This window comes from Centroberyx gerrardi, chromosome 7 (assembly GCF_048128805.1).
Source record: "Centroberyx gerrardi isolate f3 chromosome 7, fCenGer3.hap1.cur.20231027, whole genome shotgun sequence".
In the NCBI taxonomy this organism is placed as follows: Eukaryota; Metazoa; Chordata; class Actinopteri; order Beryciformes; family Berycidae; genus Centroberyx; species Centroberyx gerrardi.
In genome coordinates, this window is record NC_136003.1 from 21,057,208 (window position 1) to 21,161,840 (window position 104,633).

General features: G+C 43.0%; 9 protein-coding genes and 1 pseudogene across 10 annotated transcripts; 6 read left to right on the top strand and 4 right to left on the bottom strand.

Moving 5' to 3' along the window:
* Positions 1 to 32,701: 32,701 nt before the first annotated feature.
* Positions 32,702 to 33,733, bottom strand: LOC139925507 (4-galactosyl-N-acetylglucosaminide 3-alpha-L-fucosyltransferase 9-like; annotated as a pseudogene).
* Positions 33,734 to 43,689: 9,956 nt separating this feature from the next.
* adgre5a (adhesion G protein-coupled receptor E5a) lies at positions 43,690 to 53,563 on the top strand. The gene is made up of 19 exons (XM_078284805.1): positions 43,690 to 43,708; positions 45,496 to 45,576; positions 45,955 to 46,122; positions 46,229 to 46,381; positions 46,592 to 46,738; positions 47,231 to 47,353; positions 47,509 to 47,552; positions 47,649 to 47,753; positions 48,019 to 48,172; positions 48,441 to 48,563; positions 48,688 to 48,878; positions 49,007 to 49,171; positions 49,832 to 50,026; positions 50,660 to 50,877; positions 50,985 to 51,051; positions 51,132 to 51,223; positions 51,316 to 51,484; positions 51,589 to 51,684; positions 52,422 to 53,563. Exons 1-19 carry the CDS (start codon positions 43,702 to 43,704, stop codon positions 52,461 to 52,463), a joined length of 2,340 nt encoding a protein of 779 aa, XP_078140931.1. The 5' UTR covers positions 43,690 to 43,701; the 3' UTR covers positions 52,464 to 53,563.
* Positions 53,564 to 59,002: 5,439 nt separating this feature from the next.
* On the top strand, positions 59,003 to 60,310 carry ptger1c (prostaglandin E receptor 1c (subtype EP1)). Its single transcript, XM_071916911.2, has 2 exons — positions 59,003 to 59,908; positions 60,062 to 60,310. Exons 1-2 carry the CDS (start codon positions 59,003 to 59,005, stop codon positions 60,308 to 60,310), a joined length of 1,155 nt encoding a protein of 384 aa, XP_071773012.2.
* Positions 60,311 to 62,013: 1,703 nt separating this feature from the next.
* slc27a1a (solute carrier family 27 member 1a) lies at positions 62,014 to 68,138 on the top strand. The gene is made up of 12 exons (XM_078284572.1): positions 62,014 to 62,180; positions 62,281 to 62,675; positions 63,628 to 63,795; positions 64,606 to 64,675; positions 64,798 to 64,889; positions 64,981 to 65,090; positions 65,210 to 65,419; positions 65,509 to 65,635; positions 65,738 to 65,875; positions 66,393 to 66,557; positions 66,698 to 66,844; positions 66,975 to 68,138. The coding sequence occupies exons 1-12, from the start codon at positions 62,014 to 62,016 to the stop codon at positions 67,130 to 67,132; spliced, it is 1,947 nt and encodes a 648-aa protein (XP_078140698.1). The 3' UTR covers positions 67,133 to 68,138.
* A 205-nt stretch (positions 68,139 to 68,343) lies between these two features.
* On the bottom strand, positions 68,344 to 71,205 carry trim35-13 (tripartite motif containing 35-13). Its single transcript, XM_078284881.1, has 6 exons — positions 70,810 to 71,205; positions 69,675 to 69,770; positions 69,353 to 69,583; positions 69,223 to 69,245; positions 68,995 to 69,113; positions 68,344 to 68,904 (listed from the first exon to the last, which is right to left on the bottom strand). The coding sequence occupies exons 1-6, from the start codon at positions 71,203 to 71,205 to the stop codon at positions 68,366 to 68,368; spliced, it is 1,404 nt and encodes a 467-aa protein (XP_078141007.1). The 3' UTR covers positions 68,344 to 68,365.
* Positions 71,206 to 76,210: 5,005 nt separating this feature from the next.
* Positions 76,211 to 79,697, bottom strand: vac14 (vac14 homolog (S. cerevisiae)). Its single transcript, XM_071916876.2, has one exon. The coding sequence runs from the start codon at positions 79,569 to 79,571 to the stop codon at positions 77,202 to 77,204; it is 2,370 nt and encodes a 789-aa protein (XP_071772977.1). The 5' UTR covers positions 79,572 to 79,697; the 3' UTR covers positions 76,211 to 77,201.
* A 96-nt stretch (positions 79,698 to 79,793) lies between these two features.
* Positions 79,794 to 82,786, top strand: LOC139925511 (uncharacterized). Its single transcript, XM_071916913.2, has 6 exons — positions 79,794 to 80,176; positions 80,289 to 80,407; positions 81,070 to 81,175; positions 81,274 to 81,524; positions 81,864 to 81,961; positions 82,783 to 82,786. Exons 1-6 carry the CDS (start codon positions 79,897 to 79,899, stop codon positions 82,784 to 82,786), a joined length of 858 nt encoding a protein of 285 aa, XP_071773014.2. The 5' UTR covers positions 79,794 to 79,896.
* A 167-nt stretch (positions 82,787 to 82,953) lies between these two features.
* LOC139925494 (uncharacterized) lies at positions 82,954 to 87,239 on the bottom strand. Its single transcript, XM_071916894.2, has 4 exons — positions 86,882 to 87,239; positions 85,835 to 85,971; positions 84,865 to 84,970; positions 82,954 to 84,779 (listed from the first exon to the last, which is right to left on the bottom strand). Exons 1-4 carry the CDS (start codon positions 87,168 to 87,170, stop codon positions 84,172 to 84,174), a joined length of 1,140 nt encoding a protein of 379 aa, XP_071772995.2. The 5' UTR covers positions 87,171 to 87,239; the 3' UTR covers positions 82,954 to 84,171.
* Positions 87,240 to 90,959: 3,720 nt separating this feature from the next.
* On the top strand, positions 90,960 to 94,919 carry pgls (6-phosphogluconolactonase). 2 transcript variants are annotated; one of them, XM_071916901.2, is made up of 6 exons: positions 90,960 to 91,021; positions 91,531 to 91,817; positions 91,897 to 92,004; positions 92,128 to 92,229; positions 93,912 to 94,052; positions 94,245 to 94,919. In XM_071916901.2, exons 2-6 carry the CDS (start codon positions 91,554 to 91,556, stop codon positions 94,389 to 94,391), a joined length of 762 nt encoding a protein of 253 aa, XP_071773002.2. In that variant the 5' UTR covers positions 90,960 to 91,021; positions 91,531 to 91,553; the 3' UTR covers positions 94,392 to 94,919. The 2 variants fall into 2 exon arrangements, with proteins under 2 accessions (XP_071773002.2, XP_071773003.2); XM_071916902.2 differs by having other exon boundaries at positions 90,979 to 91,017.
* A 143-nt stretch (positions 94,920 to 95,062) lies between these two features.
* colgalt1a (collagen beta(1-O)galactosyltransferase 1a) lies at positions 95,063 to 102,496 on the top strand. Its single transcript, XM_071916880.2, has 12 exons — positions 95,063 to 95,380; positions 98,038 to 98,148; positions 98,250 to 98,367; positions 98,917 to 99,051; positions 99,163 to 99,367; positions 99,486 to 99,605; positions 99,778 to 99,854; positions 99,985 to 100,091; positions 100,210 to 100,342; positions 100,453 to 100,580; positions 100,683 to 100,889; positions 100,999 to 102,496. The coding sequence occupies exons 1-12, from the start codon at positions 95,169 to 95,171 to the stop codon at positions 101,264 to 101,266; spliced, it is 1,821 nt and encodes a 606-aa protein (XP_071772981.1). The 5' UTR covers positions 95,063 to 95,168; the 3' UTR covers positions 101,267 to 102,496.
* The last annotated feature ends 2,137 nt before the right edge of the window (positions 102,497 to 104,633 follow it).

Sequence of the window (104,633 nt, forward strand, 5' to 3'; positions counted from 1 at the left end):
GTCAACTGTCTTTCACTGCTGTCTTTCTCTAAAACCCACACATATCACACACAAGTAGGCACACCCATGCGCCCGCACACGCACACGCACACGCACACGCACACACACACACTCACACACACACTCACACACACACACACACACACACACACACACACACACAGAGAAAGAGGTGTACAAAGTAAGGTTTTTTTTTGTGAGTCTTTGGCAGCCACCTCTCAGTGTGCTGGATCAGCTGAAATAGGATCCATCCCTCAGATCCCGCTGTACCTCTCACACATACTGATGTAGCCTGATCTCCTGTCGGTGAGAGAGCCTGCAGGGAGTGAGTTGGGGGCTTACAGCGGGGCCCCAGGAGACCATCTCAGCCAGACGCTCGAAGGAGCTGGGCCTAGAAACAATAGCCACCACAGGCAGCCGGGGATATTACACAGTAGGCCTCTGCCTGGATAAGCACAGGCTGCTTTAGGCTGCTTTATATGACATCACTACACAGCTCACGTCTGGCAAGTCACCAATGTTTTGACGTGAGAGGAGTGCGGTAGTAGTGATACACACAGAGACGTGCGCACACACTCTCACACACACACACACACACACATGCACACGCACACTATGGCAAACACGCACGCTAACTTCCCTGTGGCAACGGTGTCACAACAGCGGGCATGAAAACAGGCGGTGTCAAACCGAATCTACAAAGGCTGTGTGTCGCTGCATGATAGGGTTCAAACGAAACCGCCTGCAAGGTGCTTAAAGTAAGGCTACACATTACTATGGAGTCATTACTGGGTTGTAGTAAGTCATCTATGAATATTAATTAATCTGAGCCCTCTACCCATGTTTCATGCAACAGCACCGGCTGCTCTACACAGAAAGGCATGTCATTAATATACAACAGCACAGACTCGTCTTGCAATCTTGCGTTCATTTCGTACCGCCATACTTTTTTTCTCTGAGGAGATGCAGATACCTCCCACTCTGCAGTAAATCGTCATGCTTTCCTCCTCCTCTTCTTCTCTTTCTTCATCCCTCTCTTCACATGAGAATGTGTAAATATGGAATTATTGAGGAATTGATCGCTGCTCTCTTCTGTCCAGTGTGGCCTTCCTCCCATTAATCTCTAATGCCTGCAGAAGAAGCTGAAAATCCATCAGGGGCCGCAGACAATTGTCTGAAGGGCCCGCTCCATCCAAATTCAATTAGAATCAATGGGGAACATACACAAATAAGAGCGTCGTTAGCTAAAGACACATAAATAAAGAGAGGGCCAGTGAAGGAGGAGGAGCCTAACAGAGAGGGATAAGCAGCTGATTGATCTCCCATTTTCAGGCCGTCTTATCAAGGCTTCAGCTGAGATCAGCATGAATGATTCCCTCGTCTTTTATTTCTCTGTTCCTTGAGTGTTCATCTGTCTCTTTCTCTCTGTCTGCTGCTTTCTCTCTCGCTTTCTTTCTCTCTCTCTCGCTCTCTTTCTCTCTCTCACACGCACACACACACTCACACACACAAACTCAGAAAGTCGCTGGCCTTTCTTTCTGCTGACCACTTTTCTGAGCGACTGTTGAGCCCAGCCTTGAGCCTCCATGTCTGGATGTAAGCACCTCTTTCTCTCTGCAGAGAAGAGGAGGAGGGGAGTGGGGACTTAGAGGAGGAGGAGGAGGAAGAAAAGGAGGGGGGGGGGGGGAGGGAAAGGAGCGAAGAAACGAAGAAGCGACGGTGAGTCATGTGCAAAGAGAAGACACAGCTGGTGTGACTGGGTTGCATGAGCGAGAGGGAGACGGGTGACAGTTAGAGACAGAGAGGGATGAAAGGCTATGTGAGGGTGCAGCGCGAGAGGAAGACGCATATTATAGTGAAGCTGGAAGCAGGTCAGTGAGAAATGGAAATACAAGGTGATTGATATGCCTGTCACATTTGTAAAGGCTAGAGATATGAGTTAGGGAAATATGGTAAAGAACCTTGAAAGGAGTCAGTGGGAGATTAGTGAGTGTTAGATAGCGAGATTTGGTAGAAAGGAGATGAAGAGATACTTGGGAGAGAGCGAGGCTAAAAAGCAAAGGAGGATAGGGTGGGTGGGCGATTTAAGTAATTTTGAAATTGATACAGTTTGTAGGCAGTGGAGAGTTGTGTGAGGGGGTTGAGACAGCGAGGTAGGAGATATGGCGTGAAAAAAGAAAGATACTGCGAGAGCAAGATATGAGAGGGGGTGAGATAGAGATAGATAGGCCGGCCTGGAGTGAGACAGAGTTATCGGCCATGATCGATCTGGCCGGCTGATGCCAAATGGGGGGTGTAATGATGGGTAATGATATGAGCCTGGAGAGGGAGCGCAGCGTGTGTGTGTGTGTGTGTGTGTGTGTGTGTGTGTGTGTGCCCTGGGTCCATGACCACACAGCAGCTCACACTTTCATTAATAGAGCCAATTCATCGCACCTCGCAGAGACGGCTTAATACACGCCTCCATAACAATCTATATATATACTGTACATACACATCACAACTACTATCTCTCTCTCTATCTCTCTCTCTCTATCCATTTATCTATCTTCCCCTCTCTCTCTCTCTCTTTCTCTCTGTCTCACTCCCTTGTCACATCCAAACGCCTTCTTCCCTCCTTCCCTCCCTCTCTCCCTATCGCTTTCCTCTCTCTCTCTGTGTGTCCTTCTACCACCACCCCCCCCCACCCCCCACCCCCCCACCGATCACATGTCTGTTTCTTTTCCCATCACCATTACTTTTTCATTTCTTTCTCACCCACCATGAATCTCTCTGAATCTGTTCATCTGTTTTTCAAATTAACCCGTCAAACACGTATAGCTCCGGGGTAGTGCCACATTTGGATTGATAAAACACATACGCTTATCCACACATACACTCACACACACACAGGAAAAGCACACACACACACACATAATAAACACGTTTATCTGCACACCCTTGGCAGACCTACTGACTCTTAAACAGTTTCCACAGCAACATGAAGTGGCTAAGAATAATGTATTCCGTTATGGCTCGGCATGATTTGCATTACCCTGTTCTTTTTCAACATCAGTGTTAGACTACTCATCCCACACTGCCATTTTAACAAAAGCATGGAAGCATTTTAACCTGTTCAATGAAGTAATGGCAGAGCAGTCACTAGGTTAGCTGCACTTAGAGAGCAACAGTTATGCTTGGGTAGTGTGCGAGAGGGAGGGGATGCAAGACTACAGAGATTTGGTGAATTATCATGGATGCATGTCCTCTGGCAGCGTTCAACGGATGCACTAGTCTGCGGCCATTACTATGGAAACCAAAGTCTATCCAATTCAGAAATTTTGGCCAACCAGATCACATCTTTTCTGAACTGGCTATTTTCCAACAGCAACATTTTGAGCATATTGATAATCACTTACAGGCAGGTTGAATCTGTGACACGTAGAATAAAAAAAAAAAAAAAATGTTCTTTCACTTTACAATCACAGGTAAACCAGGAGCTTTTACATAATTTCACACCATTAAAAAGTCACATTGTGTTATTTTTTTTCTGATTCACCTCAATTTCACTGAAACTAAATGTCATTAATGCACTTCATGTGTTTTCACTGGAAAATTAAACCATTTAAGGGTCATTCTAGCATCATATTTACTAACAGATTTCAATCCTGCAGTGACTGGTTGCAATTTTCCACAGCAATGTATAAATAGTACAAGCTCTCCCAATTAGAGAATGCAAACATGTTTCAGGCGAGGAGTTCAAACTAAAAGCAATTAAATTCAAATAATTATAACTTCAGCTGAGTGGAGGTCAGAAGGTGCTTGCACCAGCACATCCTGCTAAACTCTGGCCATCAAACACCAGTGATCAATTCTGAGGAAATTTGGGGGATTTAATGATATTGATATTAGGAATATAACAAGCTTCCATGTACTGCCACAATGTATAATGTCTAGGGCATCAAACAATAAAAAGCATGCATTTGATAAGATTGTTATTTAATTCAATTCAATTCAGTTCAATTCAGTGGTGTTAAAGCTGCAGAGATTAAGCACTGAAATACCTTTAAAATGTCGTCATGTATTGAGAATGATAGATAAATTATGTAAGTAAATCCACAAAACCTCCGTCAACACAGAATATGTCTTCGCCCTAACACAGCACTCTCAAACTGTGATGTGCAAACTGTGAGTGCAGTCCACATCAAAAAAAACAGGCAGACTGAAGCTCATAACTTTCTCTCCCAGAGGCACAAAGCTCATAATGATCATGTGACTTAAATGTAGCTTGGCTGGTTCAAGCACATGCATCATGGTGCTGTCACAAAACTATGAATACAGATATTCTCTTCCAAGCGTTCAGAGGACAGAGAAGCTCGTCGCATTGTATGAGACAACATGCTCAAACATTTTCCAGAGGCTGCAGTTTCCTGGGAAGTTACACACTGCAGCTTTACATCAAAAGACACTTCACTGAGACTGAAATCTCCCACCAATCTACCACCGCATGGGGTGATGCGCCACAATTCATTGTTTATGAACATAATGTAATGCCAATGAATCCAACACAGCAGAGACAAGAGTGCCGTGTGCCAGTCAGGCTAAATCAATTGTCATTGTGTAATGAATCAGTGACTAAGTAGGAACTAATTACTTTGAACTAATTTAAATACATCAGTGTGGCTGCTGTGAAAATTGCATTACACTTTGCTTCGCTAACTAGGTATTTTCACACTTAATCTTGACTGAATTTTCCATCAAATGAATGGTATAGGCCTATAAAGCTCTATGTGTTTATGTTAAGTCGCTCTTATTGAATGTCATCAATCTTTTTAGAAAGCTGGAACTCAGGCCTAAATGCACAGAGAGTGGACAAAATTAAAATAAATATCAGTGGTGGACATTATTTTATTTTCTTAAAAAAACTGTCCACGTTGTCAACTGACATACTGAAATGTGTTTGTAAGAGTCTGTCTTTTGAGTTTATCGAAATAGAGAGAAAAACTGATTTATATTAACTGTAAGTTGTTTCAATTAATTTATTTATGTCAAAATCACCAGCAGTTTATTTAATTTAATCTGTAATTGTCCACGTTGAGTAAAATGCTGTTTTCAGTTGTTTCATTATTTAAAAAAAAAAGACACTTCAATGGTTGGTGTCCTACTCCAACCCTTTGCTCCTCACCTGCATGTGCACCCACACACACACACACGCACACGCACACACCCACACACACACACACACAAACACACACACACTTTGTTATGCTTGTTTTTGTTGGCATTTGCTCATATTGTTTTTATTTATTGCTTACATTTTTATTTATCTTGTAAAATATTTTGTAACACTGTTTTGAAAAGTGCTTTTTAAATAAAGGTTGTTGTTTTTGTTGTTGTTGTTGTATGTAAATGCATAACTAGTTTGAATATATTTAATCTCTCAGTTTTTACAACTCTCTTTTAAAAATCAAGTAGATAACAACCCACCGAAGTTAACCGCAGTGGAAATGAAGCTGTGTAAAAGTTAGCGCTTCATGAAAATTAGACTTCACTAATTACTGTAAGCTACTTAACCCGATCTAAAGCTATTTCAATCTGAATCACGATTTATGCCGAGCTTGGAACGGTGAGTTCAAACAATTAAAACGGTTGGTCCAAACACATTATGCAAGTTGCCTTGACAAACACTTTTTACAGTTTACAGATAGTTTACATGGCGGTGAAATCTGCAGCCGAAACGAAAGCCTGTTGAGGACTAACCATATGAAGCAGTGAATGTACCCCGAGCAGCAGCCCATTATCTTTCCTCCACCGACTGCTCCTCACAACTTCACAAGAAGCGCCTAAAAAAACACTCATGTGGACAAACTGGCAAGTGAGGCCGGGGAAAATAAATGAGAGGGAAAGGCTGGTTAATGAGAAATGCTATTTTTACTGCTTTGATGTCCCCCGTCCACATAAGCACACAGCTTAGACAAAAACAAATTAGAGATGTCGACCGCATCCGAAAGACATTAAAAACATATTAGCACCACAACCATTTGAGACTGTGTCCAGACACATGCACATGTGGTGTGAGTGTGTGTGTGTGTGTGTGCGTTTCAAATTTAGCAAAAGTATGTATTTCTCAACATTTGTCCATACATGCTGGCATTATGCGTATTGCTGTGAGCCGTGGTTCCTTGTGGCTGACGGTAGAGGAAAATGTCAACAGAACAACACTGCAGTCTCTGCCACAGCTAGACTTCTCAGATGCATCGTACAGTACAATGACTCAGTTCCCCGCCGAGTCCTGGAGAGAATACTAATCAACATCACCCATGTGGTGATAATCAAATCTAGAAAGATCTGAAGGCAGTCTGTCTACCTTTTGAAATTGGCACTGATCGTCATTTTCAGTGTCTACTCCTCAGGTAGCGTCCATCATCAAACGAAGCTAAGGTTGGCGTGAGGGAGGGAGGGAGGGAGGGAGGGAGGGAGAGAGAGAGGAGGTCAGGCAGTGGAAAAGGCAAAACTGGAAAAAAGGCAGCTTTGTGGGGGGGAGGGGAGATCAACAACTGTGGAAAGCAAGAGGTTTTAAGAGATCCCCATTACGATGTTCATACAGTATATATCATTTGCATACAAATCCATAGGATCCTGACATACATGAAACATGGGGAGAAAAGTATGCAGACACATCAAAGGGAGAGGAACAGCAACACAACAAAGGAAGGAGGGGTGAGAACCTGATTCACGCAGGTAAAGGGAAATGGTAATGAGTGACTCTGGGAATTCACACTGTATCTCAGGGAAAACAGAGGAGACGGCAGAGAGGAGGGAAGATTGGTTAAAATGGGGAAAATAGAAATGGCTGCAATAACTGACCACTGACTCTAGAGCACAGTCAATATATCTAAGTGGATTTTAGCTGTGCCACGATGGGAGAAATGCCCGAGCACGCCCACAACACACACACACAGGCGCACACACACACCAAAACAAACAAACTCAGAATTGGTTTAATTCTGCCGGCCGGGTTTGAATGTGGGAATGGAAAGTGACATTATACACACACAGTGCTGCGGTTTCGTGCCTGCCTGCAGCTTCATTGGGTAGGTGGGGGCAGCAAGGTTGCAGGCTGCAATATTAAACCATCAATCACCCCCTAAATTAGGCATTTTACATCACACAAGCACTTACAGCTCTCTCTCTCTCCTTCTCCCACAGGTGGGGTCCAAGCCAGGGGAAAAGAGATTACATCACAAAAGCAATGATGGTGCAGCAAGCCACATGAATATATTACACCATCACATACGCAGGACATGGGACGAATGTGGCGAGGAAATAATCAATCATAATGAAAAATAACAAATCAAGTAGAATAACTTAGGCTGTTTTCACCGAGGTGCGTGAAGTATACATCCATGCAGGAGCTCTCAGTACGTCTTCATTACCCGGTGACTTATAATATAGGCTAATCATAGAAAACAGCAAGGAGTGGAACGCAGTGGTTTGTAATAACAGGTGTTCACACAATATCACAGTTGACTCACTGTATAATACAGTCTTTTGTGTTCTGCCCATGTTAAACACAACAAGCAGCTCGTTCCAGTCACCCGTGGCGGGAGAGACGGCATCGTGTCCACTTTGCCGTTTCTCATGTTTTGATTATGAAAAACAAAACAAAAAAACACATCTGGGCTATCAATGAGCCGAGAAGCCATTAATAAGCATGGAGGAGAACAAGCAAAGAGAGAGAGCGACAGAAGGAGGGGAGAGAGGAGGAGAGGAAGAGAGAGACAAGGATAAGTGGAGGCGGAGGAGGAGGAGGAAGAAAGAGAAAGGGAGGGAAACGGGCAGAAAGGAAGAGAGCGGGTGAGAGCTAAATGAAGCATGGAGTTGCATTCATCCCAATTAGCCACTGCAGGGGTCTTGGGTGAGAATGGAGACAGCGTCCACCCCCATTAACAGTGTTTACTGACATGCTTGCTGATTATAAACTGGGGAGGGAAGATGATCGCACATGCAGCTCGCCTCGCCTCTCAAACGCATCCAAAGAAGAAGGCTCACACACACACACACACATACAGAAAAACAACCACGGATATTGTCGATGAAAACTATTTTCTCTTCTTATTCCTTCCCTCACCCTCCTTCCTCCTCACCGCCCAGCCTCCCTCCCTCCCTCCCTCCCTCCCTCCCTCCCCCTCCCTCTCTCTCTCTCTCGTTCTGCCAGCGTGTGACTGTAACTGTGAGCGAGCTGGGTGACGAGTTAAAGGCAGATTTCATATCTCCCATTGTGAGTCCCCTCCATTCTTGTCTTCCGCCCGTCCCTGTCGCTCTGTGTTGTGTGGCAGTGATAATGAAAGTAATTACACTGGCTCCATGTCTGTACCGCAGCACAGCGTCAACACAGGCAGGCTGTGGCACCATGACGCCCGCTGCCCCGCCGCCAGCCTTACACGTTCCAGAGAACCGCTGTGGAAGGGCCTGCACGCTGTCCCACGGAGATGCGCCGGGGAATAAAACGCTTTTTGTCTGTGTTTTTTTGCTCTGATATAATAGTGCAGCGGACGAGGAGAGGGGAACAGAAAGCCTATGGATACTTCCCTGCTGTAGTTTCCACTCCCCGTTCATTCGGCATGTATTTCACGGAGGTCGAATATGTTATGCGGTTTCAGTGGGATTTGCTGGAATCTAGTCCTATGGCGTCGCTGAGATAAGCCGCCCGTGGGCGATCGTACCGCTGCACTTCTGACCCCCCCCAATACAAAACGGCATAACCTCTGTATCACAGGATTGCGTTTTATTCAAAGGAAAAGAAGAGCAGAGAATAAAGAGAATGAGGGGAAATGTGTGAGTTCCTGTTGGGGGAGGAGGAGGAGGAGGATGGGCGGAGGGGTGGAAACACGGAGCAGCACATCTCAACAGAGAGTCAACGGAACTGAGAGGAAGAGAAAGGGAAAACGTGCATTGGCAGAACGGAAGTACTAAGGAGGTTAGAGAAAGAGAAAGATGAATAACGAATACAAAGTTCTTGTTGGGTAAATAAATGCATGAAAAAGGAGACATTCCATTCACTGGATTGAGCAGTTAGAAAACAGCTTATCTCTAAAGAATTTGTAAGAATGTGTATACAAATTCTGCATACTGCATTTAACCACACCACAAATGTGTTGTGGCCGAATAGGTGGGTAGAATGCACCTTGGGCAAAAGGATTGTTCTGAAAATGCAAACAGCAAAACACAGTTCGGCAGCGAGGGCACCAAGCCTTTATGGTTCTCCAGGCATCCGAGAAAACAGTCAGGGCCTGTGTACAAACAAGGGCACAAAGAGAAGCAGAGGACCTGCTAGAGCCGCCCTCGCTCCTTCCTCTCCTCCCCTCCACCCCCCCACCCCCCTCCTCTCTGGGTCTGACCTCTCTCAGCCCCTCAGCCCTCTGTCAGCTCCCAGCTCCCGAGTCTAGCCTGTCTGAAGAGAGACACCTAGTGGTGCAGCACAAGCCAACCAGCTCCCCTGGACACGGACTGGAGCTCTCCATCGCAAACTGACTTCGACTGCACATCACCGCTGCACGTTTTCCTCTCTTAAAGGACCCTTAATGAAGCCGCATTAATCAAATTGAACCACTAACTACAGCAATTATTGGTGTGATTCGCACATCTCCTGCTATCAGCCTCAAACGCATTCCCGGAGAATGAGTTTCTTTTCTTTTTTTCTTTTTTTTTGGGGTGGGGGGTGGGGGGGTTGCGGTGGTGGAGGTGGGGGTTGTTCTGTGGAAAAGGACAAAATGGAGAACAGTTGGTTATGGATGAGGTGCCAGTTTCCCTATATGTGGCTGATCAGCTTGGTGTGTGGTATATAGGAGGAATGACACTCATGTTACTGACCAAGGTTGATTAAAAGCCATCCTTCAGGTAGGCGGTGTAATTAGAAATCGATTAAATTCAGAATGCAAAAAATGATTGCTTTTGGAGTAGCCAGCCTGATAGTGGTTGTACTTTTATAATAAACTACTGTAAGAAACAACCATCATAGCAAAATGTTAACTTATTTCTTCTCAAAACATTATTAGTTATGTAATTAATGTCATCTGAAAAAAAAAAAAACAGATTATTATTATTTTAGGAAAGCTACAGTTAATTAAATTATGTATTGTATTTCTGACTTTGAACATCATCTTACCTTAGGAAGAGCAGTATTTAGGGTCGTCGACAGCACATGAGGAAATCTGTGTCTGCTGCATCTGTGTTGTCTCCTTCAAAATGACTGACAGAGTGCCCCTACCCCCCCGATAGTGTGTGATACTTTAAATTAGGACCCATGGCAAACACGAACTCAATAAATAGTTCCATCTATTAAAACTGCATAGGCGGAATTGGGTGCTTTTGACTGGGGTCCCCCAGGACCCCAATACATTGGTATTTTTAAAAAGCACTAATTAAAACAGAAACAGAAAACAATGATATGAAGTCATTAGGAACAAATTGAGTGAACAAAAGTCATGAAAAATTGGAATGATAGAATAAAGCACCTGTGAGTTATGACGAAAAGTATACCTTTGGGGTCTGCGGGTACCCCAGTCGGTAGGATGAGGGTTAAAGCTATCATCTAGTCCAACATATTCCTAGAAGTAAATTGTCTTCCAGTTATAACAGCAACAGCACTAAAACATTTTTTTTTTTTTGCCCTTTATGTACTTTTGTAACGAAACGGTCAGCAAGGGGTTTCTGGTATCAGTTATTGGCTTAGAAGAATCCCAGGTTGAGTGTTGTGGTGTTTACATGAATGTCCATCCAGAATGAAAAATCATCAGCTTGATATGAACTGTAGGGAAGCATATGAGTGAATCATTCACCCTTCTCAGTGGCTAGACGGTCCTTTGAGAGGTTAATATCAATGTTGAAATTAAAGGAATGTTACAGGTTACATACAGGATGCAGCTCTTCCTCTATGTGGGGGGGAGAGACAAGAAAATATCAATCTCACCTAAGAGATCTGATACTAAATCAGCTGTCCCGACGTTTTGCATCGACATCAAAACGCCTCCTTCCACCACGGGCCGTCAAAAATCAGCTCAGTCATTAAGCTCTTGAAAAGTTGATCTGCCACGACTGCTCAATGGGTTCCTCTGATAAAGCCAGACAAGGTGGTATTACACTGGCGAACCCCAATCAGAGAGACTGCAGTCGATCTATCACGGTGTTATCTGCGGAAGAGGTATATTACCTGGAGCCCAGACAGCCCTGGGCATGCGTGGATGTACGGGGCCGATAGCAGAGCTGGCTGTCATCCCTCTGGGCTGATTAATGAGGAGCCTGGCCCAGTGTTTAATGTGTTTAATATGGGCCGCTGACGAGGCCGTCACACTGACGGAACCCACCCGTCTCTCTGACTGATGAAGTCACCTGCGGCTCTCTCTCTCTCTCACACACACACACACACACACATACTCAAGCATACACACGCCTTCTCTCCCTGGCACTGTATCACCTCCGCCTTGTTTTCTAAGACATGCAAGGAACATTTGAGGAGCACTTACCTTTCAGGGAAATGTGGGTCCTTTTTCAGTCTCACTGCACCTAGGACATTAGTTGACTGGAAAAACAACACATCTTTATAAAAATAGACTGATGTAAACATGTATTAAGCATCTAGACAGCTGAACACACACAGGCAGGACTGCTCAGCGCTGTACTGTGACCCCGGCTTTCATGGTGAATGGGAGGGAAAATTAGGGGCAATCGGAGAGCGCTGGTCTGGGCGAGCGGGCACGGATGAGGGGCATGATGGGTGTATTTTGGGAGCCAGAGTGCTGTAATGGGAGACACTTACACCTTTCTATGTAGAAAGATTCACTCTCTCTTGCTCTGTGTAATGAAAATGTCAACTGCTAACATTCTTGTACCTTCTCTGCCCGGCAATCAGACTCCTCTCCTCCTTTCCTCCTCCTCCTCCTGCTCCATGTTCTGTCTATCACTTTCAGCCCGCCTCACTCTCCTTTCCATTCTTTCAGCTCTCCCACTCCCACCTGCTAATTTTCACTTCTTTCTGCCTTTCTGTCTCCCTCACTATCTGCAGCCTTCCCACTCCCTCCCAGCACATTTCTATCTCTCTCTCTTTTTTCATCTATCACCTCCTCTGCAATGTTCTCATTTAATCATCCCCTCAAGAAATATATTCACTACCAAACAACTGGGCTCCTATTAGATCACATACTGCTGTTGTTACAGCTGTTATCATGGCTGTCATTACCTGTACTCTCGGAGTGGCCATGTAAACAGTCCACTTCAACAGACGCACAAAGAAGAGCAAAGGTACCCATGCATGCGGCAGGCAGCAACCTTTTATCAGGAAATGCAACAGCTTGCAGAAGAGTGTCAAAGCCGTGTGAGAGTGACGGTGGGCTAGCTGACAGCAGCACATGTTAGACAGGCACAGATGTGGCGACGTCTCCATGTTATCAACATACTGTACATTCCCTGTTGCTTTACACTTCCACTATGTCAGCTTTCACACTTTTTTCACAGCTTGCAACTCTGTCGCTCTCTTGTGAATTTGAGGCTAAAATTAATAAAATCTACCTAGTAGAGATTTGGTCTGTCAGTGCTCATAGCAGCTGGTCTGGGGAAGAAATAAGCCATTTCAAATCTTTTATTTTTCTGGCAACAGTAACATTTAATATTGCATTTTCCAAGAGGTGGCAACCACAGGTGTGGAGTCAAGTGCTAAGTGCTAGTTGAGTCACCCTTACATGTGTGGGTTGGACTGAAAATGTCATTTTCAGTCAGAGCCCAATGTTGAGATGCATAGTGGGGACTAAGCTCCCACAGGGAGTCTCCAACACTCCAGAAGGCAGGTACAGATCAAGCCAGGGAGCTGGGGAGGAGATGCAGAGGGGGGAGAGGAGGAAGGTGTGTGTGTGTGTGTGTGTGTGTGTGTGTGTGTGTGTGTGTGTGTGTGTGTGTGTGTGGGAAGGGGGAGGGTGGACTCCAGTAATGAAATATCAGTTCTCTGAGAGGCTTGTTCTGCCTTAAGGGTGGTTAGCTAAGCCCAGGCTAAGTTCTAAGTTTACATTATGGACAGAATCCTAATGATCCCTGGCCCAGTCCTCCCACCGTGGGCTTCGCTATTTTTTAATATATATGGATCTGCTTTTTTAATTATCTTCATGTCATGTTACACTTCCTCTGCACCGCCTGTGAGAGGAAGGAGAGGCAATGCGTGGCTGCTACTCCCACTGCTGCCTTCCCTGCTCCAGCCACCCAAATCCCATCTGTGCATTTACTCACACATGCACATTCGCACACAAACAAACGCACACTCGCACGTGAGCATACAACCACGTGCACATGCGTATGCACATATGCACTGAGAGGGGAGGAACGTATGTAAATCAAATGAATATACGCTGTAGTTTGCGCATAGAAAACCAAACAAGGGCTGATAAACATAAGATAGGTACTTGTATGGATGTGTAGTGAATGAACAAGGACATTCTCAGAGTAAAGAAAAGTAGAGTCGCACTTCTCAATTTAAACACAGCTGCACACCTGCTCACGAGCAGTGGCAATTATAGATTTAAAAAGCTTGTGCACTGTGTATTACATGTATAATGTATGGGTATTTAGCCTAATCCAAGCATACAGTTGTACACATGCACACAGCATGTAGATACGGTATGGTACAATGTAGAGAATGTTTTCAGCTCTCCGCTCCCAGGTGATGTATCATAACAATAATTACTGTCAGGCCCAGAATGAAGGTGTTTCTTTCAGAGAGAGGGATGAAGGCAGTACCGTGGTAATTATGCAGCCGTAATGGAGTCGGTGCCTAGTGAGAGCCTAATGAGCTTACTGAAGTCTACCATTGAGAATTGATTCCTGGGAAAAAAAAAAAAAAGAAAAAAAAAAGATTGTGTTCGCAGGAGAGGGCCAATGGAGGTGAGCTTGTCTCCATTGATGTGCACTTAATTGACAGGGAACCAACATGCATGGAAAATCCCCAAGAGCAATTATTAATAATGAAAGATGCGGAAATATTTATACATGGAATATCCTGATCCGGTGCCTTTCTTTCTACTGTCACCTGTCGGGAGGAAGGCGTCTGATCACGTTTGTGGTTTTTTTTGGGGGGGGGGGCTGCATTCTGAGTTTGTGTGTCAGCGCATCTCCCTCTCTTTCTCTTTCTGCGGCTCTGCCTTAATGTATAAAATAAGATAAAACTGTTCATATCAGCAAGGGAAATGGAGATGTCTTTCCTGGGTTGGCAGCGCTGTCATAGACCCACCACAGTAGAGAATAGAAAGAGAAGCACTTAACCCTGAAAGCCCGGAAAATTAATCTGACCTCTTTGTACTGACCTCTCTGTACTGAGAACTGGCAAGCAGGCATTCTTCTCAATGTGCTGTGTGTGTGTGTGTGTGTGTGTGTGTGTGTGTGTGTGTGTGTGTGTGCATGCACGTTTGTAGTCACGTGTGTGCTTGCAGTGAGTTGGTGCAAAGGATTACAATATCTGATAGCAGTATTACAAACGTCCCTTATCATTCTAGCCACAGGAAAAGAAGTTAAATACAACACAATCCATCCTAGAATACCCACACTTTACTTGTTTGAGATGTGGCATGATCCTATTGTGGCACTTAAAAGTTTTTAAGGCTACTCTCTTGCCTTCCCTCTTTTCCAACCTCCCAAAACAGATTAGCCTATTAGTATGGCAAACAAGCTTCTTTTCAACACATCTGCCAGCCACAGACAAAGCTTAAACTCTATTTTTACCCATACTCCACCCAATAAGCGCTCTCTCAGCTTGTTCCACTTTTCCTTCATTACTAGGCTTCTCTTTTTGCCTCTCCCTGTCCTGTCTCGCCACCTCTCCCACTACTATCATTTATCCAATTCACTTACAATTACAGTAAGTGAAGCTTAAATATTCCTTTTAATTAACAAAAACTAAGTTATGGAGGGACTGACTCTGGGTGGCAGTGACCATATGGACAATGGTGACAAAATTCTGCCAAGTAGGCTGGTAACAGATGCTGTAACCGGTTTATTTTCCCTGGAAGCAGGGATTCAAAGTAAACAGCATACTCTACTCTTGTGAGAGATTTGCCTAATTTTGAGAGACAACATTTTAGTGGAAGAATTATTTCAATGTGGGAAGAGGAACAGGTGTTGAATGCCTAAATGGGACAGGCTCCTTATGAGTCCCTTCACAGTTGTTTACTGTATCAACTAACTTTGTTTCTCCACTGGAACAGATATGGGCATTAAATAGTGGGAGTTATATTGAGCCTAGTAATAGTTTTTCAGCTACCGAGGCTTATAAGTTAATCCTACATGACATGTTTTTGAGTAAAAAGTGAGGCTTAGGAAGCATTTTAGTGGCTTTATTAGAAGCTTTGCTGCACAAAGTTACATCCACTCAACCAGCTCCCCCCCAACTGCTCCTTGCCTGAAGCTCTGAAATCTCAAATATGCGCAGTCACAAAAATAACCCAATGAATTTGTGTGTGAGTGAGAGAGAGAGAGAGAGAGAAAGAGAGAGAGAGAGAGAGAGAGACAGAGAAAATGTGTGTAGAATGTGTGTCTCTCTGCCTTGAACATAAAAAGAATTTCTTAAAATTTTGCCATATTCCATGTTCAAGGTGCAGTATTGACCATGCAATCGTAATGTCATCAGTCACAAGCGGGAGTGTATTTGGCATTAAAGGGTCAGTGGTGGTGTGGTGGCATTTTTCGCAGTAGCGGAAATGTAGGCTCTCTTCTGCATGAACCTCAGGAAAGTCATTTGACAGCTGCATTGCAAAAAATATCCTCCACTGCGGGAGTCTGTTAAAGCATACAGCAAGGTGAGGTACAGTCAGTCACAGTGTAGCGCAGCGTGCTGCAGCACCGGCTGGGAGGGCTTCTAAACTTTCTATAGGAGACACTGAGGCGTGGTGCATCTTTAAAAAGGGACAATAAGCAGGATGTTACTGCCCCAGACCACAACATGACCATAATGTATCCGCAGGGGTTTGATTGGGTTGTTGATCAATACCTTCGACTCACCGATTACTTCACCAGGTGCTGAGAATCTGGCTTTCACAACTTACTGTCTGGCCCCTGTTTTCTAACAAAAACTCCCCACCCATTGGAAGAGACTGTCCTAATCTCTCCGACGCCTACTCGCATTTTCAGCGGCTCAACAATGAAGGACGGAGCTACAAGCAAGCGACCGGCATCGCAAGACATTTCAGCTACGAAAGCTAAAAAGTTTTCTTCTCAAGCCAAAAATGACAAAGCGGTATTATTGTTACAATAGTTTGCACATATTCACTTTTTCCTAGACATTTCTGTTGGATCTCTGCTGTAAGTAGTTAGTGTAAAAATGTGACTTTATTGTTTGTATCACTTACCGTAACCGTCCACCATAACTCAAGGGGACAGGAGGCTGTACCAGAGACTTGTGTAGGAGGAGATAAGCTTTTAAATATCTTTTACTGTTGTTGCAATTCCTGCTGGTCTCCAATAGAGGTCGACAACGGTCATAGATCACTTACTGCCCCTTTAAATCAGCCTACTACTGCCTGCAGGTGCAAGAAATTCATCATCATACTGTAACTTTACTGAGTACTGAGATTGTTTGCTTTTTTGTAATCAGAGCAACTGTAAATGCACAGGTGTGACTGCGCAAAAAAAGGTGGAGAGCAAGAAAAGACAAATTTCTTGGAGAGCAAGAAAAGACAAATGGAGAGCAAGAAAAGACAAAATTTTCAGTGTCACTACATAGCGAAGACAGTGCAACAACAACGGCACAAACACAACAGAGCAGACTGTTGTTATTGCTGTAAGTGAAGCGGTGTGGGAACACGCGAGGATGGTGGCCGTCGGAAAGCAGAGCTGAGTTTACACACTGGTCCGCTGAGCCACAGAGGCGTGTTGCTATAGAAGCAAGGGCAGGCTTTACAAAGGGACATTACACACCTACACACTAAAGAACTGTTCACTTAATGTGCTCCCGAGGGACCGGCTCACTGCAGCACACTCTGTTCATCCCTTCCCCCTCTGCCTTTCAATCACCATCTCTCTCTCTCTCTCTCTCTCTCTCCCTTCCTTTCCGCCCTCTTTTCAGGGTGCAGGTGTCTAATTCTGTGTATTAAAAAGTGCCTGCGGTTCTTAACTGTTGAATATTTCATGCCTTTTAATTTTGCTGGGCATTTAAAGCAACTTTAACAATGTCTTTCCCTCCCTCTCTCCTTGTCGCTCCCTCTTTATTTATAAGTCACTCACGCATATCTGCCATTACTGTGGCAACAAACACACTCAGTAAAGATGTGCTGTGCATTATCATTATGAAATGAACTGACCTAAACATCTTACATTTGTTGGTCGCTTGTAGGTCAACGCAATTATAGGTCAACAAAACAATTTCTCCCAAATGCTTTCCAAAAGAATGCTTTCCTCATCCTGTAAAACGAACCAAACCCATCGTAAAACTGAGAACAACATAACTGCCGATGCATGCACAGCATTTAAATTGACATACTTTATTATATTGTTTCTAATCTATATTGAGGTTATTGAGTAGTCAAATGGAAATCCCACAATGGCTTGACAGGACTGTGGAGGCTTGCTACGTGTGGGTGTGCCAAGGCCAAACATTCATAATCACCATAATGATTAAAAGCGGAGGAGAGCTAGCATTGAATATTAATCATACATAAGGAATGACACAGGATGGAAGCGTATTTGCAGTCTCCTCCTATATTGCTTCAAGAAAAGGAAAATTTACCAATCAAATGAAAAGGCTTTTGAAAATTTAATTAAATAGTGTCCCTGAGTTAATTAAGTCACCTATAGATACCCAAGGTTTTCATTAAGGATTACATTGAATCGCTCCTCCATTCTGAATTTGACCCTGCCCATTTGAAAGTGGGCCCCTTTTAACCTGCAGACCAAGTCCAGCGCTATTCATGAGTCGTTTCATTTCTCCATTTATAGAACCACTTTGCCCCCTCAGGTATACTACAGTCCAGCTCTTGACTTCAATTCCATCAGGCGGCGGAGGAGGGGTAGAAAAGGGACGGGAGGAGGAGGAGGAGGAGGAGGAGAAAAGAGAAAGAGGGATGGGGTGTGAGAGCGCTCCCTCTCTTTGAGCCAAAGGGGAGGGAGGCAAAGAGGCCCAAACATCTCCAGGCGGGCAACAGAGGCTCCTGTGGGGCCGCTGTGATTAGGACCTGAATGAGATACAGGGGTCGAGGGCTGCAGTCAATCTCTTACAGGTCTCTGGGTCTCTCATTACTCATTGATTGATCACCTGCAGCGGCGGCACCACTCCACAAAGTGTGCTATATAATTACAGTGCAAACAAAAAAAACAAAAAAAAGAAAAATTAATAATCATTTCAACAAACACTAATTCAAAGACATTCTCAGACACCCAAAGGCGACACCTGGACTCTGGAGATTTCCTGAGAGAGAGCAGAGGAGGAAAAATTTGCAGGAAAGTGTTGAATAAATTCTATCTGAATAGAAAACAATGTACTAATCTGTCACGGTGGATGCCGTTACAACGCTTCTCCTTGGAGCCCCCTTTTTTTTTTTTTGGTGACTGTGTGCTGTGTTGTCTTATCTGTTTTGTTGTCTCTTGTCAGCTTTGATGGCGGAGATAGATTGTCATGTTTGTGCTTTTTCAGATTGTTACAACCGACTAGGAGATTATAATTGGGGAACCCTGTGCTCTTACTGTATATTGTGTTTTTGAGAAGCACTAATTATTCTCTCATTAGAAGATAATCAAGGATAAATCGGGTGTTTAGCTTAAATCAAAGACTGTCGGGGATACATTTTCCACTTAAAACATATTATTACCATAATTAATATTGTTAACAGTAGCCCTCTGAGTCAGGGTGCCTTTTTCTTTAAAATGGGATAAAGTCACACAAGATTTTAATCATTACATAAGGGGGATTACAGTAAGGACGAATGACACTGATACCGATTTTTATGGGATGAATTGGATAATTTACATGTAATTTCAGTTTAATGCATCTAAACCTCTGGTGGATTTTCCCAGTTTGCAATTCATGAGCGAGATCTTTAGAAAAGGTGACACATATCCATTATTAATGATTGGCCCGTACAGGGACGATACATCACCTGTGCCCTTAACATGGCTAATTATGCATTCATAAGCCATAGTAAGCAGCACAAATGAACTGTCTGTGCATTGCTGTATGCAAATACTAATTACTTTATGAAGCCAGATGCCAATTAGTTTTATTGCCATCCATATGGTTCAAGCTAGTTTTGAACACAAAACCAGCAAGTTTTACTATCACCTCCAGTATATGATTACGACAAGTCTAAAAGGTTATTTCCAGCAACAGCCGTGAATATCGAGATGCACAAGAATACGAGCAGAAGCAAGAATTCGACTTTATTACAACGCAATTAGGCCGGGGTCATGACGGAGGCGCTCTTCAGCAGCTCCTGGTAGCGCAATAAACGTCCGGCATCTAACGCTCTCCAGACTGAGATCTCTGCACGCACACAGGCCAGTAGAGATAGAGGTCAGCCATGTTAACTGATCCTCAGAGAGCAGAACAGATCTATACCCTGCAGGCGAGCGGTGAGCCCACCAACTGTGATAGGAGCCCGAGTATTACAGCAGGCACCATGGGAACATGTACAATACAGTGCTACCACTGCAGGCAGGGACCGTGTACTGTAGATCGGCACATGGGCCTGCCTGTCAGGCCATGCGGGGGCGAGCATGGAGGAGGACTGAGGCAAATACAGGCAGTATTTTAATGTTTGGAATACTTGTTGAATGTTTAATTACTTTTATCAAGAGAGATCAGGAAATAGTACGCACAACACAAACAAGTTCAAATGCTGAGGAATATATCTTAGAATGGGTGCAAGGTCCAGCGGATACTGAATTTAGAAATAAACGACCAGCACTCGAGTAATATGTCTTCATTTGTCTTCATTCAAACATGGCAGTAGAAACAGACAAACTTGTTTCAGCCCTCGGCCGTCATCAGCGCCTGACTGCACTGGGAGGTTGTGCCTAGTGGTGTATAGAGAAACTCAGTGAAAGAAGGCTGGATAGCTTTCTCTGTAAGCTGTGGTAGACAATATATGGATTTGGGTAAATTGCCATGTGTTTTTTACATGGGGCTTCTCAGAATACATGGTACTTTTCTTCATTAAATGAATTATGTATGTTTGATTTTGTTTTTTGTATATGGTGTAATAATGTTCTGTTATGAATTTCTATTCTGAATAATGATAATGACAATTTCTTTCTAAAAAATGAATTACTTAAATCACCCATTTTAGTTTTGTAATTTGTAAGATTTTATTTTTATCAAGATACTTTTGGAAGCGGTGTTTTTGTATTTGAAAATACTCAAACTCAAGTACTTTGTAGAATTGATCAGGTTTCTATAAACTAAAATAGGCATTATCATATTTAGTCTTTGTCCTCTTATCACTGACAAGCTCACTGACAAGCTCATGTGTCACATGACCAGCACTGATGGATGTGGAGGCACAGACATGTTTAGATAGCTATGATCCGCCCCAACCCACCAATCTGTTCATAGACGCACTGCTCAATTAACTCCTTGAAACAAGTCTGTCTACCTGCCTATGAGGTAAAAAACTATGCAAATGTCACTGTACGTTGCATTTCAAGTAGGCCCATTAGGCTAAGACCAGATGAGCAATATTAATATGGGGAAAACAACAAGGAATTTAAAAAATGGTGCGTTCAACTCCAACATCTGAGCCCGATAAGGTAGAAGGTTCACGACAAGAAAAAAACAGCACTCGCTAATTCAGTCTTCAGTCTCGGCTTGTTTATTCAAGCAGCAGCATGTCGTGTGGACGTTTCGGCATCAGCCTTCATTAGCCATGCTGCTGCTTGAAAACAATGAGCAAACACTGCCTGGCTGGCACTAGCCTGAACGGCCTCAATATGTTGCTGCAATTCATTTGCATTCACTTGCAACCAATGTAAAAAAAAAACCTTGGAGGAAACCTTGACCACATACAAGAAGCACAGCAAGAAGCAGCCGGTTAAAAACATGTTCTGATGCAATGCCTTCCTCTGTGAGTATGTACAAAAATGCATCATTTGATGATGCATAGACCGAACGCGCACATTCTAATATACAAGCTCATAATGATGGATCATACAAGGCTTTTTATGGGGTTCGTTGGGGCTAGTTATAACAAAATTGGACTTTTGAGTGTCTAATTTTTACATATATCTGTTACTCAAGAAGGAAGGCATCATACCTGGTTTTGACCAGCCGCTTTTGGACACACAAAATGTCATCAAGATGTCCTCTAAGGTGTTGCATTGGTCGTGTTCGGACTTCAGATGCAAGTGATTGCAAATACTGAGTGAATGTAGTGACATCTTAAGGTTGTTCAGGCTAGGCTGGCACTAGCTGGAGGCATCATCTGGCTAGCTAGCATGTGAAATGAAAACAGAACGTTGACATTTAGCATGCTGAGGAAGGGCTCTGCCTCAAACGCCTGTGCAATAAATGAAATAGTTATTTATCAAAAGTCACAGTGTGCAGACCATTTTTTCTACATTTTATCTAGCATGTGTAGCCACACAATTTGGTTTAGTCAGCAACTGCTGGAGACAAGAGCAGCATCTCATAACAGGGACAGTTCATCTTTCCAGTATAGCATTATCAATTAACAGCTTCCTCAGGAAAATTCATGTTCCTTCTAACAAGAATCGCACACACACCTCATAGACAACTAGCCAATTAGTTAATAAGCCAACTTTGACAATGAAAAGATAATCACTAGGGCCATCACCTGTATTGGCTTGTTCCTTATTGATCGGCTACACTTTACCTAAGCCAATTGGTGTCCATATTAAACACAGACTCATCTGTTATGAATTGAATTGAAGTAATCACTGAGGGAAAGCCATTATAGTAGTGTTTGAACTGAAAATAGTAATCTTACATTAGACAAATTTTCCATAAAAATGTTGCTTTAATTGTTGCTTTGATTTACAGTTTTCATTGTATTTTTTTTGTATTTTGAACAAATATTTTAATTTGAATACATTACTTGTCACAAGTATTTTGTAATTTATTGTGGTACATTTGTATTTGTAATGTGTAACAAGATACAATTTGATGTGTAGAGAGGTATAGAGAGGTGTGAGGGACAGCAGAAGGACCAATACGGGAGCCTTAGGGTTAAGGAAGGATGGGGATGGAGGTAGACCCTGGGCTTGAGGGACAAAGCGTAGCCCCGGGTGAATCAGCCCAAATTAGGCGTCTAATGGTGGAATAGAGGTGACTCTGATGGAGGCTGATCCCTGCAGGGCCCCCGGTCCCCCGGACCAGGCCTTCTCCCACTGACTGAGCTTCAGCGCCCAACATAAGCAGTCTAATTAAAGGTTAAGCTGATTCCCCCACATCCAGAGAGCAAGGTGAGGACAAGAGGGATACATAAGTAAAGAGCCACAGTAATTACTGGGTTTCAGTATGCAGTCATGTGGAGAAGATGATATGGAAGAGGTAGAGGAGGAGGAAGAGGTAGAGGAGGGGGGAGAGTAGCGCGTGTGGTAGTGTATGATGGAGAAAATAAGGAAGAAAGGAGATTCTTATCTTATTTGCGTGGTTGTGTTCAGCGTTTTGGAGTTTTTTTCATCTGCGTGTTTCCTCTAATTGCCGAGTGTGATAGCAACCAACACCAGAATCAGTTTCCCTTCGAATTCCAGTTAACCTGAAAGAAACCTAATGTATAGCATTCAAAGTCCCTGCAGTGTCACTATGGATGTGTATTTTTTTTATTGTTTTTTCTGAGGCCACAGAGCTGTAAAGGTAGCTGGTTTTTCGGAGTTTAGGATGCTCGTTAATCCCCTGCCTGTGTGGTTATGGAGGTAAAACACATATCCGTGCTCATGCTCTGTAGCACGCTGTATTGGTATGTGGCTTAAGCTCCGAGCAGCAGGGAAGGAAAGATTCAGCCATTTTTTTCCTCGGGAGAGATTTTTCTTTTTCTTTTTCTTTTTTTTCTTTTTTCAGTGTCGTGCTGTTGGACGCGTGTATTTTGGGGATTAGTGGCTTAATCGACCTTGTAATGGGGAGATCAGAGTGGCATGCAGGCATGGAGAGAAGTACACACACACATGCTGATACACACATACAGTATTCTCATATGCACACCCAGTCACATTTAAGCAAACACACTTAAACGCGCACATCTGCGCACGCTTACTTTATTAAAAACACACACAATCCGCCGTCGGACTCGATCCTCCATTTCATAAGCCGGGGTGTTAACTGAAACCAACTACAACCTCTCCTTTTACAGAGAAATATGTACACACCACACATACACACACACACACACACATACACACACACTAATAACCTCATACCTCTCCCCAATAGCTAGAAAATGTACACTCGCACCACCAAGTGTAGAGTACATTGGACACCTTATCGCTGCTTCCACCCACCGCTCCCTTTGTAATATGCTGCGGCTGTGCGGGTACATAGCGCTGCAGACCGAGGGCTCTCCGGGGGGTCAGTGTATTGTCTCAGTGAACAATGAGCACTCCGGCTAATGCTTCTGTGGACTCGAGAGGTCAGCAGTGTGAGTCACCCTCTCCGTCTGTGAGTTTGCTACAGTACATGTCCACCTGTCCTGCTTTCTCTCTCTCTCTCTCGTTCTCTCTCTCTTTTTCCCTGGGGCTCTGTTTGCCCACTCCGCCCTGGTCGCTTCTCTCCGATCGGTGGCGTGGTGGGGCGGTTGGAGGTGGGGGTGGGGGTGGGGGTGGGGGAGGGTGGGTAGGGAGGGGGTGTATGGGGGGGTAATCCCTGTGTTATCTCATATCAGCGGCAGTCGTGGAATCCGGTGCAGCAGGGCTGATAAGATGAACAAACAGTTGGGATCATTAGAGCGAAGACATTGTGTAATCACCGCTCTAATCTCCCCCTAATCCCCACATCTCCAACCGGCCAGGGGCTCCAAAGCACGGGCCCATACACCACTCCACCAGCCAGGCCTGTGCACACACACACACTCACACACACTCACACTCACACACACACACACACACACACACACACACAGACGTACAGAAACCCACACATACACGCATATAGTACACCTACACATACATGTGATTCCGTTCAGGCAATATAAACTCTCATACAGTACACAAACACACAAACAAGCAGCACACACACACGCACACACATACATATACCCCCCCACACACACACACACACACACACACACACACACATCCACTCTCTCCACATCCCACTTTTTTTGTTTCTAAACTAATAACAGACTGTGCGCACATGGGCAACCCAGAGGAAAAAATCAATACTCTCTCAGACAAAATCAAGATTTCTTTTATCCTTCCATTCTTTTTTCTCTCTCGCTTTCCCTCCTCCAACCCCCCATTGCTCTGCTTCCTCTCTTTCTCTCTCTCTCTCTCTCTCTCTCCCTCTCTCTCCCTCCCTCTTTCTTCCATCGACATCGGCGGCTTCTTGATCTCAGTGGAAGTCCTTGGAGCACCAGGCACTAGTCACTCCACTCATGGATCTTTGGCGGTACTCACCCTCTGAAGGTTGATCGATTAAAATAATAAGATATTTTCCCAGGGTGCTCATCTTGTTTCCGTGACCCGGACCTCTGCCCTGGCCCAGTCCCTTCCCAGTTCATCTGTGTGTAACAAAGCCGTCTCTAGCAGCGGCAGGTCATGCCTCCCTATCCTAGTCTCTACATGTGTTTTAAAGGAAGTCCTGGATCAGTCTCAGCCCCTCTCTCTCTCTCTCTCTCTCTCTCTCTCTCTCTCTCTCTCTCTCTCTCTCTCTCGTCACCCCGGGACAAAGAACCCCAGCCGCAGACGAGGAGCTGGGACTGGAGCCCAGAGAGGATGGAAAAACAACCCCAACCTGCTACTGTGCATACGCTCTGGACAATCAGAGAGAGAGAGAAAGGGAGAGAGGCCACTGGGGGAAACAGAGGAAAGGATGGCGGAGAGGACAGAAACACAAACAGAGATGGAGACACCAGAGCATCCGGTCCGCCCAGACTGGCAGTCATTCCAGCGCTAATGGGAAAGACAGATAGAACATCACTGTTGCAGGGCTCCTACAGATGGACCATAGTGAAAAAAAATAAGGGGCTGCAAGCAGGAAGGAGAGGGGTTGCGTAGTCCTGCTGGCTGCAGTGATTGCGCGCTGGCAGGGAGAAAGTGAGGAGACGTCAAGGCTGGGAAGGGAGGAAGACATGGAGAGGCAGATATAATGCGGCATGTTTTTTTTTTCTTTTCGAAAAGCTTTGGCACCATCATAATGCTTCAGTCATGCCAATAAAGCCTGTCTGAAATTAATTGAATTGACAGAGGCAGCCAGTGAGACAAAGACGGAAAGAGAGCGAAGGGGTGAGAGGGAGAAAAGGTGCCAGAACAGGGAAACGGAAAGCTCATTACAACCCAGGTTTTTTTTTTATATAGATCTCTCATTTTGTCGCTGCAGTTTGTTTTATTTATTTGAAGTTAGTGGCTTAATGAGATCCCAGAGGTACTACGATAGCGGAGAATGAGGAAAAGAGAGAGAGAGAGAGAGAGAGAGAGAGATAGGAGAGACGGGAGAGAAACAGTCTCAGGAAAAGAGGGAGGGAGGGACGCAGGCAAGCAAAGAACAGGGGTATATGGAGAGAAGAAGAAACGGGCTGTGGATCAGAATAACAGAGGAAATGGGAGAGTGAAGTGTTGGCAAAAGGGGACAGGAGAAACTATACAATGATGCACCAGCTCCCTCTAAAGTGCATTACAGTTCTCCTGTAAAGCTCAACAGTTGCCTTCTCTCTTTGTTCTGCCCCCTATTCTCATTCTGATAGATATACATCCAAACTGCAGGGAACAGACAAAGACGTGCTCAGCCAGGCTGTTGTGAGCGAGTGTTTGACGAAGCCCAATGCAGATTGCATACCTCAACCCTGGCTGAAAGAGATTGGCCACAATGCCGCGGCACCCGGCCAGCTCTTTGTGCCGAGCAAAGGAATGGAAAACAGATGCCACATAAAATGCCCTGGCATGGGGGTTGTGTATTGATTCATTTGCTGTATTTTCTCTCTTTAAACAATGCTGCTTTATTACTCGGTTAAATATGCTGTATGGTTGCATGAGCATGCGTGCACATACTGTAGCGTGTGTGTGTGTGTCTGTGTCTGTGTGTGTGTGTGTGTGTGTGTGTGTGTGTGTGTGTGTGTGTGTGCGTGTGCGTGCTCCGGCGTGCATCCAAGCCCGTTTGCGTATGTAAAAAGAGACCCGTTCCAAAATACACTCTGGAGAGTGGAGCAAGTGCTAAAGTTTAAAAAACGAGCGGAATAACAAGTTTTAAGTGCCATTGATTAAGTTGCACACAGTTCCTTCTGAAGATCTGCAGGCAGATATTCTCCTAGTGTAATCTCTAACAGTGATAATGGTTGTCTACTGCTTGACAGCCTCTTGTGGTCTGAAGTGCAGGAAACAGGTGAGATGCCCTCCAGAGAAATAAGATCAACAGGCTCCTGAGCTCCAGGTCAGGCCTGGAGTGACTCGTAAACATAATCTGCCTGTTTTTACTATTGCACCAATTTCACATAATAGAGAGCCATTTTCTCCTCAAGTTACACTTGACGAAGTAGACCAGAACTGTGTGATTTTTTCCCTGTTTCAGGAGAGTCTGTATCCCCTCTTAGCGTGCTTTTTTCTCATCCTGAGTAATTGCCTTCCACTTGGCTCTTAGATGACGTCCCCCTCTCTCTTATCGGCAGCTTCCACTCCAACAGTCTACTCCATCCCCACTGCATACGCCGGTTCCCTGCGCCATCACCAAGGTTCATAGCTGTCTCATAAATGTCAAGCTCTCACTTTTCCAGAGTAGGCTATTGCTTGATGCCCACTACCTCATGTTGTTTGCAACTCTCTGCGGGGGGGAAGCCAGGGGCCGGAGGGGGTAATGGAAAGGCATGTGTGACGAATTGAGGCAAAGGGCGAGGAACCAAGCTGTGTGGCGATGAAGAGAGGAGAGGAGAGGAGGGGTGCGGAGCTGAGGGCACAGCAGAGGGGGAAAGTCTGTGGAAAAAATGCAGAGTTGAAGGGATTGGAAGAGCAGAATCAGCACTTATGCAAACATTCTGTGGAGCTAGCCACACACACACACGCACACACGCACACACTGACACGCACACACACCTGTAAACAGCCACCCAGCATGTTTTGCTGTTGCGCCGTTGCGAGTATCTTCCGTATCAGGATGTCATACTGGGTAGAGTCGGCTCTTGGAACAGCGACTCCCTGTTGCGCTGTGAGGCTATTACATGGTCTAACAGAGCTCGACTAATAACATGGACCAGATCAGCCACTTCCCACTTCCTCTTCAGATCATCACGTATCACAGGAGTTGGGGCATTTTTACCACCCACTCTGCTGCCAGTGACCTCTCCGAACCCTAATCCTACACACACAGACACACGCGCGCAGACACACACACCACGTACCGGTGCTCCACTACTCTTGCTCACCTCCTAACCTCCCATATACTGTATATATCCCATAACGCATAAATCATTTGTTGCCATCGGTCAGTTGGCGACCATCCACCGTTTGTGTTGTATTGTACTCTGGCTGTTTGTTGCCGTTAATCTGTTTGAATAGCTGCAGGGTTTTCCAATAGCACTTCCCTCCAAATTTACCGTCTTGGTGGTTGAGCACACATCTGTCTTTTTCACAAACAGAATTCACACCCAAATTCACAGTCATATGCCAAAGCCTACGTACATAAACACCTCCAAACCCCCAATCCCCAAATCCCTGTTTAGTAATTGCATGTGTGTGCGTGTATGAGTGTGTGTTTGTGTGCACTGCTCATTTAAATATCTTGCTCATTCACTTGTGCATGTGTGGTTTTGTGTGTGTGTGTGTGTGTGTAGGGCGGGGTGTTTGCAGTGTGAGAGTGTGTACTGTGTGCTGTTGTCAGAGTGCACTGTGTTTGCCTCTGAACGGTTTACTTTTTTCCAGTTTGTGTTTTTGTGCTGTGCTGCTGGTGATTGAATCAATTCTATTGACTGACCTGAGCGATAAAGTGAGATGACACGTGGAAATCATTGTATTAAACAGTAAGGTCTTATTGACTCTCATAATGTTGCAATTGCACAGAGGCGAAATGTCTCCCTGATTAGGTTTTAGATCACATACACCGCTACCATAGCTTTTAAGAGGGATCCTTAAGGTTTGCTTCGGCGCCTTCTCTGGTGCACAATGAACCCAAAACAACAGGGCCAAGAAAAAAATCCAACATTGCTCTCGCTCCTTCTTCAAATAGCACTCAGGACTCAGGCTCTACTTGCGCAGCCGGATAGAGGTTGTGATTTGGTCGACTTCTGCAAGCTGAACATGAGATGCAGTGTAATCATAAAAAGTGTAATCAATAGACGATGGACAAAACAACAAAATGCCACGCGAACTAACATTCTTCCACGCGTGTATCTTAATGCTAGATAATGCATTTGGCTTCAGGTGACACAGGATTGCATAATAAAAGGCTGGAAACTGACTACAGTCTGTGTGTGTAGAGCGAGAGGTCCTTTGGGAGACTGTAATGGAACACCATTAGAGGAGTCACAAGCACCAGTCTGCACGGCTTTATTGTAGGGGGAGGTGTGCTAACTGCCAAGTGTGTTTTCACCAGGCTGGAGCATTTTACACAAGCATCACACCCGCAGGCACAATGTCTCTCTCTCTCTCTCTCTCTCTCTCTCTCTCCCTTACACACACACACACACACACACGTACACACACACACACACACACACACTCCTGTCAAGCCCCTCCCTCGCCTCAGTCCTCCATTTTTTCCCTCGATCAACTCAGTGACACCCAGCAGTGGGCCGTGACATTACAGAAAAACAGAGAGAGGGAAGGAGAGGGGGAGAGAAGGGAGGGGGGGGAGTTGAGGAGAAGTGTCAGGGAAAGAGTGGGAGCAACATTGCAGAAAAAGAGGAAGAGGGATTGAGAAAGTGAGAGAGAGAAAGAGAGAGAGAGTGAGAGAAGGGGTTACGAGGGTGGGGGCTTGAAAAAAGATTGAGAGAAAGCAAGTGCCGGAGTGAGTGAGAAGTAAGTGAGGGACATGTGAGTGATTTCCTCAATGTCATGAGGCGACATGGGGGCGGCTGTAGCTGGGGGTGAAGGAGCGGTGAAGCAAACTTGATGGCCTACACATCTGATGAGAGGGACCGGTCCCCTTGAAAGAAAGAGCTCAATAATTCAAAGGGAGGTGGAAAAAGAGCGAGGGAGTGTGGAAGAGGGAGGCGACAGAACGGGAGCTGCTGGCTGACAGGCATTCGCAATATATGTGGGGGGTTTAGGTGGCGTGGGTGTTGATCGCCCACAGGTCAGAAAATTATCAATCACCACCAGCTCCACCCCGACTGCATGCGGATGTCGGATGTGCCAGAAAACACCTTGCGGGCGTGCCAGCGCTTTGCGGTCCAGAGGCAGAATTCCTGGCGCAGGTGCAGCGCCATGAAATCTGTGGCGCTTTGTTCTCAGGTATAAGCTCCGTGTGCAGGACATCACTTTGGAACAATTCATTCACACTGGCAGCCGCACAGTATGGCCACAATCAGAGCCGCCACCAGCCTGCAGCGCAGACACAAGCAGAGGAATTATACCCTTATGAAAACCGCAGGGAGTCCATTCAGGGACCCGGTGCTCCATGCACAACTCCATTCTGTGTGGTGCACACTGTGTCATCTGTCTCAGCCGGCGGAGAGTTCAGAATGAAAGGGAAGAGAATTTGCGGCAGATACAGTATAGTGAACTCTCATTTGCCTTGTGAGAGGTAAGACACCCGGCACTTACATAGCATGTAATGAGGGTGACATGGTAAGAAAAAGGAATAAAGCGGCATTAATTCAGAGATTTTGCTCTTAGCTAAATTAATGTTGAGGAGGATGAGAATTAAAAAGGGGTCACAGTGGGTGAAGCTGTGACAAGAGGACAGAGATTAAAATTCTTCATAATGCAGTAGCTTTAAATTCATTTCTAGGGGCCACATTCTATTCTCACCATTTTGAAAAGTTTTAGAAATCTGGAATTGTTCCTAAGTTGGATGATAATAGCCAAGCTAATTAGAAGCTGGCTTCAATTAAGCATTAAGCAACAAGATAATCTCAGCCATTTCTCCAACCTCTAATTTGAGCGCAGATATTCATTTATATGACAAATGGTATTCATTTTCCCACATACATAAATATTCATCACAGCCTCATAGAAATGGTGTTTTTCAGCGTGATGGTTTTCATGACATTAAGCTTGGTGTGTGATGGGGCTGCAGTGCATCCTGCTGGCTGAGGGACAGCACAACAAGCATTACAGCCTCTCGTCCTCCTTTATATGGCCATTTGACCAGCTGCTACTGTATGCCCTTTACAGCCTGAGCTTTCTGCAAATACTGCTCTGATTCAGCAACAATGTTGGAACAACTGTCGCTCTTTTACTTTTTCCCAGCTCAACCAGTGAATTGCATCTTTGATCCCTCCTGTTAATAGCCTTTGAATTATTTTATTGTCACCCTGCATGGTTATCCCATGATTAAGCTACTACTGTACAGTGAACTGCTGTCACTAAGAGCTGAGCTGCCTACTTAGATAAAACATACTGATCGCAGTTACAACAGTGCTGTTGTTGTTTGTATGGCTAGACAAAGAAGAGTCTTCAGGCAACACCTCCAGCAAGTCTTCTGACTAGCGTTGATGTCCGAATGAATTATTCTCTGTTAATACTCTACAGACAAGTGCTTATACAGTGCTTATACAGTGCTTGCACATCGGCTGTTGTGATGATAGAGACAAAGCCGATTTTGTCCTCAATAAGAACATCAACAAATCTTCATGTCTCAATTTTAAAGTGCTTACACTAGCACATTTCACACACGGCTCCCAAACCGGGGCCAGGGATTTTTGAGTGCAACTAATGTAATCCCTTCACATTTTAGTAGTACATTTCTGGTCAGAATGGTTGGCACTCCTTTAAATTGTGTTAGTAATTCACATAAGCTTAAAAACTAAGTCTTAAAAGTCAGGTTTTGTAGTGCAACTATAATGGAAAAGATTCACATACACCTAAAACTTTATCTAGCTTCAATAACTGTATAAACAAATCGATCCGATATTATGAGTGGGTGTACGTTTTTGACATTGCTACAAGTTCTGGACCATTCCACCTTGTAGCGTTGTTTTGGCTTCGACTTGTACTTCAAAAGTACCTCAAGTTTTCATGCCGTAAGCAGAATCTAAGCCAAAGCGCTCTAGTGGCTCTGAGGTCTTTTGGCTAATGACCCCTGAAAAATGATGGGTGCAGCTTTGTGATTTCCCCATGCATACATGCACACACAAGATTCACTTTCGGAGCTGATGATATGAAGCTATAAACGTTATTGAGGATACTGCAACTCAAGTATCGTACTGTTAACATGTAAAAGGGTTTGATCGTTTGCCCCAGAGCGGCCCTGCAGCTTTTTGTGCATGTTTACCCTGTATCTCCTTTGAAAAAAGCTAATGCACACACACACACACACACAATATTCTACAGTCTTTTACAATAATACTGTAGTCTTGTGATAAAATGCTGAAATAATCCAATTCATATTTGTTTCATACAACACCAAGTACATCTCTCTTAACATCTCATTAACTTAGTGATGTTGAATGGCTCTGGAGAGGCTCACTTTAAGACAAATGGGCTATCTTAGGTTTGTTGCTGACAATACTGAACACTTAAATCCACATTAGCCACAGACATCAGCGCTCTGCAGTGTGCAACTGCTGCGCTGCTGGTGGATCACTTCAGCTGCAAATAGAGTGCTTCTTTGCAAGCCTCCCTAGTAATATAATCATATTAGTATATTAATTATATTAATAAAATTAATTTGATATAATTTATTTCAATAGTAGAGGTTTTTATACTTAATAGAGAAACAATAATAACCCTTAACAATAATTTCGCAGCCCCCTGTGTGGTCTCTGCAGCTCTAGCACAGTGTGGTCTATCTGCTCGGCTCAGTTAGGGCATAAACACCCACATTAAAAAGCCTTAAACTGCCATCCTTCAACCCCTGTGCTTGAGATGGACTTTGAATAGCCCACATTTCACAGAGTTCATCTGGCTAATCGGCCAAAAGACGGTCGTAAACAATATCTTACAAAAAATATTTCCGCAGAGTAACTCACTATAGTAATACAGTACAATAAGTTGTGCATTATGCATAACTTTGGGTGCAGCAGTAGGAAGGTGACAGTTTTAATGGGGGTGTTTTAATGACTGAGAATGTGGCCATTAACGTGATTATTGATATATCCAAGTATACCACAGTAGACTAGCGTACTCTGGCTTAGAATTTGCCAAGCATATTAAAACTGATTGATATTCATTAACTTAACACGAACACCATATGCCAAAAGGTTCTGTGAGGACTCGTCCAGAATTTCTTCCCTCAGTGCCAAACAAATCTTACAGGCGATGTTTACTCAGTTAGTTTGTTTAGGAGGTTTTAGGTCAAGGACATAGATTTTTTCTACTTCTCAGGTTGTAATGCTAGGAGATTAATGTGTTTTTTTGCTATAAAACATTTTGATCTACAAGTCTATAGTTTCAGGTAGGTATCATCCCATTTTTGAATAGCTTCCCTTCCCCAATACCACTAGAGATTTGTACACGTCTGCTTCCTGCTATGGTGTGGTCTGATGTAACTACAGCTGCAGCATGCGTTCTGCAGGGGGAATAAGGTGAGGCTGACTCTGCGGTTCCTCTTCCAGTTGAAGAACTTGTTGCACATGGTCTCATCCCTGTCCAAGCAGAGGAAGTGTTTGGCCAGAGCCTGAGGCGAGGAGAAGAGAAGTCGCCCACATGGATGAAGGCATCACCAGGGATGAACTAGTTTTCTCTGGAAGGCCCGAGCACCACAGGGACAGAGCCGAACCTCAGAGGCTTATAGACTTTCTCTGTGATATAGTCCTAGTGGATGGAGTTCTCAAAGGCCAGGTAGAATTTGCAGCCGGCCACTATATCGTTCTGTACTCGCGTTCGCTGACTTGGGAGTAGAAAGGACTCCTGTAGGTGTGAATGTGGATGAACTCGCGCAGATCCTTGTAGTACCTCATTCTCTTATGTTCCACGCTCCAGTTGCTCACAATCCAGCAGACCAGTTTGTGTTTGTGAGGGACAAAAAGCGCTTTCTCCTTGGTCATCCTGATGATGGCACCGTATGGCAGGCTGATATCTGCATGTTGTCTGTAATTCATGGTCAAATTGGACTGATTATTCAGACCAGAGATTCTCTTTGCGTTGGAGGGTGACACAAAATTCATCCACCCCCATTTCTGAGAGGGTGGCCGTGGGCCTTGGGGCAAATTAGACAAGTCCGGTTCAATCTCTCTGTGGTGGATGAGGAGGGCATCTGCCACATTAAACAGCTCCCTGTTAGCAGTCACGTGACAGGCTTTGATGTTGAGTCTTGACTCACAGGAGTTCAGGTCAAAGGGTTGTCCAAAGAGCAGTGCCATATCAGCACTGTGACCTCTTCTTGGTCAGTCTTCAGTTGGACGGTGAGGACTCGGAGCCAATTCGATGCTGATATGTAGAGCAAGAGTAATGAGGTAAGGAAGGCCAGCAGGAGAAGCCAAGTGAACCAGCGATGCAAAATCCTCAGGCTGCACCTGGATGTGGCCCACATCATCCACCCTGGGCAAGAAAGAAATATTGCACAAGTTTAGGTGTTTGGTTTAGTTGATGATTCCAACGTCTACAGTAGAACCCTAACTGATACATAACAAGTCCTTTATGGTATTAAAATTACCATAAAAAATGATGGTAACACTTTAGATTAGGGAACACATATTAACTATTAATAGGTTGATGATTAACATGCATATTAGTGGTGTATTGGTTCATTATTAGTCATTACAAAGTTATTTGTAAGGTGCTGAATAAGGTGCTAATACAGTTATTAGCACCTTATTCTCCACTATTGTATTCTACAAGTATACCCCATACACTATGGGTTTTCCCTCAATAGCATCCTAATTAGTGCTTATAGCAGTCAGTAAGGAAGTTGTTGTAAATTAATTGGGCTTTTAGTATGCTTTGCTCAGTATGGGGCTTATGAGGTGCTAGTATCACATAATTATTGAGAGAAATTATTAAACTATTGAGCGAAAACCTATAGTTAATAGTTCAAATGTGTTCTCTAATCTAAGGGGTTACCAAGCTGACTATTGAACTGCTGGTGTTAGGGGAGTAGGTGAGTGGGTTCTCGGTGCATTCAAATTGTTCGCTTTACAGAAAAGAGCCGTATCATGACCTTTACTCATACTTTAGCTACCGCTGAATCTCTCCCTTGCAAGTCAACAAAGCACAGGAAGAGTGCAAAAGGAAGCAGTGTAAAGTGAGGTTTGCTTACGATCATAACAAATGATTAGCAGTTTACAAAGATTTTCACAATAGCCTAATTCAAGTGATAAAACAAAAACATTGTGGATCCTTGTATTTAAGATGTTTGTCTACCATTAATCATACTTGTGATGCAGATTTCACAGTCTGTTATCAAGGGAGAATGATTATAATTACAGCAGTATTTTGCATGGAGGTGCATTGGTTCTACAAATATCTTACTGAAAAGAGAGAGCACATGAACACCCTCCTCAGTTCCTTTATATTAAAGGTGTAGAATGAAAGCACTTTTCTATCACGTCAGAACATCTAAAGCATGTTAATTCCCTCGCGATAAGTGAAATAAACATGTTATGGTGTTGCATCTGCTGTACACTTAGAGCAAAACAAATTGAATGATGTCTTAATGTTTATCTCACGCAATTCCCAAGACAATCCCAGACCTTCTTACCTTGATCCCAGATCTTCTTCCGCTGATGTAGAGTTTTGAGGAATAGAGAGGGAAATTATCTAACCTTGCCAAGAACGCTGACTTTTTTTTCTTTCGATTCCCACCTGTCCACTCTTTGATGGAAGAGCAGCACAGTATGACTGCAGAGGGACTTGCATGTCTTTAACCTTCGTCCCTCCGTGAGACACACTGTCCTCTCACATAAGGAGTCATCCACTTGTCCACTGGGCTACACTGAGGTGCTGTTAAGTGAGATATATATTGGTAAAAAAAAAAAATATCCATAGAAAATTGTATTTGTGCCATGTACTGTGTGAGAATTTCATTGGATACTATCTAATAATCCAGATTAACACTATCCAAATGTATAAGATTCACTTCTGGACCCTAAGCTAGGATGCTAAGCTTTAGAGAGTATTGCAGTTCAAGTATCTTTCTGTTGACATTAAAACAGGGTTTGATCATTTGGCCTGGAGCGGCCCTCTGGCTTTGGAAACATGTAAACCAGCATCTTGCTCGAAAGGCTGCAGTCAGCATCTTTCAAAGTTTGCCTTAAACTGGTTGAATTTGCTGAGTTAGCTGATCCATGTTAATTTCCAACCCAGTAACATGAGGTAAATTGTTGTTCCACATTATTCTACCTGATGGTAATAATTCTTAATGGTGACACTCATCCTACACACTGTCTACAGAGAAAATGGCTGCCGTAATGCTCACGCCAAATAGAATTTTTGCAAATGCAAATGAGTATTGCTATGAGGCAAACAAGCAGAGATGAATATATTATCAGTAAAGATTTAGGACCATTAGATTATAAGAGTTGAAAAACAATGTGGTACAGAGAGAGAACATACAGTAGGGAGTAACATGCAACGACTGATGCAATATTATCCACTGGACAATCAATGTCATTTGTTCCAGTTTAGTGTTTAGGAGGCTGCCATTGGTTAATGGTGTAATACCCCGTTTCCTCCACTAGATGTTAATATTTCACTTTGACAAAACCTTCATATTAAGTCAGCTGCACTTTTTAATTTGACACCAACTCAAGCCAAATCTGTATTGCTTTGAGACATTTAGATTTTTTTTTGCCAAATGTTACTTGATAAAATATTTTAAAAAATGATCATTCTTTTTTACAATGTGTTTAAATTACAGTTTAGCGTAAAGCTATGATGATGATAATACTTTATTGTCAGATCCAGTCTGAAATTTTTCTTGCATCACAGCAGCTCCATTTGCAACATCACAGAAAAGACAAAAATTAAGACAGGACACAAAGATACATACATTCAACATATCATTACAATCACAAAAGACAATATTCAAGGCCCTTCAACGTACATTTGATCTGGGATTAAGCTCTATATTTAATTTTAGGATTGACTGGTGTACAAAAGAGTGCTTCAGTCTATCCCTATTAAATTGTGGAACCCTATATCTCCGATTTGATGGTAACAGTTTGTATTCACTGTTCAGGACGTGGTTGGGGTCAGAGACAATGTTATTGGCCAACCTTAATATGTTATTATGGTAGGCTGATTCATAGAGTTTCTCATGTGGTTGGCCTACGATCTTTGAGCAGATTTTTATTTGGTGGAGCAGTTTTGACTTTAAAGTAGTGGACAAACACTTGTACCATGTATTATTACAATACTGTAGAACACTCATAATCACAGAAGTAAAAAACAAAAGAAGAATTTGTCAACTTGCCCCAAAAGACCTAAGGCGGCGAAGAAACCAAATTCTTTGTTTTGTCCTTTTACAGACAGCTTCAATGTGGTCTTTCCAAGATAACAGATGGTCTATCATTACACGCAAATATTTATATGAAAATACCTGATTTTTTCATTATGGATAACAATAGAAACTTTATGAGAGTCAGATGGTGAGCCAAATACAATTTCTTCCGTTTTCTTTGTGTTAATCTCAAGAGCATTATTATCACTCCACTCGACCACTTTGTTCACGCCAAGTTGGTGCAGCCCAGGGTCGCCTGAGTTAACAGAGATATTAGAACTGTATCATCAGAATACTTTAAAATATATTGATTTGGTGTATCTGTACGGCAATCGTCGGTATAAAAAGTGAAAAGCATGGCTGAACTCACACAACCTATGTAGGTCTTTTAACATTTGATGTCAGTACTGTGTGTCCTCTACTGTGCTACACTTGCACGACAGAAAGAACTCAAGAGCTGAAACATGAAACATGAAAAAAACAAATCAAGAATGAAGGCAACAGATGTACAAATTGGGTACACTGGCCATAGTAAATTACTTTTATTTAGGACATCACAGCTACAATCGTCCTCCACCGTTTACAGAAATGATAAAACTGTTTTTGCCTTTATTGTCTTAGAATTATCCTATTTTGCTAGAAATAAACAACAACATTAGCAAAACATAAACTTCACTCTGATGGATTGCTGAGACTGAGAATATGGAGAAATTGTCTCCAAATGTAGCCAGACACTAAAAATCTGTCATGACATTGTTAAAAATTCTCAATATGTTTCAAGCTAAGCAATGGAAAGTCCTGAGCAAGTGTGAAAAATGTAGGCCTGCTGTACTTGTGAAAGGATTTCTTTCCATTAACACTTAAAGAAAACACTTGTCATCACTTCCTCCATAACCAATTCAGCACCCTATAAAGGTTCAACTTCCCCTAATTAAATAAGAAACTTGCATGTAACAAAATGTCCTCAGACTGTATGAGCACAGTTCCTCTATATGCTTGTGAGCAATATTTTCTCATGGTTTTGGTAGGGAAATGTCCTTTTGCACATATTGTGACCAAATTTAACACATGGGGCAGAGTACAATGCATTCAAATGGATTTTTTTTTTTTTTGGTTAGTGGTGTAATTTTGACTGCATTCATTCATGAAAACATTCCAACTGTTTGTAATGTAAGCAAGATAGCTACACTACACTAGTACAACATTTTAAAGGTCACCTGTGAACTCTATCACGTAAACTGTATTGTATATATTTTTGACATTTTTCTTATTCTTATTAGATTTTATGTTGACACCTAGCCTGGTATCGCAGTCTTCAGCACTCTTTGAATTTGCATGGCAATTCATTATGAATAGGGGCTGGATACCAGGCTAGTTGACACCTGCACCAAGAGAAATTCCTTGTATATTTGATTCTGATTCTGATTCTGATTCTAAACCAGTGTTGTTTCTACAGTAATAGGCCCTTTTCACGTTTTCACAACTTCCTGTTGCCAGCTCTGTCCTTCACTAAATCGCTCCACAACCTGCCCCAAATTTTTAATTTGTTGCATTATGTATCTAGTGCTAGTAACCATTACAATTTTGTTGTTTTTGTTGGATTGGTTTGTCAGTAAGTCGCAAAAAGAAACTTGCCACAGGAAGTTGTAATGCACCGGTTTAGCTGTTACCATGACGATGTGAAAAGGGATATTGTGCCATACCTCAGCTAACATGTTCTGAGTTTACCTCTAATTCACTCCACAGTCTATCAACAGATTCTCATTGACTGACAAGCACTGTACAATGAATGGCAATTGATATTATGAACTCTTGTCCCCCCACCCAAAGGAATATAATAATCCTGTCTGGGCTGAGATGCCAGGAGGAGGTGTGGTTATATAAATTAGGCTTGGAGTGGAGATTACAGATAAAAAGATAAACACTTTATTTCCAATCTGGGCTCGGAAATGAAAACGAGGAAACAGAGGGGATGAACGGGAAACGGAAAAGATGCTCACAGCAGCGCTTCAGTAAAACAAAAAGGAAAATGAGCTCAGAAACATGTAGGAGAGATGTAAGAAATGGACATTTGAAATTTGACATTTCATTTTTACTTTACATTATGATTTAGTCCATCTCTCTCCCATGTCCAGCAAAATAAGAGCCTAAAAGGTACAACACACTTTTTCCTGTTAACAGTGCTGCAACAGCAAACGTCTCACGTGGGTTCATAAGCTTCAAAGGCCAGCAGCTTTTTAACAGCTAAGCACCCACACTAAGAGTTTCACACATGGTGCAGTAAAATGTAAAAAGACACTTTCCGGTGTGCGCAGTCCTGGTTGTTTTAGAAGTTTTTCAAACAGATACAGCATGTTAAATATCGCTGGTGGATATTGTAAGCTCATATTAATTCAGTTATTTCATTAGAAAACATAAAGCCTAAACTTCTGCTTATATGCTTATTATGCAGTTCTTCTTTTGTTGTGAAGCAACAATGTGGGTTACCATTTTCAGAGGATGTGGTTATGAACATGGGTTGGGCTAAATTTATCTGCTTTATAAAGGCCGAGTAAGTAAGACTGGAGTAAGTAGGCGAAAGAGGTACAAGTGTGAGCAGTGGGAGCTTGTGACACAACAGATGTTTCTGTTGTGTCACAATAGAAATTAACGTTTGAGTTCATTCTGAGAGTTCCAGAATTTTAAGGGTTTCATTCAAATTCATGAGATTATCCACATCTGAAATAATGTTAGCCCTTCACATAGAATATGATTGCTGGCATAAAATAGAATAGAATAGAAAAGTCATTATACAATATTATGGAAGTTATCAGAATAAGTTTTATTGGCCAAGTAAGTCTGCATATGCAAGGACTTTGACTTGGTGGGTTGCTTCCGTAGGTCACATTAAACTTAACACAACACAAAATGAATAAAAAGTAGCATATAAAAAATGTAAAAGTAGAAATTTAGGGAGTAGGTCCCAGGTAACTAAGAGGGACTGTTGTAGGTCTTAGGTAATAAAAGAGCTTTGTTTACAAAGCAGCAACATTTTTGAGTATCATGCCTACTTTTGAAATATTTATTCATGAACTTCAGGCAACACCTTTCTTTGAAAATGGAAAGAGCATTTTCAATATTTGGATATAGCATTTTGAAATGACACCCTTCATATTAAGGTTGTCATTCTAAATGCGTGTCACCACAGGGGTAAATGAGAAGCACATGTTTTGCGCTCGCCACTGTAAACCTGACACTGATATTATTTTAGTCCTTTACCTCATGTCATGCATTAAGACCCGGTGCTTCTACCAGACTACTAAGTCTCCAGCCTGACCTCTCAGCTCAGGGTTTGTCAGGAAGTTGTTGAGACAGCTGGGCCACACTGAGGTCCCTCCTCATTGTTTGAGTATTCAGAAAGAAACCAAATGAAAACAAACATAGCCAACACAAAACATCCAAAACTATATACGTACATTATCTGTATGGGCAGGAAGAGGGCTGGGAGATAACAGGATAAGCCCTGGATGCCTGCCAGGATTCTGTCTATTGGCTGGAAATCACCCTAAAGAGCTGAGTAAAACTGAAACTGTGGCGAAACACTCGTTCTTTCAAAATAGTCATTCTTTGTTACTCACTCCCTTGTCAAAAATTCCTAATTCCAAATAGGTCTGGAGTGAAATGATGAATTATGAGAAAAAAGAGAGAAGTAACATTGTGCATTTCATTTGTGATACTGAACACCTGGCATACATTTGATTTGTTGATTGTCTTGGATTATTTCACTTCATGTACTGAGGGACTTTTGCTTCTATGTTTCACCACACATGTTGAGTTCAATCTGTTACCAATGTACAGCGCCTAATGACTCCAGAGCCCGTGCTGTATACGTGGCGTACTGTAGCTAAACCGTAGAAGGTTGTATAAAATGCTACACAGTGAAAAGACCCCATCATGTGTCAACCGCAGTTCCCCCTTTTTGCTCTTTGCGTGGTGCAAAATATTGTTAGATAGATAGATAGACCTTAGAGAGAGGTACAGCAGGTTTCATGTTATTATTCATCCCCACCTTTTACAATAACTCTGGTTTCCTTTCTACGAAATCTGCTTTCCAATACATTCCATGTTTCACGCCCTTGTTAGTCACAGGAAAGACTTTGTGTTATCTCCCAATTTCTGCCCTATATCTGAGCTGGACTGGAGGCTACAGTATGAAATGTTACAGGAGCCTTCGTCACCAACTGATGACCTTTACCTTACATTTTACAGTTCATTTGCATAGACCGTGCACCACCTCAAACTGTTGAAGAATACTTCCCTGGCACAACAAGGTGTTCTTCTTGTTAAAACAGCCACTCCTGGCATGTTTACTGCAGAGGGGAGTACAAGTGTGATAGTTAATCAGTTGGGTGCTCAGTCATCAAAAACTATCAAATCAAACAACCCCAGTAAAACAGTAATAAGACAGCACTCCATCCATGAAGAGAGACACTTCAAGTCTTCATTTCACTTGATTTTAATCCAGGGTGAGGTAAAAAAAAATAATAATCATTTAGCAAACATGCTGACAGGCTATTAACGGGCTATTAACTGAGAGCTTTCATCAGAGCAACTGGCAGGATTTTACTGCCAGGATTTTTACTGCCAGGAATTTGTTAGGTAATGCCTGTGTCAATACCACTCAAGGTCTAGTCTAGTCATGTTTATTTATATAGCCCTTTATCACAAGCATTTACATACTATTATATTTACATATTTACAGACTTTACATACCATCATGTGCATACTGTATATACTGAACAAAAATATAAATGCAACATGCAACAATTTCAAAGATTTTACTTCGTTGCAGTTAATTTAAGAAAATCATTCCATTGAAAGACTAACAGGGATGTAAACAGATTTGTGCACAAGATTTGGGAGAAATAAGCTTCTCGTGGATGGGATATTATATTTTAGCTGATGACACATGGGACCAAAACTTTGCATGTTGCATTTATATTTGCTACATCATATGCCATCCTGCACACACACTGCAAACACACTCACACCTATGTGCAAAATCTAACCCAACTTTTGGACTGTGGGAGGAAACCACAGCACCCAGTGAGGCAGCATTGCTAAACTACAGAGCCACTGTGCCACCCAGATCTGTAACACCAGTCCCAAATGCCTACTGTCTGTCACCATGTTCCCAGGCCCACACAGCACCAAGCCCACCTCATTGTTCAAAAGTGTGGAATACTTAAATAATAACTAACTCTACCCGTCTATGACGAGTCCGGCGCTGGACAAAAGCCGTGGGACATTTCATGGGCAGACCTGAAAATGACCTTGCAAGAAAAGTCGATGAAAACGCAACGATTGTTTTGTTCTGTGAGGTACTGTTGCAAACACGTACAGCATATCAATGCTTCATCACATTTTTAACTCTCCCACCACAACCGGGTCTATATATCAGTGTGGTCATGTGCATTGTGGGTTGCACACATGTGACCCAGGTACAGCGACAACTAAAAGGTGAGATGAAGAAAAGAACATTCTGTCTCTTTATGTACAGTAACAGTCAGCAGTTGTATTTCCTCTTTCTTCCCTCTGAGCACTATAGGCGTCATTTCAATGTTGCGTATATGCTTTAGCTCTCATAGCCCAGGATGCTTTTTGGCTATATATAGCCCAGCTGTAAGCAGTAAATACATTATTATATATTTAAACAATGCATAAACAAAGCTGTAAATGTCCAAAGTATGCACCAGTGCAGTCCATATGTACAAGATAATGCTTTATTTTTGTCATATTCCCCAGAAAACGTAGTCTAAGATGAAGACTTCTATTGAACATTAACTTTTAAACCCTATCTAGCCTCATTTTAGCCTAGACGTCTTTAACCATTTAATCTTTTAAACGGCTAATCAGTGTAAAATTGCTCAGTGTTCTAGTCATGGGATCCACTGTAGAATTTCTGAAGAAAAAAAAAGAAGATATTTACCACAATTGCTTCATTGTAAATGCACTATCTTCTGTAGTTCTCACTACTATGTCTGGTTTTTCAGCAAACTAACAGCAAGCCATGACCTAAAGGTTGCAGCAGTGTCTAATCTTGCTGTGGTTGTTCACATATTGCAGACACAAGTCTGTCTACAGTTTATGGGAAACTCACTTTTGAAAAACCAACTCACTCTCAGAAGACTTAATTCATACATCTATGTGAGAGTGGAGAAAATAGACCAATGGAGGTGTGTATATGTTTGTTCCTCTGGGCTTTCCAAATGAAGCTTAAAATTGTTACCATTGTTATATTGTTATGGGCAGATGCAGTCAAAGGCAAAAAGGACTAAGCCATATACATGTCATCATCATCAGCGCTCTCTAAAACAATGACCTGTGTGTGTGTGTGTGTGTGTGTGTGTGTGTGTGTGTGGGTGTGGGTGTGTGTGTGTGTGTGTGTGTGGGTGTGTGTGTGTGTGTGTGTGTGGAGCAGAGGAGAAACGCATAGAGAGATGAGGATAAGGCATATATATATACATATACATACATTGGTCATTATGGAACTATAGTAGAGAGTTTTGACACTTCCCCTCTCCCCCACCCAAGGGAGAGGGCAAGGGCAGCAGTTGCTGAAGGGCACCACCACCACCACCACCACCCACCCCTTTCTCAGAGGCGTGACTCAGAGAGAGTGAAACCCTGCCCACAAAATCCAGCATGTCAGTTCCCCAGACAGAGATTCAAAAAGCAAGAGAGTGAGGAAGAGGCAGAGAGTGTGGGAGAGGCCAAGGCATGAGATGAGACTGCCTGTTTTGGGTTTTTGTTTATTTTTTATTTGGTGATATCAGCACTTCTCCCACACAGCAGCCTCACTTGACCGGTGGATGCAGATGTCATTCCTTTGCGGGTTCTCACTTCAGTGAAACAACTGGGAAAACTTTTGGGGGAAAAACTCGAGAAGGAAAGAAGAGAGCGGGATCTACATCATTTGAAAGAAGAGAACGTTTTCCAGGGTTTCGCTCCGGTGGTTTTTTTTTTTTACTGATAGGGACAGCGGGTCTCTCTTCACCATGACGAGCAGAGGGAACCTCCTGATGCTGGGTGAGTCCCATCTGACATCCGTTAAACACAGTAGCCCCGACACTGTGGAAAATCTTCTGTGCTGAAAGAGGGGGAAAAAAATATTCAGTGGTTGGAGGAGGGAAGCCAACTGGCTGCAGCAGAACTTCGAGTACTAACTTTTAAGTGGGTAATGATCTGTTTCTCTTGGTCAACACGGGCCGGCACGCTTAAGAGATTTAGACGACTGAAATGTTACAAATTAGAACAAAATTGTATGGAACTTTTGGTATTCAATTCAATTATAAGTTCAGAAGCATACTGTATGATCATATTTGTCAGTGACACATAATCTGATCTGTCTCACTGAAGATGGAAAAAAGCCTGACGTATACTCAGGCTTCTCTCTTCCTCTATTTCTCTCTCAATCGCTGAATGTCTTTGATAACTTGTTTACTATCTGGTCATTAAATCTTTTAGCAGACTATATGAAAACCACAATTCACAAGCAGCTCACGTATGTACGGTTAGTTCTGTAAACAACTTTCCAGTGAGACCAAAATCCACCAGCAATCTTGGGAAAAGTTACACTGTTGAAATAATAAAAAAAAAAGAAGTGAGAAACACAAATTGTCACAATTCAGAATTCAGCTTTACTTTTACAGGCACTTGGAGCCTGAAGCCCGCGTGAGGGAAGGAAGACAAATAAATTGGGAGCAAAAAGAAAAAGAGTGATGCTGAACACAGCAGCTTTTCTTCAAAAAATAACCCACTGTCTGGGCCCCACTCCACAGAGGACCTCTGTTCCCCTGCCTTTAAAGAGATATTTTTACACGATGAGCTCATCTCACAGCACCCGCTTTGCCTGATGCCTGATAGTGTCCGCAATAACACACAGACACACATATACGCACACACACACACACACACACACACACACACACACACACACATCTGCCTTCAGACAAAGAAACATTGACTGTGCGTTGCCATGCAATCACAACAAGGTGACAACACTGAGAGATTCTCACTAGTGTGATGAGTAAAAACGCTCCACAATGCTAATGGTGATTTTACAGAGTGATTATACACATTTGAGGTCATTCTGTCACTGGTTCTGCATTTTGCCCAGTCTACACCATGATGCCAGCTGTCCACACAGGGACAGAAGTTATCCGAAAAGCCTTTGGAGAGGCCACTGGAAAGTTCCTGTCACACTCACAGATGCAGTGGAACTGAACAAATCACGAGTGCACAGTCAAATTTTATATTATGTAGGTTTTACATTTACTGAATGACATCATCAGAACCAGTTCAGCCTCAACAGTTTGTCCCTAATTCAAACATCTGAATTAATTAGCTATTTCTTTTAAGAATCAGACTGGATTCAACGTAAATACAGAAAAGCGGTGGGGGAAAAAAAATGTAACCTGAGTCCCTCTTCCTGTTATCGGCACATTACACCCATCTGGTGTCACTTAGAGAACTGACTCTGCAGCCTCACAGCCTGAGGATATAAAGGTATTTTCTGCTTGTGCCATGCCAGCTGATGCTTCCTCATACAGAGGAAGCAGAGTTCTCCGGACACCAGCGTACAGTTCGGGGGGGAATTGTGGGCGAAACCTGTGTGCAGATGCTGTAGGAACAATCTGAGGAAATGAGGAGAGAGAATGAGGGCATTTACCTTTTTCTGCAGGGCCTTGTTAAAACTTGGAACATTTCTGATGTAATTCATGTGGTCAAATTGACGCTTTAATTTGCCTGTATCTCCACTGAAATATCTTGAAATTGTAGAACTGTAGGCTGACAGGCTCCTGCTTGCCTTGCAGCTCTCCACCTGTCCCTGGCCATGGTGCTGTCATACCCATCCTGCCCTATAGGATATAACATCAAGGACCAAGAATGTGTTGGTATGAAAAAAAAAAGCTTTTATTCTAACCTGGGATATCTTACTCATGACCCAACATGACAAAGCAGGCATGTTGTGGGAGGTAGTTTTTTTTTGTTGTTGTTGTTGGTGGCTTTCATGAATTATTCATCTTTGCATTCAGAGGTTTAAAATGGTATGAATTGTTTTGAATTATTAATGATTGAATTGAAAGAGTACATTTTCACCAAACTTTTTCTGATGTGAAATGGGTCTGCTGTGAAATTTAAATGAGCTCGGGTTAATGGTGCTTGGTCACATTTAGATTTAGATTCATCTCTAAAGTATTTTCATTCAAGCGTTGATTTCTGTGATGCCCTTCTTTCTTTCCACATCCCTCTTTCTGTGCTTTTGGTCTTAGATTATGATGAATGTGCTACTGATGAGGACTATCCTGAGGCTAACCCATGTGGGGAGAATGCAGCCTGTTTAAACACGGAGGGCAGCTTCTACTGCAAGTGTGAAGACGGTTACATATCATCATCACAGAGTGTGACTTTTTCAGCCGGCACACCTGCAACATGTAAAGGTAACTGGCCTTGTCCTTTTGCATCACTGACTGCAGAGACTGTTCCATACGTTTGGTCTGTGTTTCCTCCAAATATGAAATGCCTGTCCTTATCTTTTGCATTAAGATATCAATGAGTGTGTGGAATCCGGAGACATCTGTGGACCTAATGCCAAGTGTCACAACGCAATCCCACTCTACTCCTGCATTTGTGATGCCGGCTTCATCTCCAGTAGTGGAGCAGAGAGTTTTCGCAGGAGTGAAAATGTTACATGTAGAGGTAAGATGCCAACGAACACCCTCACTATAAGCAGCGCATGTGGTAAGCTTGATTCACTAGTGAGTGTTCTTTCCAAGAGCAGCAGTGACACACTGTTTGTGATCTTGATATATGTGTTCAAAGATGAGATGACACCTTATGTGTCTGTGTGGTGGTTTCCTCTCTCAGCCGCTCTCATCTACACTAAATGTCTTCCTCCTCCTCATATAGATATCGATGAATGTCAAGAAGAAAACCCTTGTGGGCAGAATGCTGCGTGCTTCAACACCCCGGGCAGTTACTACTGTGTCTGCAACACCGGCTTTGGATTGAGATCTGGCAAATCTCATTTCTCAGGGAATGCGGAGCAATGTGAAGGTAAAGTGCTATGACATGCAGACATGACACTGCAAAAAAAAACAATTGAACAACTCATTTCATCTAGTATTGAGTCTTAAAATCTTTTTTTTTTTCTTAAGACATAAGAATTAATTTTCTTGGATCAAGTGACATGATCTTAATGTTAGTGGATAGTGGAGTGATCTGCCTTATTTCAAGATAATTCTAGAAACAAGTGAAAAAGTTAAATAATATCGTCCCACTGGCAGATTTTTTCCCCTTTTCGGGGGGTTTTGAGCTGATAATGAGATTTTAGGACTCAATACCAAGTAAAATGACTTACTAAGATGACTATTTTTGCAATGTAGTTTAGTGGCAATGCACTAACAGGATTTTTATGAGCAGTAAGAAATGTCAAGGACCATTTTGGATATGAACATTTGAGTGGACCAGGACATTTATTGTTCTCTTAGTAATGATTGAAACACACAGTGAAACCATTTTCCTCTCATTGATTCACTTCCATTTTAGACACATGTGTGATTGATAAGACAATCTGCGGAAATGGAACCTGCCACCGCGGAGACAATGGCCATTACTGTGCGTGCCATGCAGGGTTCACTAACTATGGCAACAAGGAGTCCCGCTGTACTGGTGAGAATTACAGTACAACTCAATTTTTTCAAACATTCATTATGTTACCAGTTTTGTTTCCAAGTACCACATTTTCATGAGTTATGTGCTGTAGCATCCTCATAATATGTCTCTGGTATGGCCAGTTCAATGAATCTCCCCTCCTGTTTCCTCAGTGTTGAACTGTGATGTATTCAAGCATGAGGACAGTCTGGAAGAGGTATACACTCACTATTCATATATTCAAAATATCCACTATACCAATAAAATCACTGCTTCATACTTCTCTCTCTCTATTTTATTCGCTGATTCCTAGAAACTTCCAGGTGTACAAGACGTTGTGAGCCAGTTGGCGTCCAGCTGTCTGGAGCTTACTGAGAGTGAAAGTCCCACAGAGCTGGATGGAGAGGGCCTTCTACAGGTATTTCTGCACAAAAATGAAGTGAAATGCAATTTGAATATACAAAAAGCTGCCAGTGCTCCACAGCCAGCACGGAAATAGGAGGTGCTACCCCCCCCCCCCCCCCCCCCCGGCTCTGTCACATGGTGTAGACATGCCTTTGCACAACACTGTGGTCTGTTTAGGCTGAACTGAGATGGTATGCAGCCTGAAAGTCTCTGTCAGTCTGACTCTGTCTCCCTTTTCTCCCCCCACATGCTGCTCCTCCCCCTCCTCCCTTGTGTAGAGACTGTTGTCTATGGTAGATGGGCTCTTGTCCAACGTAGCCTTCAATGATAACAGGAAAGTCTCCGCCTTTCTGGACGTGGTGGAGAACGCTCTGAGGCTGATAGGGCCGTTCATCAAGCCCCCCGGGACCAACAGATCCAACACTCACACAGGTTAACAACAAATCAACATACAGAAGCAGAAGAATTTATCTTCGCTTTCTTTGCTTTTTTGCTTTAGTATTTGCTTTCCTGTTCTCTGAGAGGCATGCAACTCAGTCATAACTGTTTGTTCCATTACAAAGACAATTTGTTCTTCCAAGAGGTCAGTTGTGTAACTTCACATCAAGGCACGGCTCGTAAATTTCTCATTTGTTGAAGTCATCTATGTGCTGCCAAGTAATGCATGTTTGTAAAGCCTGATCTGTGTGTCTGGGTCCAGATTTGGAGCTCTGGGTACGCAGGGGGGCGGTCTTACCCCAGGGAGCCGTGACTTTATCCTCTGAGCATGCCCAGCTGGATATCCAGTCAGAGACAGCCGCTGGAGAGGCCTCCTTCTACCCAGGTCATCATCATCAACATAATTATCACACTTGTAACCACTTTCATAACCTCATTTAATCCATAGATGTCCATTAAAGGGAATGAATGTCCACTTAACCCAGTGTGTCCCTGTGTGATTGTTACAGGCTTCACAACAGTGTCCCTGCTGAGCTATAAGAACCTGGAAGACTCCACCGATGGCTTCTTCGGTGGGATGAAGCCACCATACAACAAAACCTTCAAGATCAACTCCAAAGTGGTGACTGCGACCGTTAGTAACAGAGACACAAGCCACCTCAAAGAGCCAGTCATATTAACTTTCTACCACCTGCAACAGGTAGGGAAGAAAGCAAAGTCCCCATGTTTGCATGCAGGAGTCTACGATCAATCGGGATGAACGTTACATCTATAATGAGATAACTGTCGCAGTCTCTGTTCATACTGGTGCCTTAATCTGCTTCACAGACAAACGAAAGCAACCACACCTGTGTATACTGGGATTCCACGGAGGAGGGTGGAGCGTGGTCGCCTCGTGGCTGCAGCGTTGTGGAGTCCAACGCTGAATACACTGTGTGCTCCTGCAACCATCTGAGCAGCTTTGCGGTGCTCATGGCCCTCTATGAGATTGAGGTAAAAAAAATTCTCTGTTGCACTGGTTACACACCATAAAATGAGTCGGAGTCAGATTTGTCTCAAAAGTAAATAAATGCACAGAACAAGTTTCCCAAATGTATATCACAACTAACACATTTGTGGATCAGAGGACTGCTCTCTGCCAGAACCGTCTCAAAAATCCACAAATAAATGCAACCGAATCCACACATCAGGTGTCGGGTGATTTGTGAATACAGATTTGACAACCTGTTAATTTATGCAAAAAAAAAACTCGCATACTGTAAACACTTCAAATGCTATTTTTATAATATTAATATATAACTTTGGAAAAATAAACTTACAACTTGGAAATATACTATATATGTGGGCTTGTTTCACATTTATTCAAGTTGCATTGTATTTATTTGTAGAATAAATAGTTTGACATTTATTCAAGTTGGGTGGCATTTGTTTGTGGACAGGAAAATACATTTGTGATCATCCGTGTTTATTTACGAGTCATGAAACTTGTTTTGTGCATTTATTTATTTTTGAGACAAATCTGACTCCATACTGATAGCACTCACAAGCTCAAAGTTCAGTTCTTGTTTATGTATTGTTGTAACCCTTCTTTCTCTCTCTCTCTCTCTCTCTCTCTCTCTCTCTATCCCTCCCTCCCTCCCTCTCTCCCAATAGGACACGTTTGAGTTGCAGCTGATCACCTGGGTGGGCCTCTCCCTGTCTCTACTGTGCCTCTTCATCTGCATCCTCACGTTCTCGCTGGTCCGCTCCATCCAGAGTCCGCGGACCACCATTCACCTGCACCTCTGCATCAGCCTCTTCATCGCCAACCTCGTCTTCCTTGCAGGCATCTCCCGCACAGAGAACCGTGTAAATACAAACACAGCGGCAAAATCCTATTTCTGTCAAAGGGTGTGCAGACTGCTTCCAATGCAGAGTGCACTGAAAAAAATCTCCATCTTAACAAGTCATTTAGTCTATTATTGAGTCCTAAAATCGTAATTTTCTTAAAATATTTGAAAAAATCTGCCAGTGAGGTTAGATAATTTCACTTGTTTCCAATGCAAATCAACTTGTTTCAAGAATTTAGTAGAATCAAGTGTCATTTTCTTGATAGTAGTGCAGTGATCTGCCTTATTCTGACGATTTTCTGATGATATTGACAATCATTTCTAGAAAATTCCTGAAACAAATTAAACTGCATTGGAAACAAGTGGAGTTATCTCACCTAACTAGCAGAATCTTTCTCTTGGTTTAAGAAAAATAAGATCTGAAGGCTAAATATGAGACTAAATGACGTGTTAAGATGGATTTTTTTTTGCAGTGTGGGACTAGATGTTTGAAGTAACTGCAGAGCTACTGAATGATTTATGTGTGTGCTGTACAGTTGTAAACAACAGTACAGTAAGCAGTTTCTCCCTCTCTGTCACTTCTCAGCATCCTTTGTCTGTTATTTCCACTGCTGTGTTCCTGATCCTCTCCTCTCTCTCCCTGCTACATTAGACCGGCTGTGCAGTGGTAGCCGGTCTGCTGCATTATTTCTACCTGGCATCATTCTGCTGGATGTGTCTGGAGGGCGTACAGCTCTTCAGGATGGTAGTGCTGGTCTTCAACACTACCTTCAAAAGCCTCTACATGATGGCAGGCGGCTACGGAGTCCCAGCTGTAATTGTCGCTATCTCTGCCATAGTCAATGCCAAGGGATACGGCACCAAGAGACAGTGAGTTCCCATTACTGGCATTTGCCTTATTTCTAATTCATGCCTTAATAATATCTAACCTTTGAAAGACTCTGCCCTGCTCAATAAAGTCTTGATATGTATTCTAGTTGCTGGTTGAACTTGGAAGGTGCATTCATCTGGAGTTTCTTCGGTCCTGCCTGTCTCATCATCATTGTAAGTAATAAGAGTTGAGTGATACCTCTAAAATTGACTTCAGTTTTTGTTTTTAACACATAATCTCCATTGTCTTTCAGGTAAACATTTTCTTCTTTCTGATCACTGTGTGGAAGTTGGCACAGAAGTTCTCAAGTTTGAACCCCGACCTAAACAACTTGCGGAAAATTAAGTGAGTTCATCAAAATCAAACCAAACACATTTCACGCTGATACTTGCAGTACCTCAGATTTGACCCATGTGTGTCTTCGTTGCCTCCTGCAGGGCGTTCACCATCACGGCAGTGGCTCAGCTGTGTGTGCTGGGCACCATGTGGATCTTTGGTTGTTTCCAGTTCGAGGGGGGCACAGCAGCCATGTCGTACCTGTTCACCATCCTCAGCAGTCTGCAGGGGGTCCTGCTCTTTGTCATGCACTGTCTGCTTTCTAAGCAGGTTTGTCACACTCCTCCCAAACATCAGAAGAGCGCAGGCAAATGAGCAATAAGCTCTACAATTATGAATTCAGATCAATTAATATTCTCCTTTGCCCCCTGCAGGTGAGGGAAGAGTATGGAAGCTTCCTGTCCAGTTTCTGTGCACCTCAGAAGAAAAGGTACTCCGAGTTCAGTTCCTCCCAGTCGAGCAAAGCACAGGTGAGCAGTCTTACAAACTGAGTATTTCACTGTAGTGACTCTGATGCAGGCAGAATGACTGTAATGTTGAGCTGAATTCTCCAATAATTTAGCAGCACACAGTACCACCACCTTAACCAGTATCATCAAAATGCAACAGAATCTTAGAGATTTGCTGAATTCATGATGATATATAATATATAACTTATTGGGTTATCATTTCATTCTCATAAGTATTTAAGCTATACTGTAAACCTATTTTCATCATCTGCAGACAAATACAAAGAGGTTAGAAACTAAAGATCTCCAACCACAAAGCACAACAACAAAGTCAGAACATACACAGGCTACTTGAAGCAACATTTTTAATTTCTCATTGTTGAAAGATGCCTGCATTGTCCACCAAGCAACAGTATTTTTAAATCAGCCCATTAATTTAAGCAATTAATGTGGGTGTGAGCAGCACAGTGTGAGATATGATCCGTCTCACCATTTCCTCTGTAATTAGATTGCTTAAGAGACATTTAAGACACATAATGGATGCAGGACCTTGTGAAAGTCTAATTTTGGAGCCATTTCAAAAGCAAACTTATAATTCTTTTCCGGAGCTCGGAGATAAGGAGGGAAAGTAGGTGGTGTGAAGTGAAGCATGTTGTATCTTGGTGATTGAGCAGAGCCAATCTGCATAATGAAAGAGCGCTGAGTGAGTCTATCATGACTGATTGGGTTGCCTATATAATACCTTCTGTCATCCTCAGACATCCAAGAGCATCCAGAACACAGGAGAGTCTCATATCTGAAGAGCGAAGGAACGACCTGGGAACGATGAATTTGTGTTCCATCTCCTGGAAGATTTACAGTGAATGTCCTCATGTTTTAGCCAATACACACGTTTGGCTCGCTGCAACATATTGTGAATAGTAGGCTACTATTCTTTAGCATTAGTTGGCCTTTACATTTTAAGCTGGTCTAAGAGAACTGTAATATTTTGTAAATGAAGGACTTCATTCCAAAATGCTATATATCTATTTTTTTTGGGGGGGGGGATCTGAAATTCACCAGTCAATATTTCAAAAACACAGATCATTCTATCCTTTAAAACCTGCATATGCTAATATTTAAGCAAAGGTGTTAAGATGATCCATGACTTAAACAGTAACACATAGTGTGCTTTACTTTCATGCCAGACATTTTGTGAAAATTTGTTTGTTTGTTTGTTTGTTTTCAAATGGGGGATATTGCATTTTGGGACAAAACTCTCCAAATGTTTTCTATGTATTTTCATGTGTGGAAAAAATATGTATATGACTGATTTTGGACGCAAAAAATCCAGCAAACTGATATTATCAAGACCTGGTTTAATCAGGTTCACCTAATCATCCAGGTACTTTATCGGACCAAAGACAATCTGAAAGACAATCTGAAAGATTTTCTAACAAAGGCAAGCACTTTTTTCTTATCGTTTGTGTTTTTGTTTGTTTTTCCTTTACTTTTTTCCTCTTCTGTATATTTTTTCCACTGTATTTAAAATATTGTTTAAATAGACAAAGATGGATTTGAAATGTATATTTGTGCGTATATTGCTGTAAATTTCTGTATAAAGCTGAGCAGGTTACAGCATTCCTGCTCCAGGCATGTTAAATGTATTGGATTTAAATGTATGAATAGACATGGGGTGTATTATAGATAATCAGTGTCTTAAACTTTGAATGTTCAATATTGTTATTATTGTCTGTCAGAATATTGACTCTGTTGGAACCACTGGTATGTGGACAGAACAAATTATGTTTGTGTTAATTTTTCACATTCTTTGCTCAAAATAATGATCTTTTTGTTTTGTATTCCCTATTTACATTTTCTATATGTTTCATATTGTAAATTATTATAATAAATGTTTTAAGTGTTAATTGTTTTCAGCGTTGATTCCTCTCTAGGAAAAAAATATCACTCTGGCACCAAGGTCTCCCCACTATTGCCTTTGAAATAATTCATTTAATCTAGAAAATAAAAATCTAGAGTTTTTAACATCTGAGGGAGAAAGATATCCTGTTTTGCTCCCTGGATCTTCATGTCAGAGAGCCCAGTTTGTGAAATGGGAATTGATGGCTTTACTGAAATTCTACTCAGGCAGAGATTGGCAGAAACAGACAACAGGAAGGAATTAGAGTTCAGAGTTTTGTCGAAAGAGCAAACACAAGGTCATTACTAACCCCACGCTCCCGTATTGATTTTCTAACCCTTCTGCTGTCTTCTATCAGTAATCCATGTCTATCACGCTGTCCCATAGCTCTTTGCTTACTGCTACAACGCTCATCCGGCTTGTTAACTTGCAAATCAAAGGGCAGAGAGCAATACAGACAGAGGAAATGGAAGATCGCTCCATTGCTCCTCTCTTCTCTTCATTCCTATTTATTTCCTCCAGTGGCTCAGAGGCATGACGGTCTCAAAGGCAACTCTGAATCTCAAAACATGTACTTGACTTTTAAAACAGAGCAAAACAAACCTTAAGTAGCCCCAGCAACACATTAGATGTGTCAGGGAAGATGAGACAGAGTCAACTCAAACACTAGATTAGTGAGGTAGTCTGGATTGACATTTTCACTGAAACTCACAAAGTAACAAATAAAAACTCTTGGAGAGAGTTCCTGTGGAAAGTATAGTCAGCCATTTTTTTCAGAACTCCTCTTATAGTGAATAGGAAAGATCCAAATCAGACAAGTGCTTGGAGAGAGTGTCCTTAGATAACTTTTTGAAGAGTTTTTGATGTTACATTACCAAGAAACCCGATGATTGCCGTTCTAGGTGCTAGGCCAGAAGAAGTGAAAGACAGGAAAAAAAAAAAGTATTTACTACAAATTCTCTTAGTGATTGTGGAAAAAGCTCTAACGTTAAGGTGGCTCAAAACAGAACCTCCAACTTGCAAAGAATGGTTGACTGTTGTAAGAGGAATCTACTCAATGGAGAAAATAACACACACATTAAGATTACAGAACACACAATTTAATGAAAGGTGAACAATTTGGAGAGAAAAAATGGAAGAAAGCTGGGATTGAACATTGATAAACCTGTTGGTCTTCTATCCTGTCTAGACTATCTGAATTACACCCATGTAACAGTATGGATGGGATGATTACTCATGTAATGGTTGACAAGGTGGAATGTAACCCATTTATTTTTATTATTATTATTATTATTTATTTATTAATTTTTTTTCCTAGAGGGGTGGGGGGTTTATTACAGGGAAAAGGGGAAGAGACATGTTGGTGTATAATTGTACTCATGCATATTATTTTCAATAAAAATATAAGTTGCAAAAAAAGAAACAGAGTATTGCTTCTTTAGCCATTTGCAAAGCCTGTTCGACTCAAAGTTGATGCACCTCTAGGGTTTCTGTGCAGCTTCTGACCGCATCTCTTCAGAAGCACAGGAGCAGTTTCTCTTTGAAGCGAGCAACCATTCTGCACCTTTCATTCCTTGAGCCTCCTATATGAAAAGCTTCAGTAAAAACATCAGATTTACTAAAATATCCGCCAGGTTCAGTGTTGTGTTGGGGTGACTTTGTGTAAACGATTTGTAACCTTTCATCCAGGCAAGCAAAGAGCATCATGGTCCTTCGAGCTCCTCTGATGTCTGTCTCTGTGTCCTCTTTTATGCCCAGAGATCTTTATATGTGACAGTAGATGATGATATTTATCCAAACTGAATAACAGAAACAATTGTCTTATTGTTTTAGGAAGAATAAGACAATTAAATAAGAATATTTTAGCAGTTGCAGACTTTGAACTCATCTGTTCAACTGCTCGCAATATCGTCAATATACAGCAAAAAGAAGGTGAAGGCTGGCATCGTCTCTGTTTCAGAGTTTACTAAAAGAGGAGCAACAGAGGAGATGAATGGATGGAGGGAACACATCCAGAGAGGAAGGTCGAGCGTGTAGAGATAAGATAGCAGCCACAGAAGACAGAGAGAGTCAGACAGGGAGAAAGAGAGACTGGCAGAGAGACAGAGAAAGAGGAGAGGGGAGACAGAGAGCAGACGAGTGTGTGTGTGTGGACAATAGGGATGATTGACTGTGGCGAACCAGGCAGCTCTGCAGACAGGAGAGACACGCTGAGGCAGCAGGTGGGTAACACTCTTCTTCTCTCCTCTGTTCTGTGCCATTCCAAACAATTCATCAACAAGTCATCTAAAGGTAAGTTTCATTTACTATTGATAACCACGCTCATGTTCATTTACTTTTTGATAACATGCTTTACACATTTGTATCTGGTAGTAAATCAGTGAAAGCTGAAATATAGACTGACTATACAAAATAAGGAACACTTTATCTTTCCATGAAATAGACTAACGAGGTGAATCCCTAGGAAAGCTATGATCTCTTAATGATTTTGTCTATTAAATCCACTTTAGTCATGAATGGGAGGTGTATGAGAGGGAGAGGAGACAAGTTAAAGAGGGATTTTGAAGCCTTGACAATTGAGGCTATTGAAAAATGGATAGTGCAAAAGGAGCACTAACCCAATTTTAGCAGGGCATTTCTAATTTTCTGTACTTTCTGTGTAAGCCCTAATTATTATTAGCATCTTGATCACGCCGTAGTTGTTGAGGAATGAAACCCTTTGTTTGAAACATAAAGTAATAAGAAGTCAACAAGATTCAGAGTAACAGAGGCTTGTTGTGTGGGAAAAGATACAGTAGCCGGCATCACTCGTCCGTCTGAAGCATTTGCATGGCAAATGACATGATGGGTTTGACATGACAAGTTTCTTTCATCATTGGTCACATTCCGCCTGTCCTGAACGGAGCTCCTGAAATCCTTTTAATCAGGCAGAGCCCTTGTCATGTATTCACACTCCCCGGGGAAATTGCTGCTTGTTAGCTGTCACCTGCCTGTTCTCTCTGCTGGTACGCTGACTGTTGATAAGGCAAGAGGGGAGAGAACGCAAGTGGAAAAAAATACAAATTAAATGTATTAAAAGTATTGCTGTACAGTACTGGCATGGACATAAGGGGAGCAGTGGAGGTAATTAATTTTCACTGAAGCACCAAGCAGCCTTCTCCGCCCATCAGGGGGTCTGTGACTTTAAATTGCACATTTTAAGTATAAATTAGTGTGAAAGTCTAAAATAAAAAATGTATTTATTTATTTATTTACTCCCTTATTTTATTTGGGCTGAATTGCTTGAGGAGTGAAAACTTTCTCTTATGAAAATGACTCTCTTGGGGCGTTGAAAAGTATAGGTTGAACTTTCTGTTAGAATAATAAAGCCCACTGTGGTTCATTTTGGGATGGTAATGGGATGAGTTCATTTTCTAGTCACTGTCTAGTATTGGGAAAACACAGTTTAATATCACTATGGAATTCAATAGAGATATCGGACCGGAAAAACTCAATAAAAAGTGCAGCATCTTAAGTTTCACATAAAGCATCAAGAGGGTGATAAATAATTTATTTTTTCTTTGAAACCCCAGGAACTAGACTCAAATGCCAACTCTAAGGAAAATGTGTATAGAATCAGAAGCAAAGTCCACCAAAGAAAACACTTTTGTATCAATAGTACTATAAACTTATTTCAGACTAAAAATTTGCTTTTGTGGCAGGACTTTTACTTTTCTCTAGATTTGCATTAATGACTTTTTTAATTTACTTTCTTATCAATGTTAGTAGTTTAAAATCCTTCTCAGAAGTCATCAGAAGTTAGTTACATTAGTTATAAAAGCAGTGTGTTGAAAAATCTCTTCCCAGGAAAGCATGCCCCTGGAATCCCTGGGCTTTGTTAGAGAAAAGTGTCCTTTTTATGATTTTCACCCCGTCTCTAAGAGAGTCTGTGCACGTCACTGCTGTGCCCCTGTGGACGGGCTGAGATTCAAATCATTCTGGAGAGTGAGACTTCATTAACCTCTTGCAGACGTTTGGACATTGAGTAGAGAGGCAGAGGCAAGGCTGTTGTTGGCAGATTCCCTCAAACTGATAATTCTCATAATTCTCCACTAGTTTGGTTTCAATATCTTGCCCACAAAGCATCAGCGAGGGAAATGTGATGTACCCAACTCAAGAAAAGGATATTTATTGTGAGGTGTTTTTGTATCCCATATTTTATACCCATCTCTATCTCTCTCTCTCTCACACACACACACACACACACACACACACACACATATACACCACAAACTGACAAAAACTCATTGCATCATGACAGTTCAGCCAAAGCAAAAACACTGGCTGAAACCAAGTAATGAGTTAAGGAAACTGTCAAAGAGAGCAGCTGTGGAGCTGTTATGGTGAGGTTCCAGAAAGGGTAAAAGATAAATGAGCAAGGTGTGTTTGTGGCAGGTCGAAGATGTTAAACAGGTGCAAGAAATGTGCTGAAAAGGAGAACAATTTTCATGCAACGGGCATACACAATGTCTGGTCAGAGGATATGTTGTGCAAACAAACCACATGAAAGCAGCATGAAACAAAAATTACACAAGTTTCCTTCATTGCCACACTACAGGGCTGGTAGAAGTTGTTGAACAATTTGTTAAAAATCTTCCAGTGGGACGGTCCTGGTGGCTCAGCTGGCCAAGGCGCCTACCATTTAACCGCAACATCTTAGGTTTTGAATCTGGCCTGGGACCTTTGTCGCATGTCACCCCCCAGTCTCTCTCCAAATTTCTCTACTGTGACTGTCTAATAAAGGCAGAAATGCCAACAAAATCCTCTGATCCTTAAAACATCCTCCGAACAAGAGATACAGAAATGATCCCATTGTTGGATGCTCAGCTTTCACGGGTCATTCCCATGATTATTCATATTTCTGAGAGTTTGCTTGTGTGAGAGTGCATGCAGGCATTCAATCCAAGCAATCACATATGTGCCCGTGCTTGAATGATGGGTAAGGGAAAACAGTGGGTAGAGTTTCAGAAAAAGAAAGAGGCTCTGGCTCTGGCTCCTCTTCATTACTGCCTGTGCAACAGCAGCTCTCCTAATTATGGTCCAAATCCTCGAGAGCCATTGGCAGACCAAACGTACTTATAATAATCAATCATCGCGCTTCCCAGTGAAGCATGTGTCAAAGCATTCATTAGTGCATGATAGCGCATTTAAGATTTCTCTGTTGTACCGCAGTGTATGAATTACTTAAGATGCCTAGAAATTAGCAGAGCAGAATGAGGTAAAGATATTAGTTAGAAATTATGGCTCAATAGCTTTGAATCAATGCACAAAGACTTTAACAATTCAACCAGGCTCTGCACAGGTGCTGATCGGGAGAAATATTTATTGAAAGTAGTTTTAACTTTGCCTGTAATTCTCCGTAGATGACACTGAAGCTGAGGACACCTTCTCTGCTGCATCATGGCTTCTCCCTCCTCTGCACCTTCCATCCTCCACCACGAGTCAGAGATCAACTCCTCTGAATACCCAAATCCCCTGTTGCTAAATAGCAGCACCTCGCTACCCATCAGATCTTCAGGCTTAGGAATGTCCTGCTTCACCATGACCTTTGGCGCCATCTCCAACATCACTGCTCTGGGCATCCTGGCCAAATCCCGCGTCCGATTTCGCCGCCAAGCCAAAGCGCCGTTTCTGCTGTTGGCAGGGGCATTGCTATTGGCTGATCTCGGAGGTCACGTGATCCCCGGTGCCTTTGCCATGTATGTGCACATGGATCATAGTCAGAGGTACAAAGTGGCAATGCATGCCATAGAGCCTGCCAAGACTTTCTGCCAGATCTTTGGGGCAAGCATGGTGTTCTTTGGCTTGTGCCCTTTGCTGCTGGGCTGTGCCATGGCAGTGGAGCGCTGTGTGGGCATCACCCAGCCGCTGCTCCACGCCGCCACCATCACAGTGACTCTCGTCCGCCGAGTTGTGCTGCTTCTGTCCTCTCTCGCCCTCCTGCTAGCAGCGCTGCCTCTATTCGCTGTCGGCACTTACGCTCCCCAGTTTCCCGGCACCTGGTGTTTCTTGCCCCTCCACGGCCCGCGATCTACAGCGGACACCAACCTGGCCCTGGCCTTCTCATGTCTGGGCCTCACAGCGCTCACACTCTCCCTGCTCTGTAACATCATAAGTGGCCTGGCATTGCTGCAGGCCAGGGTGAGCTCCCACAATGTTAAGCCAAAGTCAGCGGCTCGGTGTCACCGTCATGCATCGTCCTCATCCTCATCCTCTTCCTCCTCTTTCTGCTCACTGGATGTGGAGATGATGGCACAGTTGGCTGTGATCACTGTGGTTTCCTGTGTGTGCTGGAGTCTCTTTCTTGTGAGTACTGTCACTTAACACCAGCTGTTTAAAGGTTTTTTCCACCCTTAGTAGCCACTTGATGTATATTTACAGTCCCTAATAGTTTCTGAATATTGTAAATGATACAGTACTACATTCATAAGTGATTATGTGTCTCTCTTATATTAACAGATCCACATTCTTGTGTCAGTGATGCAGTTTTACCAAAGCTCCAGTGCCTCAGTCCCTCAACCAGAGGGGTTAACTCTACTGGGTTTACGTATGGCCTCCTGGAATCAGATCCTGGACCCCTGGGTTTACATCTTACTAAGGAGAGCAGTGCTGTACAGAGTTTGCTGTGCCCTCCACACAGAGGGATCCACTACGGCAGCAGGCAGCTCCTGTGCAGACTCACGCAGGCAGATCCCCAGTCTGCATTGACACTCTTGAGCATTTGTCTTATGGATTACAAAAGATTAATATTTCCCTCTTACTTGTGTATAAGACTATAACACCTTTCTTAATTATTTCCAACAAGGGTAAGTGAGGGTCATGCTGTGCCAGCCAAAAGTCTGTAAGACTGCAGTATGAACAGAGCATAAAAAGGGGTTTAACCCATCTCACAACATTTATTTTGTAGTATCTACCGGTGTCCTGTAGCCTACTATCGATTCGACACAACGGGCACCTGAAAATTCTGGTGGTTGAAATAAACTGAAGCAATTGGACGGGGTGAATATTGTCCAATCAGATTTGAGAAAGGCATGACGAGCGTCCAGTTCATCAAATGGCTGAGCTCGCTGAGGAGACTCACACCCAATGTGGGCGGTGCTCCGGTTGCAATGACACCATTCAATATGGAGTACAGAAAATAGCCTGATTCACTCTACATTTTCCAATTCTCATTCAGATTTCGAACAAATCTTCCAGTCGTTCAGAAATTATCACCGCTCTCCCTTGAACGCCGGGCTCCGGGACTCGCTCACGTATGTTTGACACGTTCTCAAATGTCGTTTGGATGTGAAGCGTTTACTACTATAACAACCGCGTTGACAAGCAGTGAGCTATGAAACTATTGTAACACTTCGAAACTGATAGTTTACTGTTAAAACGCTACATTGTTTCCATCCAACGCTCTCGACATCCGGAGGTGGATTTGAATACAGCGACTACACTTTCCGTTTAATTAACTACAACTTTTGCAGACAGGGTTAGTGGGTGAAAGGTGACATCGCTCCAGTTCGCTGCTGATTGGTAGGTAAGTTGTTGTCTACATTGCATGCATTTAGATTTTGCGCAGTAGCGATGCTGTGCATACATACACTAACCAAGCACTTTATTAGGAACACCTTACTAATACTGAGTAGGTATCAGCTTTCAGCTCAATGTCAACCGGCTACTAAGTGCCATCCGCCTCAAGGTTCGCTGTGTTGCATTCTGAGATGCTTTTCTGCTCACCACAGTTGTAAAGAGGTTATCTGAGTTAGCCTTTCTAACCAGTCTGGCCATTCTCCTCTGACCTCTCTCATCAACAAGGCGTTTCCGTCCGCAGAACTGCAGCTCACTGGATGTTTTTTTGTTTTTCGTACCGTTCTGTGTAAACTCTAGAGACTGTTGTGCGTGAAAATCCCAAGAGATCAGCAGTTTCAGAAACACTCAAACCAGCCCGTCTGGCACCAACAACCATGCCACGGTCAAAGTCACTGAGATCACATTTTTTCCCCATTCTGCTGCTTGATGTGAACATTAACTGAAGCTGCTGACCTGTATCTGCATGATCTTAGGCATTGCACTGCTGCCACGTGATTGGCTGAATGGATAATTGCATGAATAAGCAGGTGTACAGGTGTTCCTAATAAAGTGCTCGGTGAGTGTAATTTGACCTGTTGTGACATCCATTCGTGTATGTTGCCCGGATGTGAGCTGGTAGACTCTGTTCCACATTGCCTGCATGTTGATATGTGTTTATTGACAACTTTAGCGGTTTTCCGGGTGTTTGATATCATTCTTTTAGATATTACATAAGCTAAGTTACTTGTCTATACAGTATACCATTCAACCTCCTGAGTTAAACCCATGTTTGTCTCAACTTATGTCCATCCCGTCCCAAAAACCCATCTTTCCCCATTTCCTCCATGACAAGAATGCACAATGTGGCGAGTGTCTCAGCCTCTCTGGGTTCCCTGGGTCTGCTCCGTCTCTTCGGGGTCTCCTGGCCCTGGAGTCTGGCAGCAGGCCTTGGGGTCTACCTGGGCACAAGCAGCTGGAAATACTTCTACATCGCAGCGCGCACTGCGAAGAGAGACCTCAAGTAAGTTAAATGTGACCAAATAAAGTTCTGATCATATTTATGGCTCTACAGCTTTACTGACCTAACCTCTCCCTGTTTTTCCTCTTGTAACCCTCTCTAGTGGCCTGTATGTGCTCTTGAGAGTGAAGCTGGCTTTGTGGCGTTACATGCGTCGTGGGAGCAACATTCCTTCCATCTTTGCCCAGACAGTAAAACTCCACCCAGACAAACCGGCTCTGATCTATGAGGCCACAGGGGAAACATGGACCTTCACCCAGCTGGACCAGCTGTCTAACTCTGTGGCCCAGTGGGCGCGGGGTCAGGGGTGGGTCTCCGGGGACGTGGTGGCCCTCTTCATGGAGAGCAGGCCGTTACAGGTGGCCCTTTGGCTGGGGTTCGCCAAGGTGGGGGTGGAAGCTGCACTCATTAACTTCAACCTCCGCCGTGATTCCCTCCTACATTGTATTGGAGTGTCAGCATCGCGGGGCATTGTGTTTGGAGCTGAGCTTGCTGATGGTAAGACTATGACAAACGTGGTGGGACAGGCTGCTTGGGGAGTTAATATCATGCCTATTATTCAGTAGTTGATTTTATAAAATGCAGATGATGATCATTGTAAGCAAAAGCAATCATGTTGTTAGAGGATCATTTTTCATTTTGAAAAAAAAAATTAACTGTGATCCTGTTCTGATCAACTGCTATATTCGCTACTTAAGTGTTGCTATGTGACAAACAGAATATACATACATACACAGATGCTTAACTCAGGACATTTATAACTTGATATCTATTTCACAATTCATATTCATTTATCTAGCAGTCATTACGACTGCTAAACATTCTGCCTAGGCTCTTCCATTTGGTTGGTTAGTGACATTTTTGTATTTCATTAACATTCTGTCTGTGACATCACTCTCTCTGGTCAACATTGTGTCCTGTGATGTCACACTGTTGGCATTCTGTCTGTCTGTGTAACGTTTCATTGTTTGTGACGTGTTCAGCACTATGACATCACGCTGTTGGAGATCAACATTCAGCCTGTTTGTGACATCATATCTCTGAGGTCAACATTCCATCTGTGCCCTCTCTCTGTCTCTAGAGTTAGTTATTATGCTCATTATGCTTGCTTGTGACATCAATCAACATTCTGTTTGTTTCTCTATGACATTACACTTTTCTCTTCGTGGTTTCTGTGAGGTCACACTTGCTTGTCTGTGACTTCACTGTATGAATGTTTTCATTTGTTTTGTAGGCAATATTGCTTCATAAAGTCAATGACATCATAATCGGTGTCTCGCTTTTTACAAAAAGGTTAATTAAACAAAATCTGTTTATGTTTGTTTTTTACGTATTTATTCCACCATCACTAATAGTTGTGTTTATATGTTATGCAAACTGTAGCACTTGAACTGGCTTGACTGATGTCTTCTCTCCCTTACTGTCTCTCTCTCCTTTTACTGGTTGTCAGCCATGTTGGAGGTGAGTTCCTCCCTGGGCCAGTCCATGGTACGGTTCTGTACAGGGGAGCTCAGTGCAGAACATCTGGCCTGTCTGGCTGCCCAACCTTTGGACCCCATCTTAGCCTCTGCATCTACACTCCCCCCTCCCCCCTGCCTTCTCCCCAAAGGCTTCAATGGTGAGTGCCCCATCTCCCACTGAGCTGAACTCTGACTCTCTTCAGGACTTCATCTGTAAACATGTTAAGGGGGAGTCCGCTTTTAAACAACTCTTACACAACTGTGTCCTTATACTATGTTTGACTGATCACCCTTTTTGCTTGTTCCATTGGATTGCTGTTTTTTAAATTCCCAAAGTGTAGAAAATGAATCTGTATGCACCACAGATAGATTCATTTCTCTCACTCACTTGTCTAGTTTATGAACTGAGTTTCACTCGTAATTATCTTACTCGTGCCTGGCGAAGTGATTAGTTGGCTGTGCAGAACTTATGAGAGTTATGAGTCATTTTGTATTCAGGACAGTTCTTGACATTTTTCTGTGCACAGCAAGAGCCGTCTAGGGTAGATATGACTGACTGGTTGAGGTGTGTGCTGTCTGAATCACAAATGGCCAGTTACCGTTTAGTTCTCCTGAACAGTAGTAAGTCTACGGTAGGTGTATGAAGGCATAGCTCAGCACGCCACAAAAAGTGTGTGCATCCCGTTTAAAATAACAAAATGTTCACCAGGAAAACAAAAGCTACATTTTCTGTTATGACTTTCTTTCACAAATCAGGAGATATGAGATGTTATTGCTAGCACTATTGAATGCATGCATGACTTCAGCAGTGATGGATGTCTTCAAAATCTGTTGATAGACAAGGGTAACGTATGGACTGTGGTAGAGTTCAGGTTCTTATGAGGATTGTAAAATACTGTGAAGACACAAGTATGTATCTTACCATTTCAGCTTGCAGTTTTAATGCCGTACTGTATTCTCTTCTACAGACCGCCTATTTTATATTTACACATCTGGCACCACAGGACTGCCCAAGGCTGCCATTGTGGTACAAAGTCGGTACGTTTTCTTGAACTACCACTAGGATCACTCTGTAGAGTTGTTACAGTTGCTGCACAGCTCATTTTAGATAGATTTAGATTTGGGTTTGTTCCATTTTTTTTATTTTGTTTCCCCAACAGTTACTACCGGATTGCTGCTTTTGGGTATTACGCCTTCCGCATGCGTCCTGATGACATCATCTATGACTGCCTGCCTCTCTATCACTCAGCAGGTATGTAAAGATATCCTTGAGCTCTTGATGAATGCTAATCTTTCTTGCTAGGCCTGTATATCCTAAGTATGAGCTCTCTCCTCCTTGTCAGGTAATATCATGGGAGTTGGCCAGTGTCTGATCCATGGCCTCACTGTGGTAGTGAAGAAGAAATTCTCTGCCAGCCGCTTCTGGGAAGACTGCATCAAGTACAACTGCACTGTAAGGGCTTAAATATCTGCAGAATATTGAGAGGTGATGTAGTTTGTCAAATTAATTAGTATGAACTGTACATTTTGAACTAGTAGTGGCATAATAACAAGACTGTTTTCTCCCTGTAGGTGGTGCAGTACATCGGGGAAATCTGCCGCTACCTCCTGTCCCAGCCGGTGCGGCCATCAGAGAAGGGTCACCGGGTTCGGCTGGCAGTGGGGAACGGGTTGCGCCCCAGCGTGTGGGAAGCCTTCACGGAGCGTTTTAGGGTGGCGCAGGTCGGCGAGTTCTACGGAGCGACTGAGTGTAACTGTAGCATTGCCAACATGGACGGCAAGGTCAGCAAACACAATGGCCAATGTTACTTGTGTCTCCACTGATGCAAAATGAATTGGATCGAAGTGTAGCTAATTTTCTGTCTCGCCAGGTGGGAGCCTGTGGATTCAACAGCCGCATTCTCCCCAATGTGTACCCGATCCGTCTGGTGAAGGTTGACGAGGAAACCATGGAGCTGGTTCGGGACAGCAAGGGTCTTTGTGTGCCTTGTCGTCCAGGTAACTCCTACACAGATATTGTTGTTTCTGATCATTAACCTTGTCTATGTCGCTCTTTTGGTCTCCTGAAACCACTCCATTAACCTCCTCTGTTTCTCGCAGGGGAGCCGGGGCTTCTGGTGGGTCGGATCAACCAACAGGACCCATTACGGCGCTTCGATGGCTACGCAAGCCAGGATGCTACAAGGAAGAAGATAGCCCACAATGTCTTCAAGAAAAATGACTCTGCATATTTATCAGGTTACCGGTCAAGTTTTGTCACAATAAATATTGCATTACATGATAACTCACAACACCGGTCGCAATAGTTCTTATCAAAACTATGCAAATGTAAACACACAGGCGTATAGGCGTTTAAAGCTGTTGTTTTTATATACTTAAAGAAGCGGCTTTATATAGTGCAAAAAGCTTGAAAATTGAGACATGACAAATATAGACAGTGTTAAAATAGCCAGGCTGCCTTTGTCAGTGTTCATTATGGGTAATTAGTTATGAATGTCTAGTCACCTCTTTGACTATACTTAACTCAAAGTCAAACTGAAGTTCATCACCACAGTTGGGTTTTTTTTTTTCCTCCACTTCTTAGCCATCATAAACCTTCAGCCGGTCTCTCTGCCAGTCAGAAAGGCAAAAACTTTTATGTTAGATGATCTATTACAAACTTAATGAGCTTTGATTCCTTGACAGCGTTTTATTTTTCCTTCAGCCTTTTGATCCAAGGTTGAAAATCAATCTCCTTTTCGTGTGTCGACCTCAGGTGACGTGCTGGTGATGGACGATCTGGGCTACATGTACTTCAGGGACCGCAGTGGGGACACATTCCGCTGGAGAGGGGAAAACGTTTCCACCACCGAGGTGGAGGGCACACTCAGCAGTCTCCTGGGTCAGACGGATGTGGCCGTCTATGGGGTGGCAGTGCCAGGTGACAGATAACTTAAGCACTGTGTCTACTTTTAGGAGCACGTTCGGACCACAGTTGCCTTTTCCCTTTGGAGCTTTTTGCTTTGCACTTGTTTCTGTCCTACTTGCCAAGCATTAATCTGAATGTCTCATCATACCCAGGTGTGGAAGGGAAAGCAGGCATGGCGGCCATCGCAGACACGACGGGGACTTTTGACTGCAACGTTTTCTTGCAGGAGGTTCAACGAGTCCTTCCTCCATATGCCAGACCTGTGTTTCTACGAATCTCCCCACATGTAGACACCACGGGTAAATTGGCACAGGGCTAATATCCCTAATATCCCTCCTAAGTTCATAAAAAAAATGTCAACCATCACCAATGATTTCACGTCAAGAAATCACAATCTATTCTATATTCTGTGTCTCCATTTCCCTTCAGGTACATTTAAAATCCAGAAGACCAGGCTGCAGAGGGAGGGATTTGACCCACGGCACGCAACTGACCAGATCTACTTTTTAAACTCCAGAGCTGGGCGTTACGAGGCAGTAGATGAGGAGCTATATAGTGCTATAGTGGAGGGAAGAATGTCTCTATGAGATGGAAGAGCTAGTGGGGCAGTCAGGGTGCCTCAGCTGGACAGATGCTGCAGAAAGAGAGCATACATTTGTATGCTGGTGTCGGCATCAGTCTGAGTCTTTCTGCACCTCCTCCCTGGATTTTAACCATTCAGGGACCCTAGATGAAAGGGCTACTTAAATAGGCAGCCGCAGCACTGTTGCAGGTAATGTTTTAACACTGTATGAATAACACACCAGGACATAGTGTGAGGGCATTTATTCCCTTGTACTTTAAACATGTCCTTCTCATAGTTTAGCCAAATGAACACCTCAAAAGCCTTTGAGCTTCACCGACATGAAGTGAGCATCCTGCGGATCCCACTTGAAATAGGATACATGTTACAATATGAAGATTTGTCTGCTGGTTACGACAGCATGGAGGGGTATCAAGGAAAGCTCTGTGTTACAGGGTATGCTCCCTTAATGAAATATTCTGAAAGAATAATCACGTCTGTGTGGGTTCAAGCAATACTTGAGCGTGAAGTTATGGAGTTACTGCTGTGTGTCAGGATGAGGCTGTAAAGAGTGGAATGCAACATGCAGTACATGTGGCCGCTAGATAGGACACTAACCTTAGAGGTTTTTAATGCAATGTTACATATTGATGGAAAAACTAAACCCACTTACTTATCATGTTTGAAGTAATGAACAGATTGCACTGGCACTGGTTTGCAAATACACACTCATTGTTCCTGTATGTGCCTTATATGAATTTTTACATCTGTGTTCCAAAATATTTGTGTTTAATGCTTTTCCTGGAAAAGAGCTCAAAAGAAAGTGGAAATCACAGTAATAAATCTTTAGATTCAAGTCTTACAAAGCTCAGTCACACACACAGCGATCGCCATCCTATGTAACTGATGTCTTATTAGTACATTAATGTAGGTATAAATAATTGTGAACCTAAGCATAATTTCAGATCTCCCGGCATACATTTGTTTGGTTGTAACCCAAATTAAATATTTTAAAACATGTTTGTGTTTGATTAATGTCATTCATAATAAAACTTTAGAGATCTTGCGCTCATTTTTCTTACTTTATTAGCTATCTAGTACTGTGGCTTGCCCTTTGTACGGACACAATCATCTCTCAGGGGAAACAGAAATGACCTATTCTTCACAAGCTTAATTAAATAGCAGCCCTTGATTTCTTCCATTAGATAATAGCTTTCTTCTGTATTGTGATGCAAACGCTGCTTGTCTGCATGGTGAATTAGGACTCCACTGATAAGGATATCCTTGTGGGGAGGATTTTCAGTGGATGCTCTTTGCAGGCAGTGCAGAAGTATGGAAAGGCTCTGGGTGTGATGATATCTGTGAAGGTGTAGAGGGGCGTTCTCTCTCCAGGGTCGAAGAAGGTCACCTTGCCTCGGTCCATGTCCAGCACCACTCTGACCACTTGTGGCTCCTTGGTCATGGTCAGCGGGGCCCACGGCGCGGTGCAGGCCTTATGCTCTCCGTTGCGAAACCTTATAGTCCAGAACCCCTCTGCCGGCGTCAGAACGTGCTTGCCCTTCCTGTTGATGGACTCGCTGGCTACACCCACCACCCAGTAGGTGTTGTCCTTCACCTCCACATCCCAACTGTGGCGCCCAGAGCGAAAGCCCTCAGAGGCCAGCATCTCGGCACTGATGTCGAAGCGTTCTGGATTGTCTGGCAGCTTGAAGATTTGAGTGCAGCTCTGCACAACTGTCAGATCCTCTGACAGGATGAAGCAGCTAGCTGCTGTGTTGGGATCCAGAACCACAGGAGCTTGGGGAGCAAAAGAGGCACAAGTGAATGAGCGTAAGGGAAAGAGCTGACCAATATGAGATGACCAATATTGCTGCTAAAAGAACTCACTGTATTTAATTATACTCTTCATCTTCTCCCACACTTGATATCTCAGAGAGCCCAAGTGCTTCGCCACATCAATCAGAGCACCGGAAATCATTTGTGGTTCCAAGGGACTTCGCCAGGTTCTGAAATGATACAGTGGAATTAGTTCTCTGAATTGTGTGAATTGTTTCATTAAAGCTATCTTAAAAAATAGGCCTGCTTGGGCCTTAGATGTGACTATAACGCACATACCTCTTTATTGTGTCCTTGTAGTTCTGAAAACCAAATGGGAGAGAACAACTTTCACCATGTGATGTGCATATGTATGTATAATGACTTTGGTTTAATTCGATTTGTATTTCCAAGCATCAGTCTTATTTACCTTTAGAAAAGGGATGTCTTGAGATCTCATCTCCTGCTCCGCTATTCTGATGGTGTTGGTGAGAGATGTGACTTCATTGCTCATCTCCTCAATCTTCTGGTTGATTGTCTGATTCTTCTGATCCTCCTCAGCCTTTAAAGCAGAAAGTCTGGCAGCCTCTTCTTCTTTCAGGAAGTTGTGAAGGGCTTCAAACCCCTCTTTGATCTGTCTCTCAGTATGCTCAGCTTGGGTCTGGAAAGAGACATGATTGAAAGGTAATCACTCCCCCCTCTCTCTCTAGTATGTTTAAAGTAGCATTTGGTGCTGATGGAACTGACAGTACCTTGACATGCTCTGCCGTTTGCTCGCAGACCATTTTCGCCTTCTTGTACAGCTGCAACTTCTCTTTCAAAGGCAGCAGTGCGCTCTTCAGTTCCTCCTAGAAGGTCAATGACAAGGCATCAACACTTAAACACAGGGTCAATCTGGCAGGCAGTCAAGCTGTCAGCACAATGTGGGCCTTTCAGCTGCCACACACTCTTCCACGGCAGCATTCCCCTACAAATGCAAAGCTGCACAATACAGCATTGAATTAAAGAGACAAATCTATAGAACTGGATAAATGCCCTGGCAACATTAGCAGAGCTGGATTCATGCAGCTGTGAGAATCCAGAGAGGGACACAAGGTGGCGGCCAATAAATTCATTTCACATTAGCCTCGATGCGCTCACGGCTTTCCCCGTCTTAAGAAGAAGTCAAGGAGGGCAGGTGGAGAGAGCAGAATGAATAGTGTCACACATTGGAGAAACCTTATGGGAGTCTAGTTTCAAACTCCTCAGGGGCCCAAGCACTGGCTGACCAAAAATATAAATCTATTATTAGAATGTTAATGAACTCTGCCAAACACCTTCACAGATAGCCATGTGTTAGAGTATATCAGGTTCAGAGAAGCACAAAGCTGCAATAAAAAACACAATAAGCAGTGCATTTTCTTAAAAGTTGATAAGTTGTAAATTAAACAAAATAATGTCTGGGTACAATGCTTGTGGAATGATGAATATACTAATATATATATACTAAGTAATCGTAATCTTTAGCATGCCACTCTATTTTAATTCCAAGGGCTGGCCAGTATTATTGTAGACCCCAGGTAGTATCACCATTTTTTTTTTTTTTTTTTTTTTCATTTTGAAAATCTGGTCTAAAAAGTCATACATCTAACACAAAAGACCAACTGCAACAATGCAAGATACACTTAAGTTTTCAATAGATATTTTTTTTCCAGTTGCAAATATCAGCAAGAAAGAGAGGGAAAAGCTTGAATTCCAATGGTAACCAAAGATTTCCAGAGCAGCTGATGTCAGAGGTTGACTCTTGATGAATCATATCAAGGGATACATTTCAAAGAATCGAAATGCTCTACCAAAGTGAAAAATCACTTAGAGGTGACTTCGACCATGTGTCTTTTTCTTGCCTACCTTACAGTCGTGAGCCCCTTCCCCAATGGGGTAGAGCCTGTGCCCGATGTGTGCAGCTGCTTTCTCACACACAGCACAGATAGGCTCCAAGTCTTGCAGACAGAAGAGGTTGAGTTTTTCTCCATGCTGCGCACAAGCCTCTGGGTCATTCTTGCTCCTGTCCTCCTTGAAGGATTCGCAGGCCTTCTCCAGCACACTGCTCACCACTATGTGCTCCATGGATGAACGGCGCCAGCACAGAGGACAACAGCGTGAATCCCCACTGCCTTGTGTGTCCCAACTGTCCTTAAGACAGGCTTTACAGAACCGGTGTTTGCAAGTGAGCACCACCGGCTGATTGAGAATATTTCCACAAATCGGACAAGAAAGGTTGTCTTCAGCACGTCTGGTGGCCATTCTTCTCTAGAGGGCTTTAAGGACAAGGCAGGATCAGATATGGTTACAACGCCCCTCCCACGCTTCAGGGAGGCTGCCTCATCTAAAGCTCAGTAATGCTTGGAAATAAGTGTCAATAACTCAGCTCCCACAGGAATATCCCGTGTTGTGCTGTGTTATGCTGAGCATGCACATTGCACATATTCAAATAAATACCGCCCTCAGAATAAAACGCATCAAGATATTGTATCTGACTAGACATGAGCCAGCAGTAGCTTGAATAACACAAGGATGATCGCAGAGAAGAGGGTGATGGTGAGATATTTGCACTCAAGATGACCCTCTGATACCAGTTATGCTATGGTCGCCTCTAAGTTATACGAGAAGTGTGTTGAAGCAACATGTCGCAGTGGAATTAGAGGGTTTATTAAAGACTTTCAGGTGAAACAATATCCAAAATAACTCAGTGAGGATATAAATAGAGTCCATTTGGGTTGAGGTTGGGTGAGTAAGGAAATACTCTGCTGACCATTGGAAGATTTTTTTTCATTTGACACTCTATTCAAAATCCCATATAGTCAAACCCATAGTAGTATAAAAACAGTATACACAGATCTCATATTATTCTAGGTTTCCAGTGGTTCTTGACTAACACTGAGATTTCTTTTTTCTCATTTGAGGTTAGCCAGTCTGCACAGTCTGTAGACTTTACTTATTAATTAACAGCTACCTCAAAGCAAGATGTGTGCTCAGTATCAACACATTAATTTGTTAACTTTAAGAGCAATTAACAGTTAGCTAATCTTGTTTGTACTGTAATCCAATATTTTGTAGTGGGAGTAAGTTCACAAGGATCAACGCTGCACCAAAAATAGAGCAAGAGAGAGAGAGGGGGTCGGGAAAGAAAAAGCTCTAGGAATACAACTCAAACATGAGCTAACTGTGCAGGCCAGTATTGCCTCAGCTGTAGAGTAAACTCTATATACAGGGAGGTTTGTTTTTGTGCCCTCGCCTCTCACACATTCTATGTTAAGGTTCAAAGTCTATTACAAATCAGGCAGGACAGTCTTTAGAGCCTATCTGCTCCCAGAACTACTTTCAGCTGTTGAGGACTCATCCACAACAACAGTAGATCAGAATCAGGCTTTAATGGCCAAGTATGCAACACATACAAGGAATTTGACTTTGGTTAAAAGCCCCAGCTTCCGTTCCTTAACATTCATACTGTGCATACATAACACTCACACCTACTCCACACATATATACTTTCATACCATGCTAAGACATATACTTACTTTCTTATATAGGCCTATACACATACAACGGCAATATATACACATACAGTATAATGACATTAGAGTCATTCATCTGGCATCAGTGCAGGATGTGGGATTATATAAACAGAGTGCAAATGTATGCAGTAGTGCAAAAATAGGTATTATTTATAGTTATAAACAAATCAAGTGTCCAGATTTATTTGTTCATGACTTCATGTGATGGCGTGTGGAAAGAAACTGTTACGGTGTCTAGTTGTTTTGGCCTTCAGTGACCTGAGGCGCCTGCCAGAGGGAAGGAGTTCGAATATGTGATATCCAGGGTGCGAGGGGTCGGCAGTGATTTCCCCTGCTCTCTTCCTGGCTCTGGAGATGAGCAGGTCATGGAGGGTGGGCAGGTCAGCTCCTATGATCCTATCCTATGACAGACTCTATGATTGCTGAGTGGCAGGTTGAACTTTTTTAGCTGGTGAAGTGCATCCTCTGTTGGGCCTTTTTTTTTTTACAATGGAGTCAATGTTGGCTGCCCATTTTCAGGTCCTGGTTAGATAGTGGTTCCCATCACTGTTTTGTCCAGTATGGGAAGAGGGGGCATTGGTGGGGGGATCCTCATGAAGGCCACCGTCATCTCCATTGTTTCGAACGTGTTGCGCTACAAGTTGTTGTGGCTACACCATCGGACCAGCTGTCCAACTTCCCATCTGTAAGCAGTCTCGTCACCATCTTGGATGAGACCAATGACTGCTGTATCGTCTGCGAACTTCAGGAGTAGATAGTAGATGTGAAAATGTCCATCATTCTCTCTGAGAGCTATGGATTAATGTGTGTATCTGGAGCAGGCCTGACTATGGTTACACACTCAGTGATCTGGTCAGAGGTTTTTCCCTATAGATGTTAATATGGAAGCTGGAAGAATTTAGAGATGTTCAATTCAATAGTACTGCAATTCAAAGTTGATACATCCAAATGCATGTCTACCTTCCCCCCCAAAACCCCTTAAATGATCATTATAAGGGATAACTGTATGTCAAGATGATATACTGAATCAAATAATGTCCTTCAGCTACAGACAGACACACTTAGTTGATCATGTCTGTTTCACTGAGATGATAGGTGAGTCCAATAACAATCATTTGGCCATGACTACAATCTATGTAGTTTAGAGAGTTACATTTGTGTCCTTGCATCACTTTCTGTTTGTTGTTATTTTCTACCACACCTCCTCCTCTCCACCTTGAGCGCTCCCTGACCAAATAAGTGATGGCCTCGTCGACATGCCGAGCAAAGATTTGATTTGTGTCCATGCCATTGTTGGCTCCAGACCAGAGCTACTGATAGTAACAGCCGGCTAAGACGAGTCAACAAGCCCCTCATGGACACTAAATCCTGCACACACTTTATGCTGTCAATTTAGCAGTTGCTCTGCATGCAGTCTCTGGGCAGATATAAACCTCCTTTTGATTACATGTTTCTTGGTTTCTGTATAACTTAAACATTAAAATATCTGACTTTAATGTTTTATATTACACTTATATGATATTCCACACTCCATAATAATAATTTTCCATGATGTAGTTTGAACTTTTTACAGTTGTTCTATTTGACCTAGTTGAATTAGACTATTAACAGCAGTTTTAATTTGACAAAAGTTTTTTTACAGTATTTCGGTTTTAAAATAACTTTCATTGTGAAGTAGTAGCAGTTTTTTGTAATAAAAATTACATCTAAATGATTGAGATTAAAAAGAATGGGGAAGGACAAATGGATTGCTTTGCTCTGTGTGTGTTTGTATGTGTACACACAACTACATATGTGTGTGCATGGGAGAGTGTATGTGCATGTATGCACACACACCCTCTATGCACACGCACAATGAGGAGATGGTAACAGCCATATTACAACATAGCCTAAGGAGCCCTTGAGGGAGAGCAGGCAGTCTCTGTGAAAGTGAAAGTTTTCCGCAGAATATCTTTACACATTTTCCATTTCAAAATGCTGGTTTTTCCAGATCTCATTTTCAGTGTTCAACGTTATGTATGCTCATAGTGGCTGGGCAACATGTCAATTACGCCTTAACACTGCAGCTGAAGATCATTCTTCACAACAAAAAATAAAAAGATAGAAAATGGCAGTTGGTCTACAACAACATAAAATCTGTCCTCATCTGTATCTGGATAGAGCAAGTTTTTTCCATACTTTAAGTGTAATTCCTAAACTTTAATCCCCACACTAAGCTTACCTTACAATCTTCGAATGCCTCCTTTATCAAATACACTCTGTGATTCTTATGCAGGCCTGACTTGCGGCACAGAGAGCACACGGGCTCCAAATCCACTACGCAGAACAGAGACAGTTTCTCTCCGTGGTCTTCACATGTTTTCTGTGGAGGTCCATGGTTCTCTTCAAAGCAGAGAGGACACTCTCTAGTACCATGTTGTACCCAGAACGCCTCTAAACAAGAGCTGCAGAAGCTGCAGCCACAGTAGATGCAGCTGAGCACCAGTGGAACCAGGAAGATTTCCCCACACACCGCGCAGGAGGACTCGTCCACACCCTTACATGAGTTGTCCTCCACATCGTCCTCCATCTGTGAAAGCTAATGCAAGACTGAAGGGTCTCTGCCAGGCAGCAAGATCTATGTCCCCTATGTGTGTACACTATGTACCATGGGTGTGCAACCACTTATAGTCATGGGGTCGGGGTCGGGGGGGTCTGTAAGGCACAACTCAGCCCAGCTCCTCTGGTTGCACCATAAATCAACATACACTTTAAAAGTACACTGACACAGGTTTTAAGTTCAAAGCATGCAAATGAAAAATTGGAGAGGGCACAGAAATGTTCAGAAAGTCATAATTTCTCCTCAGTGGAGTATGGTGGAAAGAATGAGTATTTTGTTGAGCTACAATAATGTTGGGCAAGTAGTTCTGCAGCACTCAATTCACTGATATAAAGGCTTGTCATATTATCAAATTATTCATATGTTGAAGATTGAGTTAAAATTCAGTTTCTTACTGTATAACCTTAAATACAAAATACACACAGTTTTAAACACTTTTACTATTGTAAATGGCATTTGGTAGAATCCCTAAAATGTTGTCCAAAACTCAGTGAGCTGAAAAAGTATTTGACATTTTGGCTCTGCACTCTTATCTCTCTGGATTTCAAATGATGAAGACTTTGAGATTAAAGGACAATTACTTTTCATTTACGGGTATTTTCTTCATTATCAGTACAATTAAAGATCTACAAAAAAAGACTACACAAAGATTATATTCGCAATTTTTTCTATTCATTAAAAATATCATATAACGTCATATTCCTGATAACAAAACATTACCAGCACTGTAGACGATGTTACTGTTCATTCACTACAATAAGGCGAACTGTCTGTACTTCAACCTCATGGTCATTGTATAAATCTAAAGGCAAAGTTAATAGAGTGCATTAACACAATGTGAAAAACTATCAGTGACTTAATAGACTACATTTGGAGCTCAGTGTATAATTAGCCTAATCAGAGTGATTAATCAAGAGCAAAACCTTGACTAGACCATTTTAAAAGGCTGTAGGCAATGTAGTGTGTAACGTAATGAGACAGGGAAACACTTGTCATTGGTTGCTACCCCCCCCCCCCCCCACACACACACACACACACACACACACACACACACACACACACTTTTCTCCGACATTTCTATTAGCACATTTTGTTTGTTATATGAACACTGGAACAATAGGTTTTTAATCACATGGTCCACTTTATTGATTTTTACACAGGAATGACAAAAGTGCTAGTCTTTCTTCAAAATGCAAGACAAACAGATATAGTATTAAAAGAAGAAAGGGGGAATACATATCAGTTGAGAAATGACCTAAGAAATAAGAAATGTAATCAAAAGCTGGAGGTGGATGAGGTGGAGTTTCCGACCAACAAGGCTTTAAATAAAAACAGCAAAGAAGAATGGCAAGAGGTGTAACAACATACCCAGAATTTATGCCAAGAGTTCAGCCATCTACGCGTTCCAGAGTTGACAATCTCAGTTAAGCTACGTAAATACTCCACATATTTCTTTTGTAGCTGAAACGAGATTAAGACAACCCTGAATGTAAACTCTCTTCTTATCGAGTACACCATTACAAAATAGTTCACATGGAAATTAAATGGCAGCAGTAGTGTGTGCTATATATAACATTGAGAGGCATGTGTTTGACTTGAAGCGTTGTGAAGATTTAATTTAGCGGAAAACATCCCAGGTAGTGACGGGGCATAATGGAAATTTAGGATGTGGCCGTATTGTCACCACCAACAATCATGTTGTATGAACTTTTATGTGTATCCTCCAAATCCTCACAGAAAGTGGTAGCTGTACTCATTTGTCTGTATATAGTCTACAGTGTGTTAAAGTATCTGTTTTACAGTTCCTTTCAAAGTATTATTTGTATCTCTCCATCACATAACACTCCTTAATATCGGTCAGTAAATTCATAAAAGATATCACTTGTTTCTTGACTATGTATAACCAGTGCTTCTCTTCTTCCAGTGATAACCAGTTTTCAACATACTAATTTAATACTTTTTGGCTTCAATAGCATCTTGACAATCTTTTCTTTCTCACAATTTATTTCTTATACATATACTGTATATATATATAATTTCTCTCTTTCTCATCATTAACCACCCTTCTTTCATGCTCCTCCCCCTGTCCTCAAGGGTCAGAGGTCACGATGTCAGGCACAATGACATCACATCAGCTTCCTGTCAGGGTGGTCGGTGGCGCGTCCGGAGCGCTGGTGTCGGACTTCCAGGTGCTTGCTCTGGACGCGGTCGAAGTGCTGGAGCAGCTCGCTGTAGTCCATTTGGGCGTGAGAGGCACGTTTGGAGGCGGCTTGCTGTTTGGACTCCATGTACTTGGATTCATCCACAGTCCTCATGAGTTCCGGGTTGGGGACGCAGCGCAGGCGGTGGGAGAGCAGCTGGAAGGCCTGGCTCTGTGGCAGCAGCATCAGCAGGCCGTACAGCGCCTTGATCAGGTAGGGGTTGTTCTCCACGTCTAGGAGCTGCAGACGCAGGTAGGTGAAGATGGGGCTCTCTATGAGCTGCACCAGCTTATCTACCTCCATCAGGAAGTCTACAGTCACTTCCAGATCTCCAAACTTCTGGATGAGATCATAGGCGTGTCTGTAGTTCTGGGTGAGGAAGCAGAGCGATACGGTGGCCACGGGGTTGTGGCACCAGGAACGATACAGGCAGCAAAACAAAGCGCAGCTCTCCTGTGTGCGCAGGTCTTTGAGCTGGTTGCGCAGCTGGAAGAGCTCAGCAGAGGTGAGCAGAATGGTGTTGAGCGTCTGGACCATGGTGGAGGCAAACTTCAGATCCTCCTCCTTCAGCAAGATGTCAGCCATGGAGTGGAAGATGTTCTCCGCATGAAGCAACAGACACAACTGCCGGATGATGAAAGCCCCTCTATTCTCCAGAAGCTTCCTCTCCAGACTGAAGCGTTTCAGCAGGTTGATCATGAACTTGTAGAAGTAGGAGTTCATGCTGGGAGTGGAGGGGGACGACTCGGCTGCCTTGGAGCCCGCGCTGGGCTGCTGCCCCGGCTTGGCCCCCTCCGGGACCTTGAGCACCAGCTTGTTGTCGGTGTTGTCGCAGGAGCCTGCGAGGTCTGTTTGGCCAGCGGGGGACGACGCTATCTCAGCCAGCACTTCCAGATCCTTCAGTATTACCTCGTCAGACTCGTCGGACAGCGTCTTCAGCAGCATGGGAAACAGGCTGTCGGTGTGGCGGAACATCTTGCGTGGCGTCTTGATGTAGAGGTGGTAGAGCCATTTGAGCACAGCGATGCGGGTCATCATGCCAGTGGAGGAGTCATGGAGGTGGCGGTCCAGCACCTGAACGATGCCGTCCAGGTCCAGAGTTACCTGGGGCCTGTCAGCAGTCGCTGGGGTAAAGAAGCTGATATTGCTGAAACCAACAGATTCTTGTGACGCGTTCAGCATGTCGTTGCCGTCTGCCTCCGTCTTTGGCAGGCCGTCTTCCCTGGACGGTGATCCTGTGCCGCCTCCTTTCTCCTCCTCCTCCTCATCGTCCTCGGGGGTGACCAGCTTCATCAGACTGTGGTTACAGGCACTGGCTGCTTCTTTGGTGCTCTTTTTTCGGTCATCGTAGGAGAGGCAAGGCAGCACTGCGGTGAGGATGCCAGAGGAGTAGGGGAGCACCACCCTGCCTGCGAGCTGGATGAACTCTCTCATCCAGGTCATAGCTGTCAGCTGGATCAGGTCATTAGTGAGTTTGGTCTCATCTGCGACCTGGCAGTGGATGACCAGGATGTTGGCCATCTCAGCAAACTTCACGCTGGAGGGCGTCTTCTTGATCTCCTTCAGAAACTCTCCCAGCACCACCTCGCACGTCCTGCGGATCTCTTTGCTGTTGTCTCCCAGGATCTGGAAGAGTCCGTCCAGGATCTCAGGGAGGTAGTCCAGCAGGTTGATGTCTGGCACCGACTCCAGAACCAGGATCCAGGAAATGATGAACTGCCGAGCGTACTGATTGTTGGAGTAGATTCTCTCTCTCAGCAGGGGGACAAACGCCACCAGGTCAAACTTGTTACTTTCAGTCACTATATCCTTCAGCAGTCTGTCCAGGAGCTCAGATCCACTTTTCACATTAGGGTCTGGATCTGCCGCAAGCTTGCTGAGACCGTCAAAGAGCAGGTTGAAGTGGGGCAGCACAGCTCCCCGGGCCACCTTGACTATGTTGTACAGGGCCTCGCAGGCGTAGTAGCGCAGCCGGCTGTCAGAGTCATTGAAGCACGTGAGCACAGGCTCGATCAGCTCCTTCAGATACAGACCCGAGTCCTTCCCGAGGGCAATGGAGCAAGCTGCCAGTCCGATGAGACCTCCCTTGCGGCTGTGGGGGTGCTGGGACAGCGCAAACTCCGAAGCCAGGATCTGGATAACATGCCTAATCTGAGTGGAGTTGTTCTGGGCCACAAACTCCCGCACCAGTTTCTCAATTTCTAGGGCAGCGACTTTCCTCTTCTCGTACAGTTTATCATTTAGCGCCCTAACGATGTTGGGTGTCAAAGGCGAGAAGTCCTTCTCCGTGTTCATCTTCGAAGTTGTGGTCGAACCGGAGTCCGTCTATTGAAATCTACGTCGATACGGCGGAGAAGACGCTGCAACATTTACCGTTTATTAGAAGAAGATCTCGGTTTCATGAGCGAAAGCAGAAATGCTTTTATAATACAACGCAGCTGACCGGTTACGTCCGCCGGAAGGTACGTCACGGTTGTTACATTTATTTGGGTCCCCCTCTGCTCGAAGAAAAATTAGCCGCACTACATAATTGGCTACCTAAAATCCTTGTTTATGGTTTAAAAAAAAAACGCGAATTAGCTTTCTTTAGCTAGTGAAGTGAGTCGCAGTTGCAGCAGCGATGTCAAACAGCCTCTCTTTCCACACACAGCTCTCCTGCATCATGGAGACGATGGTTAGGTCTGCACTGACTCAAGTGTGCAGGCTGGTGGATGAAGACTCGGCTGGGCTCCGGGCGGAATTATCCCGGCTCCTGGTTGCTAATGCAGCCCTGACAGAAAAACTGAACAGTTTGCAGTGCGAGTTGACGGTCGTGAGAAGCGACGGCCCCAAGCTGTCTAAAAGTTCTCGTACAGTAGGTGTACAAACTACTGGAGGGTCCAGAGACAGGGATGGACACGGTATCTACTTAGTTTTGTTACACGGTAACATTAGTTCATAACAGTAGCAGTCAACTTGGCTTCTGTTTTTAATGGTATGATCTAACAGTCAGCTCATCTGACTTTTCCTCAGTAACTGGGCCTCCGACCATTGAAGGAATCTTTGGAAAGGATTGGTGTATGGATTTGTGGAACGACAGCAACCCATATAGTCTGGAAACAGTCAGATACTCAACACAGAGCTCAGATAAGGTGAGGGGGAACCTGACCTAGACTTGGGTATTAAATATTTGATATCATTATGGACCTCAGAACTAATGAAGTGTGTTTACATGCACCAGCATTCCGGATAACAGCTCACATCCTGGTTTAAGTATGAGGACAAGCTGTTTGAAGACCACAAAAAACAACAGTACAATAACAAGAATACATGTCTCAGTATCCAAAATCACTTTTGCTTTATCCAAATTCTCATATTTGGAAAGAACACATCTGGGGTGTTGCACACAGGGCATGATTTTACAATCACAATCACACCTATGGAAAAGTATTAATATTCTCAATATTACAATGGAAGCTGTGTTAATGCACACCATGAAAAGCAACAGTACATGGGGAAAGGGAGTGTATACATGGCCCGGTATCCTGACTAACACCGGTATGTCCCAGGCAACTAATTTGGATTTCACATTATCAAGAGAACATCCATGTTGCTGTAAATGAGCCAACTCATATATTATAAATTGTATGACGTATTTTGTATCACCTAAAAAGCTAATAAAAAGACTGAACAGACATTTCAAACATTGAATACTGGAGAATCCTAAATAATGCGATATTGGTATGCATGAAAACATACTCATTGCTGTCAGTGTTTGATAAGAGTTTTACATTCTGTTTTCTCTAATTTGCAGTCAGTGGTGCCGCTCTCTGATCAAATCGCTGTAACCGAAATCAAAGAAGAAGATTATGAGGAGGAACTTGCGAGCACCTGCCGACAGGAAACACTAAACACAGAAGGTAAAGAGAACGAAGAGGCATTGACATGAGGTAGTGCTGTACTCCCACCAGCTTCAGATGCTATCTCAGTGTTTGTTTCCTGTATCTTTTTGCAATAGAACATGAAGAATGCCTGGCTCAGGAAGCAGAAGAGCTGTCCATTGAGTTCTCAGCTGACGACAGCAGGCTGTCATTTGACCAGGAGGAAGAACAGGTTTTGTCTGCAGGTGGCCTCGGAGAACCTTCCATGCAGCTGATATCCAGCAACGATGCAGAGGAGGTGTACAGTACACACATCATTCCAATCGATGAGGAGGAGGAGGATGAGGAGGAGGAGGAGGATGAGGATGAGGATGAGGATGATGATGGTGTACAATTCATTCAAGAAAGTCAAAAGGAACCATCGATGACCGCTGCAGATGAACCCAGCCAAAACGAACAGCAAACACTACCAGCAGACTCTGAAAACAACACTGCTCCTGACAGAGACACATGTGACAGCTTTAATATATTTCATTTACAAACCACCAGCGGCACAAAGAAAGACAAATTCACTTGTGAAATATGTAGCAGGACGTTCTTCCACAAGGGCACGCTAACACACCACATGAAAACACACAAATCAAACTTCTGCCAAATTTGTAAGCAGCATCTCCCTCACAAGAGCAAATTCAAAACGCACACCTGCGTGCCTCCGGTTGCCTCTCAGAGAATCAGAAACTCGTGCGAGTTGTGCGGGAAGACCTTTACAAATCCATCTGCTCTGAGGATACACTACCTTGTCCACACCGGAGAGAAACCCCACAGGTGCACATTATGCGGGAAAAGGTTCACCCAGAAAGGCAATCTGAAATGTCACCTCCGCATCCACACTGGCGAGAGACCGTTCCACTGTGGTAAATGTGGAAAGACCTTTACGCAAAAGGTGAACCTCAATCACCATTTAATGGCTCACAGAAACAGGGAGGTGGAGGGGGAAACGCCCAGAGATAGAAAACAAATTAAACATTGATGTCTGCAATGTGTTACCTGCTTGTGGTACAAGATCAATAACAATGTTCATCTGAATGCATCATGTATGTCTTCACATGTTAGCATACAGGCAGTGATCATATCATTTGTATTGACTTGTAATCCTTAGTTTGGTGCTGACAAAGTTTCTGTTTCAGGAGTTCTGCCATTGTGTGGTGCGAACTGTTCTTTTCTTTTCAAATTGTTTATTGGTATTTTCCAGTAAGGCAGTGTTTTAGCTCTTGAGTGTTTCAGTTAATGACAGTAGTTCTACTTTTTCTTCTGTCTTCACAATAAAACACTGATACCGACACTGTGGACCTGAAGATTGTTAAGTTTTGGAATTTCTTGGATAATGCACTTTCCACTTTCTAGAAAGTGGGTTTTTCTCCTTATCTAAATTCCAGCTGTTCTGAACTTAAAGAATTCATTGAATACGTCCTGCTTAACTGGACATCAATTTTATCAGTGTAGTATTTTCATATGTGAATGGAATCATCTGCGTTTCAACAACCCAAGTCTGAGAGGGCTTTATAAAGATGGTATGTACGGACTTGGGTGAGATGAAAAAATAATTTAACAGGGATAACTCAATTGGATCAGTGTGTTCTGTTCAGGTGATGGACATTGTCACAGGTAGGATAGGTACATAGGTACAGATTGTACAGATTGTACTCAGTACAGCTCTGTCTGGGCATGATGACAATTTACAGAATAAGAAGCATGACGTAATCTCTTGAATTGAAATGTTTAACATTTAGAAAAGCAATGAAACTTGACATGTCACACATTTCAAAAAGACAACTCTGTGAAAAAACAAAACGTACGAGTGATGCTTCGGAACTCAAGTTATCCTTACAGTTTACACTTAAGCTATCTGAACACAGCTTGGACACCATAGACAATACATCATTTGTCTAGCTACAGTAATGACACAGTAATACGGATGTTATTTAGACCAGAACAGTTTCTGGAACCCTTCAGTCAGTTGAACATTATGTGACCATTTCACGTCAGCATTTATTGATAACAGTCATGTTTTTCAAAGAGAGAGACCTCATTTTCTACCAGGCTTAAAGCCAAGAAGTGGGAAATGGCCTATAGATAATGTAAAATGGTGGTGTGGTGAGGGGAATGAGTGAGGAGGACTTACTTTATTTTAGATATGAAGTGGTAGTTTTCATTCTAAGTAGAATTGTGTGCAAAACGGGGCACTTATCCAATATGATTATTTTCTTATCTTTTTACATGGGTCTGCTGTCTTTTGTGAATTGAAGCATAAGACTGGTGTATGTATAAGCTTTTACACCAACCCTATAAACACATGCGGTGGAGGAATTCAAAGTGGAGTTTTTTCAGTTCAGTTTGGATAATCCCATATACATATACTTACAGTCACTGAAAACCCTACAAAATTAAGTTTTGCGATGTTCCTAGCAAACTTGTCTGATCAATGACAATCTGATCTTGACTTGTTGAGAGCATAGTCAAATTGTTGAAGACTTAAGTGGCAGGATTCATTATGGATTCATTATATGGGAGAAACAAGATGAAGAACATGAAGAACACTGCTTATCCACTTTTCCAACTTAACATACATGCTTTTAGACTAGACGTGAGGTTGAACTTACTGGTACAGCCAGGCTCAAATTAATGAATACCAACTGAAATATGAGTTAGGTGATGTGATAAGAGTGGGAAGACTTTTCACTTTTTTTGGGCTGCTGCTGCTGGGGGGCGGATGAATACCACATCATTTGACAACACTTCTTACATTTGAAACACTTATTTACCTCATATAAATGAAAAACATGGCTGTCAATAAAACAGCTATGTTCACTTTGAATATTTAAAATCTACATTTCTCCTTTACGTTTGAGTATTCTATAGGCAAACTGGCACGATTTGGACTACAATATTGAGAGCACTTTAGTGGAAAACGTCTCAGTTCTGGTCACAGTTGGATGTATCACCAACCACAAATGAGGTTAATGAGGTTTAGCTAATCAATTGAAACACTGGTGTTGATTAAAACCGTACTTGTATGCATAACTTTTCCCACAGTCCACACAGCTGTACGGCTTCTCCCCGGTGTGTGTTCGTAGATGAATGTTCAGAGAGCTTTTCTGGGAAAAACTTTTGCCGCACTCCGGACAGCTGTAGGGCTTCTCTCCCGAGTGTACGCGCTGGTGCAGCTTCAGGTACGTTTTCTGAGCGAAGCGCTTCCCGCAAACTGTGCAGCTGAACGGTTTCTCCCCAGAGTGTCGCCTGATGTGGACTTTCAAACTGCTCAGATAGTTGAACACCTTCCCACAGAATAAGCACTCAAACTGCTTTGATGTCTTCGAAGGTCTCGGCTGGCCGGTCGGTTCTTTGGTTGCGTTCATGTGCATATTGTTCATATAGTCCGAGTATTCACCAGTGGCTGGCGCAGGATTTGCGCCGTCAACCAGAGTACCCAGTGTTGCGTCTTCTATTAAGTTGTCCATAAGTGTTGGCTGTGTGCCTTGCTGCGTTTGACTGCCAGCAGTCATCGGGAAGCTGTTTAAATCCCCCGGGTGAAGCCGCAGCTCATTGACAGTTCTGTGAAGCGCTTCCTCAAAACTTGCAACACCTGTCAAATTAGAATAAACACAACCTAAATCACAGAAACGGTTGGGATCACAATATGTATATTTTTTAACAAAAGCCTAACTTACACTTTCTGTTATCTGCGAGCCTCATCTGGTGGCCGATGGGCTGATCGTCATATGTCTCCTCTTTGACGAAGATTAGATCAGGCTCTCCGTCTATCAGGTCTATTGCCTACCAAACAAAGCATGTGACAAACAGTACTGAACACAGACAAAGATCATTCAGTCGTCTCAGCTCACCTGCTGGTAACAGAGGATACAGATAGAGAAAATAAAGACCACTTTCAATGTCTAGTCTTGTTTATTTATATACTCTTTCAATATTTTATTACCTAAACAGATGAATTATTAGTGGGGCCATAGCTTAAAATATGCTTAAAATATGCTTAAAATAAACTGTTTTCCAGACCCTTTTCCTAAACATTTTGATAGAAAAAGTGGCAATTTAAAAAAAATCCCCTGATATTCCATGTCTTTCCCCAAGAATGTATTATCATTATGTCCTATCATGTTGTCATATAGATAGTATACACCATGTTCATCCTCATACTGTCAGTTTTCAGGCAGTGATTCAGTAACCACTCGTGTCCTGTGGATGGAGCTATTGTTATTACCCTGAGAGAAACCACTCCAATCAGAATAGAAACGCTCCACAGCAGCGTGAGGCATGATCACTCAGAATGACTTTGTATTTCTTGTATTTGTAAATCCATTTACTTTGTCCTCTGAGGAAATGACTTAATCTAAAATATGACACGAAAATGGACCCCCTGCTTTCAATATATGCGCATCCGCTCATTTACTAAGGTTTTTTTTTTCCTAATTTTCTCAGTTTCTTGTGTTCCCCCTAAAATAGTTTTGGTAATGGAGGCGGGGGTAATTTGCACTGGAACCGGGCTTCGCTCTCTGTCTTATTTCCTGCAGTACCTGTTAGTTTAAAAATGTCTCTGAATCAACAGGGGGAAATACTCCTGTAACTGACTATACTATAAGTAGATCAAAGATTTTATAATCAAAAGCCAAATTATTTGCTGACCTGTGGTCCCATGTCTCTCACAGCAGCACACTCCAGTGTCTCTTTCCTCTGAGGGGGCAGTTTCTCTTCTCTCCACAGATCCATGCACCAGTCTTTTCCAAAAACACCCTCGATGGCTGGAGAAGGCTGCTGCTGCTCTGGAAAGAGAAGCAGGGATGTAATGGTAAATAAACCGGCAGGTGAACCTCCAGCTGCTTGATCATCATGAGACAAAAAGCCACCACCAATATACACCAAGATCAATTATAGTTTCAAAAAAGCATTCATTTGAGCTATCCTAAAACACAGCTGACAATGCAGACTTACACACATTTCTCTACATATACATATTCCATCTGTACACCTGATAATGTGAACAGCTAACAATACACACTTGCTGACCTGAAATATCTGTCAACAAAGATACTTTATCGTTATTTATTTGTTGTAGCATTCTCGATATCATCTGTTGTTGCATTTCTAGAGGAATGTTACACATGACCTTATCTTATTTGCAACTACATTGTACATACCGGTAGTTATGCTGTACTTTCTCTCTGTAACTGCTAGCTTACCTCCTTATCAGTACTTTCCCATGGACTTGTTTATTCCACTGTATAAATGGCCTCTTTTTTCCGTTAGTGCAGCCTCAGACTTGCTCCATCTCTGTATGCTGTACCCATATGCATATGCTTAATACAACTTGATACTTGAACAACACCCAACCACACTGAGGTTCTTCATGAAAATTCCTCCTCACATTATATCCTCAATGCTCGACTTATTCTATTCTTATCCTGCTGGAACGACCCAATTTCCCCATGGCAACCATTAAAGTTTCATCTGAGCGAATCTAATTTACACCCGTTTGATATTGCTTTCTATGATGTGTGTATGAACTTACATCATTAAGACTAAAGAGGTGGGTAAATTGAGTTGAGGTGGGTGTAGCCTCCACTATAGGCTACATCCCTGAGGAGAATGGACAGTTATAATGATGGTTGAACTCCCAGACAAGACGTTACTTTGTACTTTGCTATCCAAGCCTCTATAGCTTCTAACACAAACCTCGGCCAAATTTCTCTGCGCCCTGGCTACCAGCCTGCCGACGGTTGAAGGTGTCGGGGTTAGCAGGATAGTTGTGCACCTCCCTCGCTGCTCTCAGCTGGACCTCCAGTGAGTAACATTTCTTCTTCAGCGCCTCGTTCTCCGTCTTGTGTTGGGATATCTCGGTGTGGAGGACGGAGGAGCATTCATCAGCGAGGTTGCTTATTTCAGCCAAGGCTGCCTTCGTTAGCTTTTCCAGAATGGCTGCTAACTGCGTGCGGAAACTTCTGTTTGTGGTGTCGCACATCATGTTGACAGGGAGAGACCGAATATTTTGAAATTTTGGCAAGATTTCCTGCGTAGCGACGTTACTTGTGAGTCCAGTGATCGGTTCTCTCTCTGCCGCAAGGAATTGTGGGAAAACGTCAATGTGCGCGTCGTGGACGAATCTTTCATTTTGATCCAATCAGAGAACCTGATTACCCGGGGACCCATGAACAGTAACTCCTACGAGGGGTCGAGCTAACAAAAATTAGATGATAAAAGCTGCATGTGGAAGTCTGTATATTAGTTGAATGCCTTATCGGGACAGTTATGAACAACAACATGGTGTCAGTTGATATTGGCACTTTGAGTTAAGAACAGCCAGAGGTTTAAAACAGCTGGACACAACAACTCTGGTTAAGGTCCATGAGTAGATTCTGAAAGCAATGACAATTTTCTGAGCATTTTGAAAAGCCTGTACTTTTTTAAACCTTTATTTATCCCCAGGGAAAAAAACAACTAGGCAGCATCGCTCTTTTCAATGCTCTGCTTCACATTCACACCTGGGAGCTATAGTACAACCACAGTCTTGAGCAGCTTCACTGGAGCAGCTGGGGGTAAAATGCTTTGCTCAAGGGCACCTTGACAGTAATTGTTAAGGGAGAGGCAAGCATGACTCATTCACTTCCCCCACCCATATTTTCCAACCGGTCTGGGAAATCGAACCAGCGACATTCTGGTCACAAGCCCAGTTCACTAACCTCTCACCTACTGCTGCTTTTTAGCTACTTTTAAACTCCTAGTCCAAATAATACAAAGCCTTATTGAAATAAGCTACAAAGAGAACCCCCCAAACCTTGGGCTGGTAATTACTCATCAAATGAGAGAACATTGTCCACAAAACAAGTAATTTGTGGTTGACTGATTGTTTGACTGACTGACTGATTGATTGACTGATTGATTCATTCATTAATTGGGGAGTTAAACACACACAAAGTCTTAATGATTGTTGCTCAAAATTAAGTATACCTCTGTATTTTGTGAGCTGCCCTTACAAAATTGTCCATATAAGTACTTACTGACTTGAATAAAATGTAGCTGAAGTACCAGTACTTCTGCTTGAGTAAACTACGTCGTATTATTTTGTCCTCTGAAAAGTGTAGACCCACTGACCACTGTCCCCTCTAAAATATGGAAATTGTAATATTGTTACATGCAGGGCTCTCAGCTGCTGAGTATAGCCACATCTGAGCAGCTTAGAAGCAGCATTGTCATTATGATTTTGATTCCTGTTCATTGATAAATTTGTAAATCTGTTTTGTCTGACCCACACTACTGGTAATTGATCACAACGAGCTAGACAAACCTTAACATCTATTGTTGAAGTGAATGAGTTCGAAACAGTCAATTCACAAAAAAGTGTTGGATTTCCCATCACTAAAGTGTTGTGTATTGATACTGTAGCATTAAAGAGTAAAATATCAATTTCGGACAGTGTGGGATGGGAACCGTTACACTCTATGGAGGGAGATGATGATTGGAAGGTTTAAATATAAGCAGCAGAGAACTCACTTGACAGCTTAGACTGCCATACCAGCAGATCCACATGTTGCTTATTCATCACAATATAGAACATGATGGAAGTAAATGTGGGTTATACACAATTGTCTAACACTCAAATCTGAAACAAAGATAGCTTTATTATGCATAAAATAATATTTCAGTTGCACGGCGGAAGAAATTACATTTGACCGACAGCAATGTTTGAAGTGGTTCCATGTCTGGTTGTCCCACTAAATATAGGCGCTCTAGATTCACTGCCATACATGTGCACACTAGGATCTATATGTACTGACAGGTGTTTTTTCAGATTGCAATTCTTTGTGAATCCCTTGCCACATTTGATACAAACAAAAGGTTTCTCTCCGGTGTGTGTGCGTTGATGCATATCGAGAGTGCATTTCTGAATAAAGCCCTTTCCACAAATAGGACAGCGGTATGGCTTCTCCCCAGTGTGTGTGCGCTGGTGTGTGTACAGATGCCCTTTCTGCGCGTATCGCTTTCCACACAGCGTACATCTAAACGGTTTCTCCCCCGTGTGACTTCTCTGGTGTATTTCAAGCTGGCTAAAACATCTGAAGCTCTTGCCGCACTGCAAGCAGCCGAACCTCTTAGCGGCCGAGCTCCTCAAGCTGTGAATCTTCATGTTCTTTGCCATGCTTAGGCTTTGGGAGGCAAGGTTTCGACCCAAGCTTTTCCCAGCCTCTAGGTTTGTGTGTGCAGCAGGTGTAAGCTGTGCGCTCTGAAACTCTGGGTGTGCAGGTGGATTCCACTGCGTTTCCTGCCTCCCTGGTCCAGCTACAGACGACTGGCTGCTCGGGGTCACGAAGCTCTCAGCAAACATAGGCTGTTGTTGTTCTGAGATGGGTTTGGGACACTGGATCACATCTGAACTCCTCTTGTGGGCATCTGTGACCACTTCACTCCCTGTTGAGAGCACATAAGCATATTACACTTTGGAGCATTATTTGTAAAACAGATTCTATGATGCAAAGTAGTTTCTTGAATAAGATCCATGCACTCTTGTTTGACTTGTTTGACAGCCGGTACACTGTTGTAATACATTGTTGCACAACCCAAACATCAAAGCAACACTCACTCTTCTCACTTGTCCTGTCTCGCTCTGTTCCGTTGTCTCTATTGTTGTCTACCTCTGATGGCTCCTCCTTTACCACTATCAGCTCAGGCTGCTCTTTCACTGGATTTGGGAGCTGCTGAGAGAACAGTATTATGAAAGGCGACCATCACACAGGAGCATGACAAAACAACAGCATGACATATTATGATCAGTGCAGAACTTACTTCAGCTGCAGAATGCTCTTCTGCTTGATGCAAACAACTCATCTCAGTGGAGGAACATATGCTTTCCCATGGACTCTCACTAGGATGCAATAAACTCCAGATTAGATGAAAAATCAACCAGGTAGTTGACAGCAAAGGTCATGATGGAGACATATTTTGCTACAGTGCCAGTATAGACACAGCTACTCTCTATAGGCTATACATAGGAGTCAACCTACCTTTTTATTGCAGGTCTTGTCCTGTTGGGCTCCAGTCTCCCACAACTGTTTTCTGAATCGTCTCTCAGCCTGGCTGTTATGGAGCGTCCTGCTGCGTCCTGCCTGCGCCCTTGTGCAATATAAAGCAAATTCTCCATCAGCTGCAGTTTCTCTGTCAGCGAGGCAATCTCGTTCCGTCCTCGAGTTATCTCTATTTTCAGCATCTTTGACTCGATCTCGACCAGTTTGCTTATTTCCAGCACAGCTGTTTTTGATAATGCATCCATGATGGAGACGAGCTGTGACTGGAAAGAGAAGACTGTCGACATGGTTTCCGATAGAGACACAACACGCACTGAGCAGAAGGGTTGTTACAGTCAGGAGAGGTGATATTTACTGCCAGATATCTACACTGTAATAAACGATAAGCGATATGTATGCATGCCTAGAAGATGAGCGTGTGTGTGTCCAAACTACAGTGTTGAAAAAATGGCAACATTGTTTCCATCTACCGGGTGGGAGGATGCATCACAAGCATGGTCTTTTATATTGATTATATCTTATTTCATTAACTTCACCATCAATCAATGTTCTGTAGAACACTCAAAAGATCAAGGAAAGTATATTATTCATCGCGGGAGATTTTTTTAAGTCAGTCGAAAAGCTAACTTTTATGTCCCTCTACGTACTATCCTGAACTCCACTGACCAGAATGCAGCGTGGTCTGAAGTCAGAATGTGATTGGCTAATGAAAATTCGGTTCAGGAAGTAAAAAATCGGATTACTTTGCCGACAGAAAATCCTCCTCATGATACCCTCCTCTTGAAATCCTCAGTGGGTAAAGAAACTTCATTTTCTGAAAACTGTAGTGTTAGCATTCATATGTCAGATGCTGCCTCGTGTTGCTAATGCGGAGGTTTGTTTGAGCTCTCCAGAATAAAGCCTCGTTTTTTTACCATTATATTACCGATAGTGGTTAATGCAACATGCTGTTGGGTCAGTAGGGGCTAGCAGACTTATCCCCGACCTCATACACTTGACAGTATAGGGTCCCTCCATGAAGTCAGCATCCCAATAGCACTAATTTGCTCCATTTACCATAGTCCAGGCCGATTTACGACTCTCAAACAATAGTACCATAGTAAAATTTAGTAGTTAGTTAACGGTTACATTAGTTAAGTTTACCTTAACATATCAACACCCAGCTTCTCAACAATAGGCTGCTTATGTACTTTATTAGAAGACTGAGAGTGCTACTCTTTCCAGACACATGATGACTTGCAAAACTGTGTGGTAAACTGACTTCCTTGTATGTTGCTCAAGTCTGTCCTGTCCCTGTCCAACCAGTCCTTCACTCAGACAGTAGAGTAATGGCTGGCAGAAGAGTTGTGGTGTTCCCCTCCTCGGCGGAGCTCGGCCCGGTGCTGGCTCGGCTGGTGGCGTCCCGGGCTCAGAAGGCCGTCTCCTCCCGTGGCCGGTTCACCCTGGGCCTCTCCGGAGGCAGCCTCGTGTCCATGCTGGGCAAGGAGCTGCCTGCCCTGCCGGACTTGGACTGCAGCAAATGGGTTGCCGGGTTCTGCGACGAGCGGTTGGTTCCCACCGATGACCCTGAGAGCACCTATGGGCTGTACAAGGTATTCATTTCTTTGTTAGATTAATGCCTGTTGTCCTATCAGGCCAGAGTAATAATTAATGCTTTTGCTGCTTTTCCAGAATCAGTTGTTTTCCAAGATCAACATCCCTGACAGCGGGATCTTGGCCATCGACTCCTCTCTGCCAGTGAAGGAGTGTGCTGAGGATTATACCTGCAAACTGAAGAAGGTGCAGACATTTGTTACGTGCTATAACTTCCCACCGCACTGTGACAAGCTCTGGCCCCAAGAGGCACGGGTTCTTAGACTTTATTGTTGCTGAAAGAGTGTTGTGCTGCTTTTAAACACGCAGGCCTTCCCAGACGATGACATACCTGTGTTTGACCTGCTGCTGCTGGGTATGGGGCCTGACGGACATACATGTTCCCTCTTCCCAGACCACCCTCTCCTGGAGGTGAGAGCCATGCTTATCTTCACTGAACTTGCGCCACACACAATGTTTTATGATCCATACGTTCCCATCCATCGGTTCCTGTGTGTAAAGAAAATGCAGTTAAAGGAGGCGTTTCTTCATATGGATATAATTAAGGCCTTTAACATGCTATTCCTATCTAGTCTTTCCTAAATTCCTAGTCTTTAATAAGTTCCAGTTTATAGGTCCCAATTAGCTTCTGTAGTATCTCTCCCATGACTGCATGATTATTACTAAAATGATAATCCCAATTATTTTGCTAGATGTGCTAGATTAGGTTTAATGATTTGAGGGACAAAATGTACTGCTCTTTTTGCATCTTATATCAGCATCTTAACTATTTTGAAGTACAGAAGACATTCTAAATGAAAGGAAATGTTTCAGTATTGCCAGAATGCCAATATTACACAATTGTTAATTGTGCAAACTATCATCATTATATATGCATACAGTATTAATTGTGCAGTCCTAATTTATACTCGTAATGGAGCACAACCTCTCCTGAGCTTGTTGAACAGTTACGTACATATTTACGCACAGTAAATGTAAGTTCTTACGTCATTTCAATTGTCTTGGGAAGTTCCATCAATACTTGTGTAGATGAACAAATCTCTCCCAAAGCCCGAGAGCAGTGAACTAAGACTCAAACCTGTGATGTCTTCAGTGACCTCAAGTCATCTGCGTTTGACCAGTTAGCCACAGGAATAAGGAAAATACACCACCAAACAACTAAATGGGCCCAGAAATGCAAGGAACATCGCCTAGTGTTGTTTTTCTTTAAGTAAAGGGGTCCAAGGAAAGACTGTTGCAGTGATCAGACACTGAGTGTTCAAAATCTTAGGAACTCTAATATTGCTCCTTCTGACCTATCCATGTCTCAGTTGTTTCATGGCTTCAAAATCCCTCTTTAACCTGCCTCCTCTTCATATACATCTATCTGTGACTTAAGAGGATTTGATAGATTAAATCAATACAGGATGGATCATAACTTTCTTTGAGATGCACCTGTTTTTTCTATTTCATGAAAAAAAGCAGGTGTTCCTCATATTTTGCTGACTCGGTGTATGATACCAAAACAGACTGTCCTGAACTATCTTTGAACATCTGGATGTTAATCATGCTGGACAAATGTCATGCTATTTTAGGAATCTCCTTAAATTAACCACTGGTCATTAGGTTGAAGGGTTCTGGGCATCCTGCAAATACTTCTGTAAATATTACATTTCAGTTATAGAGATGGAACGTTTTTTTCTGTAGGAGACATATGAAACACATTATTCAATTTGATTCTTATAGGCCTACTAATTAAGGTCTGGAGGCATGTCTGGGTTTGGTCTTTGCTGTGGTTCTCGATGTGCTAGTCCACATGAACGATGTATGTCATGCCTGTACTTTTCAAGACACTCCCCTAACTATGTATGGATCATTCATAGGTTTAGGTTTTGGCACATCTTTGAACTTGTGGATTCCCTGTTGTTCTGTGTGGATCTTCATTACATGTCTGTAAATCACTTTGCCTCATGTCACATCATATTTTTGTCAGTTACAAAGTAGTCTTAGGTTGTGGTTCTCACACTGGCATTTTTCCGGTGACTGTGTATACATTATGTATACATTACGCAGTATAGATGATTGGTTTGGGTTTGGGTGTACCCCGAATTTAGGAAACTGAGAAGATTGTGGCCCCCATCAGTGACTCTCCCAAACCACCGCCACAGCGTGTGACCATGACATTCCCAGTGGTGAACTCGGCACGCTGTGTGGCCTTTGTATCAACAGGGGGAAGCAAAGCACCTGTGTTGAAGGTAACACATGCAGCATCTCTCATATTGAACATACACAACATTCAAAACAATACCATTTCAGATTCAGGAACTTAAAACCCTCACATATCCACGGCACGGACATGAGATGGGCTCTGCATCGTCTCTGCTGTATTATATTACTGAGCTATGTAATATTATAGGTATTGTAACTTTGTGACCTTGTTCTTGCAGGAAGTGCTGGAGGGTAGAGAGGGTCCAGCTCTCCCGGCAGCTCGTGTCGTCCCCACCGAAGGCGAGCTCTTCTGGCTCATTGACGACCCAGCAGCTGCCTCCTTAACTATCCAGGTAGAGAGGCCAGGCTCAGGGGCGAAACTGTAGAGTTTTCCATCTGCGTGGCCTGAAGAACAAAGGCAGCAAATCAACACTGTTTTGAAAATGCGAATGAAGACGCTGGAAAAGACACATTCCTACTTTCACTTGAAGTGTTAATGGTTTATCTAGGCCGGTGAGATAAATATCAAGGGTGAACAATGGGGAAAATTTGAGGAGGCAAATGTAATTTCAGTGCTAGTGTTGGCACTGATTGAACGTTACTGTTGGTGTGTGTGTGTGTGTGTGTGTGTGTGTGTGTGTGTGTGTTGATCATCAGAGGTCCAGCTTTTTTTCTCAAGACAATTTTGGACTAAGTGATTTATTTTCTTGTCTGCAAAGATGATGAAAATATGTATTAATAAAAAAGATAAAGGTCACACTGTGACCGCATAACTTACATGCTCACACAAAAATTATACTCATACCGGGACCTATGTGTTGCTTAGCAACCATGTTGTTAGCTACTGCTTTTCTTGGCGGAATAACATCTAATTTTATTGAACCTTTAGCAATTCAAAATAAACGTTAATTGAACATTTGTGTTCTTTCTTTTTTAATGCACTCACGCTCACTAGTCCTTCCCCTTTAAGATCGCAGAAGATCACTCCCCTTTAAAGCTGAACTTCGCAGTGTTGTCACATCAGGGGCTGCGGCGCATATTTTGTCTATCTGTGATGACCTCGTATACTCAGAAAGAGACAACTCGTGAGGCTTTTCTATAGCAGTGTGTCTCTTCACGACCCACCTCGACTTTCTTTTTTGAATATAATAGTGTGTTTTGCAATGCACGGACTCGCCGCCCTCATCCTGACGCTCCTGTCCTGCAGCAGACCTGCCTGGGGATATTTCGCGGAGGAGCGCTGGAGCCCCGAGTCTCCGCTCCTCGCTCCCCGGGTCCTCATCGCCCTCATCTGCCGAAACTCGGAGCACTCTTTGCCGTATTTCCTCGGAAATATCGAGCGTCTCAATTATCCTAAGGAACGTGTGGCACTGTGGTAAGTTACGAACTGGGAAATCTAAGTTACAGTTTGCTAGCTAGCTAGTTAACAGTTAGCTAAGGAGTAACGGTAACGTTAACGTTCCTGTTGGCAGTTAACGTTTAAAAGTTTTCAGCTCTCTGGCAATTGGACGAATTTCCCTAAAACTAATGGTAGTTCTTGATGAAAGTGTGCATTGTTGTTTTTCGGTCTACGTTTGGTGAAATAAAAAAGGGGGTGGACCCGCAGAGGATGACCAGGTAATGCTAACTTAGTATGCGTTTAAGTTATCCAAGTTGTGCACATTTTGGTTAAAGTGTCGAAATATCTTTAACACATTCAACCAAGCAAGAAGACCCCGAAGAATTAACGTCGAGGTCAGACCAGGCATGTATATTCATGCCTGTAGTTTGCTGGTCCGGAGCAGAGGTTAGGGACCGCGATGAGCGCCTTTGGTCACTCAGTCGGTTAGCCATGCATTCATCGCCTGTATACGTGGAGGGGAGGAGGGCAGGGGATTCTTGCGGCCAGGAGGGGTGCTAATTCCTCGTTGTGGGTATTTGCTTTACAGACAAATCCTAGAAGACTGGATCGGGGCGATGTCTGCATCCGTCCATCCATCCGTACTGTTTGACCTCTTCTCGGTCTGCTAAAGGAGGGATTCACAAACGTTTTCATGCCAAGGACCACCAAATAGATACTCTTTAGGCCACAGACCGCCATCTGATTGAGCTGAGATCCGAGAGAGAAAACGTATCCCTATACATTCTCTCCTTGTGCTAACTATTGAATAAAGTAACCATATATTTAACTAATCCTAATTTTGCTGGAGCCCTCTTGAGGACCCCTGGTGGTCCCCGGACCCTACTTTGGGAACCCCTTGTGCTATAGCAGTGCATTTGAAAGGTAGTGAGACATGAACTAACCTCAGTGTTATGCAGATCCTCAGTAGGACGTGAGTGCATGTGGGTCAGATGGAGTAACCATACGAAATTCACTTTAATTCTGTTTTAAGGGAGGATTGAGGGAAATACAATGGGACAAATAAAAGTTTGTCTAGGGGCAGGGCAACCTGCAATATTCACTCTATATGCTAGCATACATTATAGAAAGTAGAACCTCTTTGTACAGAGCAAGACATGGTGAAGCATGGCTCACAGTACTTGTGCTGTAGCTGTAGGCTTTTTACCACCTTTCTGTCATTCTTGACAAAGTTATCTTCCTAAAGTAATTATGAAGTGGGAAGTGCAAATGGATGTTATACACTTCATAAACATCCGTCTATGATGAGCAGGTTGTAGTTGAAGGAACTAAATGGGAGGGGTTTCTCGCATAATAACCAAACAACATGCTGCAACAGCCCACCTGTGCTTATTCCCTCAGCACTCTGTGCAGTTTGCCTGACTGCCTGGCAGGCTGAGAGAGGTATGCTCTTCACTCAGCAACTTGATGAACGGGTTTCAGTCTATTGAGGGTCTTTGTTTCAGTTAAATCGTTCAATTGCTCCTGCTCTTGTTTGGTGGGTAGAAAACGTGTAATTGTGTCTCATGTGAGGACAGTTTTGTTTGGACATGTTCTGTAAGCATATTAAGCTGCATCTGGAAAAATACAAACAGCTGTTTGACATTATAAACACTACGTGCTGTAGTCTTATTAAGTTTGTTGCAGCCACTTGCAGGCATGCCATTGCCTCAGCCTCAGAATTGGCACAAGTGTCATTTAAGTCTTTGGTGTCTGCAATTAGGCCTACATCTCTGTTTCAGTGGAGCAACGATAGACCAAATGTAAGGGAGATTCCACTGCTAGATGCCTGTTGAGAGCACTAGTAGTGAAACCTGCGCTTTTAAACAAATCTGAAAAGCAAAAGAGTTGTTTGAGTTGAACATGAGGCAGGCGGTTGGGTGTAATCCAGAGTTTGAGGATGTTGAAGGATGGACAGCGGGGGTGAGGGGAGAAATGGTTTAGCAAGGAGCTGCAGTGTTCTCACAGATCCATGTGATATCAGTGCAGAGAGCCTGGTTTGGCTGCCTGCCACCTGTGGACGATACAAACTGTGCTGCAGATGTGTCTGTTTTGGAGCAATGACTATAGACCTACAGTGCACTAAATGTCTGAAGAAAGGAAGGCCGTGGATGTGTTGTAATATGATCCCGCACCTTCCTGACACAGAGAGCCAGGCCGATGGAATGACTCTGAGTTTAACACGTGGCTTCATTTAGAGCCTCTGCAGAATTAGATCAAACATGCAAGCTGGCATATTTGTCTTCACGCATCTCACACATGGCTTGAGCCAGTTCCATTCATTTTCCCATTCTCGGCTATTGCAAACCTAGCGGTTTCACTTCTATAATGTTGCTTCTCCTGCTTCCTCAATGCTGGGAACCCTATCCTAAATTCAAACGGATGTTCAATGGTTTTTGGGTTGTAATGTTAGTATCATTCAGCGCTTCTGTTAGTTCCCACAGCTGCAAACAATGAGCTTACAAAAAATGAACAGTAGGCTTTTGTTATTTGAGTAGTGGTATAGTCTTTCAACTCTTGTCTCAACTTGAATCCAGTCTGGCACTAGTGCTACATTCAGCCATTGTTGTTAGCTTGTAGTTAATATGCTCCCCTTCTGATGCACAGTACAGTAAATTGTGATCACTGAAGTTGTGTTTTTAATGTATTGACAGGGTAGCAACTGATCACAATGAGGACAACACAACAGCCGTGCTGCGTGACTGGCTTGTCAAGGTGCAGAACCTTTACCACTATGTGGAATGGAGGCCAAAAGAGGAACCCAGGTCAGTTACTTTCTAGTGTTACTGTGGAAATTTTGCTTTGTCAGTGGGCTCACAGAACTAATAAAGACTGACTGGTGTTTGTATCCAAATGTCTCTTGCAGAGGTTATGAGGATGAAGATAGTCCAAAGCACTGGACGAACCTCCGTTACGCGTATATTATGAAGCTTCGGCAAGCAGCGTTGGAGTCGGCTCGTGAGATGTGGGCCGACTACTTCCTGGTGTGTCTACATGACTACTCCTTACAGGCACAAAAGAGGGAACAACAACACTCAAAGCATGTCCTTTTTAAGAATGAGGGCAACGATTGTACCCAGAGCGAGTTACTGTACAATGAGAGCAACAGTACAATAAGTACAAGGGTCAATTCCAAAGCGGCGTGACAGCATCTGGAGCCTTTCTTACACTGCTACAAAGCTTGGTTCAGCTTAAATCGCATTTTAAAACACAGCTTCTTGCTCATTTCTATTTGTATTCCGTAGCCTAACCCACATTGTCTAGTTCAGCAGGGTATAATTTTGAAGCAGAGTAGCCTACATCCAGAACTGAAATCATTTTGCTCTAGAAATTATCCTGCCGTCTTTGGAAATGCTGTCAGCCTTCTCCCTTGAAAACAGACCTTGGTCACTGCCATGTAAATGAATGGTCACCTCTGTTTTTCATAATTTCACTTCTGTTGCTCCATTTAACCTCCTTTTATGGTTTGTCATACACACTTTTGTTTCTATTCACTCACAATTTACTCTATTTCTTCTCTTTTCCTTTTCTAGTTGGTGGACTGTGATAACCTCCTCACCAATCCCGATGTGCTCTGGAAGCTCATCAGTGAGAATAAGACCATTATTGCCCCAATGCTTGACTCTCGCGCAGCCTATTCCAACTTCTGGTGTGGCATGACCTCCCAGGTACTGTTTTGATGCTTGGGTGTGCGTGTTTGTGTAATGTCAAGAGCTCAGTTGCTTTAATGAATGCTCTCAAGTCCTCACTGAACTGTGAATCAACGTGGTCTTTTTCAGGGTTACTATAAGCGCACGCCTGCCTACATACCCATGAGGAAGCAGGTGCGGAAAGGCTGTTTTGCAGTGCCCATGGTCCACTCCACCTTCTTGATAGACCTCAGAAAAGAAGCGTCCAGACAGCTGGCCTTTCACCCCCCACACCCAGACTACAGCTGGGCTTTCGATGACATCATTGTGTTTGCCTTCTCTGCTCGTATGGCAGGTATTGCACAATACAGTGCAGAATCCACAATATAGAGTTCTTTACATTTTGCTTCTGACATTTTATTGATTATCCCAATTCTAAGAAAACATTTTTTTTTGTACTCTGCTCTCTGCAGATGTGCAAATGTTTGTGTGTAACAGAGAGACCTACGGTTCCTTCCCTGTGCCGCTACGATCCCACAATACTTTGAAAGATGAAGCTGACAGCTTCTTGCATTCCCTGTTGGAGGTTAATGGTGAGTGGCATGCATTCAAGCTGAGGGCTTTACGGTTGCGTCCAACTCCTTTTTTCGCCGGCTTTAAGTTCTCATTCTGCTTTCTACTGCTTTTTCCAATGTTAGCTCTCAGCATGGGGTTCTATTTATCATTCATACCATTTCTGCATCCATCTTCCCTCTCACCGTATAGTGCGAAATCCCCCAGTGATGCCTTCCAAATACATACCTGTTCCTAGCAAACAACCAGACAAACTGGGCTTTGACGAGGTGAGTAATGAGTGTCGTGAAGATGGCAGCTGCAAAAATGGCCCTCTGTCCACTTCTGTGCTGAATGCCTCCCTCTCCTGTTAGAAATCTGGAATTGCGTTGACTGGCTTGGTTCTTGCCCTGTGTGCAGGTGTTCATGATAAACTTGCAGAGGCGGACTGACCGCCGAGACCGCATGCTGAGGACATTGTACGAGCAGGAGATCGCTTGTAAGGTCATTGCAGCTGTGGATGGAAAGTAAGTTCACCCTGTTTTTAAAGAATCCTTCGCACTCATTTAGTACTTGATAATCATAGGTGTCTGTCCCTGTCTCATTACTCTTTTTTTTCACGTACATTCTCTTTTGGCGTTTCAGAGCAATGAATATCAGTGAAATTCATACTATGGGCATCCATATGCTGCCTGGCTACAGTGACCCTTATCATGGCCGCCCACTGACTAAGGGAGAGTTGGGGTGCTTCCTTTCCCACTATAACATCTGGAAAGAGGTCAGCCACATACACCATGCTTAGGCACCCCAAAAAAATAAGAAATACAACAGAAGATTTGTGACCCAGATGGATGGGTGAGTCACTGACTAATCTGTGTCTGGCCCTAGGTTGTGGAGCGGGGTCTGCACACCTCCCTGGTGATTGAAGACGACCTGCGTTTCGAGATCTTCTTTAAACGTCGCCTGAAGAACTTGATGAGTGAGGTGGAGAGCGAGGGGCTGGACTGGGACCTCATGTGAGTGTGTATTATTGACACAAAGGAGATTTTTAATTTTACCTTAATTTTCCTGGGTATTCAAATGCATAAACATTTCTCACACCCGTTTCTTTCTTCCAGATACATTGGTCGAAAAAGAATGCAGGTGGATCACCCAGAGAAAGCCGTGCCAAATATTCACAACTTAGTGGAGGCAGACTACTCATATTGGACACTAGGCTATATGATTTCATTACAAGGTGCCAAGAAGCTCTTGAATGCAGAGCCACTAAAGAGGATCTTGCCGGTGGATGAGTTTCTCCCCATCATGTTCAATAAACACCCTGTGTAAGTGTCTGTGTTTGTACATCAACTGGTAGAACTAACAAATATTTGTGTTCAGGAGTTTTGCCAGTTTTTTGTTGTTTCTTGACATTATTCCCCCCTCTTCCCACAGCTCTGACTACATGGACCAGTTTGAGACTAGGGACCTGAAGGCCTTTTCGGCAGAGCCTCTTCTGGTGTTCCCGACCCACTACACGGGCGACACAGGCTACATCAGCGACACCGAGACCTCCACTGTGTGGGACAACGAGAAGGTCCGTACGGACTGGGACAGAGCCCGCTCAGGCAAGACCCGGGAGCAGGCAGAGATCAGCTCAGAGGCCCAGAACTCAGACGTCCTGCAGTCCCCTCTGGACAGTACGGCACGGGACGAGCTATGAGACGGTTCTGGACGAGAGCCTCGGGGAGATTCAGAGGAGCTTTGGGCAAACCGACGTAGTTTTTCAATTGTCTTTCATCTTTCAAATTTCTGATTTTGCATCATCGCAAGGATGTGATATCAGAGTTTGTGGGGAGATTTAATTTATCCAGATGTGACAAGTTAAAAAGGGATCAGTTACATCTTGTATCATCATGTATTTTCTGTTGTGCTGTCCGTTTTTAGTTTTAACTTCATAAAGGCACTAGACTTGCCATTTGGAATGGCATTTGCAGTACCCAACCTCTGTCTGTCATACAGAATGGAACCAGCAGATAATGTAATTGGACTGTTACATTTCAGTAGCTTCATTGGACAGTTGCATTTCATTGTCTTGATTCGACAATATGCTGCAAATTGCAATCATGTTCTCTCTCAGTCTCTGAAGACTATGAATTGATTATAGCCTTATTTCACTGAGCAAAATCAAGACTGAACAAGGCAGACCTTTTAATGTCTAAAATTAACCTGTTTATTATTCTAAATGTATTTGTGTCTTGCGAAAAGACGAAGAGGAGGAAAATCTGCATGTTTTTGCTTTACTTTGATCTTTATCATTTTCTCTTTTTAAACCTAAACATGTTTGTCATTTGCATAGTCATTAGCCAACACTTGAGATGCTTGAAGAACAACTTTACCAAAGCAACAAAAGGCACAAGCAATTACAGCTCAGTAGCTGTCAACTCCTAATCGTTGATTTACAGTGCTGCTGTATATAGCATTGCTGTTGGGGTTTTTTATTGGCCCCGCTGCTTTTGGTTAGTTTCCAGACTAACGCCTCCAACCAGTTGCTGATGTGGTTATAGGCGAGACTGACCACAGTAAACGCCTCACACTTTGTGGTTTGGGAGGTACATGATTATAAATGGCAATTAAGTTCCCACAAAAGAGCCCTCAAAGCCAAATCCAGACTCGCCTGCTCTTAATCTTTTTCGGTTCAGTCTGAATGTGAGAGTTTTGGGTGTGCAGGACTTGATAAAAGGCCTCTGCAAAAGATAAATGTGTCAAGCTTGGATCATCATGCTTTTCTACAGGTTATTTATTGTCACAGTTTGAGCTCAGAGGGCCACACTGGACCACCTAAGAAGCTGATTTTCAGAGGCTGTTGATGCATTGAAGTGGGAGATGTTGGCCCATGGATGGACGTTGGTGCATTGTGCCTTCAAAAAGAATAAAATATTTTGTTTTTAAACATGTTGATTTTGTGATTAATATCTATTATCATGCTAGTATAACCAATTTTCTTTCATTGTCCCTAGCTTCACTGATGGCTTTATAAGTACACTGGACATCGTTAATAGCTCTCTGCTTTCAGGATGAATGTCTTGTGCCAGTTTAACCAGTCGGATACTGGGAAGCTGTAGGCCTTTAACAAGATGCTTATAGCTGCAAGAGACTTGAGGTAGGAGAAAAGACTCAACAGTAACACTTGAGAACAAAGTTTACATTTTTAAAACACTGACAATTTCTTTAACAGCCCATATTGCTGATAATGTAGGAATAACCCTAGTTACTGGCAAACCCATACACCGACAGAGGTTTGATAAGATCATTTGCATTTACCAGGTATGGGGTTAGAAAGAAGTTCATAAAGGTTAAATAAAGGATCATCCAAAACGTATTGGCTCGGTTGGCTGCTCGTTAAAAGTCCGGTGCTCCAGAATAAACTTATAATAAAACATAGACTATCTGACGAACATTTAAGTTACAAACATTTTGATTTAATGTTGAAAAAGTTATGCATTTTTGAAGGTGTATGTTTCATATTGTAAACTATGCCTACTGCATGAGCTTCTATATATCCGTTGTGGCATGTTGTCAACCTGTTGAATCAAACGTCTCTTTTGAGTTGAGATCGATTTCCCACTGCAGCTGGTCAGGAAGTGTAGGCAGCTGTAGCCTGTTGGATAGTCTGGACCCCATTAGCCTAATATTAGCCACTCGGGCTATTTGTTTGTATTCATCAATGCAGAATAAATAACATTGGCCTACAGTGATTTCATAAATTTCCATGTGTTTTCATGCATATTTTAATTGTCCAGACATTTCAGCCTCCTGGATCATCTCCATGCCCGAAGTTAATACCGTCGACATTTGAATTCTGACTGCTGTGGAGAAATATTCCAGACAGTGAGAACCGAGAGCGACAAGACTGTCAGGTGACACACACACACACACACACACACACACACACACACACACTTGTCACATTGACACAAACACACACCCACACTAGCTAAATGAAATAGAAACATGTATTTCTATCCAAACCAATATTATAACTTAACATAAGTGACCAAACCAGTACATTTAAGAGGTGCAATGGAACCCCCCAACCCCTCCAACAACATCTAAAAAAAAAAAAAGAAGAAGAAATTGCATGGAGCTGTGTATTATAATAAACTGCTTTCTAGAAAATCCTCTGTTCCTGTTCTTTTATATATAGCTGTGTCTGCAAATCCAGCCGTGCTTAAGTTGCTTTGAACACGACTCAAACTCTGAACACGCAGTAGTTCTTCAGGAGGTGGCTTGCCTGGCAAAATCCTACATCTAATTTTAACATAACTGGGGTGTTGTGTTTGCTGGAATTGAAGGAGAATGCCATTTTCTACAGTTCAGATGGATATAAATTATGCCAATCTGTTGTAAAAATGCAAGAAAGTGGCCTTAAACAGCCCTTCTTGGGACCTCACTCAAAATTTTGGTCTGCCAACAGCCCTGCCAACACAAATCTTGTATATTGGCTAACTTCAACATAACTTAAAACCAACAGTAATTATACTAGTAGACTCCTACATAGCCGATTATTGCCTAACTTAAACACAATATCTCAAAACCAGCAATTATACCAGCAGACTCCTGTAACACATTGATGGAGACATCTGCGTCTGCAGTATAGGACTTCTAGTGGTCTGCGCAAAAAAATGCACCTTTAAATCACAAAAAATTAAACTAACCAATCTTCTCAACCTTGCCAGTGTACAAAACACACGACAGGCCTCATCAAACACAACAAACCTTCCCTCTGTCCCACAAAAGCTTAATGAACTACCACCATAACTACAATACAATCAATAACTCCTCAGCTAGACAAATGTTTGATACATAAAAATAATACATTGCATCTTTATCATAAAAGACTGAAAGAGAGAAAAAATATATACTAACTCTAAGTAAAGCATAAATAAAATAGCCAATGTAACACTGTTATTCCAAGTAATCACAAACTGCTCAAGCTTGTTTCAACCTTATCAGATCTTCCCACCTAATATTCACAATGAATTATTAAATTAATTGATTCATAATGAAGATTGACCCTCTCAGCTACT

Excerpts from the sequence above, each read along its gene's own strand:
- LOC139925511 (XM_071916913.2), top strand. The coding sequence starts at position 79,897 with ATGTCAAACAGCCTCTCTTTCCACACACAGCTCTCCTGCATCATGGAG. Across the intron at positions 80,408-81,069 it reads CAACACAGAGCTCAGATAAG|TCAGTGGTGCCGCTCTCTGA; the intron begins GTGAGGGGGAAC and ends TCTAATTTGCAG. Across the intron at positions 81,176-81,273 it reads GGAAACACTAAACACAGAAG|AACATGAAGAATGCCTGGCT; the intron begins GTAAAGAGAACG and ends TTTTTGCAATAG.
- LOC139925494 (XM_071916894.2), bottom strand. The coding sequence starts at position 87,170 with ATGATGTGCGACACCACAAACAGAAGTTTCCGCACGCAGTTAGCAGCC. Across the intron at positions 85,972-86,881 it reads CGCAGAGAAATTTGGCCGAG|AGCAGCAGCAGCCTTCTCCA; the intron begins GTTTGTGTTAGA and ends TTCTCTTTCCAG. Across the intron at positions 84,780-84,864 it reads GCTCGCAGATAACAGAAAGT|GTGTTGCAAGTTTTGAGGAA; the intron begins GTAAGTTAGGCT and ends CTAATTTGACAG.
- adgre5a (XM_078284805.1), top strand. Across the intron at positions 45,577-45,954 it reads CAAGGACCAAGAATGTGTTG|ATTATGATGAATGTGCTACT; the intron begins GTATGAAAAAAA and ends TTTTGGTCTTAG. Across the intron at positions 51,224-51,315 it reads AACAACTTGCGGAAAATTAA|GGCGTTCACCATCACGGCAG; the intron begins GTGAGTTCATCA and ends TGCCTCCTGCAG.
- vac14 (XM_071916876.2), bottom strand. The coding sequence starts at position 79,571 with ATGAACACGGAGAAGGACTTCTCGCCTTTGACACCCAACATCGTTAGG.
- colgalt1a (XM_071916880.2), top strand. The coding sequence starts at position 95,169 with ATGCACGGACTCGCCGCCCTCATCCTGACGCTCCTGTCCTGCAGCAGA. Across the intron at positions 98,149-98,249 it reads AGGCCAAAAGAGGAACCCAG|AGGTTATGAGGATGAAGATA; the intron begins GTCAGTTACTTT and ends TGTCTCTTGCAG. Across the intron at positions 100,890-100,998 it reads ATGTTCAATAAACACCCTGT|CTCTGACTACATGGACCAGT; the intron begins GTAAGTGTCTGT and ends CTCTTCCCACAG.
- slc27a1a (XM_078284572.1), top strand. The coding sequence starts at position 62,014 with ATGCACAATGTGGCGAGTGTCTCAGCCTCTCTGGGTTCCCTGGGTCTG. Across the intron at positions 65,420-65,508 it reads TTGCCAACATGGACGGCAAG|GTGGGAGCCTGTGGATTCAA; the intron begins GTCAGCAAACAC and ends CTGTCTCGCCAG. Across the intron at positions 65,636-65,737 it reads TTGTGTGCCTTGTCGTCCAG|GGGAGCCGGGGCTTCTGGTG; the intron begins GTAACTCCTACA and ends TGTTTCTCGCAG.
- trim35-13 (XM_078284881.1), bottom strand. The coding sequence starts at position 71,205 with ATGGCCACCAGACGTGCTGAAGACAACCTTTCTTGTCCGATTTGTGGA. Across the intron at positions 69,771-70,809 it reads AAGGGGCTCACGACTGTAAG|GAGGAACTGAAGAGCGCACT; the intron begins GTAGGCAAGAAA and ends TTGACCTTCTAG. Across the intron at positions 69,246-69,352 it reads AAGACATCCCTTTTCTAAAG|AACTACAAGGACACAATAAA; the intron begins GTAAATAAGACT and ends TTTGGTTTTCAG.
- ptger1c (XM_071916911.2), top strand. The coding sequence starts at position 59,003 with ATGGCTTCTCCCTCCTCTGCACCTTCCATCCTCCACCACGAGTCAGAG. Across the intron at positions 59,909-60,061 it reads TGTGCTGGAGTCTCTTTCTT|ATCCACATTCTTGTGTCAGT; the intron begins GTGAGTACTGTC and ends TTATATTAACAG.
- pgls (XM_071916901.2), top strand. The coding sequence starts at position 91,554 with ATGGCTGGCAGAAGAGTTGTGGTGTTCCCCTCCTCGGCGGAGCTCGGC. Across the intron at positions 91,818-91,896 it reads GCACCTATGGGCTGTACAAG|AATCAGTTGTTTTCCAAGAT; the intron begins GTATTCATTTCT and ends CTGCTTTTCCAG. Across the intron at positions 92,005-92,127 it reads ATACCTGCAAACTGAAGAAG|GCCTTCCCAGACGATGACAT; the intron begins GTGCAGACATTT and ends TTAAACACGCAG.